This window comes from Haliotis rufescens, unplaced genomic scaffold, assembly GCF_023055435.1.
Source record: "Haliotis rufescens isolate VD_foot unplaced genomic scaffold, xgHalRufe1.0.p SCAF_9, whole genome shotgun sequence".
NCBI lineage: Eukaryota > Metazoa > Mollusca > Gastropoda > Lepetellida > Haliotidae > Haliotis > Haliotis rufescens.
The window spans coordinates 34,622,783-34,744,678 of NW_025964383.1; the positions used below are offsets into that span (position 1 = coordinate 34,622,783).

Sequence of the window (121,896 nt, forward strand, 5' to 3'; positions counted from 1 at the left end):
GTGCTGTGTGATATTGCTTACCTTCCATATTCAACGATTTTCCGTCCCTGTAGTGTCTTAGTGTAGTACTTCTATACTGAGAGTATCTACGTTACAAGCTCGTCATAGGGGGCACCGGATATTGATGACAGCATACTGGTGACCAACGAGTCGGCTGGGGTACTCATTGACAAAGTTGATCCTAAAATAGAATTTACTGTTACCTCGCGTAGCCCTGAGGTAAGACACGCTTCTGCTACAGCAATGAAGCATACAAGTCACTCGCTGCCGGTGTCATTGTGCGTGTGTGAACAGGCGGTCAACAAGCTGAGACGCTGGCAGTAACAGGGGCCGGTCTCGAAACTCATAACACTGTACACAGTTGATATGGTTCATACGTGTGTGTGGATGTGCGTGTGTTGTGTGATGTATGTGGGTATATGTTGTGTATGTGTGCGTGCGTGCGTGCGTGCGTGCGTTCGTGCGTTCGTGCGTGCGTTCGTGCGTGCGTGCTTGCGTGCGCGCGTGTGTGTGTGAGTGATATGAATGTAAGTATTTAAGGTGTATGTCAGTGTGTATGTCAGTGTGTATGTGGTGTGTGTGTGTGTGCGCGCGCGTGTGTGAGTGTGCGTGTGTGTATATTTGTGCGCGCGCATGCCTGTGTATGTATATGTGTGATATGTGTTTGTGTCTGTGTGCATGTATGTGGCTGTGTGCATGTGCGTGTGTCATTACACAGTATGCATCAGTTGATATGATTCATACGTGTCTGTGGTTTCTGTGTGTGTGTTTGTGTGTGTGTGTGTGTTTGTGTGCGTGCGTGCGTGCGTGCGTGCGTGCGTGTGTGCGTGCGTGCGTGCGTGTGTGTGTGTGTAACTGTGCAGCACTTTGTGAAATGAAACAAACTGACGTATATCAGTTGGGATTCCCCGTGTAGTATGGCTACTCTGTATTTCTGCCTGTGGTGGGTTAAAAGTCTGCGTGAGAAGGAATCGAGGACGAAATGTATGAATATAGATTGGTGTGTATTGACTTCTCTTCCTGAACGTGGAGCGAGTTTCTGCCTGTGGAATATACGTATCAAACGCTTGGATTGTCCCACTAAGTTTGGTATTTGAGTGTCAGCTTGACATTGCTGTAGATCTACAGGTGTTATGCACACTTGAAAAGTAGGACACAAGGCTTACCTTTCCGTCTATTGATACAGGCGGCATATACTTCACCTGGTAGCACGTTATGTCGGGGAATGGGTGGAAACAGGCGGCATATACTTCACTTGTTAATGCGTTATGTCGAGGAACTGTTGGATGCATGATGCATATACTTCACCTGGTAATACGTTATGTCGAGGAACTGTGGATACATGTTGCATATACTTCACCTGGTCATGCGTTATGTCGAGGAAGGGTTGTATACAGTCTGCATATACTTCACCTGATAATGCGTTATATCGAGGAACTGTTGGATGCATGATGCATATACTTTACCTGGTAATGCGTTATGTCGAGGAACTGTGGATACATGTTGCATATACTTCACCTGGTAATGCGTTATGTCGAGGAAGGGATGGATACAGGCGGCATATACTTAACCTGATAATGCGTGATATCGAGGAACTGTTGGATGCATGATGCATATACTTTACCTGGTAATGCGTTATGTCGAGGAACTGTGGATACATGTTGCATATACTTCACCTGGTAATGCGTTATGTCGAGGAAGGGATGGATACAGGCGGCATATACTTAACCTGATAATGCGTTATGTCGAGGAACTGTTGGATACATGCTGCATATACTACACCTTTTAATGCGTTATGTCGAGGAAGAGGTGGATACAGGCTGCATATACTTCACGTGCCAGACGTTATGTCGAGGAACTGTTGGATACATGTTGCATATACTTCACCTGGTAATGGGTTATGTCGAGGAAGGGGTGTATACACTCTGCATATACTTCACCTGTTAATGCGTTATGTCGAGGAATAGGTGGATACAGTCTGCATATACTTCACCTGGTAATGTGACATTTGGCGATCGTGTCAAAACTCGGGTACTCGGGTCGGGTGGGTACAGAGTAGGACCCGGGTACCCACAGGACTAGCCGGACCCGTGGTTAGTCACGTGATTATATTGTTTAATGGCAAAATATATCTAGAACTCTATGGTTACTCTATAAGTGACAAATGTTCACATTTCTTTCCGACTATGCACACATTCCTTCTGACCTTTATAGGTTTGAATAAAGATAAAACTTCAGTCAGCTTCAGTGTATGCATGACCAGATCGCTAAATACAATGTTTATTCCTAATACGGGATATTTACCATCCCCCAAACACACTCGCGTGATAACCTCCATTGACTTTCGTTTTCTTTTATTACTATCATTTATAGTTCCTGGGTGAAAAGTTTAAACGTAAAAATGTTTGGAATTCGTCATATTAAATAAATGGAGAGATTTTTCAAAAAGACGTTTTGCTAAATTTTCTAAGTGAACATTTCAGTCATTTTACATATTTACTTATTTTATACATTGACTGTAACATATATGACATACCGACTCCCTCCCAAGACCTCTCATTTTAAACCTAGGATAGGCATGATACATTAAACTCTGCCATTGTCAGACGGTATGACTAACAGCCCATGTCAACGCTGAAATATGTTTCCTGTTTTTATTCATAGCTCAACCGAAAATGCAACAGATCACAGGTGGATCTCCCCCTGCTTATTGGCGATGACTAATGTTCGATTTCGTGTACAAACTGCTACGTGTTAAGTTGGTTCTTGCACTGCGCACAGAACTGGGGAATTAACCGAGTATCCTGCGGGGCCCAGCCAGAGCTGACAGTGTTTGATGGCGAGTTTTGTACTGACAGTGTTTGATGTCGAGTTTTGTACTGACTGTGTTTGATGGCGAATTTTGTACTGACAGTGTTTGATGGCGAGTTTTGTACTGACTGTGTTTGTTGGTGGGTGTTGTACTGACTGTGTTTCTTTGCGAGTGTGTTTGGCGGATTGTTAAACTGACTGCTTGATGGAATGTTGAACTGACAGTGTTTAATGGCGAGTGTTAAACTGACTGTTTGATGGCGGGTGTTGAACTGACTGACTGATGGAGCGTTATACTGAATGTGCTCGATGGCCGGTGTGGAACTAACTTTGTTTGATGGCGGGTGTTAAACTGACTGCTTGATGGAATGTTGAACTGATTGTGTTTGATGGCGAGTGTTCAATCTTGATTCTCTGTACAGCACAACACTCATCGCATGGCGGGACGGAGCGTGAACCCGGTGCCTAAGCCCCCAAGAATATTCACAGGTAAATATATATTTGGTGAATTGTTATTATCCACGTGGTCCTACCTGAACAAGTAACACAACAAATTGTTTTGAAACCCGTGAATACTGACACATTTTGGAATTTTATTGGCTGATGCGGTTCATGTACTTTGACTTTAAAGTTCTAAAGGGCCGACGGGTAGCCTAGTGGTGAAAGCATTCGCTCGTCACGCCGAAGACCCGGCCCGGGTTCGCTTCCCGACATGGGTACAATGTGTGAATCCCATTTCTGGTGTCACCCGCCGTGATATTGCTGGAATATTGCTAAAAGCGGCGTAAAACCACACTCACCCACTTAAGGTTCTACTTTTAATCCATTATGCATAAGTTTGTTTCCCAAACAAGAATTAATACCTTATATAGGTTTGTTCATTGAAACACATCTGTATACATTCATAAACGTTTCATGTGATACACACGTTTCCTTTGAAAATTAATGTTCAGGTCTAGATGAAGATAAATACAGATTCATTTGGAATCACCTGCTGTCTGATCAGTGGGGAAAATGGCCGAAGAAAGAAAATCATCCAGGCCTTAGAAATTCCATATATACAATATCAGTACAGATGAATCTGACGGTAGATTGTTATTCACTCCCGTTCCCATCCCACCAAATATCACCCCGAGACTCCCATATCAGCCCCGGCCCATGTGGGAACGAGTTCCGAGGGTTGATATGAGGTGTGAAATGAAAACTGCCATATTTCAACCTTTTTATCATATACAATAACATCAAATTGTAAAATGCATCTATTTGCAAGTAAATGTAAAACATGTTCACCTTGTTTGGAGGTCATTGTCACGGGAAAGCCAGCTGAGCAGGCGAGCAGACGACACAACAAAGGGACATAACTCTAATTTCTCATATACTCTGATATTCGCCCATTCAAAATGCATTGACAAGCTCTATGAGCCCAGCAAAGCGTGTAATACGGGTCAGGTTACCACACACCCTGTGATATGACAGTCTCCATGTTGGCGCTATCACACATGCAAAATGACTCATATTATTGATAGGTATATTGCATTGTATTTTATCGAATCGATAGTATTGTATTGTGTGTGATTGTACACAGGAACTCGATGATAGCGTGTATAACATAATATATTCGTATAGAATAAAATCACCCCTCTATATACATACGATGATAGCGTGTATAAACATCATATATTCGTATAGAATAAAATCACCCCTCTATATACATACGATGATAGCGTGTATAACATCATATATTCGTATAGAATAAAATCACCCCTCTATATACATACGATGATAGCGTGTATAACATCATATATTCGTATAGAGAATAAAATCACCCCTCTATATACATACATACGATGATAGCGTGTATAACATCATATATTCGTATAGAATAAAATCAGCCCTCTATATACATACGATGATAGCGTGTATAACATCATATATTCGTATAGAATAAAATCACCCCTCTATATACATACGATGATAGCGTGTATAACATCATATATTCGTATAGAGAATAAAATCACCCCTCTATATACATACGATGATAGCGTGTATAACATCATATATTCGTATAGAATAAAATCACCCCTCTATATACATACGATGATAGCGTGTATAACATCATATATTCGTATAGAGAATAAAATCACCCCTCTATATACATACGATGATAGCGTGTATAACATCATATATTCGTATAGAGAATAAAATCACCCCTCTATATACATACGATGATAGCGTGTATAACATCATATATTCGTATAGAGAATAAAATCAACCCTCTATATACATACGATGATAGCGTGTATAACATCATATATTCGTATAGAATAAAATCTCCCCTCTATATACATACGATGATAGCGTGTATAACATCATATATTCGTATAGAATAAAATCACCCCTCTATATACATACGATGATAGCGTGTATAACATCATATATTCGTATAGAGAATAAAATCAACCCTCTATATACATACGATGATAGCGTGTATAACATCATATATTCGTATAGAATAAAATCACCCCTCTATATACATACGATGATAGCGTGTATAACATCATATATTCGTATAGAATAAAATCACCCCTCTATATACATACATACGATGATAGCGTGTATAACATCATATATTCGTATAGAGAATAAAATCACCCCTCTATATACATACATACGATGATAGCGTGTATAACATCATATATTCGTATAGAATAAAATCACCCCTCTATATACATACGATGATAGCGTGTATAACATCATATATTCGTATAGAATAAAATCACCCCTCTATATACATACGATGATAGCGTGTATAACATCATATATTCGTACAGAGAATAAAATCACCCCTCTATATACATACATACGATGATAGCGTGTATAACATCATATATTCGTATAGAATAAAATCACCCCTCTATATACATACGATGATAGCGTGTATAACATCATATATTCGTATAGAGAATAAAATCACCCCTCTATATACATACGATGATAGCGTGTATAACATCATATATTCGTATAGAGAATAAAATCACCCCACTATATACATACGATGATAGCGTGTATAACATCATATATTCGTATAGAGAATAAAATTACCCCTCTATATTCATACGATGATAGCGTGTATAACATCATATATTCGTATAGAGAATAAAATCACCCCTCTATATACATATGTATATAGAGGGGTGTGATTTTTTTTCTATACGAATATATGATGTTATACACGCTATCATCGAGTTCCTGTGTGATTGTATTATGCTTGGAGCAAATAGCGTAGATACTCAAAAAGACGAGACAGTGGGGTAGCCTCGTGGTTAAAACTTTCGCTCGTCGCGTTGAATGCCCGTCGAAGCCAATTGTGTATGTCCAGTGCCGTGATATTGCTAAAAGTGTCGTAAAACCAAAGTCACTCACTCACTCAATCTGTTTCCAGACACAAAGGAAGGCCAGTGTTCGATTCCCTACATGGGTACAATGTATTAAGCCCGCTTTCGGTGTCCCCTGTCCCGGTATGGCTTGAACATTGCTGAAATCGGCGTGTCTCTATATTCATTCTCCCATTAAATATTTCCTTTCAGACACGAAATCCGCTTTCACAACGAAGGCCGGGGTTCGAATCCCTACATGGATTTAATGTGTGTACACATTTCTGGTGTCCCCCGCCGTGGTATTGCTGGAATTTGCTAAAAACGGGATGTCACCATACCCACTCTCCAAATAAGTATTTTCTTTCAAATACGAAAACCGGTTTCCAAACAAAGGGCCGAGTTCGATTCCTTTACATTGGTTCGACGTTTCAAGCCCATTTTTCGTGTAATAATACCATACTCATTTCTCATTAATTCAATCTGTTTCCAGACACGAAACCTGTTTCCGAACGAAGGCCCCCATCAGATGTGAAATCAAACTCCGAACAGACACTGAACATACAACAGAGAGAGAGTCCGACCAAACAGGCTGGTGAGTGGTCAGGTATGGGTGGAACAGCAGAGAAAAACTCATAACAGTTTTGCCGAATTATGTTGGTTGGTTGGTTTGTTGTTTAACGCCGCACCCAGCAATATTCCAGCTATATGACGGCGGTCTGTAAATAATCGAGTCTGGACCAGACAATCCAGTGATTAATATCATTAGCATCGATCCACGCAATTAGGACCGATGACATGTATCAACCAAGTCAGCGAGCCTGACCACCCGATCCCGTTAGTCGCCTTTTACGACAAGCATAGTCGCCTTTTACGGCAAGCATGGGTTGCTGAAGACCTATTCTACCCCGGAATCTTCACGGGTCGCTGAATTATGTTTATTTGGTTATCTTTAACGGGGGCGGTCAGGTAGCCTAGTGGTTAAAGCGTTCGCTCGTCACGCCGAAGACACGGGTTCGATTCCCTACATGGGTACAATGTGTGAAGTCCATTTCTGGTTTCCCCCGCCGTGATATTGCTGCGTAAAACTATACTCACCCACTCACTTATTGTTTAACGCCGCAGTCAGCAACCTTCCAGTTAATTGACTTCAAGTAACGTTATATGTAATGGTCGAGTCTGGACCAGGCACACCAGTGATTGACGTCATGAGCAATGTCCCGTTCCGTCGGGTGTGACATCGATCTCAGTCACCTGACCACGTGATCCTTATAATCCCCCTGGCATGAAACCACGTGCATGTATGCACACGTGTTTGATGGTGGCTAAAACTTAAACAACCCCAAAATGGTAAATCGATGGTGATGTATTTGACACGGATATCACAGTTGTGTTTTGGAGCTTACGTTTGCGTCGTTCCGGCGACTTATTGGATCAGGTGGTCAGGCTCGGTGACTTATTGGATCAGGTGGTCAGGCCCGGTGACTTATTGGATCAGGTGGTCAGGCCCGGTGACTTATTGGATCAGGTGGTCAGGCTCGGTGACTTATTGGATCAGGTGGTCAGGCTCGGTGACTTATTGGATCAGGTGGTCAGGCTCGTGACTTATTGGATCAGGTGGTCAGGCTCGTGACTTATTGGATCAGGTGGTCAGGCTCGGTGACTTATTGGATCAGATTGTCAGGCTCGTGACTTATTGGATCAGGTGGTCAGGCTCGTGACTTATTGGATCACGTGGTCAGGCTCGGTGACTTATTGGATCAGATTGTCAGGCTCGTGACTTATTGGATCAGGTGGTCAGGCTCGTGACTTAATGGATCACGTGGTCAGGCTCGTGACTTATTGGATCAGGTGGTCAGGCCCGGTGACTTATTGGATCAGGTGGTCAGGCTCGTGACTTATTGGATCAGATGATCAGGCTCGGTGACTTGATGGATCAGGTGGTCAGGCCCGGTGACTTATTGGATCAGGTGGTCAGGCTCGTGACTTATTGGATCAGGTGATCAGGCTCGTGACTTATTGGATCAGGTGGTCAGGCCCGGTGACTTATTGGATCAGATGATCAGGCTCGGTGACTTGATTGATCAGGTGGTCAGGCCCGGTGACTTATTGGATCAGGTGGTCAGGCCCGGTGACTTATTGGATCGGGTGGTCAGGCTCGTGACTTATTGGATCAGGTGGTCAGGCTCGTGACTTATTGGATCAGGTGGTCAGGCCCGGTGACTTATTGGATCAGGTGGTCAGGCTCGTGACTTATTGGATCTGGTGGTCAGGCTGGTGACTTATTGGATCAGGTGGTCAGGCTCGATGACGTGGTTCATTGCGTAGCACCGTCCCCCCAACGGCGTGGCACATCACGTCAATCAGTGGCCTATCTGGTCCAGGCTCCATTATTTTCAGACCGCCGTCAGATAGCTGGGGTATTGCTGAGTGCTGCGTTAACAATTGCTGAGTGCAGCGTTAACAACATGCAAACAAAACTAACATTAATAGAAAAGAATAACATAAGAAGTTTTGTTTACAATCTGACATCAACATCAAATAACTTTCCTGTATTATTCACATCCAATACATTTTGGGGAGAATAACCTTTCACTCAGTTCCATAAAAAACAAATTGTTTGAACTCTCGCTCTCCCACCTTTATTGACCCTTCCGTTTTTAAGATCAGAACCATCAATCTTTGTGTATAGAGATCGGAACCAAAAGCAATGTCATTCAAATAAGATACGACACCTTCCTGCTTGAAGACCGATAAGATCACCCCTGTGGGAGGTGACGTCACGTGAACTTTCTAATCAGCCAATTAGCGTCGAGGCCTATACATTTTCGGTAATGAGCGAAGCATTCAAACCAGCATATCAGATTTCTGTATCTAGAAAACGAAATAAAACTACAGCTTCCAAATGTAGATAAATAAGGTTGAGCCAGTATATTGCTGTAGATAGTTAACACACGTCGTCTTTTTTGTGCGCCTTTACATCTTCACCCAAAAAGGAAGTACCATCAAAGGAATATTTGTGTTCTGTGTGAGATTTCATTTGCACAAATCGAAATGTCCGTTTCAAGGTGGTAAAGAAATAAAGCCGAAACGTTTTAGAAAGCTCACATCTGATTGGCTCAAAAACCAACGCATCCTTCATTTATACTGGAGATCAAAGTTCGCTCTGGGTTCAGCTGACGCGACCCCTCATTGGTTTGTCCTCCGATCTTAAGAGATTGAATCAGCAAGTAATTCGGATTTCATTCGGGACATCAACATCACAACGATCAGAGCTGAAAAGTGGACCTGACAAAGTGAAATACTTGTAATAAGATAAACCCCATTGACGAACCGCCACCGTGGTCTGGTTGATAGAATGTCGGCCCGGAGTTCGATCCCCTGCCACCAAAATACAGTATGGTATTTGTTGTTACCCTGCCTGGTGCTCGGCATTAAAGGGATAAAACAAGAACTTGTCAGGGTCAGTATATTGTTTCTGAGTGGGGTCTCTATGTTTAACTGCGCATTGTATCTCAGTGGGCTGGCACTATAAAACCTGCACGCACACGCGCCCACACACACACACACGCGCGCGCGCATGCACGCACGCACACACACACACACGCACGCACGCACGCACGCACACACACACACACACACACACATGCACACGTATAGAAGAACATATGTATTCACGGTAAATGAGGGAATGTAGTGTATATTATCCCGTGAAGTGTTGACGATGCGTCCTGCGGGGTATGTACATGTAGAATGTTTGATTTCAAATAAATAGTATGTGTAACGTGAACCTGTGTTTATATTTCAGTTGCTGACCAGTCCAGAGTAACGCTGACCGCCCGAGAAGAAACACCTCAACCAGATACGAGTTACACCTCAAAAATGAAAAAGTTTTTTGAATCACAATAGCGGCGGGACATGTGTGTGCAATGGCTGAGTCAGGGGTCAGAGTGAGTGGTTGCTTTACACCGGATCCAGTACACCCTCGATTATCCAGTGTATTATCTATATAACAATCGAGTGGAGGTATGATACACTGGATAATCGAGGATGTCTGGACCAGACAATCCAGTGATTAATATCATTAGCATCGATCCACGCAATTAGGACCGATGACATGTATCAACCAAGTCAGCGAGCCTGACCACCCGATCCCGTTAGTCGCCTTTTACGACAAGCATAGTCGCCTTTTACGGCAAGCATGGGTTGCTGAAGACCTATTCTACCCCGGAATCTTCACGGGTCGCTGAATTATGTTTATTTGGTTATCTTTAACGGGGGCGGTCTGGTAGCCTAGTGGTTAAAGCGTTCGCTCGTCACGCCGAAGACACGGGTTCGATTCCCTACATGGGTACAATGTGTGAAGTCCATTTCTGGTTTCCCCCGCCGTGATATTGCTGGAATATTGCTAAAAGCGGCGTAAAACTATACTCACCCACTCACTTATTGTTTAACGCCGCAGTCAGCAACCTTCCAGTTAATTGACTTCAAGTAACGTTATATGTAATGGTCGAGTCTGGACCAGGCACACCAGTGATTGACGTCATGAGCAATGTCCCGTTCCGTCGGGTGTGACATCGATCTCAGTCACCTGACCACGTGATCCTTATAATCCCCCTGGCATGAAACCACGTGCATGTATGCACACGTGTTTGATGGTGGCTAAAACTTAAACAACCCCAAAATGGTAAATCGATGGTGATGTATTTGACACGGATATCACAGTTGTGTTTTGGAGCTTACGTTTGCGTCGTTCCGGCGACTTATTGGATCAGGTGGTCAGGCTCGGTGACTTATTGGATCAGGTGGTCAGGCCCGGTGACTTATTGGATCAGGTGGTCAGGCCCGGTGACTTATTGGATCAGGTGGTCAGGCTCGGTGACTTATTGGATCAGGTGGTCAGGCTCGGTGACTTATTGGATCAGGTGGTCAGGCTCGTGACTTATTGGATCAGGTGGTCAGGCTCGTGACTTATTGGATCAGGTGGTCAGGCTCGGTGACTTATTGGATCAGATTGTCAGGCTCGTGACTTATTGGATCAGGTGGTCAGGCTCGGTGACTTATTGGATCAGATTGTCAGGCTCGTGACTTATTGGATCAGGTGGTCAGGCTCGTGACTTATTGGATCACGTGGTCAGGCTCGTGACTTATTGGATCAGGTGGTCAGGCCCGGTGACTTATTGGATCAGGTGGTCAGGCTCGTGACTTATTGGATCAGATGATCAGGCTCGGTGACTTGATGGATCAGGTGGTCAGGCCCGGTGACTTATTGGATCAGGTGGTCAGGCTCGTGACTTATTGGATCAGGTGATCAGGCTCGTGACTTATTGGATCAGGTGGTCAGGCCCGGTGACTTATTGGATCAGATGATCAGGCTCGGTGACTTGATTGATCAGGTGGTCAGGCCCGGTGACTTATTGGATCAGGTGGTCAGGCCCGGTGACTTATTGGATCGGGTGGTCAGGCTCGTGACTTATTGGATCAGGTGGTCAGGCCCGGTGACTTATTGGATCAGGTGGTCAGGCCCGGTGACTTATTGGATCAGGTGGTCAGGCTCGTGACTTATTGGATCTGGTGGTCAGGCTGGTGACTTATTGGATCAGGTGGTCAGGCTCGATGACGTGGTTCATTGCGTAGCACCGTCCCCCCAACGGCGTGGCACATCACGTCAATCAGTGGCCTATCTGGTCCAGGCTCCATTATTTTCAGACCGCCGTCAGATAGCTGGGGTATTGCTGAGTGCTGCGTTAACAATTGCTGAGTGCAGCGTTAACAACATGCAAACAAAACTAACATTAATAGAAAAGAATAACATAAGAAGTTTTGTTTACAATCTGACATCAACATCAAATAACTTTCCTGTATTATTCACATCCAATACATTTTGGGGAGAATAACCTTTCACTCAGTTCCATAAAAAACAAATTGTTTGAACTCTCGCTCTCCCACCTTTATTGACCCTTCCGTTTTTAAGATCAGAACCATCAATCTTTGTGTATAGAGATCGGAACCAAAAGCAATGTCATTCAAATAAGATACGACACCTTCCTGCTTGAAGACCGATAAGATCACCCCTGTGGGAGGTGACGTCACGTGAACTTTCTAATCAGCCAATTAGCGTCGAGGCCTATACATTTTCGGTAATGAGCGAAGCATTCAAACCAGCATATCAGATTTCTGTATCTAGAAAACGAAATAAAACTACAGCTTCCAAATGTAGATAAATAAGGTTGAGCCAGTATATTGCTGTAGATAGTTAACACACGTCGTCTTTTTTGTGCGCCTTTACATCTTCACCCAAAAAGGAAGTACCATCAAAGGAATATTTGTGTTCTGTGTGAGATTTCATTTGCACAAATCGAAATGTCCGTTTCAAGGTGGTAAAGAAATAAAGCCGAAACGTTTTAGAAAGCTCACATCTGATTGGCTCAAAAACCAACGCATCCTTCATTTATACTGGAGATCAAAGTTCGCTCTGGGTTCAGCTGACGCGACCCCTCATTGGTTTGTCCTCCGATCTTAAGAGATTGAATCAGCAAGTAATTCGGATTTCATTCGGGACATCAACATCACAACGATCAGAGCTGAAAAGTGGACCTGACAAAGTGAAATACTTGTAATAAGATAAACCCCATTGACGAACCGCCACCGTGGTCTGGTTGATAGAATGTCGGCCCGGAGTTCGATCCCCTGCCACCAAAATACAGTATGGTATTTGTTGTTACCCTGCCTGGTGCTCGGCATTAAAGGGATAAAACAAGAACTTGTCAGGGTCAGTATATTGTTTCTGAGTGGGGTCTCTATGTTTAACTGCGCATTGTATCTCAGTGGGCTGGCACTATAAAACCTGCACGCACACGCGCCCACACACACACGCGCGCATGCACGCACGCACACACACACACACGCACGCACGCACGCACGCACACACACACACACACACATGCACACGTATAGAAGAACATATGTATTCACGGTAAATGAGGGAATGTAGTGTATATTATCCCGTGAAGTGTTGACGATGCGTCCTGCGGGGTATGTACATGTAGAATGTTTGATTTCAAATAAATAGTATGTGTAACGTGAACCTGTGTTTATATTTCAGTTGCTGACCAGTCCAGAGTAACGCTGACCGCCCGAGAAGAAACACCTCAACCAGATACGAGTTACACCTCAAAAATGAAAAAGTTTTTTGAATCACAATAGCGGCGGGACATGTGTGTGCAATGGCTGAGTCAGGGGTCAGAGTGAGTGGTTGCTTTACACCGGATCCAGTACACCCTCGATTATCCAGTGTATTATCTATATAACAATCGAGTGGAGGTATGATACACTGGATAATCGAGGATGCGGTCAGTAATAATTCAGTCATATCACGACTGGTTGGGCAGAGAAACGTGAACAACGAGCCACACGGCCATTGGTACAATGAAATGCAACCAGCCAGATCAGACTGTAACTGTCCTATCCCCAGTTTGTCTTTGACCAAAGGTCTTGACAATGACACTTGAACAGTGAAGGCCCACAGTGTGCGGAACATCTTTGACCAAAGGTCTTGAGATTGACACTTGAAACAGTGAAGGCCCACAGTGTGCGAAGGATCTTTGACCAAAGGTCTTGAGATTGACACTTGAAACAGTGAAGGCCCACAGTGTGCGAAGGATCTTTGACCAAAGGTCTTGAGATTGACACTTGAAACAGTGAAGGCCCACAGTGTGCGAAGGATCTTTGACCAAAGGTCTTGAGATTGACACTTGAAACAGTGAAGGCCCACAGTGTGCGAAGGGTCTTTGACCAAAGGTCTTGAGATTGACACTTGAAACAGTGAAGGCCCACAGTGTGCGAAGGGTCTTTGACCAAAGGTCTTGAGATTGACACTTGAAACAGTGAAGGCCCACAGTATGCGAAACATCTTTGACCAAAGGTCTTGAGATTGACACTTGTAACAGTGAAGGCCCACAGTGTGCGAAGGATCTTTGACCAAAGGTCTTGAGATTGACACTTGAACAGTGAAGGCCCACAGTGTGCGAAGGGTCTTTGACAAAGGCCCTAAGACTGACACTCGGAACAATGAATGACCACAGTATCGTAAGATCTTTGACCAAAGGTCTTGAGATGGACACTTGGAACGGGGAGATTAGGGTATTTCGGCTGGCTTGACGTACTGCACTGATGACACGGAATCACCATAGGCTGTGAAAATTAAAAAGTTGAACAGAAACAATGCCATAGATAATAATGGCGCTGATACTATCCTCGTTATACTACGAAACCGTATTTCCTCCATTAAACGCACGTGCGTTTATATCTTTCAGACACTATTTACCCCCGGCGTTTAATTGCAAAGATAATAATGCGCAAAACGATGTGCTTAAAGACTATCCCGTCTCCAACAGTCTCACTCAGCCAATCGGCTCGCCTCAACCCAACTGGTTTCATGATGTTAGTAACGGAATAAGCCGAGGGGTCCTGAATGAGTGAACACAAGTTCTAACGTCTATAACTCTTACAAACCGTACAACCCTTCTTCGAAAATCTCCAAATGTGGGAAGTCATGAAATGTAACTAACATATATTATGACAAATGTTTGAAATAAATATTTATTTTTAATTTCGTTTTCAATACGATTTGTTTGGTTGTTGTTTATCGCCAAACCCACCGATATTCCAGCTATGTGATGGCGGTCTGTACATAATCGATCTGGACCAGGCAATCCAGTGAATGATAAGCATAAGCATCGAAGAAACCAAGCTGGGATGCGATGACTGGCGATCAACAAAGTCCTCGAGCCAAACCACATCCATTTAGTCGCGTCTTACGACCAGCACAGATGCTAGGAACTTCTTCTAACCCGGAGTTTCCACTGTCCCAAAAGTAGTCGCCTCCAAAAAATAGCAGTGGGGGGACTCACTATCAACCAAGTCACAGAGCCTGCACAGACTATGAACCAAGTCTCGACCAGCGTAGGTTGCCGGGAGCCAATAGACTTACCCGGACTCCCCACGGAGAGCCAATACGAATTACGTGTTCTTAACCTACGTGTGGTTGAGGTCACCAGGAGCGTTCCGTATCCGTCAACAGTGCGTTTCATCACACATCATGTCACAGTTTCATCATCGGGAACCCCCCACCCCACCCCAAAAAAAACAAAAACATGTCTTATAGATCAAATCTAGTGCACAAGAGGTGTAGCAATTCCGTTCTCTACATTTCTAGGTTAAAGTACATGTATAAACACAATAATCACTTACAAAATACCCGTGAAGATTCCGGGGTCGAATATGTCTTCAGCAACCCATGCTTGAATCGATGCTCATGATATTCATCACTGGATTGTCTGGTCCAGGCTCAATTTGTTACAGACCGCCGTCATATAGCTTGAATATTGCTGAGTGCGTCGCAAAACAACCAACCAACCAACCTACACTACTTTTGGGCCACATGGAAGATTTTTCACCGTAATAAGCGGACAAAGTGACAAAGTGTGGCATTTATTGAAACTTACTTTTTTTCAAGGATCGAGAACTGAACCTTTTTTCGAACGAATGAACGAATGAACGAAGTCACTTGGCAATTATATACCCTTTTGCACTGATGTTTTCTGTACAAAATACACAAGGCAATATGGGCAGCCATGTATTTTTCTGCCTAAAACGGGATTGTAAAGATTGCTTGCAGATTGGTCTTGAAATTGGTTATAAGAGCGGGGCGATTAAAACGGTGAATACGGTAAGGTAAATGGCAACGCAGATTCGGAAGCGGCTGTAAAATTCCTAAATCGCCAAGTGATGATCGCCGCTCACCACAAACATTTTGTAAGTTGGTTGGTTGGTTGGTTGTTTAACGCCGCACTCAGCAATATTCCAGCTATATGACGGCGCCGTCTGTAAATAATCGAGTCTGGACCAGACAATCCAGTGATGAATATCATGAGCATCAATCCACGCATTTGGGATCATGACGTGCATCCATCAAGTCGGCGAGACTGACCTCCCGATCCCGTTAGTCGCCTCTTACGACAAGCATAGTCGCCTCTTATGGCAAGCATGGGTTGCTGAACATAAAACATGATATTGCCCGCATGAATGATTCTAAATGATAGTTTTTTGTTATTTATTCCTCGTATCAACATAAATGGTTTTCTGTTACGATTGAGTCAATCTGCTACAGATTAGACACACGCCAGAGATCGCAGATCAAGTTAATATATCTCAGATCTACCTTACATGTAAAATATTTGAATGACGTTTTGATAATTCCCAGGCAGAATCTACCCCGTAACAACGGTGGAAAACATATACCCGACTGTCATGACAACAGACATTTTTTTGCCGATGTCTGTAAGCTTTGCAAATTCAAACTCCTTACAGGGAAATGGAGTCGCACAAATAGAACCACAAGAGTAATGGTGCGGTTGATAGTGAGGTCAAATGCCTTTCATTTCCTGGAGTATCCTTCCACAATCTAAGAATAATCAGGAATGGAGGGGCCAGATCAGTTTATATGTTATTGTGAAACTTTCGCTTTCTTCCTTCCGAGAGGTTTGATCACATACGGAATTTCTGTACGCCGAATCAAATAATGGAGAAAAAAACAATGTACAGTCCTATAGTACTCGACACGAAGAATTGAACCTAGCTCATATATTACAGGGGCGGTCGGGTAGCCTAGTGGTTTAAGCGTTCGCTCGTCACGCCGAAGACCCGGGTTCGAATCCTGACATGTGTACAATGTGTGAAGCCCATTTCTGGTGTCCCCCGCCGTGATATTGCTGGAATATTGCTAAAAGCGGCGTAAAACCATACTCACTCACTCATATATTACAGTACGTGATTAACCCTCTTGGTGCCACGGGACCATATATGGTCCCACACTTTTCACACCCTCACAGTGCCACGACATGGTCCCGTGAATATGTCCCTTTTCAACTGTGAATTAAGATGTCAAACGCTGAGTGGGCAAAATCAAATTTATTACAACCATCCGCCTAATTATCTCAGCTTTAACATCATGTAACTCATATGTTATCAGTGCTACGGATTGCGATATATGGTGAGAGAAAAATAGAGTTGTTACCGTTCTTCTCGATCTTTTTCTGCCATGTTGAACTTCATGCGAATGACGATTATTTTGGTTTGTTATGAAACCATGTCACATACACGTAACTATTATAGCAGACAGCCAATTTGAAAATGAAAACTGATAAGACTGGTCAGAAAGATTTACTTTTCCCCACTGTGCTGTTATTGGTGTGAGACTACTGACGTTTAGTCTGCAACGGAAGTTTCTTGTTCAAGTGTGGCATATTTTTATCGAACGTGTGCCATCGCGATTTAGCACGGCTCTAGAGACGAGACCGCCTCCGTGGCCTAGAGGTAGAGCGTAGCACTAGCACTATAAATCGGCATCAGTCCGGACTAGTACAAGCAGCCACACACACACACGTGCATGCACGTCGCTTTATAAGTGCAATAATCTTGGACGCGACGTTAAACCCAATTTCACCTCACCTCTAGAGACGAAACGACAGTGCAGATTGTCTTTCTGTTCATGATGCTGATTTACAGAAAATATTCAAATCTAAGATATGGAAAGATAGCTATGATCGTGAATATTAAGGTGGTATAGTGTATGAAAAGCGTTAGTGCAAACTGTTTTAAGAATATGCTACCCACATTCATACAGTTTGCACATCGGTTTTTCGATTCATACCTCAATGAACCGAAAATCTTAGTCAATCCTTAAATATATAAATATGTATGTATATAATCTAGGATGTAGGGTAGCCTAGTGGTTAAAGCTCGTCACGCCGAAGACCTGGGTTCGATTCCCCACATGGTTAGAATGTGTGAAACCCATTTATGATGTCCCCCGCCATAGTGCTAATGGTGGCGTAAAACAATACTCACTCACTAATCTAGCATGTATACTCAACAACAAAAGTTCCTGTGACACCAATATTTTAGTGTATTTTTCAAACAAGTAAAGTTTGGTTTTCAATATTGTAGTACATATATATGGAATCAAGTCACAAAAACGCAACTACTACAGAAAAGCATGCATTCCATGCAAAAGTTGACTTTTATGCAAGCCCCATGCATTTCACTACCCAAGAATGGGTATAAAAACATGTGCGTTAACGGGATTCCATATGCATTGTTTAGCATCGTGCTGACAACAACCACTCAGAAAAAACAACAAAATTACGCAATTATTCAACATTACGAAATGCCACGCCTATCCGAAAATGAGCGTCTGTGAGCCATTGGTATGCTTAAGCAGGATCGAGTCAACGTGATGTTGCAAGACAATTTAACGTCTACAGAAGCACCATTTGGTGTTTATGGCAACGTTGGCAACAGACGAATGCAGACAGAGACCATACTCGGAGTGGTAGGCCACGCGTAACCAATAATCGACAAGACAACTGGATTCGAACAACACACCCACGAAATCGATTCCAGCCAGCAACAGTAACTGCAAGAAGCATCCCTGGCCTTCGAAGAATATCTTCACAAACCGTACGTCGTCTCCTCAGATGTGCAGGGATTGTCGCCAGAAGACCCGCCAGACGTCCCATTTTGACAGGAAACCACCGTCAAGCACGTCTACACTGGTGCAGACAACGTCTACGCTGGACGGCCATGCAGTGGGGACAAGTTCTATTCACTGACGAGTCTCGTTTTCACCTCAGCCACAGCGATGGACGGATTCGAGTGTACCGACGTCGAGGTGAACGTTACGTCAATCATTGTGTCTTGGAAGAAGATCGGTTCAGGGGCGGCAGCGTTATGGTATGGGGTGTGATTACAGCAAGACAGAGGACCCGTTTGATAGTGGTAGAGGGAAAACCGCGACAAGATCATCTGCCCTGTTGTTCTACCGTTTTTGCGTCGTCATGGCCCAGGCATTACCTTCCAACATGACAACGCCCGGCCTCATATTGCTCGACTTCTTCAGGATTCTCTTCAACAAAACAACGTGAATGTCATCCCCTGATCGGCTCGCTCCCCTGATCTATCACCAATCGAGCACATGTGGGATGAGATGGATCGGCGCCTTCGACGTCAACCACGTGTTCCACAGGCACTCCAGGAACTTCGAAACATGCTCCAGCAGATATGGACAGATATCCCACAGGACTTTGTGCGACGGCTGGTCCATTCCATGAGACGAAGATGTGTTGCTTGCATCGCAACCAGAGGTGGACACACACGCTATTGATTTGTAAATTGACATTTTGGCTTGTTCATGTTTTTATGAAATCACGCATTTTCTGAAGTGAGTTTGGCAAATTAAACAATTTGAACACTTACAGGAGTCTTTTTTCTGTTGCAAACCGAAATTGTTTCAGATTTGGTAAAAAACATAACTTTGCATTAAATCTTATTCAATGTCACAGGAACTTTTGTTGTTCAGTATATTAAGAATTGATGAACAATTCGGCATTGAATTTCAACAAACAAAAGGAAAAGACTTTAAGATGATTCATTTGTTCTGTGGAATCTGAATGAAGACAATTTACAGTGTTTGATAGATATTTTCCAGATACTCTATCCAAGTTTAACCTTTACATTAGAGATGAGCGATAAAAATAAATCGTGTCTAGATGTAATGGTTACAATATCAAACAATAACATTGAAACAGATGCACTGTATATTACAAACCAACCGATTACATTAGCACGTAGAATCTGCGCGATAGTACCTAATTCAGATCGTGCACAATATAGACTCGATGTGATCTTCTAAAACCTGAAGATAGACCTGACGAGAGTGTTCTCCCTTTTGTTACAACCCTTCATCCCCCAAACCCGGAAATATTGGGAAATGTTCGGGAGACACTGTATTCCTTAAATAAGTATAAAGAACTAACACAAAAAATGCCATTAAATAAACGTATTAAAAGTAAAATACAGATTCTTACTCGCGCTTCTTTCTAAAAAAAGAAGAATGTAAAACAGTACTTTCTATGTACCTGAAAACATCAATTGTGCTTCCAGAAACTTGATTTATGTCATACAATGTGCTGGATGCAAAGCCGAATACATTGGACAGACAGGGGATACCCAAAGAGCGAGTGTGAGAGTCCACCGACAACAAATTAAGGAACCCCTATCCCACTCAGTCAACACATTGATCAATATCAATAATCAATATTTTACCCCAACCCAGAATTAGCGGATAAAGGTTGTTTTTTTGTTTGATATGCATTACTTAGAAAAAAGCGATGTTCCTGTATAGATCCTAATACCGTTGTCAAGCAAAACTGCTGCGAGGGTGTGGAATCCAACCCAGGCCCGAGGGAGACACTGGGGAAGGGTGAACACCAAGCAGACCAAACTACCATTTACGGACCACACGGACGCTAGTGACTCGGAAACGGAGTGCTCGGACAGGGACGTTGTCGGTATGTTCAAACTTATAAGGAAAGAAAAGAAATCTGTGAACCAAAAATTTGATAATTTCACTCAAGAAATAAAGAATGAAGAGAAGCTGATACGAGAAGAAAATAAGAAACTTAAAGATAAAGTAGACTATCTAGAACTTAAGTTGGACAACGTAGAAACTCAGAGCAGGAGAAATAATCTGCTATTCCATGGTCTGGACGGGACAACGGGAGAACCGTGGGAGGACTCTGAGAAATGTGTAATGGACTTTATGCGAGATAGACTAGGATTGCACTATTCCCTCGGGGGCGGTCGGGTACCCTAGAGGTTAAAGCGTTCGCTCGTCACGCCGAAGACACGGGTTCGATTCCCGACATGGGTACAATGTGTGAAGCCCATTTCTGGTGTCCCCCGCCGTGATATTGCTGGAATATTGCTAAAAGCGGCGTAAAACCATACTCACTCACTCACTCACTATTCCCTCGGTGTCAAAATTTGATATCGGCACACCCAAACCAAGATGGCGGCAGTCATTCAATGTGTTCTAGATGCTGCAAGGATAATGTTGAAGGGAGAAAAGACTATTCATGTGACGAACGACTTTACAGTGAGAGTTAGGAATGTCAGGATAGGACTCGTCCCGTTACTCGTCGATGCAAGAACAGAAGAAAAGAAAGCGTATTTGTCATACGATAAACTTGTTATTTCCGACAAAGCTTATGTTATAGCGGAGGGTGGAGTCAACTTTGGGCAGGTGGGAAACAGGAGAAAACCGGCGGAGTGTTCCGGGGTATCCCCCCACAGGCGAGAGGATCACACGGCGGAGTGGGGCCACCCCGCCAACGTCACCACGCGACGGACAGTATGACAGCTAGGGACTCGGCAGTGACCGACATGACTATAACCTCAAAGGGAAGTTAGACTCTAATTTGAGCTTATTTCTCCCCCACACTCAATTGTTTAACATCTGTTCCTGGAACATTAATGGGCTGCTCGCAAAAACGAAATTACCGTCAGTCACGCTCTTTTTAGAAAAAAATGATATTTTCTTTCTTGCTGAAACAATGCAACAAGATATTGAAAAAATAAGATATTTATTTAAAGATTAAACATGTCATGCTTTTCAAACAAAAAAGGGTTAAGCACTTTGGTCGGGTTTTTTCCGGGGAGTCGCGCTTTATGTGCGCAAGACCTATATGTCCAGTACATGACAGAGTCCACAGTGGAATAACTGTGTGTTTCTGAGGCTTGAGTCAGACTTGAAGACCAGTGAAGATTCCGGGGTAGAATAGGTCTTCAGCAACCCATGCTTGCCGTAAAAAGTGACTATGCTTGGTGTAAAAGGCGACTAACGGGATCGGGTGGTCAGGCTCGCTGACTTGGTTGATGCATGTCATCGATCCCAATTGCGTGGATCGATGCTCATGATATCAATCACTGGATTGTCTGGTCCAGACTCGATTATTTACAGACCGCCGTCATATAGCTGGAATATTGCTGAGTGCGGCGTTAAACAACAAACCAACCAACCAACCAACCGACTTGAAACCTCTCATCCTGGGTGGACTGTATGTGCTTTCTTAAGGGTCCCCACTGTACCGCGATCTGGCGGGAGATGACAAAATTGATCAACTATGACTGTGATATCTTGTATTAAGTCTGAGTATGGCACAGACACTGATATGGTTCTATAGGGGGGCCTTAATGCACGAACTGCATCCAAGGATGATTTCATTATAGAGAATGAAAGTGATGTTGAATTGCTGGATCTAGGAGTGATTATGAAAAAGATATGTTCTGTGAAGGAAGAAAATCACAAGATGAGAAAACAAAAAAGTTTGGCTTGTCGTTATTAAAAATATGTAAACAGTGGGGAATTCATATTGTGAATGGAAGGACACCGGATGACTTGGGGGGCTGTTTGACGAACATAGGCCCAAATGCGACTAGTTTGGGAGATTATTTTCTTGTATCATAAAACAATTTTAATGCTATCAAAGATTTATATGTACACAGCAGAACGGAGTCTCACCATCTGTCCCTAGACTAACCTTTAGTCTCTGAAATGAACATATTTTAAAGAAAAAACAGTTGTTAAATTATAGTTATAAACTATAATAAAAAGGAGCCTAGAGACTTTCTTGATTTTACTGCAGTAATCTAAGACTTGCCAAACATTAAAGACTTGCATGGGCTTGGATATATTTGTTTCAGGTTCTGTATGACAGACTAATCTGCCCCTTTCCTGTCAATTGTTACATTCTATTAGTCAGCCGCCGTCATCGAGTGAACAGGAAACATTAATTACAATGGATGTTCATAGATATGTGTTGTCCGAGGAAAGATACAAGTCCTATATAGACAATGTCGCTTCTCCCCCAGCAAAAGCAATCATTAACAGCTTTCTTCATTGCGTTCACTTAAATGTAAACGAGGCTGCTGCCAAACGGTGTACTTTGTTTCAGATCATTGGTGCACACATGGAAAAGACGCCGACTAATTTTAAGGCTGCAAATAACCAACCTGGGTGGTTTGATGAGGAATGTTCAATCAAAAAACTGAATTAAATTTGATCGATTACATATTCTTCGAAAATCAAAAACGAAAACAAACCTAGAAGTGTATTTAGAGCCCAAACAAGATTTTTTTAAATCTCCCCCCATTTTATATTATATTCTCGATAATCACATGAACAACTGTAAAACATTTTTATTCACTTACTGGCTAAAAGACAACTTTATCTTAAAAACAAGCCATCATCTGACTCTGAGTATTTACAATTTCTGTGTGACGCCACACCCCCACGTTATAGTGCAAGTATTCGTGATAGAAATGTCTGAAAACCTATGCTGCTGAAAGCTCTGATCGAAAACAGGAGAATTCGCGACGGTTGCCCGGTTTTCGATCATATTTTTCGGAGTGTTTTTTTAAAACTTTGATTATATCTTTACGCGGAAGATGATTTTTTCCGAGAATTAATGTTTTAAAAAACGCGATATTCTGCGTTTCCGCGGAGATTTCACATCCCTGCATCAACCAATTTTTTAAGTCAGCGAGCCTGACTAGCCGATCCCGGTAGTCATCTCATAGACAAGCACAATCTACATCACAATTTGATACAGAAACACCGAATATGGTATCAGCTTGTTTCAGATCCAAATTATAAGTAATGGTAGGTTAGAATATAGGCCTTCAGCAACCCATGCTTGCCGTTAAAGGTGACTATGCTTGTCGTAAGAGGCGACTAACGGGATCGGGTGGTCAGGCTCGCTGACTTGGTTGATGCATGTCATTGTATTTCCAATTGCGTGGGACCCGTGAAGATTCCGGGGTAGAATAGGCCTTCAGCAACCCATGCTTGCCGTTAAAGGTGACTATGCTTGTCGTAAGAAGCGACTAACGGGATCGGGTGGTCAGGCTCGCTGACTTGGTTGATGCATGTCATTGTATTTCCAATTGCGTGGGACCCGTGAAGATTCCGGGGTAGAATAGGTCTTCAGCAACCCATGCTTGTCGTAAAAGGCAACTATGCTTGTCGTAATAGGATACTAACGGAATCGGGTGGTCAGGCTCGCTGACTTGGTTGATGCATGTCATTGTATTTCCAATTGCGTGGGACCCGTGAAGATTCCGGGGTAGAATAGGTCTTCAGCAACCCATGCTTGCCGTAAAAGGCAACTATGCTTGTCGTAAGAGGAGACTAACGGGATCGGGTGGTCAGGCTCACTGACTTGGTGGATGCATGTAATCGTATCCCACTTGCGTGGATCGATGCTGATGACATCAGTCACTGGATTGTCTGGTCCAGGTTTGATTATTTATAGACCGCCGTCAAATAGCTAGAATATTGCTGAGTGCGGCGTTAAACAACAAACAGACATGAGGTTCATTTTAGCATGATGGCGCATGCAGGGGGACAAGGTCAAGCAAGGTCAATGTTTACAGTGAAATTCTGTTCAATCCAGGGGGATCCAAATTCAATATGTTACCTATGAACACACAATGCTATTTAGAAAGTGGTCAAATGTATCAAATGTTATATTTGGGATAACGCTTTCTTAGTAAAGTACAGATTCTTGTACTTTTGAATGGTTGAGTCCCATCCGGGATTCGAACCCACCCTGCCAGAGTGAAGCACCTAATCGCCAGCACACAAAGTCAGCAATCTAACCCACTCAGCCACCGAGCCTGCTACAAACATTACTTCGACTTGTGCATAACCTCGTGTTACTTCCCGTAACATCAATACATGTTGAACTTGAACTATTCTTGTTTTGTAAATTATGTTAAAAAAACAATTATTCACCACAAAACGGGTGATACTATGTTTTATCGACCCAAGAAACTGATATTAACCTCGACCGCCGGCATCGGACTATATCAGTTTCTTGGGTCCGTAAAACATGTTTGTTTGTTTGCTGTTTTAACACCGCACTCAGCAATATTCCTGGTATATGGCGGAGGTCTGTAAATAATCGAGTCTGGACCAGACAATCCAGTGATTGACATCATGAGCATCGATCTACGCAATTGGGATCATGACATGCATCCATCAAGTCAGCGAGACTGACCACCCGATCCCGTTAGTCGCCTCTTACGACAAGCATAGTCGCCTCTTATGGCAAGCATGGGTTGCTGAACATAAAACATGATATTGCCCGCATGAATGATCCTAAATGATAGTTTTTTGTTATTTATTTCTCGTATCAACATAAATGGTTTTCTGTTACGATTGAGTCAATCTGCTACAGATTAGACACACGCCAGAGATCGCAGATCAAGTTAATATATCTCAGATCTACCTTACATGTAAAATATTTGAATGACGTTTTGATAATTCCCAGGCAGAATCTACCCCGTAACAACGGTGGAAAACATATACCCGACTGTCATGACAACAGACATTTTTTTGCCGATATCTGTAAGCTTTGCAAATTCAAACTCCTTACAGGGAAATGGAGTCGCCCAGTGTATATAAAACATTGACCATAGATGTACGTGATCCATTGATCCGCCCCTCCAAAAAACAAAACAAAAACAAACAAAAACAACAAAAACAAACAAACAACAAACCAAACAACTACAATAACAACAACAAACAAACAACACCAAAAAACAAAAATAAAAAGGGAAAAACAACTCAATTCTCAACTTCCCGGGGAGTATAACATATAGGTCATACTTGAGAACTTTCTGTGTTCTGTGTATCCATTGCGAGTGCACATGCTCTAAAATAGAAAATAAAAATCGTCGATATCTTACGTTGTGCATGTCAGTGATTTAATGGTTTAATATATTCGGCTTTATATCTGTTCAATACATATACACCTTTAAACACATCAGTCGCCATGTTATATATTTAGCAAAAGTAAAGTTTTCTTCATATACGCATTATTGGGACCCATAATTGTTTACATTGTGTTGTTTCAAGTTAGAACTGGCCAGGCATAAAAACCACATTGTACATTCCGCTGACAAGGTCGCAGTCTATAAATAGCCTGCTCACCATTAAGCGAACAGAAAACATAAACACTCGGAACACACTCGATGACTTTCTCCACCCGGTATTTCGGGTAGATTTTAATGACAGTGTAAGAATATTACCTGTCGTCGGCAATATCAAAAGGAGGTGCTCCTTCTCACCTTTAGGTCAAAGGTCAACAAACTTAAGTAAAGAATGTCAGTTTTAAAATATATGATCTTTCTCTATTAGTTACCAATAAAGTACATCACTAACAGTCTATTAGCGAAAGCGTGACATTTGGGCAGCATATAGCCAAGTTGAAGTCTGTATCGAAATCAAATTGTGTTTACGCCGGACTATTTCCTCACGCGCAGTGTCTCAATTTGATATCGGCACACCCAAACCAAGATGGCGGCAGTCATTCGATGTGGACAAGTGGTCACCAAACATGGTGCTACGTCGTGAACCGCGGGATTATAAGCTTATGTTTACATTTGGGACGATAATTTAAGGTCTGGATAGTTTATTAGTTAATGCAGGATATTGGCCATCCCCTTTAGCCAGAAAATAGCGTGATAGTTGTGCACTGTCATAGAGCTTACCTTGACGGAATCTGATTTGAGAATCCTGTTACGGAATGAAAATGGCTGGACACCAGCAGGTAAAACAAAATGTAAGTACATTTCTATACTAATTTAATCAATTTAGCCACTTTGCATTATCATTTCGTTATTTTAGTGCATGTTGGTGTCTTGCTACAAAGAAACGAGTACCATCTTCGAAACATCCCCCTCGAGACAGGTAGAGGAAGACATATTTGCACTAACTGGGACAAGTTGTCACCTGAAGAAAGAAGAGGTCAACTGACACTTTGTTGATATCTCAAAAGGGCGATGATTAATATAAGTAAATAATCATATATTTATATTTTGTTCATATTCACAGTAGTAGTGTCTACAGTTAGTCAAATACATCAATGTTGATGATCAGATTTGTTGACATTTTCTTGACATTCGCCACAATATGGGGTTGGGCCTTCTTGCTACTTGCAACTTTCACAGTCCTAACTGAGTTTACATATATAAGATATATCAAACTAAGTAAGATATCCCAAAGACTTATTGGATAACACAACATATACAAGTTAATGCATCATCATGGTCATGTTGTGAACTCATGACAGCCTTTTTCAAAAGTCACACATGACTACCCATGCTAAGTGTAACAGTCTGTCCTGCATCATTGATAATGTTATGCAGCAGTAGATGTATTTGTTCAAGTGGGTTTATAACAAGTAAAATACATGTGACAAGTTCCAGGGACATTGCTGTTGCTCTATTCAGCTGAGTGACAGGGTAAAGTACATAATGTGATAAACATTACATTTTTCAGGCCACCTTTGCAAATTAAAAAACTAACTTTTAGCAGTAGATGTCATTGAATCCACTAGTCCAAAGCCTGACTCTAGTAAAATCAGGTTGACTCTGGTAGACTCGTCTGATAATAGTCCACACTGTAACACTAAAGTCTTCTGAAAATGTTGTTAAGAAACAAATTCGGGCTACATTCCAAGGTTTTGGCATGTTGAGAAAATAACATCAGTTTCCTTGGTCGAATGTTCACATGGAACAGGAAGGAATAGATCTAAGATATTTTGACCCAAGATGTATTCCTTCAGTGAGTATACTACTGTATCTTGTAGGCTGATGTCACTGACATGGATCACTTCTGAGATTTGGTACACACATCACGAACATACAGTGTACCGATAATCAATGCTATGCTTGATTAATTCTCCAAACATGATTGTTAAGAGGTTAAAATGCATGTATTGTTTTCAATGTTTTACCACGCCAGAAGCCTATGTTGATGGATTTGACATGAGAGCACCCTACCTGTGCTTGTTGGTTTCACCAAAGTGGTAAACATCTGAGACCAGCATCACTTTAAGCTTTCCTCCCATATTTAGCTGACACTCTGTGGTATGACTGTAATTCTGTTCAAAAGTCATGTTTAACAGCCGTAGAAACTAACATTTCTTGTACACTAGTCCTTATAATGATAACATATAGCAAAATCCTAAAAAATTACAAATGCCTACTAGTCCTTATGATACCTTAACTATTAGGCAGTTTGGCAAGGACTGCAGGACTAGTGCCAATTTCTGATGCTGTTTAATAAAACTCACTGTTCTTTTAGTAAATGATCAAATTTAAATAATCAACATCAGGTGTTAGGCAGTTTACTGTGAAATCTTTCGCTGAAACACTCCCATAAAGACACGTGAAATTGTAAATAACTAGAAGTATTATTTCTAGATTATAACTGAAGATTCGTCAGTTGGATAAAAACAGTTGTGGCCATGAGTGATGTTAACATTTCAACCACCTACTAGAACAGGCGGCCCCCAGATACTTTTAGCTAAGCCCAGTAGATGAAAATGGCCTGTGGTGTTGCAATTTGCTGTGCAGAGTTGCTTCCCTTAGTCAGCTGTGCCACAGTATGCAGGTGAAGTTGTGGAGGGGGTGTGCAGGGTGGGTGTCCTTGAGGGTTGCTGCAGTCAGTGTGAAATAGTCTAAAAATATTGTTGGCCAGATCATGCAGATGCATGTCGTCAAAACAATAATAAACTCCTCAGGTGCTTAGTTTCAAAAACTGGTTTATCATGAGTTTTGATCTGAAATTGACCCATTTGTACTCGACCTCTTTAATGATCCATAGTTTCTCAGGACCGACTCCCTTCTCATATGGCGTGTAGATAGTTCAGGTGGCTGACACAGTTGTGGAATGAGTCACACTTCACTGTGCAGAGCAGGGATATTGCTAAAGACAACTCATATGGGAAATTTTAGACCACTTTCGAGGGATTTTATCCAGTTCAGAGAGCGGTATTTGTCCTGAAATCTTCAACAATAGTCTGTACAAATTCCCAATATTGAATTAACATTTCCCAGTTCATGCTTTGTAGAGGTGAAATGCATTTCCCTGATAACAAAACCATTAAAGAAGGGGAGGCTTGATGCTTAGATTTACATTAATTGTACATTGATTTACTATCGCATTGTATGCAGTGTGAAAATAGAATGTGAAAATGAGGACTTTAAAAAAGTCAGGTTCACCCTTGGTCTGTCGTCACCTACCTGGTCTTGTGTTTAGAAGTAGTTCATTTCTAATACCTGAATCACTTTGGTCTTTCCTCCTAGATTAAACTGACATGACATGATCACCTGATAAGCATGATAAGTTATAAATGAAACATTGTTCAAGGTGGTGTTTAGCCTATTCGCTAACTCACTTCACTTATGGGTCAGTATGAATCTTTAACTTAATGGTAAGACTGAAGATTTCTATTAGCATGATTAGTACATGCAACATGTTCAATTAAAGGAGAAAGGTGTTTGATGCTCATTCGAGTCATTGTTTATTTGAATAAAAGTCGATCTGTTTTATATGCAACACTTCTTGAATGTACATGTGTGACATGCACACATCTCTAAGACAATGATTAAGGCTAGACTAAAAACGTTTCTCTTTGACAAATATTACCCTTTGTATATGTAAGCAGACCTGTGAAGATTCCGGGGTAGAATAGGTCTTCAGCAACCCATGCTTGCCGTAAAAGCTGACTATGCTTGGTGTAAAAGGCGACTAAAGGGATCGGGTGGTCAGGCTCACTGACTTGGTGGATGCATGTAATCGTATCCCACTTGCGTGGATCGATGCTCATGATATTAACCACTGGATTGTCTGGTCCAGACTTGATTATTTACAGACCGCCCTCATATAGCTGGAATATTGCTGGGTGCGGCCTTAAACAACAAACCAACCAACTATGTAAGCGCCATGAGCACATAAGCTGGTGTGGCGTTTGGCGCCATACAAATGGACTCATTATTATTATTATTAATAATTACTTATTACTTTAAATCATAATTTCTAGATTTTATTAATAAGAACAAGTTGTACCATGAAAAAGACCTGCATCCTTGCAGCAGTAGAAATTGGCACTAGTCCTGTAGTCCTTGCCAAATTGCCCAGTAGTAACGGTATCATAAGGACTAGTAGAAATTAGCCATTTTTAAGGGTTTTGCTATATGTCATCGTTATAAGGACTACTGGACTAAAATTGTTAGTTTCTATCGTTGGTCCTTGTACTGTCTGCTTATCTAGACTTGGCTATTAGGATAGAATTCCTATACTTATCATTCAGTTTAGACTTGGAGCAAGGCTAGTAATGTGCTGAGAAAGGCCAGGTCATGTTTACATTTAGTGGGAAAGTGACACAACTGACAATGTCAGTAAAAGTCTTTTAAGTTTGAACTAAGACTGTTATAGAATTATTTGGCTAACACTAAGTCAGCTTTTACCAAGCTATTTATTATTCAAGTTATAAAATTAGTCTGTTACAAACACTTTTGACATTTTCAGTTAATTTTACTGTTAATATTGACTATTTTCATGATCATCTGATCTTACCATACATGCTAGATTGAACACAATAGTACATGATGCAGGCTAGTCTTTCTCACAGTCCCTAAACCAAATTATTTTCTCTTCTGCCCAGCCCTTCCTGAAATACAAAAGACCGAAATGGAGCAGGTCTAGATTTCCCTCAGGTGCTGAATCTCCCATATAACTGTGTCCCCTTTTCAATTTATTTGCTTCTATCAAAATTATATAATTTCTAGATGCAGCCTTGTGGCTAATGTCACACACTGTCAAAATAATAGTTTACCATTTGTTAGTTTACATAGTTGTCTTTGTATGTTGTTCAATATTCTGTGTACTGCAATTGGTTGTGTGTGCCCTGTACAATGCTGTCCATGCAGGGGTAGTTATTACACATGTGAAATATGGTGTATTTATCCTACCTACGCTGTAATAATCACACATATCACTAGTGAGGTTCAATACTTATGCATTGATGTTATTTTAGCATTGACAGTTGTTTGTTAAAAGATTGTGTTATTTTACATGATCAAGAGGGGTTGTGCAGGTGAAGATGTTTGTGCGCGCACACCTCTTCTTTTGTTCAGACACCTTATGTTTCAACCGATTGTGTGCAGGGTTTCAGATCAGTTAATTTCTGGGACATTGATTCTTATCCGAAATGTCTAAAGGGTCATTTTCAAATTTGGAAATGATATAGAAGAATGTCTTATCAAAGATGGTAAACTATAATCATTGAAATATCATTTTGCCATTTGTACCTAGCCAAATCTCAGCATGTGTTTTTGCACCTTATGTGATTTGAGTCTTGTGTGCATCCACCTTTTTCAAACTCCTTGATCTATCCCTTGTTTTGCTGTGATTTGGACAGTTTTAACCATGTTAACAGCCTAATAGTTTTGCTTGGAGTTGAGTCAATCTGTCGCAGACTTCAAAAGTTGTATAAGCTTAAATTACCTTGATCACAATATTCACCCCTAAAATAACACTATACATGCTATACCACCAGATTAGCATTTATTTAATTTTACTGGTTCTTAAGGAAATATACTAGACTCGGACCAGCAGAACAGTATTGGTGTCAATCACTGGACATGTATCGTTTTACATCTATATCATTTGTATATGTGACCTCTGAAACTCCCAGTGTTGGAAAGAGATCTTGGCATCCTTGAGGGTTGTTCCTATGGTAATTTGGTTTCAGGGCCCCCCTGAATGTTCAACTTCTAATGTCGGCACAATCACAAGGGCCGCTTGACTTTCAGTCCACTGTTGTGAACTTATGCAGTTACTGGAATGATGAACCTGACTATGTTAATGATTAATTATGATCATTAGGAACTACTTTGTATAACAACTGGACACCTATCTTGTTAAAAGAGGTAGGGCCATATTGCTAGCATCATTATTGGGATCTGTTGTTCGGGTACATGCTACTGGTGGACTTACCATGTTACAGTTCATCCTGATATGTTAGTATAAGGATTATTATACCATTAGCATTATTAATGAACTGGATGGCCATATTGCTAGCATCATTATTGGGATCTGTTGTTTGGGTAAGGTGCTACTGGTGGACTTACCATGTTACAGTTGATCCTGATATGTTAGTATAAGGATTATTATACCATTAGCATTATTAATGAACTGGAGGGCCATATTGCTAGTATCACTATTGGGATCTGTTATTTGGGTAAGGTGCTACTGGCGAACTTACAGTTGATCCTGATATGTTAGTAGTTGTTCAGGAACACACCTCTGGACTATTATACCATTAGCATCATTAGTTGATTGGATGGTTTGGAAAAAAATGTTTGAAATTGTGATACAAAATGGGGCTGTTATGATTCACTGGCGCATTCGGTGAATCAAACCGTATCCATTCATGAATTGAATTTGGTATTCGTGGCAACTAGAATCGAATATTTATGAATATGCAATCATGAGCATTTACATACCCTGTACCTAAAAATGTCCATAAGAACATAGTATATGCTTAGATTTATTCAAAAACAATACTCTTATAATATTTAATGTGACAGTATTGTGGTCACTGGTCATTGTCGCTTTTGTGCAGATACAAGTACCTGGATAAGTGCAGTTTATAAATGTATAATATATTAATAATTAACAAACCATATCAAATAATTTATGTTACTGTATTCATGAATTAATATTAGTATCCGTTACCCTATATTTGTGATATGAATCGTATTCAGGTTGTCAGTTGGTGCCTGTTGCTGTTTAGGGATGTTTAGAATGTTAATTTTTTCTGTTTCCATGACTTTGACTCTGAAGAGTAGTGGTTAAAGCGTTCACTCATCACACTGAAGACACGGGTTTGATTCCCCACATGGGTTCAATGTGTGATTTGATGTCATTTCTGGTGTACTCTGTCGTGATACTGCTGGAATTTGTAAGACAATGCTCACTTACTCACTTTGACTCTGTTCATAATGGTCATACCGGACAGAGAAATACAAAGTTCTGAATCCCCATTCCCAATCCCAATTCCCAATCCCAATTCCATGGTACTCTTGTATACATGGTATACGGACAGACGGAGTAGACAGAAGTTGAACTTACTGCAACAGTCAGATGATTTGTTCTTTTGAATTTGTGTTCTAATAATTTATCTTGACCTTCACACAGGCTTATATTCAGCCCCAAGTCTGCAGTAAATGTATGAAAAAAATCACCAATTCCCCAGAATTTACCAAAATAAGAACATTAAAAAAGTCAAAATTATAAACAGTATCACCTTTTTTGCAAATTGTCTGCCAAGGGCAGTGGATTCCAAAATAAACCCTTAATGTGTATCAAAACACCTGTTTCATGTTTCAAAATAAACTTGAGTATTCCTCATGGCATGAAGACCCTAATTTTTGTGTATTTCCCCCTTGACCACTAGGCTTGCTTCGCAAAGTAGGCAACCTACTGCACAAAGTAGAAAACCTGCTTCACAAAGTAGGAAACCCACTTCACAAAGTAGAAAACCTGCTTCACAAAGTAGGAATCCCGCTTCACAAAGTAGAAAACCAGCTTCACAAAGTAGGAAACCTGCCTCACAAAGTAAGAAGCCTGCTTCTCAAAGAAGAAAACCTGCTTCACAAAGTATGAAATGTGCTGCTCAAAGTAGGAAACCCACTTCACAAAGTAGGAAACCTTTTTCACAAAGTAGAAAACCCGCTTCACAAAGTAGGAAATTGTAGGGCACCACTATTGACTTTTCTTATCTCCAAGGACCCAGCAGTTCATAGTAACTCATGCGTGTCATTATGTGATCTGTAATTTAGTTGACTCTGTGGGGCAAATTCTTCCCACCCTGGTTTTGAATTGGCTGTGTGTGTGTTTGTTGTGTTGGAGAATATCGCCCTGTAAGCTGGAAATTCCGATAACATAATGTTTTATAGATTATAAATCAGATTTGCTTGGAAAGTAATTGCCGTCCATTGCCCATGCAGCAAATGTTTATTGCCAGTGCATTCCAAACGTGTTTAAACATTGGCACTGCAAGATAATGACATTGAGTAATGCTGTACCTGTGTCATGCAGAGACAGGAGTCGAATTTCTTGTGGAACATGGAGTGTTTGGGGGCATGTGATGTGGTGTACATGTTGTACCTCACTTGAGACATGGTTGTTTGGTTGTTTGTTTGTGGTTTAACGAAACTATCAGAATGAGAACAGACAATCCGGTGATTGACATCATGAGCATCGATCTACTCAAATGGGGTACAATGAATCGTTTGATAGGGATTACTTAGAAGTTGACAGAAAAAACAATTTTTCCAAACCATCCAATTAACTAATAATGCTAATGGTATAATAATCCTTATACAAACATATAAGGCTCAATTGTAAGTTGAACAATCGTGCCAATAGCATCTTACCCAAATAACAGATCCCAATAATGATGCTAGCGATATGGCTCTACCTCTTTTAACAAGATAAGTGTCCAGTTATTATACAAAGTAGTTCTTAATGATCATAATTAATTATTAATATGGTCAGGTTTATCATTCCAGTAACTGCATAGGTTCATTGCTTGACAGCGGTATAAGGATCTATACCGAAACGTCGACTTGATTGTATTAAAGAAGTTGTTATCTATAAATTGTGTCTAATTTGGGGTACAATGACATGCATCAACCAAGTCAGTGAGTCTTACCGCCCGATTGCCGTTAGTCGCCTCTTTTGACAAGCATTGGTTGCTGAAGACCTATTCTTCCCATTGAAATAGAAAAGGGTCCTGGCCAAACATTGATAAAAAAAATTATGAATTGTCAAAATTATGAAGCTGGGTGCGCAGGTGAGGACAGTGTTCTGCCAAGAAACTGAACAAGTGGGGACAAGGATCCCTTCAGCTTAAGAACATGGGGTCATTTTCAAAACTTGTGGGGGCACACTCTGATAGATCATTGATGCAAAATCCCCGTCCACAGCTAACGCTAGATATACATAAATTGTCTCCCATTGCTTCTTTCTTAGATGTTAGGGCATGCCAGAAACCTCTGGTTGGGGATTCAAATCCCAGTTCCCCCCGATCACCATTAGTATGTCCATTCATGATACGCCTTCCAAATTAATGATTTAGCTATGTCACTGAATTAGATTTCATATGATAATATGCAAAGCTGACATGTCACAGTATTTCTTTCTGTGTTATGCTGTAACCATGGTAACCACATTTCGTCACGAAGCCAGGCATTGAAACTTTCTACCTTTCTCAGTCTGTCACTGGCAGGTTTGCCATGCAAAACTTTCTGTGTTTGGCTGACGTTATCTGTGGTTGGCGATTCTTTGATACTGTGGTCACTCGAAACAGAAACATCTTTGGCAGTATCAGAAGATTGTTTAGGCTGTGTTGACAATGAAAAGAAATTTAATATTGATCTATCTCTGAATATTTCTTGGATTTTGCTGTTCGGCCATGTTTTATTAGTTACGATTAAAGACCAATGAAAATTGTCCAAATGTGTTGCGTGATTCTGATTGGACCATTTGGGACTTTAGCCTATAAAAGGCGCAGATAAAAAAATGAGACACGAAAAGAGGAAGTTTACATTCAATAATTGAAACAGCTGTGCGAGATGTAAATTATATTTTTGAGACAGTCAGTGGCCCCCATAATTATATAATATAAACCCAGCTACATGAACGTGCCCGATTTCCCACTGAGCATAAATATTATGCACCAATCAAATTATTGCAGGAATCATGCGAGGCCGCAACCTAGTCAGAACACTGAGGGGATAAGCCATGAGATTTATCAGGATGTTTAAACCAGGAAAAGGGTGTTATTTTTCTGAAACTGGGATTGAGTAATCATCGGTATTTTCGTTAATTCAGAGTGGAATACAAATCACTTATGCAAACCTGAAACTTTTCGAATGGTTAAAAGTGTTAATAACCACGATAACCTCATTTGGAAATGTTTCCAATCCAATTTGGGAATTGTTACTACTTTAACACGGACCATATAGACATGGAGCTGAATATCTGTCTTGGTCAATCCCTTTGCTCATTTAGCATGTTTAGCTAGGCCAATAGTTTCTTGGTTTACAGGGGTGGTAGGGTAGTGAAGAAGACCCTGGTACGATTCCCCTGGTATGATTCCCCACATTGTAATGATGTGTGAACCCATTTTCTGGTGTTCCCCGACGTGATATTGGTCGGATGCTTCAAAACATGGCGTAAAACCATGTTCACTCACACTTTTTTTATAGGCATGGTTACTTTTAAACACTTAATTTCTACAAAAATAATTTGTTGTGTGCATAAAAGGATCAATAGAATTTTTGATCTTCAAGTTTAACACGCTTCAACGATGGTGATCATTATCATGGGATTATAAATGTATATATTGTACATGGCATGCATGGAGTAAGATAAACAAGCGGGAAATTGTATTAATTGCTCTGTATTATGCAAAGATAGGATGTTATAACTAGTTGCCATGAGACAACTTGAGAGTTTAGCAGTTGGGACAGTTCAAAGCTTTATTCATGTTATAAGTTTTAGAGTTATGATAGTCGAAATTTAAGACACTGTCTAGTTTGTTTAGCTAGGTTTTGAAAATGTTCCGAAAACATTATCCTGATTGTCATGTGTGCCTTATTTCCTCATTAGTATTGATTGTGGATGGTGATAGCGTTATCAATATACTGTAAATCGTGAAATTAATGCGTCCCCAAAATAATGCGACTGCTGACCCCTAGCCAAAAATGTGACTAAATATGAATGCGGCACCCCCTCCTCTCAAGCATCAGTGGATTTATATCTTAAGAAAATGTCCTCTGTCATGTTTACAGGAGAATCCTGACATTACTCCAACCTTACATTAATCCAACCATACACCAAATAGCAGTGCTTATTAATGCTGAGTAGAGTACTTCCGCTAAAACAATACATGCGTGCTGGCTCGTGTCGGCCTTTGATGCAGTCTAGAGGACGAGGACACTCTGTTGCGTGGGTAGCGTCTGTCTGTACTTGCAGGTGTGATCAGTGATGACATGAGTGAGTAGAACTCTTGTCTTGACCCCAGCAGAGACTATTCACAGGATGTAATTAGTGTTTGAATGACATTGTTTATAATAATAAATTATATACATGTACTTGTGCTGCTCAATAAACAGTGATGTGGAATACATAGTTTGTTTTCAGAGTATGTCTAAGTTGGTATATCTGCTATCCAAAATGTCTTATTGTTGATATAAATGCGATGTTTAATAATGCGATCAAAGACCACTCACATTTTTCGCATTTAATTCACGTTCGCGTTAATTTTAAGATTTACAGTAATCATGATAATACTGTTCATGCTATTATCATGATAGATGTTTGATAGTCTTCAGGATACCTTTAACATCAGGAAAGTAGACATGGGCTACAGGCGTATGCTTACAGTTACAGGCTGCTGTTAATATCCCGCCCTCCCGGATAATCACTGTGTGTTAAAGTAATAATGTTTTAATGCTTTAACATATGAGAGCATATTGTAATGACTGTAGGTCTTGTACAAAAAGGTCTAGGTAATAAGGGCACATTGATATTTCCTTCAGAATTAACATTAATGTGAAGATCCTTGCTGTGAATATTTGAAATTTGGGATTCTAAAGAAGCATGTCTTTAAATAACAGTGAGGGATGAGTCATCATGCTGATGGAATGAGGGCTGGGTTTATTTTCTTTAGCTGCTAAAATTCGCAACAAATATACATGTTCCATGTGTATGAGGGTTCAAGGGAGTTAACTCTTATTTTCTTAAAATTGTGTGTAAGTGTGAAACCTTTGATTAAGGTCAAATGCAGAACTATATCGTCAGGCTCATGTAAATTAGCTTTTAGAATTTCTTGCTAAAGTCACAAATGCTATATTTATTTCTCAGACGTTCTATGTTGGCTTGCAACCAAACAAACACCGGAGTAGATGTGAAGGTGGTGACACTTCAGGGTACTTGTGTTCTTGGGGCTTCTAAGACAAGCAAGGGTTTGTCCGTGGAGGATTTGGTAGGAATGTGAATCACTGAGTAGGGATGCCAGAACATGACACCTCTGGTGGGACAGTGGTCAGTGGTCAGTGTTGTGTACCTTTGGTTTCAAGCATGTTTCATAAATTCAAACAAATCACTATTCAGTAATTAGACTCATAACACTGATTCTGGTGGACCTCAGTAACTGACATCAAATTTATGTGTTTGTGTGTTTAACGCCTCACTCAGCAATATCCTAGCTATATGACGGCGGTCTGTAAATGATCAAGTCTGAACATGGCAATCCAGTGATTGACATCATGAGCATCGATCCACACAATAGGGATATGATTACATGCCTCAGCCAAGTCAGCGAGCCTGACCACCCGGTCCCGTTAGTTGCTTCTTACAACAAGCATAGTCGCCTTTTACGGCAAGCATGGGTTGCTGAAGAGCAATTCTACCCCAGATCTTCACGGGTCACATCAAATTTAAGAAAGATAGCAATGTGTATATGGTTTTGCTTCTAAACATAGTGAGTCAATTTTGTTTTATACAGTGAGCATTATTACGGAAATATTTCATAGCTGTAAGTAGAGTCGGGTGAGAAAATCAATGTTTTGGTTGGGGTGTCTTGAGACATTATTTATCGAGGCAATGGGAATTTGCACCAGTCAGTTCATTGGTACATATGGTACAAAGTATCAATTTTTAGAACGTAATATTTACAAACCGTTTCCTGATAACTGACTCAGGGTAGAAAAGTCCTTTTCATCACATATTTATCATGAAACAAAATGCAAATCAAAATGCAAATCAAAATGCAAATCAAAATGCTCAATATTATTTGAAAAAGCATAAATTATGTGTCACAATGTGTGTCATATCGTGACTCAATGATCGCTATATGTATTGATATGTAAGATTGTCATATTGTGACACTCTTACATCACATTATAAGTCCCCGCTGTATTCTGCGATTCAGCTGCCATGTTTTTTTTTGCAGATATGACCACAACTGGGGTATGTAGTTGTGGATTGTTAAAATCTAATGGCTGGTTAACATTATTTGCTTTTATCAACATAAATTAGCTCCAATGGGAGGCCCACGCTGAAACAGCAGCAAACAAATCGTGTCAGTGTACTTGCCATTACCAACTCACTAATGCAGCATGTCAGCAGCGGGTAGACACCCACACTTTGGATCTTTGAAATATGTTGCAGTTGTGTTGTATCGTAGATAATATGAACCCAGGATCTTCGTTTTATTTTCATTTCTATTTGTCTCAAAATTCCAGTAGAGATACATCATTATTAACGCTTTCCTCTCATGCATTTCATATGGCAAGGTTCTCAGTGGTTCTACAGCGTTAGGAATTGGCACTAGTCCTGTAGTCCTTGCCAAACTGCCCAATGGTAAAGGTATCATAGACTAGTAGAAATTTGCCCTTTTTAAGGGTTTTGCTATATTTATATTTATCATTATAAGGACTAGTGGATGGAAACTGTTAGTTTCTAACCTAATGTAATGTGCAAACAACATTCAATGAACATGCAATATAAATATCCAACAAGATTGTATCGCCTCCTGTCCTATTTAAAGCTTTAATTTCAATGTGTGCTGGCCTTTAGTCTTTCAGCACCATAGCTGCGTTCACGTGTTACATCAAGCAGGTAAACATCACATGCAATGATATCTGTGACATACTCAACACACTTGCTCACAAATTCCCTTGCGTATCAACAGTTACCATGGTTACACCTGTTAACATGTTCTATTCTCAAGCCGATGTGGCGTGTGTTACAGACGATCATGGAACCCATGAAGATCTGGGTCTTCAGTAACCCATGCTTGACATAAAAGGCGTTTATAGTTGTCGTGAAAGGCGACTAACAGGATCGGGTGGTCAGGCTCACTGACTTGGTTGATGCATGTCATCGTATCCAAATGTTTGGATCGATGCTCATGATGTTAGTCACTGGATTGTGTACAGACCACCGTCATATAGTTGTGCGATGATAATGAACAAACAAACAAGAAAACAGACGATCATGGCAATGGCATGATTAATGTTCGCAGATTAAGGGTGTCTAGGGGTCATGACTTTCAAATTGAATTTCAAACACTGAGTATGCCGAGTGACAATGTTTGTCAAAATTCTTAAAAGTAGTTGGTCATGATTTGAATAGGCCATTGTCAGAAGGGTATGTTTGAAAAGTCTAAAAAAGGTTGATTGTCCTACTAAAGCTGTTTGCATCTGATATAACTATAAAACTATGAAATCAAACTATTCACAAAATCTAGATCAAGGTACAACTTGCCTGACTGACTTTCATTGCATTTTTTCCTGTTTCTCATAAAGTTTGTTTCAATCAGATTTTATCTCTGATTGATGCATTTGAAAGATGTGTGTGAACATAAATATTTGCCTTTCTGTGAATATATAACCTAGATGGATGTCTAACAATGCTATATGACATTTGAATGCTAATAAAACTGTAACCGGTTTACCAAGTAATAGTGACATGCCTGATATATACCCTACATTTCTTTACCTGTGATGACATTGGGCCTATATGCAGTGTAGTGGTGACGGGTCTGTTATTAATCGGCTAATGAAATAAGGCCGTGTATAACTCCGAGCAGTCAAATGGGCTGGCTCTACGCCATGCATGAACTTTGTGTGAACCTTACCATTGACCAGACCTCACAAGAGTATGGCAAATGGTGCACACGGTGTCAAGCAGGAAATGTTCTGTCAACTGAATGTTCCTTGGTCTAATTACTCACTGGTTTCAGTGTTCGAAATAACTGCCTGCCCGCCTGCCTGTGGCCGGTAACTTTTCTGTTGGTCTGCACGAAATTTTCGTCAATCTGCTTGACTGTCTGGCAGTTATGTATTCAGTTTTATTATAACTCCTCAAAGGTTGTCAAGGTATTAATAGCTATATTTCAAGTATATCCAGACGTGATTTGTTTCGTATTTTGAGCGATTGTAAAAAAATTATAAAAAAATTTTTTTTTTAATTTATTTATAATCACAATAATGTCTGAATGCGGACAGGTAACTTTGAAGATGGGCAGGCAATATTTATGGGTCACCTGCCCGATTGTCCCTTTTGGGTTTTAAAATTATTTCAAATTCTCGTTGGTTACAAATAGCGACTGCATGTATTCATGGGCGATTCAGGAGCAAAGTCAGAGGAAGAAACTAACATTTTAAGTCCACTGGTCCTTATAAAGATAACATATAACAAAACCTTTAAATGTGGCTAATTTCTTCTTGTCTTTACGATACCTTAACTATTGGGCAGTTTGGCAAGGACTACAGGACTTGTGCAAATTTCTAATGCTGATAGTGTGTACAAAGCCCTGAAGTATTCATGGTATTGGTGGTGTGATAAGGGTAAATTATATCATAAAAGACTCATATTGTTGTTGCATGAATGCAGTATTTTGTCTTTTTATGCCAACCGTACAAAAATTTCCCATATCCTATCAAAGGTTGAGCATCTGATACCTCGTTTGAGAGGTTGAGTTCCAACAAAACATGTGTAGTGAATACACACATGCACCTTACGGTTTCTCAATACAGCAAGGCATTAGATCTTTAGGCTAAATATCTTTAGTTTCTAGCTATGTGGTTCACTTGCTCATGTTTTCAACTCTTCTTGTTATCCATTTCGTGTAATCAGTCATGAACTCAGAAATATCACTTTCAATGTCTTCACCATCACCATCCAGAATCCAGGTCTCTGTGCTGCCTAAAGCCACCTCATCTCCCTCGACTTTCAACTGAGCTCAAATGTTTGTTTGTTTGTTTGTTTGTTTGTTGTTTAATGCCGCACTCAGCAATATTCCAGCTATATGACATCAGTCTGTAAATAATCGAGTCTGGACCAGACAATCCAGTGGTTAATATCATGAGCATCGATCCACGCAATTGGGATCAATGACATGCATCAACCAAGTCAGCAAACCTGACCACCCGATCCCGTTAGTCGCCTCTTACGACAAGCATAGTCACCTTTTACGGCAAGCATGGGTTGCTGAAGGTGTATTCTACCCCGGATCTTCACATTCACATTCTACCCCAGCTCAAATGGACTGATACATCAGAGGCGGACTTCCAGGATTTTGAAAAATAGGGGGTGCGCTAGACTAACATCTACTCTCTGAAATGGACCATATCGTAAAGAAAAAACAGTTGTTACATTATCTTAAAAAAAATATGATAAAAAGGAGCCCAGAGACTCTTCATTTTCAGACCTTGACTTGCCAAACATTATAGACTTGCATAGGCTGTATTTGACAGGGTCTGTAAGACAGACTAGGGGACTAGGAGTTACAAAGTGACTTAGCCGATGGCGCAGTTAACATGTAGAGTGTCTTGAGAAAACGGGATTGCACTCTCCAGTGCACACGGTATCAACGGGTCTCCAATTTTACAGTCGTCCTGAGTCGCACATGCAAAACATGAAACAGTTTGTCACGTCATATGAAGTGGGGATGTGAACTGAAACTTGATTGACAGTTCGTTGGTGGAAGTTTGTTGAATTACTCGTGTTTGCTCAATATTTCGAAGCATTTTACTTGTTCGCTACAAGAGTTCGTAACTGCCTCTCAAAATATATTATGGTACACTCGTTATTCCATTCAACATCGAAGTCTTAAAACTGCAAAAACAAATCTCAGAAGAAAGTCCCCAGCCTCAAACAGGGGTTGAGTGGTATTGCATGTGGTTGGTGGAAGAACTTTCCCTACAGCATTGTGTTGAGCACATCAGCCCAAGCAAGCATCTGTTGTTGTAGAAGTAAAGCAGGACGGTTTGTGTTAATCAAGACCACATGTTCCCTGCATAGCTGAAACAAATGTATTGTAGGAATCTGTGTCACTGGAGCACGGCCCATCAATTGTATAATTGTCTCCATGCTTACAACCAATAAGGCTATGTTTGATAACATTTGGATTGGTGCATAAACTCACAGCCTGAAAGAACCCTCTCCATCAATACATTCCTTTACTTGGGAAAGAACAAGTCTGGATTGATATTTCCCATGGCATGCTGGGCCTCAGTATGAGCTAATGGGCACTATTGTTGAAAATTGTTTGCCATAACTGGATGTCAGATAATCAGTTCGGATGAGTTGATGTTAATGCCATCACTTTATTTTGCACATAGACTGATTGAGAGTGGCTGTTATACAGGGTTATGAGGTGCAAAGCCATAACAGGACGATCAGTTGCTGGGAAATGTAAGGCTAGCAGCTTTTGATTTGCAGAAAACATGTGTTTCGTCAACCTCGCAGTGTTGTTGTGTGACTTGGGGGTTGCAGTTAATTCCTCCATATTTCATGTAGTGCAAGGGGCGGTCAGGTAGCCTAGTGGTTAAGGCGAAGATAATGCAGGCTGTCAGCTGGTGTCATCCAGTTTATGACACAATGTAATCAGGATAATTTGGCGGTAAAATCTTTTGACATGCATTTATTGTAGAGCAGGATATTGGTCCTGGGACTGGTAAACATGGGGGTGGGTGGGGTGTTGGGATTGGCCAAACTGTATCATGTCTTGCTGACTACCAACCATTTTTTGTACTGGTAACATTTTCCCTTGCTTGCATCCTTTCTTCCATCGAGGTGAGGGTGTTTACAGACTACAAAAGTCCAATTTCCGCCCTTGCCGAACCAGGCTGGAATTTCGTGGCTCGGTCGGTCGTAGTGCCACAAGTGGCTGTTACAAGTTATGACCCTTCTATTCCTTTCTATTTACCAATCAGATTCCACCTCTCACATCACTTGCATTTTCTTCGAACAATATGGCGGCACCCAGTCAAGACGATCTCTGTGGTCAGAAAGCTGCATGTTAAAATCCATGTTGTTTACAAACCAGATGTCTTGTTCGTTGCATGATTTTGATTGGACTGTGCATAAACTTGTTAGTCTAGCCAAAATATAGCTCCATAACACCAGCCTAGTTCGGCAGGGTGGAAACTGGACTTTTACAATCAGTTTACTCCCTTGCCTTGGGAAGATGATGATATCCTTACTAGACACATTATGAGCAATGGAAGTATGAGTATGCTGTTCCAGTGAACTTTTGCTGCACGTACCAAGTCAGTGAGAAAAACTTTTGAGTCTACAAGCCCAAACCTGTCACTTGACATCATTTTCAGTAGATCTAATGGTTAATGTATGGACTTTAATTAGCAAAGGTTACTGGACCGAAATGAATTTTACTAGACTTCGGACTAGTGGCTGAAGTCTCAGCCTGCAAGATACTAATATACAATATGATCATATGGTGTGCTGCTTGAAGCGTACAGTTTCATAGTTATTACGAAAAGTAGTATGCAAGAGTGGGACTAGACTAACACTTACCGTATATGACCGCGTATAAGCCGTCTTTGAGGACCAGAAAAAAGATTCTGTAGAAAGGGGTCGGCTCATCCACGGGATACACTTTCATGATAGTATTTTTCAGATCATGATCTGTCAGAAACATCGCCTGAATGACGGTCCGATAGATTACAACTTCCTGAAAGTTTGGAAGTTGTCACGACTAGAGCCATTATTGTTATAAATTATCAATAAAGTTATTATTATACACCAATGTTGTCATTATTAAAAATTTTTTCATGCATGTTACTACTTCCGATAATAAGTTTTCAGTTGAATGTTCAAAGTTAATCGTTCTTCATAAACTCCACAATCTTTACATGTATATATGTAATTCACAGCTATAATATATAATCCCCAGATGAAATCGCCAATAGCTATTACGTATGTTTTGCAAAGTTCATAAATTGATAGTGAACAAGTGTCTACCTTTATTGAAAGAGGCAAATAAAAAACTGTATCGGCGAGTTATTCCGTTCGCCATTTGCAAAAACATGTGATCAGCTGTTTCCTGTGACGTCACAAACGGTGACCACTGTGATTGCTTCCTGTTGTTTAAAAAGCAACACGGTACACAAGGAAATGAGCACTGATAGTAACAGGCCGATTGGTATTGTCATGTTGTTTACTCTAACATTTTCAAGTTGTGGGTGCTTAGCGATCGTGTTGGGAGTAGGGGCTTTATTCCTTTGTTTTCGAGAGATTAGTTTAATAAACTGGAGAAGCATGTGAGTAAGTGATGGTCATTCAATGAGTTCATAGTTTATTTAATTCAATTTGGATTAACATACAATAGTGATATGAAGGGGGGCATAAAAGTTGGGATATTTTTACTGACTGACATTCTCATCATGAGTTTGAAACGAAAATGCCATGCTTACGATGCTGAATTCAAACTGCGAGTCTTCGCACTAGCTGATATATTTTCTCACAGGTTCATAGTTCTATATACACCGATTGATAAAATGGCGCTTCGTTGTTGATGGCAACATATAACAGTCGTTATGAGATTAAAAAAAGACAAGAGAAACAGCTTCCCACATTATGAAAGTGGATGACTGGTTTGTTAAATGTTTATTAGAAATAATAATGACATTTTAAATAAAATTACAACGTTTTTCATCTTATATTTTTGAATATCTGCGAGTACCGGCACATGACTTGGCAGTGTTTTTTGCCTTTAACTTCCTGGTTCGACTTATCTTCGGGTCATATCATTTTCTTTCCTATTTCAATGGACACCTTGGCTTATCTACGGGGTCAGCTTATCTGCGGTCATATACGGTAGTTAATGAAAAAATAATCCAAATTTGTTTTGCGAAAGAACCTTTCCTCTTCCGTGTCTTCTGCTGTTGTCATACGTGGAATCAAGCAAACTAGACTTGGTTAGTTTGATCTAGACTTGCACAGGATTTTAGTAAAAAAAAGTACCTAAAAAATATAAATTCCCTAGTCATGGTGCAGGACTATAGTGAGACTGGAACACTGGGGTGACAGCTGGAGGGAAGGTTCGTGTCCCCACCTGGAATGTTCACCACCGCTGAATGTCACCAACAGTCGATTGTGTATTGATCCTCAGCTTGTGAACAGACACTGACATGGTGTGGGATTGTCAACCAATAGACTTTGTACTCTATTATCGAAGTGAATAGAGCCAACATTCCGCCATGCAGTTTATTTTGTTTCTTTGTTAGCATGTTTAACTTTGCAGTATACAATTATTTAATAGCAATATGTAACATAATGAAGGTGCACCGAATGACCAGTTATTTATCATGTTTATGTCATGAGCAGTAATCCATGCTGTCAGGTACGGTTGCATGCTGTCAACAAGATTGACCACCTGATCCTATGTTGCCTCGTAGGAACGTTGCTTGCTGGGGACCTACTGTAACCCAGAATTTCCACCGGGGTCCTTTCATTTGAGTTTGGGCGGAGTGTTTGCTTGTAATGGGCCAAAGTTGGATCCCACACATTGGGATGGCAAAGCTCATTTCTGGAGTATACTTCTGGAATATTAAGCCCTGTAAACACTCACTCACTCACTAACTCTCTCACTCACTCACTCACTCACTCACTCACTCACTCACTCACCCACCCTGATTGTGGTCAAGTCACGTGAGCACATATTACTTATGCAACAAATCACACACTGTATATGTACTCTGTTTATTCATCTTATAAATGACATAAAATACAAAACATATATGTTTTAATATGTTATTGATACAAAGTAAGGATCAGATATATGGATGAACAACTTCTTTATTACAATTAGGAGCCACGTTTCGGTGTAGGTTCTAACACGGTTATCAAGCAAGTGTGCAGCGTACGTAATTACATATTCCAGCACGAACTGAAAGAAAAAACTACACCAAAACGTTGCTCCTAATTGTAATAAAGAAGTTGTTCATCCATATATCTTATCCTTACTTAGTACTCCAACTTCTAAATGCCTCTCAAAGAAGTTATTATTGATACAGTTTCATTGACATACAGACACAAGCGTAAAAAGAGACGATGTCTAAAGCTTTCCACTAGCAAGCTGTGTCCTCACTTCTGTCGGCTCATTTTATGGACAGAATATATCCACTTCAAATGCTATGGTTAAATCACTGTTTTACGTGTGTTGAAAGTGTAAATTGAGGTGTCAGTACCTGGTTTATGACTTGTGTCCAATTGTTTATTGCCACTTTGAACAGCCATGGATGTGGCCATGGATGTGGCCACGGATGTTTTGATTGGTTGGTTTGTGACATGTGAGCAGCTCCGAGATAAACAGTTCATTATAAACTTAAACATGGTCTTTGACAGAGGACACACTGGACCACAATTTGAGTACGCTTTATATGTTATCGTTATAAGCATTTTTGTTATATCCATCAATAATATACATGATAGATGACAAAATATGCAGCCAGGACCCCCCAAAAACGTTTGTTATATCTGTCAGTTCGTTGTAAGCGTGTTCCTTATGAACATAGTTTACTGTACTTGATGAGCTCTAAAGCTGCATGTGACATTGTTTAAAAAGGCTAGTCATTGGGCACATTAATATATATGTACAATGAATATTGCCCTCGCCATTTGAAATAGTGACTAAATATTGTGATTATGAATTAACGAAGATAGCTGCTTGTGTGCTAATACTTGTAAAGTTAATTCAACCCATTCCGACAATTTACAACAGAAATTGCAAAGTGCCATTTCGATCAATACCTACCGTATTCAACGTAATAAGCGCCCCGCTCTAATAAGCGCCCACGGCGATATTTTCTAATAAATTGGCTAGTGAACAATCCCAATTAGCACCCCTTCCGATTGATCAATGTACACATTACTTTTTTATTTGTGTATAATACGCATGTTATATGCATTCTTAATTATGGGAAATTAAATTCTGAAAAAAATATATCTGTCGTATATAAACATTTTAGGCTGTCAGCATAAACCACGAAATTTACGTTCTTTCAACTCTGTTGTTTTTCACCAAACTAATATTCTAATAAGAGCCCCCTATTTCTAACTTTGAGAGCGCCCTGGGCGCTTATTATGTCGAATACGGTATTTTGTTAGTGATTTAAGACATCATCATAAAGTTGGATTATGTGGTTACAGTAAGGGTAAGGGTCGGCAGTCAGGTGACTGAGAGTGGCTATATTTAGCAGCGTGTGCAGCGTACGTAGTTACATATTCCAGCACGAACTGAAAGAAACAAAACATGCAAATGTTGTATTTAAAGGGGTATTGACCTTGTTCGAAGTGCACACACTGCTAAATAAAGCTGCTAGATAAAGCTGTTGAAATATAGTGATACTCTATGTGAATGTATGCCACGACTGTGGGTTAAAGTTGTGTATCAGGTCTACATCAAAATTGAAAGGTTTTTTTATCTTTCATGAACAGTCTTTTAGTAACTTTGTCATCCATCAACTTCTAAGTAATGCCTATCAAATAATTCTTTCGTGAACATGGTACAGTTAGTTAATGAAAACATAATTTCCTACTTGTCAATTATCCTCAGTATTGATGTTTATGCATAGTATATCTGAATATCAACATGATCAATATTGAAACCAACTTTAAATTTGTGTCTTTTTTTATGTTTAATATTGTTGACTACGAACAAATCCAGGTAAACTTCATTATTTTAGCTGTTTAAACGATGAGGGAAATTCTACTACAAATGTTCAAGCTAACCTAGTTTCCATAACAGGCTCTGCTCATATTTGCATCATCTTTGCACACGAAGCAAACTACCTGTTGATGTCGTCTATAAGGAGAAATTATGAGTGTTTGCCTAGTTGCCTGAATGAGGAGTTTGTGTCTCCTCCGACAATGTCTTCATTGTTTGTCATAGATTCCTGCAGTAAGGGTAGTTTGTAGAGCCACAATGGCTGGACACTACTTTAGTGTGTTATCCGCATTCTCCGACATAGTTGACACTATCGCTGCATTTGTATAGCCGATATGCATCACTGATTTCCAGCATGAAGTGCGGAGTCGTGTTCAGCATGTTTCCTGAACAAGTGCAAACGACTCTCATATGGGCCCCCTAATTAAACCTCCCATGCCTTTTTTACAGTATGTGTGTAGTCTATTGAGATCAGGGAGAATTTGGCTGTGTGTTTATCGTCTTTGAGCTTGTTGAGTTGCAAGACTCCCAGCAAGTGGGGAGGGTAAACATTCCTGTCGTGTTTGCAAGCTGGATTCTGAGTGGCTGTCATGCCATGGCTTGTTTGTAAGGAGGACTGTGAGTGGTCAATAATAGGTTAGGCCAGTAGGGCCAGGTCACCTGTGTAATGTCACTCCAGTCTGCTCATCTGATGTAAATAAAGACATGGTAATGGGCTGGAAAGTGAACAGTATCGGGATTGTCTTCTCCGTTCAGAAAACTAAATATTAACAACTTGTTAGCGATCTGGACTGGTGTTGTCATGGTTTGTTTGAGAGAAACTTGCCATTATGAATCTGGTAAGGATCGTTTTTTATTTGTTAAAAAAAAAGAAGAATTTTAGAAAAATTATATGATTGTTCCGTTGACCCTAGAGCAAATTCATTTTAACACCAACGTTAATAAAATACTGAATTCAAGTGGCATGAGTGAGAATTGTGGTATCAACATGATAAATGAATGCCATTATGATTTATGTATATATATTTTGACCACGTGTACATGGTGTAGTCACGATCGTCCTGCGAGGAAGAATTGACTTAGAATGCTGGACATGAAATATGCCTTGGTATAATTGCTCAATTATTTTCCCTGTCATGATAACCTTTTTTTTTAATCATATTTGTTATTTATTATCAAGTATGAGTGGTGATAAAATTCTGTAGTAATTTTGCTTCTAACAAGACATGGACAAGTCATTAGAGTGTTTGCAGAATTTTGTTAATTCCTGGTATGAGTTGCAAGTTTGAAAGGAAATTAATGACAAACGTCATTCTAATGTGCTAGAATATTTACCATTTTGACACCCAATATGGATTCTTACAAAACGTTTATTTTATGTTTAGTGTGATATCAATATTACATAATAAATGATAAATTACTTTATTACAAATGATTGTGTAATCCTCAGGATAGTTGGCATGCTTTAAGTGAACTGAAGCGAATAGTTATTTATGAAGATTATCTTTTGATGCAGGACCTTTGTGCTAGACAGGGATGTTTTCAGTGGTATGTGACATGCCAGGGTACAAGTATTGGTGGATGTGTCAAAGTTGTACATGCCAACAGTTTACTGGAAACTTCACTTGCCTGAGTATTGATGTTCTGATCATCAAGTATGAATGATGGTTGATGGGCTCGCTCGCTCACTCACTCACTCACTCACTCACTCACTCACTCACTCACTCACTCACTCACTCACTCACTCACTCACTCACTCACTCACTCACTCACTCACTCACTCACTCACTCACTCACCCATTAACCCACCCACCCATTCACTCCCAGTCATTCACTCCCAGTCATTCAAGAATGAGAGTTGTTGCTGTTATTTGTATTAAGATAGCAACTTTATGTTTTACAGAAAAAAGGGCTGAAGTATTTGTGAAACCGTAATATGTTTCAATGAATAAGCAATGTTCCCTCGCTCCAAGTAATTGAGACAAACTCCAGGTACAAAATTTGTATTTGTTGCGTCTAAACACGCTGTTATACAGCCAGAATGGTTATGTCACTTTCATGTGGACAACCCCGTGAGTCATTTGCGTTTATTGACTAAAAAAAATGCTGGCAATTGATTGTATTTAGTGCAGATCCTCTGTTCTATTCCCCAGCTCACGTTTGACTCGCAAACACAAAATCTGCTCTTGACACGACTAACATTATACCGCTATTGGACATGGCTCTCTGAAAAGAAGCCTATGTCATCACTAGCATGTTTTGTGGAGGGAAGCTCTCTTTAGACATCCAATATTGACATGCTGGGTCGCTATCATAACATGCATTATGAAATATATGTTTTTGTTATTTATGCAAGTAACCTCTGTTTGACACAGGCCTCATGATTTCAGAAAAAGAATAGAAAAGAAAATCTTGAGGGAATGCAAATATATATTTTTCATTTGAATATTTATAAATATTTATGTTCACAACATCCGAACCCCCAGTATTACATGAAAAAGATCTGTGAATACATTCCTGAAATATTGGCTTGCAAATTGTGGTCTTTGTATAAACAATGTATGTTAATAGCTAAAGACATCTAAGACTTTCATCCTGAAAGTTGACCCATGAAGATCTGGGGTAGAATAGGTCTTCAGCAACCCATGCTTGCCATAAAAGGTGACTCTGCTTGTCGTAAGAGGCGACTAACGGGATTGGGTGGTCAGGCTCGCTGACCTGGTTGATGCATGTCATCGATCCCAATTGCGTGGATCGATGCTCATGATGTTAATCACTGGATTGTCTGGTCCAGACTCGATTATCTACAGACCGCTGTCATATAGCTGGAATATTGCTGAGTGCGGCGTTAAACAACAAACCAACCAATCATGAAAGTTTGTCACAGTTGTCAGTGGTTGATAGCATGATTAACTATATGGTGAGATCGGAACCCATTCAGACCCATTCCGCCATACATGACTGGTATACCTGTATATTGCAATATGGACGTCAGAAATACAAGTATCACAATACAGCCTTGTGTATCAATATTTTCTGATGCAGTCACAGAAGAATTAATATATAACTATATAAATCAATTTTTCTATCTTGATGGACTGGGTCCTATCTTAACGGCACACGCTTCGCTCTGTTTACATTAACATTCCATATTGATGACGTAATAGGTAGACTCGTTTATCCATACTACCCATCTCGCAATCTAAAGTCTGGATTATTGAATGAAGAAGTACCATTTGAACAGTACAAATATATATCATTTGGGTCTCAATACATATTGCAATATCTATCACAACACAGCTCTCCGTATTGTGATATATTGCAATGTGATTTATGTTCCAATGCGCCAACATTGGTGATGTTCATATCTTCTTGCAGCGTTGTGTATGTTACTTTAAAGACACTTACACATATACACGCCTTGAAGATCTGTGTCAGAATTGGTCTCAGCAATTGAAATTGACATTAGTCCCATATGGTCCTTGCCAGACTGCCCAGTAGTTAAGAAATCATAAGCCATTTCTGGTGTCCCCCGCCGTGATATTGCTGGAATATTGCTAAAAGCGGCGTAAAATCAAACTCACTCACTCTATCGCTGGGTCTTCAGCAACCCATGCTTGTCGTAAGAGGCGACTAAAACAGGATCAGGTAGCCAGGCTCGGTGACTTGGCTGATGCATGTCATTGTATTCCAATTGCGTGGATCAATGCTCATGATGTCAGTCACTGGATTGTGTGATCCAGATTTGAATATATACAGACCCCTGTCATGTGGCTGGAATATTGCCGAGTACGGCATTGACCTACAAAACAACTACATATATTTGGAGCTACAGCTTCACCATGTTGAAAGCTTTTGGTTATCACGAAGCCTTGAGCTAGATTCAATGTCGGTTCATGTTGCCACATGTCCCTGTTATGGCTGCAGTAATAAGATAAATGTTATGTCATCGATTGATAATGCTATCTTCTGTGCACAGTTGTGCATTATGCATAGGCATGACTTGCCCCCATTCCCCACAGATCACACTTATCAGTGTGGCTGAGCCTAGAGACAGCAGGATCACTCAGAAGGCTACAGCACAGGGTTGATGATATTGAGGCTGTAATGGTTCTACAGCTTCCTGTGCAGAGTTAAACCTCTTAGTTGTGTCAGGATATGCTGATCATTGTATCACAGATTCTCCTCAAGTTTGAATCGTGGTCTGTCAGTATCAATCTTGCAGTGTCAGCGAAGTGGTAAATGTGTTTGACTGTGCCATTGCAGTGATAGCTGTCAAATGACCCAAATACTGTTCGAGGTGGATTTAACCACAACATACTCATTTTAAAAGGCGACTATGTCCCAATTGCGTGGATCGATGCCCATGATATTAATCACTGGATTGTCTGGTTCAGACTCGATTATATACAGACCACGTCATATAGCTGGAATATTGCTGAGTGTGGCGTTAAACAACAAACCAACCAACAGCCTACCTTGCATTGGTGCAGTTCTTGATGCACGCTCTCTTCCATGACATTAATGAGTGAGTGAGTGAGAAATGTTTTACGCAGCTTTTAGCAATATTCCAGCAATATCACCGCGGGGGACACCAGAAATGGGCTTCACACATTGTACCCATGTCGGGAATCGAACCCCGGCCTTTGACATAAATGAGATTGCTGACATTGTTGTGAGGCCCTATGAACTTTAATTATGTAAAATTCACCCGGGATATTTCAGATATTTGAGCTAATTCTTACAGGCATATTGTTTTGATATATTACCAAGAATTTTGAGAAAACCTAGCACACACAGGGCATCCTCTTCAATAATGGTGACATATCACATGTACTTTATGACTGATGATAGAAATTTATTTGTTTGTGTCCATGCCTACCAGAACCTGAAAACAATCAACAGAAGTTTTTTCATTATCTTTGAGAACTGAGTTATGGTCTTGATCAATTTATATAAGATATCTACGCAATAAATTGCAAAGAACAATGAAGAACAAAGCATGGTTTATTTCACGATAAAACATTGTTCTGTCATGACATCATTTCTGGAGGTTTGAAGACGTGCTCACAGTTTGATGACATCATATATTGTATGATGTTTTTTTGAGAGGGGAGTGTCTAGTGAGTTGTTCCCCAAAGCATACATAGATGTAGCGGGGCACCGCAGATACATACGATGGCCGAACGATCGCATTCAAAAGTGGGAGAGATATGACGATCAGTATTGGGAGAAAAGGTACAGGTAATCGATGTGAGAATATGTGGGAAATACCCACCTGTGCATAAAATGGACTTGTCTGACATTGCTATTCTATTGAGGGAGTCATCATTATTATGATACGGGTAATTATTTGTTAAAGCTTCTACATTTTATCATCATTAAAGAGGCTTTACATAATGTTGATATCTCATATAGGAAATAAAGATGCATGGTTGTTGTTTATCATACAATAAAACACTGGCGCTCAGTATTAAGGGGCTAAAACAAGGACTGGTTGGTTCGGTGTCAGTATACTGTGTCTGAGTGGGGTATTCAGGTTAAACTACAGCATGGTATCTCAGTTTGGACTAGTACAAGCGCACGCACGCACGCATGCATGCACACACACACACACACACACACACACACACACACACACGGGTGCATACATGCCACTATATAAGTGCAATAATCTTGGATGCTACGTTAAACCCCATTTCACCTCACCTCACCTGAAATGGAAGCTAAATGTTTTCTAAATCAGATGAATTATTTTGGTCAACTGTTTATCATGTGTACTGAACAGAGCTTGAAGTTATGAGATCACTATTATTACAGTCGTGAATAGACTTTGTGTATTCATTTTGAGAGTGCTATTTGTTTGATATATATTTGTGAAAGTTTCTAGAGTGTACCAGCAACAGAGAGACAATTATTTATGATCAAGAAGCTTAAGAAACTCTTCTTAGTGTCTTACATGCTGAATTTGCAGTTTTTGTCTATGTAGACATGTAGTGTTGAAGTGGATATTTTTGTTCAATTTGTTTACATGATGCAAGATCCATTGTAACCATTGACAGACCAAACACTTGTCTTGGTCAAATAAATATAAAGACTCCCTTCTCACATTCCTGTGGCTAACCCTGTCTATTTTAGTCCAGTTGGTCCTCAGCCAAGGGGCACTAGACCATTAAGGCTAAATGTGCTACTTGCACACAGGTTTATGGACTTAACTACAAAGTGACCAGGGCAACACTCCTTAATGTGGCCCGTTACCTTTCATGCGTACAGAAATTTTCAAGTTTGTTTTTTCCATGTGAATTTATTTTTATCCAAGTTCTTCTGTGTTTCTGTGTGAGGTGTAGAGTGGAGAAGTGCTTCCTTGTGTCGAGATGGGGATGCCGGTGGTCAGATCCAATTGTCCACAGCTCCTTTTCGGCTAGTGGGTTATATTAAACTGCGGTACATAAGTAGGATTCGGAGCTAAGTGCCCCTGGCAGGCAAGCTGAGGAAAATTGTTATTTTGTTCCATATTGGGATTTTGGGAAAACATGTTAAATGTTAAATGCAGAGGTATATTGACTTTGTATTTTGAGATTGAAATATTTTCTTATGAGGTAACATTATGAGGTAAAGTGAAGATCAACTAGTCAGGCCAATTGGGTTTTTTTATTTTGATTTTGAATTTAGTAAGTTTGACAAATGCGTGTGTCATGCTTGTGGTAACAATGACACAAAGTAAAGAAAACATGATGTGAGCATGATGAATGCACACGTATCATGTTACATTTCGTCAGGTACAACATCAGAGATCTACTTAGGATTCTGAACTCGGTGCCATTGGCAGGAAAATTGGGAAAATATTGTTCCAAACTGGACGTTTTTAGTGTTCTTATTTTTGTAAATTCTGAGGAAATTGGCAAATTTTTAATCAAATTGGGATTTTTTGCTGCCATTTGCTGCCATTTGCTGCAGATTTGTGGCTGAATATCGACCTCTGAGCAGGTCTAGATAAATCCCTGAATATGTATCATGAAAGTAAAGTTGCAGTATGATCATGATGGTACATGGTACAACATTGTACAGGACATGAAAGAACAAGAAACATGTCTCAAAAACTTCAATGAAACTATCTGCCTTAGAAGCAATGCCATACCAGCAGCAAGTAGTTAAATTTTATACCAGTAACAAGGGTAGAAATTAACCTATAAAGCCTACTAGCTCCAGTAGTGATAACAATTAGGAACACTTCCCATATTATCCAACATTCTTTCAGCCCTCAGGACATGTAGGATACTATTATCATTGTGGAACTTTGTTTAAGCTTGTGGTCAAGACTATTCCTGTATAACATATCTTTTCTTAAGTCAACTAGTCAAAATAGTGATTGCATATGAGAACACCCCCAAAATGATCATAATTCTTCTAGCCCCCTGGATCCCATAAGCATTGAGGAATTGATGCTTAGGGTTGTGGGCTAGTGGTAATTTCTTTCCTGTGTAACTTATCCTTCAAATTGTGATTGTGATGATAGCTGATCCAAAGAGTATATGAGAGAACACACTGAAAGTGTTCAAAATTATTTTGCCCCTTACACTGTTAAGCATTAGGGGAATTTTCTTGAGGTAGCGAGCGTGTGCTATTTTAAATTTCTTCCCTGTGTAACATATCTTTAGTGTATGACCTCATAATATGAAGCCCAAATGAAGGACATTGATTTTTACACCCAAGATGTTTTGAATAGAAATCGTCTCTTTCACAAAGGTGTTGATGGTGATTGCGGTAGTCTGTCACTAAGGAAGATACTGAGATGTATGTGTTTACTAACATATGATTGATGTGGTGGTAGGCCCAAATGCCTGCCTCTACGCAGGTTCACTAATCTCTAGAGAACAGCTTGTGTCCGGTTCACAGCCAGGGACTTTGATTGACGGCAGTATCAATATTATATACAACAGCCCGGCAGGCAGACAACTCTCTCCTTTGACCTCATTGGCTGCAACTGGGTGGGGCTAAAAATACCAAGCTTGTATGTGGTGGACAAGACTTTAGGTGTAAGTACAGATCTTCCTGCTATCAAAGGTCCCGACACTTCAGATGTGTGTGATATGAGAGGCATGAACCAGGCATGTTTATGGCTGTAGCCGTAATGGGAACTCTCGTGCCGTGGAGGTGGAATATGTGCCTGCTGGTGTGAGGAGCTAACTCCTGTTGTCTTACGTGGTGTCCAGTTTTGAAAGCATGATTACACCAACACTGGGTTTGCATGTTAGAGTTGGAACAGATAACAAGCCCTGACATACTGTGCTGCGTGTAAGTGTTGTGCTGTGTACTGTTGTGCTGTGGACTGTTGTGCTGTGTACTGTAGAGAGACTCCACCCATGTCAGGTGGCGGACCACCGAGGCCACATGGGGAGATAACGTTACTATCAATGGGATGTAGAACCTTACAACACACGACACTGAACATGATAGTGTGGGACGTCTGAACACATGCTGAAAGTGGATTTACATACAGTATGTGGAGACAAAAGGAGGCTCAGATAACCCACTCTGTGTATGTCAAGCAAGACCACTCTGTAAGTACTGTGAGGTAGTATTGTTTCTAGGCTAGCATCGACTAACAGTAAACTTGGTTCACTTACAGCATAATACCTTGACGTGTTGGCCAAGTAGCTAACATGACAGTATGAACGTTGTCAGGAAAGTTTGTGCTGGTAATCTATCGTCTGAATTTTATGTTGTGTCATGGGAAAATCATTTCAATATTTTCAAACTGGTTTGAAATGTATATATCTGTGCTACATTACTGGCCCTGTTCCACAAAGCGATCGTAGCGTGAAGACGATCATAAATTTAACGACATACTTTAACATAGACTTACGTCAGTCTTCGCACTATGATCGCTTTGTAGAACGGGGCCTGGCTATTATACCGTCCTTAGTTGACACATTTTTACATAAGAATGTACTCTACTCCACTTATGGTAGGTATATTTTTTTCCCATGATACACAAACATGATTCTTATAATATGTCAAGTGTATATTTAAATACATGTCCGATTATCATGATTATCTCTATCTCTATAAGTTGAGTAGCATATTACATGCTCTGGTCACAATATGGCTGAAATTGTGCAGACATGACTTAAAGATTGAATCCTTCATGATATAATATAATCAGTAGTTTGTGATTTTTAAGAAGTCCAAATTATATTTGGGCTGGTCTAGACATGTTATGAAGGGCTGAAGTGAAGTAGGAACTTTCTGAAGTAATTAGACACGTTTTTGTTTTTGTCTGAAAATAAAAAAGGACGTTTTTTCATGTCCTCTTCTATTGACTTGAAATTGAAAGAGGAAATAAAGAGTCACGTTTTGTGGGCAAACAACAGTTAACAAGCCTGTAGTGTTTATTTCAGTGGCTGCTTTGTTTCTGTAATATTCTGACTAAGAGGGTTAATGAATGAGTGAGTGAGTTGGGTTTAACGTCGCTTTTAACAGTATTACAGTTATATCACGACGTGGGAGGAAAGCCTGAAGTTATGCAGGTCCAGGATGTTTACCACTTACCAGGACGATGAAACCCACGAGCACTGGTATGGTGCTGACAAACCTAGAAAGATAATCGGGGGAAACCGGGATTCAAACCCACAATCATAGGTTTCTGGCGTGCCAAGGGACGCAACTCTGCACAGTGAATTACTTAGATGACTAGGCTACCCGTGCCCCCAGAGGGTTAATGATATCACCACGGACAAAAACGTTGTTGACAATGTCTAAAGCCTAGATAAAGTAGCCAGTGAAGGCTGCTCGTCGCCAGCAAGCTACTAGACAATAGAAGATAAGATAAGCAGGTATATCCTGTTGTGCTTGATCATGTTGATGTCATGAGGCCCTCTTTGTTTAAATGCTGACATATTCATTATCAGAGATAATCAATATCAGTGGAAAATTTATCACTTGTTTGCAATTAGTGGTTGAAGTGCTGAAAGGCCTCATGCTGTAATCATCAGCATTATCTAAAGAAGTGAAGGACCTTTGTGAATGTTTTTCGAAATGGCATATAACCACTATCATTCGCTTATTAGAGAAACTTTGTGTTAGTTTCCATATTATTAAGAATAATCATCACTCTGATTGACGTTTTTATCCACATGATACATTAGAACCCATGCAACAGATATTTACATTACATTCACATCCAAAGTATAGAATATTGGTTTCATTACTTTCACATTCATGTCCACAGTATGGAATATAGGTATTTCATTCACATCTTCAGCAGGGAATACTGGTTTCACGTCCTCAGCATTGAATACTGGTTTCACATATTCATCCACAGCATGGAATATAGGTTTTTCATTCACATCCTCAGCATGGAATACTGGTTTACATTCATATCCTCAGCATGGAATACTAGTTTACATTCACATTCTCAGCATGGAATACTGGTTTACATTCATATCCTCAGCATGGAATACTAGTTTACATTCACATTCTCAGCATGGAATACTGGTTTACATTCACATTCTCAGCATGGAATACTAGTTTACATTCACATTCTCAGCATGGAATACTGGTTTACATTCACATTCTCAGCATGGAATACTAGTTTATATTCACATTCTCAGCATGGAATACTGGTTTACATTCATATCCTCAGCATGGAATACTAGTTTACATTCACATTCTCAGCATGGAATACTGGTTTACATTCGCGTCCTCAGCAGGGAATACTAGTATAGCTTGTATACTGGTATGTTGCCTTACGGCCGTCATGTATAAGACCATTATGTATTGATATTTTCCAATATAGTCACACATAATATTAATTATGTCTACAATCTTGAGACATATGTCTGGACTGGGTTCCTATCTAAACCATGTAAACAGTACACACGTCACACTGTTTACATTAGCAGTCCATATTGATGACGTAATAGGTAGCCTCATTTATTAATACTACCCATCTCGCAATCTGAAGTTGTTCCATGTGAATAGTAGAAATATATATCATTTGGGCCTCAATACATGTTGCAATAAGTATCGCAACGCAGCTCTCTATATTGTGATATATTGCAATATGATTAATGTGCCAATACGCCAAAACTACAGTGGTTTCACATTCACATCCACATCCACATCCACAGAATGGATTAGTGTTTTTACAAGGTAACATTGTCAAGCTAAAGAGAGCCCGTGAACATCCGGGGATGAATAGGTCTTCAGCAACCCATGCTTGCCAGAAAAGGCAACTTTGCTTGTCGTAAGAGGTGACTAATGGGATCGGGTGGTCAGGCTCGCTGACTGGATGATGCATGTCATCGTATCCCAATTGCGTGAATCGATGCTCATGATGTCAATCACTGGATTGTCTGGTCCAGACTTGCTTATTTACAGACCGACGTCATACAGCTGGAATATTGCTGAGTGCGGCATTAAACAACAAACAAACAAGTTAAAGAGCTATCATTGCTGACCTGGAATCAAAGCTGCAGAATTGATCACCATTTATTTCTTTGTCTCTCTAAAAAAAAAAAAACCTGTGTATTATCACTGTGGTATGTGGGGGCACAATGTGATGGTTTTGTGAAACATAAGTCAACACAAGCTTTAGGGACCGTGCAAGGTCTCTTGGATAATGATTGATATTTCACTGGTGACAGTCTTTCAGTCATGTTGGTGCATTAAGAACCTTCAGCGAAGACTTGTTGCTTGCAGCTATTTATTGAATTTAAACCGAGTCTCACACGTTGATGTAAATGCACTTGAGACGTGGAGTCTTCATCGATTGTAGATCAGCTGGGGAGGGACATTGATGTCTAGTCGTGTGTTAAGTCTCTCTGGGAGCATATGGTGGTGTTGATGCTGATGATGGCGATGTTTGCCGTCACCTGTTGGCATGTTATTGCTGTCTCATCATGGGAATGTGATGGAGACAATGTTGCCAGCAGTTGCAGCCAGCTCCTTGAACCAGCTGGGCACATCATTGCCCCTGGTGAATAGTATTGAATTGTCTGTATGAGGGAGAATACAATTCATTGTAGAAATAGGCTGAATCATAAATGATTGCTGTATTGTCAATGGATGTTAAAAGTTGAATCTGTTTTGTTTTTTTCCTTTGAAATTCCTTTATACAGTGCAATATGACTGTGAAGCTGTTTCAAAGTAAAACATTAACAAACTTACAAACCAATTATATTATAAAAGTTTCATCCCCAAGAAATACCTAGCACAATTATGGGATTTAGAAAGCCATAAGGAAACTTATAGGATACTGTCATTGAGTTAAGTGTTTATGAAAAAAAAAAAATGCAAGTGTTTGCACGGCACTTGATAGGCTAGCCAAGCAATTTTGTTTCCGTTTATGTTTACATAAACCATAAAAAATAATTAGGCCACTCCCACTATCAGAACACTGTTTCCTGATTGGTCGATAACAAAATGGGCACCGCTTGTCGCATTATTACGCTGAACGTGGTCACTGATTTCGTCTTGTCTGAAATAAGTGTGAAGTTCTTATGATTAACATATTATTTTATGACTATAAGAATTGTCTTGCATTTATGGACTTATAAACATCAAAGCTGGATTTACACAGTATGCCAAGCAATTGGCTCTGACCAAACAGACCAACACTATTCAATGATAGATATATGTTTATACCACTCAACTATTGGACCTGTGAAGATCGGGGTTTGAAGTGTTCTTCAGCAACCCCTGCTTGTCTTGAGAGGCAACTTACGACATCGGGTGGTCAGGCTTGCTGACTTGGTTGATGCATGTCATCATATCCCAATTGCGTAGATCAATGCTCATGATGTCAATCACTGGATTGTCTGGCCAAGGCTTGATTATTTACAGACCCCCATCATATAGCTGGAAAATTGCTGAAATTAAGCAACAAACAAACTTAACTATTGATAGGGATATCGCTGTTACTCAGGGATACATTGAACTGAATCATGTATACATATACTACTTAAAAGAAGTTAAGGACCTGGATTCTTACTTGGAATCCCTCAAGGTTTATTGAAGTGTTTCAGTAGGTGTACATACTGTATAGTTTGTCCTGATTAATAAGGAATAATTTCTTCTTCAAGATGTTCATCATATACTTCGCTTATGAAGTTAAGGACCACCCACTTCTTTATATTACTATAGTTAATCTGGCATTGCATGGCATATACATCTTTTGAGTAGTTTGTTAAGAAATATGTACATAGTGTGACATATCTGTGATTATCTCGGCATGTCTATCAAGTTGAGTAGAATGTGTAAATCGTATGGACATCTAGTTTATTCTCCATATGTTACAAGATAAACGAGTTGGTACAAATCAATTTATCATACATCCATGTCAGAATGATGAGATCAGATTGGTCCATGTGATCTTAATAAAAAACTACGTATCCCTCCTTGGACACAATGTCATGTTGGAGGGAAATAAAAAATTTATCACGTGAATAAATCCTGTATTCCCCGCCATGAGCAAGTCAGGCTTTCTGAGAGGCAGAATAAATCCAATGTTAGAAATTGGCACTATAGTCCTTGCCAAACTGCCCAATATTAAAGGTATCATAAGGACTACTAGAAATTTGCCATTTGTAAGGGTTTTGCTTTATGTTATCATTATAAGGACTAGTGGATGAAAACTGTTAGTTTCTAACCCTGAAATCCCTTTTACCCTGTGTCAATTCAAAAAGCCACACACTTTTTCTGAGTCAATGAAAGTCAATTGACATAGCACAAGTTAAATTCAGCTCTATCAAAGTGCGTTTTTCTATCAATTTAGAGTTTGTTTTAATTCTTTTACAATGTCATATTACAACATGTTGGTAAGATAAATTGGTTGTAACAGGATCACTTGAGGTACATGGTACAACCAACCCTTCCTTAATTGCTGTCACTGCATATGTTTGTAGTCATTGTTGGTTCAAAGGTGGGCCGTCTGATAACAAGATAAAAATATTCTTTTCTATACATTTACCATTGTTTCTATAACATATGTTTAAACATGTACTAACCGCCATGATGTAAGATATAATATCGCCAATGACAATGGCATCAGTAGATTCATGTGTTAATGCCTCTATACTTAATATATTGCGACATAGCACAATAGCCTGCTGTGTTTCATGAAGCTTGTGTTATCTGTCAACCTGTATTGTCAGTATTGAACCACACCCAACATCACCTGTTGTCACTGACACACACTTCCTTGTTTCAAAGTCCACACATTTATGACCTACCCAGGGTGTGTGGAGAGGTTGGGTAGTCAATATCAGGCTTAAGGCAATCCATTTATAGGATTGAACGATCAAATACCAGCCTTGTTGCCAGGACGTTAGTAACTGTTCTTATATATAGCCGAGTAATCAGTGTGACATTATTGTTTGAAATTATTAAAGAATGAGAGTTGAAAAATAGGTCTGTAGATTCAAAGACTGGCAGAAAATCTCAAGAACCTCTGCAGCCTCACACTTAATTCATAACATGATAGTTTTGCCAATCATTTTCTTATGCTCAGTATAATGGAGTCCTCACAGTTGATCAAAGATGGTGAGTAAAAGGCGACTATGCTTGTCGTAAAAGGCGACTAACGGGATCGGGTGGTCAGACTTGCTGACTTTGTTGATGCATGTCATCGATCCCAATTGTGTGGATCGATGATCATGATGTCAATCACTGGATTGTCGGGTCCAGACTCGATTATTTACAAACAGTCGTCATACAGCTGATATATTGCTGAATGTTGCGTTAAACAACAAACAAGCAAAGATGGTGATTCTGATTCTTACTTTCTTGCATTATTTTATACCAATAGACTACACTGGGAAAGCAAAGAGATCTCATCCCAGGCTCTAGGGTGTTATGATAGTTCACTATGTCTGCTGGACATTACATTGCCTAATACTTCTCAAAAGGGGGGGTGGGGGGGGGGGAGAGAAACAGTTGAAGCATGGCTTATGGTTATGATAACATCAGGCAGGACCTGTCACACAGTTCACTCAACTGAATCATTCATGTCGCCTATATTGCTGTGTTGAAATCAAGGCTGACAATCAGGTAGTACCTGCAGTGTTAATTATGGGGATACTTCAGGTTTACTGCTTTATTTCTTGAATTTAGGGAGCCCTTACAGGGAAGCAAACGAACCAAGATCATCAACCAGTTGGCATCTTAATAACATATAGCAATACCCTGAAAATGTTGGAAATTCCTACCAGACATTTATGCTTCATGTTATCACAGGGGCATCAGGTGCCCACTGGTTAAAGCATTCGCTCGTCACGCCGAAGACCCGTGTTCGATTCCCGACATGGGTACAATGTGTGAAGCCCATTTCTGGTGTCCCCCACTGTGATATTGCTTGAATATTGCTAAAAGTGGCGTAAAACCATACTCACTCACTCACTCATGTTATCACATCCATAGATATACACAGATGCCTTGTTTAAGAAAATAAACAGTGTTTGAAATTAGTGGAGGCTTCTGTGTTATTGAATCAAGATACCCTGAATGTTTAACTCCTAATTTTAGGAGTTTATGACAAGGGCCCCTGACTTATTTCAATTACTGTTAAATTTTAAACATTAAATTCCTCAAAGAAAACGTAGATGTAAATCAAATGATTTATTTGTATTGGCCTAGATGGTGTCGTAACATTGACGTCACTGTACAGACATTGTGACATGCTTGAGAGCTGGTAAAGCTTGGCATGAATGCGTCTTTATTTTTGGCCTAGATATCTTCTATTGATTGGGTGTTGGGTGGAGGTATGTTTGTATGGAACATTTGCTTAGTCATACAGTGAGTTCGTGACGTCTGGTTGTGTACATGGAGTCCTGGTAGATCACCTTATTTTGAAGGTATGATGGTTTTATCAAGCAGGATATACACTTAAGTGGTTTGTGGATTGACAGACATTGTCTTAGTGGATTACTTGTGTGCTGTGTTGGTTGATATGGTGAAGACAATGAAGAACAAGGCAGCCATTCGACATGCAGCCATTCGACGTGTATCAGATGACCAAAGCAGATCCGTTAGCAAGGTACATAGAGTTTAGGCATACATATCGCTAGTTCATTGTACAGGGAAGTATGATTTGTTTTCTAGGGAATTAGCTTGAATAGTGGCATTACAGCCCTCTAAGTAGCAACCATTTTGGTGGCCTAATGTAACTTAAATCTATGCTGGGCAACCTAAATTTATCTACTGCTCACCACTTGGCAACCTAAAAGTAAACATAACTTGTGACAATATCTGTTGGGTCCTAAATCTGATGTTTGGCTCCTAAAATATTCATATAAGAGCCACTTGGCTCCCTAAAAAAAAAGAACTTAGAGGGCTGTGGCGAAGAGTATGAAATGTAAGACTTAGGCACTCTCTGAAATATTTAACACTTGTTTAAGCTTACTTGAGACAAGTGTCTACTATTGTGCCTGTTCTGTCAGTACTTTCATACTGTTTGTAGTATGGACAAAGTATTTTCATTTCTTATGAAGGGGCTGATTATCTCATTATGATGCGAATTTGAGTTTCTGTTTTGACATCTCTATACAAAGGGACAGTCAACATGGGCTACTGACGCATAGGCTGTCGACTGTCATGTGTAGACATGATAAACCTTATGTAGCAGTGTCACATACAGAGATCCAGTTCACCAAGAGTTGTTTGTGGTTGTTTGCTGTCTTGTTATGAGTCTCTGTGCTATGGGTTTTTTGTTGTTGTTAATTTGGCTATTTCGGAGCTGTGTCTGCATTGTGAGAGGTGCGTGAGTGAGTTGGGTTTAACACCGCTTTTAACAGTATTCCAGTTATATCACGGCGTGTCAGCTTAATGTAGGAGGAAAGCCAGGAGTGATGCAGGTCTCCTACGTTTACCACTTCAGTGATACCCAAAAGCACGGGTATGGTGCTGACAAATCTAGAAACATAATTGGTGCGAACTGGGATTCGAACCTACAATCATAGGATTCTGGCGTGCCCAAGGGACGCAACTCTGCACAGCGAATCATGGTGCCTAAGACGACTGGGCCGTGATATCAGCAGTGATATAACTGGAATGCTGTATCATCCTATACTCATCCCATTCTCAATCTTGCCTTGAATTAAGATTAAGATTAAGCCCAATGGTAATAAAGCGTTCGCTTCTCACACCGAAGACCTGGGTTCGAATCCCCACATAGGTACAATGTGTGAAGCCCATTTCTGGTGTCCCTGTCGTGATATTGCTGGAATATTGCTAAAAACGGAGTAAAACCATACTTAAGACTTATTGGGGGTTTCTTATAGAATTATGTTTATTCAACCGTATGTATAACTTTATGGAAGAGACTATATGTCTCAGTGATCATGGGTCTGAATCCTGGTTCGCTCTGATTATGTTTTTAGTTTTTTTGGCACCATAAGTGTTAAATGTCTAAGCCCTGCATCCATCGGGATTACTGATTACTGATTCTTCATGAGATAGGATAAACAGTATGAATGTCCTGTTTATGGTGTAATTTCAGTTACATTTGACAGATAAAGGATGAATCAGTGATTTGTCCCCCATTAACCAGTGACAGTGTGGGATGTTAGTTCACCCTGATCACATCAGTGTAGTCATCAGTCAACAAATATCAGGATTAGGGCTGGGACAGTACACCAACTGTGCGATATGATACCTTGCTCGCAATACGATATGTATCACGATACTTGCATGTGCTCTTATAATCTTTGCTGCGTAAGCTGTCCTTTTCATAGACAGGATAGCTAAATACCTGGCACACTTACGAGGATTTACAGTTGGCAGTGTCAAGTATGGCGCAGTGGATGAAAATATTTATGTTTTTACTACTGGTGTAGTCAGTAAATCAGTATTTCTTTTACTTACTGTGCGACTGATCGATACTTGCATCAAGAAGTAAAAAAACAGGATCTGCCGATGCATCAGTGTATCTCGTCCCATTACTAATCAGGATTTACTTCACTGATAGTCTGCCAACTTGACAAGAGTAGACAGGGCTACTGGTCTGCTAGTCCAAGACTAGTGAAAATCTTGTAAGATATGTTGTTTTCTCTCAAAATGTTGATATGTTACATGAGCTACAAGTCTGAAATGTGATGTGAACTTGTTGGATATGACCAGTCACTGGTTTATAATCAGTCTTTATCATATACCTATCAATGATATGAGGCAAAGATCGATATTTGGGCTTATCGTTGATCATGTTGATGGGAGGAAATATTAACAATTATCGATATGAAAATTGTGTCATCGATAATATCTTACATAAACTATTTTGATGAAATAAAGTTTAGATTTACCAATACGGACTTGTTATTGTCAATGATGTCAATTGCTTGAGAGTAACTATTTTTGTTACGTCTTGAATGTCCACAAAGTAATCCAGGCTAGAATGTGCCACCACTCATCAGCGGAGTGAAATATGTTGATTTCTTTTCTTTCGGATTTTTTTTTTCTTCATATGTGTTTAAAGCTACTTCTCCGATATTTATCGATAATTGATAGATATTGAGTTAACAATTATTGATCTCTATGATAATTATCGATAGCCAGCCCTATTTTATTTTGCATGTGCCAACATGGAGACGGTCATATCACAGGGGGTGTCGTAACCAGCCCTGTATTACATCCCCTGCTGGGCTGATACGGCTTGTCAATGCATTTTAAATCAGTCAGAGGAAGTCAGAGAACTAAGACTAGAAATGACTGCAGCTGGGGTAGCCAAGTAGTTAAGGCATTTCTTATCCGCCTAAGACCCATGTTTAATCCCTCAAAGCCAGCAGACCAGCTGGTGCATTAGATGCACCTGGTTGTGTCAAACATGGGAAGTGGTTACATTGTAATTTTAAATACTGTGTGTCTGTTTAGAAGGCAATATAATGTTCAATCAACACCTATGTCTTTTAACATATTAATCAAGACATTTTTGTTGTGTATTATTCATAATGTAATACACGGTTTAAATTAGGGCAAGCATTGAGCCGAATGTATCTGGCAACTACCAACTGGGTAGCAGTATGTAAATAAGGGCGGTACTGTGAATGTAATAAAAGATATTGATATACGTATTGGACTCATTTCTATGCCTGTGTGTGACAAAGAGGTGTGGAGTGCATGTAGCATATAAAAACGGTGAACCCCCGTGTCTTGCCCAGGCCAAGTCAGCACTACATATGTGACACAGTGTTTTATTATCTGAATGTGTATTGATATGTCTTTAAAGCCAGCAGTTATCGACAGTCATAAAAGGAATATTCAATTGTAATTGAATTGTTCTGCAGGTGCAGAATTCATATAGGGTTCAGCAGATGTGTTTTTTTCACATACATTTTTGTTTGTTTGGAGACCTAAGTGTCATTGCAATATTTCATGGTCCTAAAGGACGTTTGTAAGATCACTAAAAAACAATTTCTCTTCTATTTGTAACAATTATTCAGTCCTTTTTGTCATTTGTAAAATTAATCCTGAACTGACATTTTACATATTTTAGCTAACCAGTTAACGATTGTCAAACAACTTAGGGTTGGTCCTTATTCATTTTAAATGGCTTTTGACTACCGAACTAACACATTTGTCGAACTCAGGCAAGAGGATTGTTCAATAAACTTGCTCACAGGATCTGCTTGAATTGACTAAACTTTTGAATAGGATGGTGAGATAGCTTTGTGGTTAAGCGCTTGCTGGCTAAATTATTTAAATTCTATTATTTGAACCTGTCTAAAATAGGTCTTTATAAAACCAACCCCCAATTTTTTCCCAAAATCAAATATGTTTGAAATATATTTGTTTTTGTTTTTTTACCTACCAACCCTCCCAAAAGCTGAATCCTGGCCTTCTTTCATTGAATGAAAATAATTGCTGAAGATTTTATAGAACCAACTTTTCTTATGATAAGCATAGAAATTAAGCACACAGTCCTTTAGTCAGTTTATCTAAAGATAGTGTCATCGCAAGTGGCGAGCCTGTCTCGGCTATGTTCTTCCCTGTTATCATATGTCGACAAGCTGACAGAAAGCTAAGCCATGTCCTACATAACACCCAGAAAGTTACTATATTGGTTTCAAATCCTGCTTGTGTTTATTACCACCGTACAATCCCATATTACAACATTCACACGGCAACGGTCCATGTGAGACGACTGGGTGTGGTCAATGTTATTTCTGTCTCTGACCCGTATCCCTAGTTAATATATAACATACACAAGGTAAACAAACATGGCCGCCAGCAGCCGTGACAGGCTTTGTGCATTAGTGTTGGTGGTGGAGTGGAGTTGGCACTCGCTCACAAACAGAGCATCTCCACATTAGACTGGATTAGCGGTTACAACAAACATGGCAGATCAAATATTAGCACGTGACACAGACAGGGATGATCAATTGTTAGAAGATGATAAATAAGTCATCACTTCATGATTGGAAATTCTGTTGCTGGTGATTGGGTCTATAAATTTGTTTTGTTCAGCCTAAGAAAAAAGTATAGTTTTGGTTCTCAGGCACCGCCCGCATCATCATAAAGTTTGCTGCACGATTCGTTTTTATTCCCATTTTTATTAAAAAAAATTTTTTTAAATCTTTAAATATTCTAAGTCCTACTGTATCAAATACTGTCTTATAGTATTTTATTCATCAAGGAATACATTTATGTAGGGAGGCCCTTTGCCAGGTAGATTGTACACTGTTTCTTTGGTTCCTTACAAGCCGCAACCCCCCCCCTCCCCCAAATACATTTTTTAAAGAAACACCGCCCGCCCATGCTATATTTTCAAAAGCCGTTGCCTGAGAACCAATTCTTTAATTTTTTAAGCCTGCGTTTGTGGAGTTTATTGAAACTTTTGACACACATGTATGTTGTCTCATCCCAAGATTTATGTGAGGATGGTTTCAAACATGGGCCATCATATGAAAGTCAGAAAGAGAGGTGAAATGTTTGTTAATGTGAACATACAGAATTTCGATTTTATTTTCTAGAATTCTTCTATAAGCACTTTATGACCCTGTGTTGATCTTTGGTTCCACATCTCTAAACACATGCCTCAATGTAGATGGTGTCAGACAGGCCAGTTCTCCACACAGCATGAGGATATTACCCCAAACACATTCTCCTGGACCAATGTTGTGTGTGACTATTTATAGCAAGGCGTGAGGTGGTAGCATGCTTGCATGTGTTGGAGGGGTTGGATGGTTTGTTGTCGTGATCTGGCTGACCTTCCTTCATTGTTGGTCTCTTTCATTGGCAAATGTTAATGTATTATTGTGTTGGTAAAATAACAGTGCCGAAATAGCAGTGGAAATTGATATGGCCACTTGCTAGTGGATACTCTGAATGTAATGTAGGAAACAGAGCTTGTTTGGTGGGTCCACATGTGGTGGGAGTTAGAGTGAGAGGTGGTTGTGGTTCTTGGAGGGAAGTCAGTTGTAGATAGACTAGATTCCATCTCTCATCATCCATCAGCTCTTCTTGGGTGGGGAGGTGGCACCGTGGTGGCCGACCCGAGCTGTGGAAGGCACTTTATCTCGGCAGAGTTACAGCCCTTAGTCATGCCAGATACTTATAATCGTTGTTTCCAATCGTATATTTGCCATGATTGTCACATGATTGTTTCTTGGTTTGTCATCACCATACTTATTGATTCCACAAAAGAGTTGAATGTTGAAACTTCAGACTTTCCTAAGCGTCAAGTTGATGTGTCATGCCATGATATGACTGGAATACTTTTCAAAGTAGCACAAAACACAATATACTCACTCACTCCCTCGTATTGCTTATTAATCCCAATAATGGAGGTCACAAGTCACTGTAAAATGCTGTCGTGGGTTCGAATACATCAATCTCCTTGATGGTCCTAAATGGTCACATCCATGCTTGTGGTTGAATCGAATGTATTCAACTAACATCACTTTGGGATCTTCTCTCACATTGGGCTGACACGTCGAGATGTGACCACAAAGTTGTTAAAATGGCTTTAAGACCAACCTATAGACGAGTGTCACTCTTTCCTATTGATGGCAGATGAAGTAGAGCTAGGTGTTAGGACCTTTCCAATTGAGCTGAGACGATCGTTACTCCCATACTACACTGTTGATAACAGGGCTGTAATGCAAAGACCGTTGCTTCCATAATTTTACACCGCCTTCTAACAGAATATTCAGTGCTAAGAGGATCATAACTCAATTTACTTCCACACTTTAACATAGCTGTACGACAGGCGTAGTGTTAAGAATACTTTGAGGAATGGGTGCATGAAAAGATTTTATAACCCAGAAACAGACACATCCAGTAGGATGTTGGCAGAAGCAGTGCAAAGAAGTTCATGTTTTATCATTTTGTCGTCATAATTACTTGGCCGCCATAAAAACAATGGTGTGCAGTATTGCATTCTAGGTGACTGCCTCAGGCTTCTAGGGCGCACTTAGACATCATGTTTTATAACAGTACTTTGTGACATGTTTATTTTTTGGAAGCTATGATAAATGTACTTCCTGACCCGTGAAGATCCGGGGTAGAATAGGTCTTCAGCAACCCATTCTTGCCATAAAACAACAAACAAACAAACAAACAAACAAACTTCCTGACACATAAATGTGACAAACAGAAGACGATGAACATATGAACACACTTAATGCTCAATATGATTCACAGAATTAACCTGGGGCTGCAGAGAGTAAATAGAGTAAAAAGAAAAATGGTGAAGTTGACATTTTCTGAGTTCACAAATGGATCAAAAGTACTCTTCTTGCTGGCACACTTGAATTCCAAAGGGCACGCTGAAGCATTGAATATAGGTTTAAGGGGTCCTGAGATTCGGAGAATGTAGTAAAAATCCTCAAAGACTCAGTACACATAAGATCACAGTATTCACACATACTACTGTCTAGTCACAATTAGTACACATGAGATCACACATACTACTGTCTAGTCACAATTTGTACACATGAGATCACACATACTACTGTCTAGTCACAATTTGTACACATGAGATCACACATACTACTGTCTAGTCACAATTTGTACACATGAGATCACACATACTACTGTCTAGTCACAATTAGTACACATGAGATCACACATACTACTGTCTAGTCACAATTTGTACACATGAGATCACACATACTACTGTCTAGTCACAATTAGTACACATGAGATCACACATACTATTACTGTCTAGTCACAATTAGTACACATGAGATCACACATACTACTGTCTAGTCACAATTTGTACACATGAGATCACACATACTACTGTCTAGTCACAATTAGTACACATGAGATCACACATACTACTGTCTAGTCACAATTTGTACATGTGAGTGAGTGAGTGAGTTGGGTTTAACGCCACTTTTAACAGTATTCCAGTTATATCGCTTCTAGTACACATGAGATCACACATACTACTGTCTAGTCACAATTTGTACACATGAGATCACACATACTACTGTCTAGTCACAATTAGTACACATGAGATCACACATACTACTGTCTAGTCACAATTTGTACATGTGAGTGAGTGAGTGAGTTGGGTTTAACGCCACTTTTAACAGTATTCCAGTTATATCGCTTCTAGTACACATGAGATCACACATACTACTGTCTAGTCACAATTTGTACACATGAGATCACACATACTACTGTCTAGTCACAATTTGTACACATGAGATTACACATACTATTACTGTCTAGTCACAATTAGTACACATGAGATCACACATACTACTGTCTAGTCACAATTTGTACACATGAGATCACACATACTACTGTCTAGTCACAATTAGTACACATGAGATCACACATACTACTGTCTAGTCACAATTAGTACACATGAGATCACACATACTACTGTCTAGTCACAATTTGTACACATGAGATCACACATACTACTGTCTAGTCACAATTTGTACACATGAGATCACACATACTACTGTCTAGTCACAATTAGTACACATGAGATCACACATACTACTGTCTAGTCACAATTTGTACACATGAGATCACACATACTATTACTGTCTAGTCACAATTAGTACACATGAGATCACACATACTACTGTCTAGTCACAATTAGTACACATGAGATCACACATACTATTACTGTCTAGTCACAATTAGTACACATGAGATCACACATACTACTGTCTAGTCACAATTTGTACACATGAGATCACACATACTACTGTCTAGTCACAATTTGTACACATGAGATCACACATACTACTGTCTAGTCACAATTAGTACACATGAGATTACACATACTATTACTGTCTAGTCACAATTAGTACACATGAGATCACACATACTACTGTCTAGTCACAATTAGTACACATGAGATCACACATACTACTGTCTAGTCACAATTTGTACACATGAGATCACACATACTACTGTCTAGTCACAATTAGTACACATGAGATCACACATACTACTGTCTAGTCACAAATTGTACATGTGAGTGAGTGAGTGAGTTGGGTTTAACGCCACTTTTAACAGTATTCCAGTTATATCGCTTCTAGTACACATGAGATCACACATACTACTGTCTAGTCACAATTTGTAGATGTGAGTGAGTGAGTGAGTTGGGTTTAACACCACTTTTAACAGTATTCCAGTTATATCGCATCTAGTACACATGAGATCACACATACTACTGTCTAGTTTCGTGGGTTTTTTTTACCATCCAGTGCAATAAATAACTAAATTATTGATCACCTTGACTGCAGTTTATTGAATTGTTATCTGTGGGGCTGGGTAGCTCTGACTGTTTCCCTGGGGCTGGGATAGTCAGTCTGGGCTGCCTCAGTGCCGGTCTCCCTGGGGCCGGGATAGTCAGTCTGGGCAGCCTCAGTGGCGGTCTCCCTGGGGCCGGGATAGTCAGTCTGGGCTGCCTCAGTGTAGGTCTCCCTGGGGCTGGGATAGTCAGTCTGGGCTGCCTCAGTGCAGGTCTCCCTGGGGCTGGGATAGTCAGTCTGGGCTGCCTCAGTGCAGGTCTCCCTGGGGCCGGGATAGTCAGTCTGGGCTGCCTCAGTGCCGGTCTCCCTGGAGCCGGGACAGTCAGTCTGGGCTGCCTCAGTGCAGGTTTCCCTGGGGCCGGCACAGTCAGTCTGGGCTGCCTCAGTGCAGGTCTCCCGGGGCTGGGACAGTCAGTCTGGGCTGCCTCAGTGCAGGTTTCCCTGGGGCCGGGATAGTCAGTCTGGGCTGCCTCAGTGCCGGTCTTCCTGGGGCTGGGATAGTCAGTCTGGGCTGCCTCAGTGCAGGTCTCCCTGGGGCTGGGATAGTCAGTCTGGGCTGCCTCAGTGCAGGTCTCCCTGGGGCTGGGATAGTCAGTCTGGGCTGCCTCAGTGCAGGTCTCCCTGGGGCCGGGACAGTCAGTCTGGGCTGCCTCAGTGCAGGTTTCCCTGGGGGCGGGACAGTCAGTCTGGGCTGCCTCAGTGCAGGTCTCCCTGGGGCCGGGATAGTCAGTCTGGGCTGCCTCAGTGCAGGTCTCCCTGGGGCTGGGATAGTCAGTCTGGGCTGCCTCAGTGCAGGTCTCCCTGGGGCTGGGACAGTCAGTCTGTAATCCAATTTCATATCACATACTGGAAGCATGCAATGTTCATTACTGGAAGCATGCAATGTTCATTACATGACTAAGATATGTTTCATAAAAATAGTGGAAAGGTCATTGTCAGCAGGTCACTGAATTATGGCCTAGAATTACAGCACTGTGAACCTTATAACACCCAACATTTTGGGAGGTGCAGGGTTCTGTGTTCCAAATAACCTCCTGCCCGTAGGTTAGGTACTGGTAGGTCTCTTTCGGGCTAGTATTTTCATCTTTTGCCCTAATGGCCTGCAGTGATTTACATGTCAGTATATATGTGTCACCATCACTTGTAGTTAAGAGTTCCGTTTGTCAGTAAGTTTCAACCAGCTACTCAGTGATGTTACACATTGATTTCCAGAACCTGTAGCTTTGACATTGTGTGCAGTGTTTGTAATGTATTGTCATACTGGTATGAAGTTGGACAATGTTGAGGGAGTGCTGATTGTCTTTGCATTTCATTTTTATTCTTTAATTGGAAGTATTTTAGCTACAGAATGAAAGTTTTCATGTTTATCAAAGACATACTTGTCAAGACTGAGTTCGAAAATGGTCCTGTCAATTTATTGTTTACAGAATTTCGGCTTTTGATCCATGTTATTCGTGCAATGGGGGCAAGTTTTCTCAGAAACATCTGAAGTTAATATAAAAACTGATTGCTTGTAGCATAAGCGCATCGCTAAATGTTAGGTTGTCTAAAAGCTAACAGGGTTTCTTTTTGGTTACATTTTATCATTCATCTTTACATGTGAATTAATGCTTATCATCGGGAAATATTTAGAATATTTTCACCTATGAAATATAACCCAACCGTCGGGAAGAAGGATTTGAAATCAACCCGTCTCGGACGGTCGGGCAGGCAGGTATTTCGAACGCTGGTATTGACTTCATATTTTATCATTTTTTCTCATCACAAAAAGAAGACCAAGTGCCTATCTCTTCTTAAGTCTTTGTGGGTCTCTTTTTGTATAGTTTATGTTCACTGCTATATGAACAAACAAACTTCTAACATGCCTCATGGTGGGGGATAGCGATAAACATGATAAAAACGCTTTTCTTTTTATTCTTTAATTGGAAATATTTGAGCTATTTCCTTCAACATTGACTCAAATATGAAGCAAGGCCCAGTGGTGATTAGTTAGACTTACACAAGTCTATAAGGCAATAATTAGTAGTTATTAGTTGAAATCATAAGTTGTCCCCATAAAAGACTGGCGTTCTACAAACTGTCTCAGCTTACTTGCCTGTTTTAAGGATAGAATTACTACACATTCATGGACTTTCTTTCAGTAGTTTCTGGAGCAAGGCTAGTCTTTAGCTTACATTTTCTTAAATGTGTTGGTCCTGATGGCAGTCTCGCAGTTGTTTTGTTTCACATACTGATAAGGGAGGTGTGTGATTAGCTGATTAGTGGACAGTTCTACCATGTCTACATGTTCATGAAACTTTTTAATTTTTATTTCTAAAAATTAAATTTACTTTACATATTCTTGGGGAGTTTTGAAAAGTGATCTAGCGCACTTATAAATACTTTATTAATTTATCGTTTCACATTCACAGTAAGCTACACATTGCAGGCAAAGACAGGATGCCTGGCCCAAGATAATGTTTTCCCCAGGAAATATGTTGTTTACTGATAAGGAATCATAGTATTGTTGTACACCTCGCAGTGGAAGGTGGTGACACACGCTATCTGTAGGGAAGGGACTTCATACAAACTCATGAATACATCGTCAAACATGAAACCAAAGTCAATGTTTTAAGAACCATTGATGAGAATATTGTATTTTGTTCACGTACACCTTAAAACACACTGCATATCAATCTATACTATTCAAAAGAAGTTAAGGACTGTTGTTAATTTGTCATGCCATAACAGATTAACTATAGTAATATGAAAGAATCAAAGTTACATGCTATCTTTGACAGATAAACTATAATAATATGAAGATGAAAGAATCGAGTGGTCCTTAACTTCTTTTGAGTAGTATATGAACATCATATACATGATACATTTCATTCAGTAAGCACGTTTACTTGTGTGTCGACTTAATATCAAAAGTTACATTTCATTCCAGACACTTAGTCATAAATGAATTGTTGTGGACATGGTGAAGTCGACAGTACGTAAAAGATTGCTTGTATCTCTTCTGTGAATGATTCACAAATGAATCCACAAATATTTTCCTTTGTTATCAATACTACATTTCAGCATGTTGACAATCAGGCCTTGGTGAAGAGACTGCAGCAGGGGTGTGTTCTAGATACCACACAACTACTGGAATAAGTGCAGTGCATGCTTGCATCAATGCAACTAGTCCCATATTATCCACCACCTGCATCTGCAGTGACGCAACACTAATAGCCAACCTATTCATAGTATTGTTCAAACGCCATTCAACATGTAATGGTGTTTTTGTGGAGGGTGTACAGCTAATGGTTGTGGAATGCACTGGGTACACAATGGGAGAAGTCACTATCACTATCAACTGAATCTTGATTCATTGTGTCGTCCTTAAGTGCCTTCTTATGTGTAGATCAGGAGCTCAGAGATGATGTTTAACTTTATCTTAATTGAGGGACAAATTGAAATATCTTAATAACTAGGCCATCGCTGGAGTAAGACCCGCTTCTACCAGGATAAGCTGAGTAAATATACCACACCTCATGCATTCATTTCATAGGTGTTCCACTGTTGTAAAACCTGACATTCCATAGCAGGATAAAGCTGGATATTTATGACATACCAGGGTTCGAAAATAGTCAGCTAAGTCAACTTCAGGAAGAAACTACCACTTTTACTTTTAAGGCAGTTTGCAACTCTGCAAATAGAAATTAATTTCTAACCCAGATAACCAGCTCCATCGTACTTTGTGCCATTAGGGACGAGTGCCATGGCCACTGTTCATGTAGGCCCAGAAGTGAAGGGGTCCTTGCCATACTTGGAGTTCAAGACTTTGAGGTCGCTAGCTGGAAGAGCCATGTGGGGATTCCGGGTTAGAATTGGTCCCCGACTACCAATGCTGGTCATAAGAGGCATCCAAATGGATCGTCTGGTCAGATTCAGTGACTTGGTTGAGTGAGAGTCGTCATACCCTAACAGTTGACTGTTGGTCAAAATATCAATCACTGGATTGTCTGGTCCTGACTTAATTACTTACAGGTCACCCTCATATACCGTGTACAGGGGGGTCGTCTTATACGTGGGGTCGCCTTATACACAGCGATATACGGTAGCTGGAATACTGCTGAGTGCGGCGGTAACCAACCAACAAAGAAACATAAGGAAAGGACCTGAAGCACCCCAGGACTCCCCTTCATTTTGAACACTGATTGTGGTGGAATATATCCATACAAAATGATTCCGTAGGGCCAGCATGTTACATAACCTGGATGAGTGAGTGAGTTGGGTTTACCGCCGCTTTTAACAGTATTCCAGTTATGTCGCAGATAACATGGATGAAAGTGTGCTGGTATAATCTATCTTTAGCTCGTGCAAAGCATTTGCCTGTTTTGTTTGTTTGTTTGTGTGTTGTTTAATACCGCACTCAGCAATATTCCAGCTATATGACAGCGGTCTGTAAATAAGTGAGTCTGGATCAGACAATCCAGTGATTGACATCATTAGCATCGGTCCACGCAATTGGGATACGATGACATGCATCAACCAAGTCAGCGAGCCTGACCACCCAATTCTGTTAGTGTACATTGTGTTTGCCCTGTGGCCTATGAAATGGTCTTTCTCTTTTTTTGTCTTTGTTGTATGTAAAGTATCGAGAACTCTATAATGCTTTGACAATGTATGGATGTATATGGATTTGCCTGGTCGTCCTCAGTCCCTCAACTATAAACATTTTGATTGAACAAATATTATTAATAAGGTGTTGTTGTTGATCGTCAGTTTGAAGCTCTGTTGTTTGAACGTTTGATCATGGGAAGGATAGCACTGTCAGAGTACAGTAACTATACAATTTATGAGCTCAACCCTCACCACTGACTCACTTTGCTATGAGAAAACCCAATAGACTCAACTCCCAGGTATGAACATAATGAATATCATGGTTGTATCATTGTCAGGATGGTTATATCATGGTTGTTGTCGTGTTGAGCAGGGGCTAATGTAGTTTGAAAGCCTCCACTCTGTGGTCTCAATATGTTCAGGGGGAACTAGTGATATGTAAAGTGGGCACGCCTAGTGTTGACAATCTGTGCTGACAAGGGGGTCAGTGTCATTGACGGCCAGGTAATATCTCTAGTGCAATGTTCATGTGTATTATTAGGATCTTACTCAGAGATAGTCTACCAGTTGAACAGGAATATTGTAGTAAATATAGCCGTTAGTTTCAGTGGAAGAACATTGAGTGATTGAGTTTGGTTTGATGTCCCTTTGAACAACATTTCGGTTGTATCACACTTTGTCAGTTAGCATTTAAGAGAGACGGATCGTGTCAGCTTAATGTGAGAGGAAAGCATGATGAGATGCGGGTCTAGATGGTTGCCACCTTGGTGTGAAGCCCACTGAACATGCTGAGAAAACAAAAGTCTTTATCACTGGATCATTAACCAACCATTATGGGATCCTGGTGCACCTAAGGGATGCAACTCCTAACAACTGGCCACCTGTTCACTGAAGGACAGAAATATGTTATTCAGTAAATCCTTAAATCCCGTAGGTGTGTAATTTGAAGGTTTGTTTGTGATGATCCATGATTTTCGTTCCTTTCAACATATGTTCAATGGTGAAGTCATGTGATGGTTTTCCTCTGGACAGGACTTCCTGAACGTCTTGTCTCCTGTGTAGGTTGTCTGAATCATATCTGGATAACATCTGTCAGACATGTGTCAGTAGGATGTTTTGTTGTTTGTTTTGTTGTTTGTTATTTGCTGCACTCAGAAAAATTCCTGCAGTGTGACATCAGTCTGTTAATAATCCACTGATTGACATTGTGGGGATCAATCCCAACAATTGGGATACGTTGCCTAAGTCGACCAAGTAACCGAGCCTGACCACCCAATACATTTAGTTGCCACAGGCATTGGTTGCTGGGGACCTCTATCTTTACCCAGAATCCCCTACAGGCTAGCAGTGTCCGAGGTCACAAGCAAATAATGGTGTCTATAGCAGGTGACATCTTCTTAACCCCAAATGTTGTGACATATGTTTTTGTGTGTGTCTTTGGAAATGATATCCTAGGATCAGGTAGTCAGGCTCGCTGACGTTATTGATGCATGCGATCGATGTTCATGATGTCAATTACTGGATTGTCTGGTCCAGACTCGTTTATTTACAGACCGCCGTCATATAGCTGAAATATTGCTGAGTGCGGCGTTAAACAACAAACAAACACACAAGCATGATGGTGGAAATGAAATAGAAAGACAAATTGACAAACAAAATAATGGAGCCAGGTGAGAGGTGTTCAGCATCTTAAAAGTCACCACCTCTTTGTAAATAAAACAGTCAGGCAGTTGTCCTCAGCTTCAGTTTTAGAATACAATGGGTCAACTGACTCAATGGCCTTGAAACTGATGGGCCTCACAGATGTAAAAACTGTATGGCTAGGGGCCCCATATTGCCCAGAAATAAGGGGTATAGTCATTGGTGTAAAGCCCCTGGCAAATTGAAGCACTGCTCCTCAGCGTTTATGATCTGCACTAACCTCCTGAAGGGTGGAACTGGAGGAACAAGGCAACCAGATTATTTGTGGACATGATACACACTACGAATACAGATTGAGCAGATAATAGCTGGCAGCTAGACACATCACGTGATATTCCAATTTATATTCATGGTGTTCCCTGTCCTGATACCCTTGAAGCATGTGAAGTGAAATTATGTCTCATTTTGTAATTCCAAATGATGTCAAGCTCTGTGGAAATGTCCCCAGACTGCTGACTCGGTCTGATGACCTGGTTCCGGCATACCCTGATAAGATGGCCACTTGAATGTAGCATTGTGACAGACAGGTGGGACTTAACTATGGCAGGTTGTGGCAAATTGTCAAACTTGTGACGTCTTCATAAGGATTATGGCTGGACCATAAAGTACTGATTTTTGGCCCTTGATAGCGACAGTAAATGATCTGTGTTTTTTAACATTTGACTCATTTTTCTGGTTGGTGGAATGAAAAAAACATTGACTATCATTTTTCTTTTTTTTAGAGTAAAAAACATGTCTGGCCCTAGCTTCCTTCCCTCATTTCATGTTGTGTGTTGCAGGGTAGAGGAGGAACCATCGACCCAGAGGAACGGTTTACGAAGCTAGAGAAGATTGGCAAAGGTTCATTTGGTGAAGTGTTCAAAGGAATTGACAATGAGACTAATCAGGTTGTGGCCATCAAAATAATTGACTTGGAAGAAGCAGAAGATGAAATTGAGGACATTCAGCAGGAGATTATGGTGCTGTCCCAGTGCGACAGCCTGTTTGTTACCAAATACTATGGCTCCTATCTCAAGGTAGGTACCCCTTGCTGTTGTGTGGTGGGCAGGGTTCTGTACAACTGAAGCTGTGGGGAGCAAGTGGGAGATGTATTGGATATGGGACTCGCGACATTATTTGCTTGGGATGTAAACATACAGGTGAGAGGGTGACGCACAAGTGGGAGATGTATTGGATATTGGACTCGGGACATTACTTGCTTGGGATGTAAACGTACAGCTGAGAGGGTGACGCACAAACCTGTGTTGTAGTCCTCGTCACTTGAAATAGAATCCCGATATATCGCTGTTAATAATCAAGAACATAGCTGCACATCTGCTAATACTTACCAAGTGAAAGCAAGCCAACACAATACTAGACTTTATCTAATAAGAGGAGACTTGCTCCGTCGTGTGGTGGATAGAGTGTCTGCCTGGAGACAAAGGTCTCGCCTGGTTTGATTGCCTGGACGCTTCATTCCAAAAGACTTTAGAGAGATGGGACTTGTTGTTGCCCTGGTCGGCCACCACTAATGACTTCACTTCTATTTCAGGGCTCAAAGTTGTGGATCCTTATGGAATACTTGGGCGGTGGATCTGCCTTGGACCTGATGAAGGCTGGACCTTTCACAGAAAATGACATAGCAATCATCATTAGGGAAATTCTTAAAGGATTAGATTACCTTCACTCAGAGAGGAAATTACATAGAGATATTAAAGGTAACAAGTTCCTGACTTTTTAACGTGTTGAAATTGTGTGGGACATTCATCTCTCCACAATTGTCAAATAAAAGAAGAAGATTTTGTTCTGTCATGGTTGATACCAAGAAATCACACAAGTATCTAGATATTCAGTAATTCCAAGTATCAAATGAATTGTTGTTAAACAGTTCCTGCAGTGGTCCATGTATGTTGGAAACTGAAGTGTTTGGATTATTGAGGTTCTACTGTATAATGTAAAATAGTTCACTGTAGTGGTCCATGTATGTTGGAAACTGAAGTGTTTGGATTATTGAGGTTCTACTGTATAAGGTAAAATAGTTCACTGTATTGGTTCATGTGTGTTGGAAACTGAAGTGTTTGGATTATTGAGGTTCTGCTGTATACATATGTAAAGGTAATCAATTCCCTGCAGTGGTCCATGTATGTTGGAAACTGAAGTGTTTGGATTATTGAGGTTCTACTGTATAAGGTTAAATAGTTCACTGTAGTGGTCCATGTATGTTGGAAACTGAAGTGTTTGAATTATTGAGGTTCTGCTGTATATGTAATTGTGTGGGACATTCATCTCTCCACAATTGTCAAATAAAAGAAGAAGATTTTGTTCTGTCATGGTTGATACCAAGAAATCACAAAAGTATCTAGATATTCAGTAATTCCAAGTATCAAATGAATTGTTGTTAAACAGTTCCTGCAGTGGTCCATGTATGTTGGAAACTGAAGTGTTTGGATTATTGAGGTTCTACTGTATAAGGTAAAATAGTTCACTGTAGTGGTTCATGTGTGTTGGAAACTGAAGTGTTTGGATTATTGAGGTTCACCTGTATACATATGTAAAGGTAATCAATTCCCTGCAGTGGTCCATGTATGTTGGAAACTGAAATGTTTGGATTATTGAGGTTCTACTGTATAAGGTTAAATAGTTCACTGTAGTGGTCCATGTATGTTGGAAACTGAAGTGTTTGAATTATTGAGGTTCTGCTGTATATGTAATTGTGTGGGACATTCATCTCTCCACAATTGTCAAATAAAAGAAGAAGATTTTGTTCTGTCATGGTTGATACCAAGAACTCACAAAAGTATCTAGATATTCAGTAATTCTAAGTATCAAATGAATTGTTGTTACCCAGAACAGAATTTTAGCCCAACTGAAGTGTTTGGATTACTGAGGTTCTGCTGTATATGTAAAAATAATCAATTCCCTGCAGTGGCTCATGTGTGTTGGAAACTGAAGTGTTTGGATGACTGAGGTTTTACTGTATAAGGTAAAATAGTTCACTGCAGTGGTTCATGTGTGTTGGAAACTGAAGTGTTTGGATTTGTGAGGTTCTACTGTATAGGTAAACAGTTCTCTGCAGTGGTCCATGTGTGTTGGAAACTGAAGTGTTTGGATGACTGAGGTTGTACTGTATAAGGTAAAATAGTTCACTGGAGTGGTTCATATGTGTTGGAAACTGAAGTGTTTGGATTATTGAGGTTCTGCTGTATAGGTAAACAGTTCTCTGCAGTGGTCCATGTGTGTTGATGCCTGTCTGGTCTGTTTCAGCTGCTAATGTGTTGTTATCGGAAAACGGAGATGTGAAGCTTGCAGACTTCGGTGTAGCGGGTCAGTTAACAAATACAACCAATAAACGGCAAACGTTTGTGGGCACGCCATTCTGGATGGCACCAGAAGTCATTAAACAGTCCGCCTATGATACGAAGGTAAGTCGTCAGTGAGTCTCCAACACAAACATTGGACATTTTTTTGTCCTACACTATTCTTTCATAAACAGTTGTCTGAGTGGCTGCATTTGGCTATGCAGAGTTGTGTCCCTTTGGCTTAACAGGAACCTAGTATCATGGGTTCAAATCCCAGATTCTTCCTGATTGTTTCTATGGTTGTCGGCACCATGCCTGTGTTTGTGGGTTTCACCAAAGTGATAAACGTTTAAGACCTGCATCACTTCATCACTTCAGACTTGCCATACACATTAAGCTGACATGCTGTAAACTGAAATGCTGTCCAAAGCGTTGTTAGACCTATCTCACTTATTTTGTAGTTACTGTGCATTTGCTTCTTTTCCAGGCTGACATATGGAGTTTAGGCATTACAGCAATCGAGTTGGCCAAGGGGGAACCCCCCAACTCAGACCTCCATCCTATGAGGGTCCTCTTCCTCATCCCCAAGAACAATCCGCCTCAGTTAGTGGGCAACTATAGTAGACAATTTAAAGAATTTGTGGAGCTTTGTCTGAACAAAGATCCAAACAATGTAAGTATTTGATCAGTTACTTTACTTGTATGTTTATTACTCCCACCACCTAAAAGGGCAGGGGGGGGGGCAGTCATATAAGGCGCCACGATTCGCTGTGCAGAGTTGCGTCCCTTGGGCACGCCAGAAAACTATGTGGGTTCGAATCCCGGTTTGCCCCGATTATGTTTCTAGGTAGGGCTTTTCATCCACATTAAGCGAACACGCCATGATATAACTGGAATACTGTTAAAAGCGGCGTTAAACCCAACTCACTCTCTCAATCCAAGTGCACAGGACCAAGCTCTGTCTTGATGTTGACGTCACTTTTCAATGAGTTAATACCAATGTTTTCAACTAGAAATAATCCAGCATGTTACTAGCTGAAATTTAACAGTCATTAAACAGGAAGTGCATGTTACATTCTTCCTCTTGAGGTAACTAAGGGTCAGGACTTTCTGTTTTTTAGTTACCTTGCACATGACTGTCTTTTCCCCCAACAGGAACTAGTATTCTTCAACTAGAATGGGTATGACTTTCTGATAAGGTAGCTATGGGGAAACTTGCTGTTTCCTGAACCACCAGAAGTGATGTCATTAAACTGAAAGTGTATACGCAGTTTCTTGACAAGCTACCATATATTGGCATCTAAAATGCGACCACCCTGTAGAAATCTTCCATATCAATGCTAATTTATACCCCTTGTCTGCAATGAGATCCCGTTGAAGCACATAAGCAGAGCATACAGTCTGCATACAGGCAGACTCCTGAACGCTGTGAAGTCACGCCGTGTATAAATAACTCTTGAAGCCAGCATTAAAGCCAATATCGTCACTGCCGTGTTGCAGAGACCGTCCGCGAAGGAGTTGTTGCGGCATCAGTACATGAGAAGAGCCAGGAAGACGGGCTACCTGGTGGAGTTGATAGACCGCCACAAGCGATGGAAGGCAGAACGGGCCAATGAAAGCGACAGCGACGATGACAGTGATGAGTGAGTTAGGCCTTGAACTGTTGTTTTTCCATAACTGTGATTTAATCATTTGAATGTAGGCAGTTAAATCTTTTATAATGGGAATCTGATAATGGGAATTAAAATGTGTCCGATAATGAGACACAGGGCTTGATCTTGCGACGGTCAGACTAGTTTAGCTTCAGTAACGTGATCATGTGACTGTTGTAGTTCTGATAATGGCAGCGATGAAGAAGTCATGAAGGAGGGATGGATCATGACTGTGAAGGAAGCTGACAGGACATTGATGATGAATGGCTTGAATGAACAAGTAAGTGCAGATTGGGAAGATGTACACACCTCATGCTGCAGGGGAGGATGTTGCAGTGCCAACATCGTCCCCAGAGGAGGACGATGTAGTTGTGCCAGCATTGTGCCCCGGGGAGGACGATGTTGTGCAAACATTGTCCCCTGGGGAGGATGTTGTCGTGCCAACATTGTCCCCCGGGAGGACGATATGCTGATGTTGTCACTCTGGTGAGGATGTTGTAGTGCAAACATTGTCCCTCAGGGATTATGTTATGTGCAGACGAGGTCACCCAGGGAGGACAGTATACAAACATTGTTACTCAAAGGACGATGTAGTTGTGCAAACATTGTCACTCTGGGAACAATGTAGTTGTGCAAACATTGTCACTCTGGGAACAATGTAGTTGTGCAAACATTGTCACTCTGGGAACAATGTAGTTGTGCAAACATTGTCACTCTGGGAACAATGTAGTTATGCAAACATTGTCACTCTGGGAACAATGTAGTTGTGCAAACATTGTCACTCTGGGAACAATGTAGTTGTGCAAACATTGTCACTCTGGGAACAATGTAGTTGTGCAAACATTGTCACTCTGGGAACAATGTAGTTGTGCAAACATTGTCACTCTGGGGACGATGTAGTTGTGCAAACATTGTCACTCTGGGGACGATGTAGTTGTGCAAACATTGTCACTCTGGGGAGGATGTTGTACATGGCTTAACAGGCAGAGGCGGTAATGTTGTACACTCACAAGGCAGGGTTGATGTTGTGCACTGCTCACATGGGAAGGAGGAGGATAACCAAGATTACACCTGGTCTGAAAGTGAAGTGCATGAAATATGGCTGTGGGATTTACTTGCTTATCTCAAGTCCAATAAGGACAATTCAAGACGTGGGAAAGAAAGAAGCATCCGTGCAGTAGATAGGAAAATATAGATAGCCAGAGAAAGCATGAATATCTACAAGCGCTGGTGTTCCGATTAATCATGATCCTTGGCCAAATGTTTACATTTAAATGTTAACAATTAAGGAAGTCCTTAGATTCAATTACTGTAGAGAAAGCCACAAGTATCCCTGTTAGTTTTGAATTTGCAAACACAACACATGCACGAGAGGGTTTGGATTACGTAACAATGACTTGTGCACATTCTAACAGCGAGTGTGTGGGTGAAAGGTCCAACAGAACTTGTGTCAGACTAGATAAGCTGTGACACAGGTTGCTGTGTGAGAGAATACTTGTGTTGAAGCTTGCACAGCAAAGATTAACCACCACAATATATTGCAGCCCACGAGAAGACAGTAATTAACAAGAGCTTGCTTCTCTTCACAGCATCAATGCTAATTGGGTTTTACTATGGTAAAATTGATCTGTAATATCCGATGTTTGGTGATGAGGTGGTTAAAGCATTGCCTCGTCATGCCCCCAAACTGGGTTCGATTTACAAATGAGTGCAATGTGTCAAGCCCATTTTGGTGTCACCCACTGCGATGTTGCTGGAATATTGCTCAAAGCGGTGTAAAACCATTCTCACTCACTGTCATAAGACCACTGGGTGATGATGTAACCTAGTGGTTAAAGTGTTGGCTTGTCACACCAGAAACTCAGGTTCGATTCCCCGCATGGGTGCAATGTGTGAAGCCCATTCTGGGTCTCTTCTGCTGGTACAGCTGGAATAATGCTACGACCGGTGAGAAACCAAACTCACTCACTCACATGCTCACAACACTACTAAAACTTGGCATCACAATGACCTCATTTTATTACTAGTACTTGGGGAAGCACCAATTGAACAGCTAGTTGTGATTGGCTCATAGGGCAGGTTTGACAGCTATGCTGTTCTTCAAGGCAAACACCAGTCAGACTGAATCAGAACCAGTACCTGACCGACTGTTTTGTCAAAAAAAATTCAACTTGTCCAGAGTTAGAAGTCAGTTTTTATTTTTCACTGGTAAATGAAAATGTACCTTATTATGAAAGTGGGAGTCCAAAAGGAAAAGTCCCTAGTCCTTCCTAAATTGAAATAGTTTCGGATTTTACCGGGAGGAACATGCAATGCCACCAACCTTACATCACGCATCAGTGGTACAGTAGACATGTATGTAGATATTGCCAACAGGTGCTTGGAGATTCCCAGTATATCAACATCAACATGAGCAATGGCTAGTTAGTTTCTAGGGGTAGAGATAGCAGACCTCCATGTTTACGTTACCAGAAAATTGGACACAAAGAAAATAGAGGAATAAGAATTAATATAAAACTGTGCTGAACATGTGGGATTATGATATCCACTACAATCTTTCTGGAAGTTGTTGTTAGATTCTTATTTTAAATTATCATTTTCATTCATATTTAAGACAGAAATATCCAACAGCATTGCAAAAGAAATCTGATTTAGGACTAATTCTGAAATGCGATCTTCTTCTGCACGACTCCTGGAGAATGTCTGAGTGTTGTGATCTATGTGTTCCTTGGCTCAACTGGCCATTTTGTTTGACTGCATGCATGCCTTGTGTTGTAGATGGCTCGTGTAAATAACCCAGTGCCTAAACGCCAGGCACCCCCTGTGCCACCCCCACAGAGTGACAATTCACTTCTCATTGAGGTATCCGACTTGACACCGAAGCGGTGACTCACTCACTCACTAACTCACTCTCTAAGTGCTCCCTCACTCACTCTAGCTGTTCACTTGCACTCCAACCTTGCTTCTTCTTGTTGAGTTTTACACTGGATATCATCTTTGTTTCTCTCACAAATATCTGTTGTTTTTTGTTGTCGTTATTTGTATGTTTGATTTTTACTTCTTCTTTTTTATTCTTTTCATATTACTTATTTGATACTGAAAGTAATATTCACCTGTTAACAGAATCAAAGTCTATTTCTTTCTTATATTTGACATATTTCTTTTGAATATTTCAAGTTTGTATTCTCGATAGCGAGATGTTCCTAGATAGGCTGTACGTATTCACCTTCACAAACTCTCTTTTACTAAGAGTTAATTCATTTGGAAATTAATATTGTCTCTTTGTCATTTAGGGAGAAAATTTAAGCCAAAGATATATTTGAAACCAAAGACCAATCCTTTTCAAATGTTGTTGTTTGGACACGAATGATGGAAAGAAAGTAATATGACCCGTGAGATTCAGTGTTAGAATTGTGTCAATGTACCCCAATGGTGTGTCAACATACCCCGATGGCGTGTCAAGGTCCCCCGATGGCGTGTCAACATACCCTGATGGCGTGTCAATGTACCCCGATAGTGTGGATCGTTGATCACAATATCAATCACTGGATTGTCGGGTCGATATTGTTATTTACAGACCGCCCTCATATAGCGGGAATACTGATGAACAACCATCAACAACAAAATCTGACACAAATGTTTTAGACCCGACTAATGACTTTCATCAATACCTGCCAGATGAAGGGATTCAATGTATATAATATAGATGCTGTCATTTTGAGTAGGATAAAAGTGAAGTATAATTCTGTGTGAAAAATAGATTTGCAAACCCACTAAAGAAGCTCTGAAATACAAGGTAGGATATTGTCAAGGAGGTTCTGATTGCTGTTGTAAAATGATATCGCTCAGATAACCACGTTCAAAGTGAATAGGAATCCTAAAAGTACTTCTAAATGATTTCTCAATTAAAGGCAAAGAAATCCCTATTTTTCAACTCTACTTCCAATCAGTAAATTGTAATAGATAGAGGAAGAGTGCCAGTTCTTTATCCGGCTATAAACATACTTTGTTTTTGCACAGTATGTCCCGATAAAGTGCTGGCACAAGTTCTCTATGTTAAAGCACTGGCAAATCCTCGAGTTCCAAGAACAGCAGATTGTGCAAACTCACCATGCACATTTAAAGCAGATTACACGATTTCATATGAGCTGTATGGTTTCTGCAGTCAAGTGTTTGTTGTTTGAGGCCTGTTATGCTAAAATATTCAAGTTTCACGAAGCACGAGAGTTTCACACCTCCATAAACTGTATACCTTTTGGTACTTTATCAGCATATGAATGTACTCCTCTTGGCCAAAATAGTGACCACCCATTGGACGAAAGTATTGGCCTGTGCTCTTATTCTGATTCCTAATCCAAGACCTGATGCTGTAGCCAGCTGGGGATATAAAACATTTGAATGGCTAATTGTGGTTGTTTTGAGTGCTGTGATTGATTCGAACGAGTTTTTTGCGGTTTTCTCTATTTACTCCAAACCAATATTTGCAGGTTTTGACTTGATCCAAAACCATAAGATTTGATGACATTTTGTACTTTTTATCCCATAAATTGTCTTTTTGAAACGTTTTCACTTTTATCTGAAAATTATGACTTAATGACTGTTTCAGCACTGATATTGTTAAAAAATATGTATTATTATAGATTTGTGGTAGTATAGCATACAAGCCTTAAAGGTGCTATAATATAATATTTTTGACATACTGAACAGTTTTATTTTGGCTAGAGAGTTTGTGAAGGATGAAGTGTGTACTAGCAGAATGATGCTTGTTTTCCTACAAGATCTGTTGTAGTTTATTTTTAGTCTTCACCGTATCATATTTCACTTCATTTACCATCACACTCAAATCACAAGATGAACAAACTAAACATTTAACTTTTATAGTCTCATTTATGATTTTCAAATTCCTAATATTCAGTAAATTTACAGTTGTTGGTTGACATGTGAGTGAAGGATTTCATTTTGAAAGAGTGAGAATTTTCTTTGAGACGTTTCAATTGGAGTTAAGTAAGCTAAGACAACAAAATATACACAGTTGAAAACAACATGTTAAAACACTGGGGAAAAGGAAGACTTCTTTCTGCTGCTTGTGTTTTAAAGATAAGGTGTGTGAACAGGTGTGTGCACTTGGCGTAAATCTGCTATGAGGATTTACATCGTGTGCACACCTGTTATGACGTTTGTACATACATGTAAACAATGTTGAAGTCGGTTCTTAAGTAAGTTGACAACCATTTCTTTTAGATTTGTTGGTGTCATTGAGTATCTGATACCTTGAAATTTCGTTTGAACTGAGTGTTCAAACCAGATAACACATTTTTGAAAGACTTATCCTATCTCATACTGTGCATTTCATCCTCCTTCTCCGGTCCTTGTGTCGAAATGATCCTAACACAAGTTTCCAGCTTAGAAACAAACACCACGTCTGTTGTGAGAAAGACACTTTACATCACTGTAGAACTACGTTATGAGACAGACACTTTACATCACTGTAGAACTACGTTATGAGACAGACACTTTACATCACTGTAGAACTACGTTATGAGACAGACACTTTACATCACTGTAGAACTACGTTATGAGACAGACACTTTACATCACTGTAGAAGTCTGTTGTGAGATAGACACTTTACATCACTGTAGAACTACGTTATGAGACCGACACTTTACATCACTGTAGAACTACGTTATGAGACAGACACTTTACATCACTGTAGAACTACGTTATGAGACAGACACTTTACATCACTGTAGAACTACGTTATAAGACAGACACTTTACATCACTGTAGAACTACGTTATGAGACAGACACTTTACATCACTGTAGAAGTCTGTTGTGAGATAGACACTTTACATCACTGTAGAACTACGTTATGAGACCGACACTTTACATCACTGTAGAACTACGTTATGAGACAGACACTTTACATCACTGTAGAACTACGTTATGAGACAGACACTTTACATCACTGTAGAACTACGTTATGAGACAGACACTTTACATCACTGTAGAAGTCTGTTGTGAGATAGACACTTTACATCACTGTAGAACTACGTTATGAGACAGACACTTTACATCACTGTAGAACTACGTTATGAGACAGACACTTTACATCACTGTAGAAGTCTGTTGTGAGATAGACACTTTACATCACTGTAGAACTACGTTATGAGACCGACACTTTACATCACTGTAGAACTACGTTATGAGACCGACACTTTACATCACTGTAGAACTACGTTATGAGACAGACACTTTACATCACTGTAGAACTACGTTATGAGACAGACACTTTACATCACTGTAGAAGTCTGTTGTGAGATAGACACTTTACATCACTGTAGAACTACGTTATGAGACCGACACTTTACATCACTGTAGAACTACGTTATGAGACAGACACTTTACATCACTGTAGAACTACGTTATGAGACAGACACTTTACATCACGGTAGAACTACGTTATGAGACAGACACTTTACATCACTGTAGAACTACGTTATGAGACAGACACTTTACATCACTGTAGAAGTCTGTTGTGAGATAGACACTTTACATCACTGTAGAACTACGTTATGAGACAGACACTTTACATCACTGTAGAACTACGTTATGAGACAGACACTTTACATCACTGTAGAAGTCTGTTGTGAGATAGACACTTTACATCACTGTAGAACTACGTTATGAGACAGACACTTTACATCACTGTAGAACTACGTTATGAGACAGACACTTTACATCACTGTAGAAGTCTGTTGTGAGATAGACACTTTACATCACTGTAGAACTACGTTATGAGACAGACACTTTACATCACTGTAGAACTACGTTATGAGACAGACACTTTACATCACTGTAGAAGTCTGTTGTGAGATAGACACTTTACGTCACTGTAGAACTACGTTATGAGACAGACACTTTACATCACTGTAGAACTCTGTTGTGAGATAGACTCAGATATCGTAAGTTCAGATATCAGTGTGTTGCATTAAGCTTAACCCTATATGTTCTGATGTTGGTGTGATTGTTGGATTTAGCTTAACCTCGTAAGCTCAGATGTTAGTGAGAGTTGAATTTAGCTTAACCCTGTAAGTTCAGATGTTAGTGAGTGTCGGATTTATCTTAACCTCGCAAGTTCAGATGTTAGTGAGTGTCGGATTTATCTTAACCCTATAAGTTCAGATGTTAGTGAGTTTTGGATTTATCTTAACCCTATAAGTTCAGATGTTAGTGTGAGTGTCGGATTTAGCTTAACCCTGTAAGTTCAGATGTTAGTGTGGGTGTCGGATTTATCTTAACCCTGTAAGTTCAGATGTTAGTGAGTGTTGAATTTAGCTTAACCCTGTAAGTTCAGATGTTAGTGAGTGTTGTTGAATTTAGCTTAACCCTATAAGTTCAGATGTTAGTGAGTGTCGGATTTATCTTAACCCTGTAAGTTCAGATGTTAGTGAGTGTCGGATTTAGCTTAACCCTGTAAGTTCAGATGTTAGTGAGTGTTGAATTTAGCTTAACCCTGTAAGTTCAGATGTTAGTGTGAGTGTTGGATTTAGCTTAACCCTGTAAGTTCAGATGTTAGTGTGAGTGTCGGATTTATCTTAACCCTGTAAGTTCAGATGTTAGTGAGTGTTGAATTTAGCTTAACCCTGTAAGTTCAGATGTTAGTGAGTGTTGTTGAATTTAGCTTAACCCTATAAGTTCAGATGTTAGTGAGTGTCGGATTTATCTTAACCCTGTAAGTTCAGATGTTAGTGAGTGTCGGATTTAGCTTAACCCTGTAAGTTCAGATGTTAGTGAGTGTTGAATTTAGCTTAACCCTGTAAGTTCAGATGTTAGTGTGAGTGTTGGATTTAGCTTAACCCTGTAAGTTCAGATGTTAGTGTGAGTGTCGGATTTATCTTAACCCCGGTAAGTTCAGATGTTAGTGAGTGTTGAATTTAGCTTAACCCTGTAAGTTCAGATGTTAGTGAGTGTTGTTGAATTTAGCTTAACCCTATAAGTTCAGATGTTAGTGAGTGTCGGATTTATCTTAACCCTGTAAGTTCAGATGTTAGTGAGTGTCGGATTTATCTTAACCCTATAAGTTCAGATGTTAGTGAGTTTTGGATTTATCTTAACCCTATAAGTTCAGATGTTAGTGTGAGTGTCGGATTTAGCTTAACCCTATAAGTTCAGATGTTAGTGTGAGTGTCGGATTTAGCTTAACCCTATAAGTTCAGATGTTAGTGTGAGTGTCGGATTTAGCTTAACCCCGTAAGTTTAGATGTTAGTGTGAGTGTCGGATTTAGCTTAACCCCTGAAGTTCAGATATCAGGAACCATGGCTCAGCTCCAGCTTCTAAAGTTTCTTCTACAGAGGAATTTCCCAGTAGATGAACAGTCTGCAGAAATTGCTTCCATGGAAGAAAGATTATTTATTCCCTCTGAACAGAATAACTTCAGGACAGCATATGTTCCATATGCTCAAAACAAATGCAGTCTACAATTAACCAGAATCTTTATATCCAACTTACCCTTCATGTCATATATTGTTTGATTTTGTTCTGTATATTTTGTTAGTGTATCTCCTCATACTTCCTCTGTTATATTTCCCTCTTGAAATGACATCCGCTTGCAACACCTTACTTTGTTGTGTCTATTTACTGTTATAAAGGTTATGTTGTCTGTGTTTGTTTCCTAATGGCCTTCATAATGATCATTATGTTTAACCCAATGACAAATCTCTTCAAAATGATGGTCTCTATGAATAGCCGCAAAATTGCATCCTAAAGGAATATTCAGTAATTGCTCTTTGAAACTACAAAAGCTAATATTGATTTGAATTTGAAAATTCAAAACAATGTAAGTTGAGCTACCCTTTTTGGAAAAGTGTTCCAATCTTTCAACTGGATCCATTGATGCAATTGGTTATGGACAAAGTTGAGAGTGATCTCCCTTAGTTGAATTAACCTTGACCTTGTGTGTTTCTGTTTCTCCCTTGCGTTTGTTTGCTGTGAACATGTGTGATACTGCCTATGTATCCCTATAACATATCACAAAGTTGATTAACAGTAAAAGGACTATTTATATAATATATAAGCACCATAATTTTTATAACTTATTTCATGCTGTTAAAAATTAAGTTGAAAACCAACTCTTCCTAACTTTGAATCAACTGTCTTGTTGTCTGCTGTGTAGAATAAGATGTATGTAACATAAGTGTGTATGTGAGAAACTTGTATATTGTTGAGCCACATTTTTCCAGAACAATCGTGGTCGGGGGTTTAAGCAAGATATGCCTCCTCCTCCATACCCCAAACCTTATGGTATGGGCGTAGGGCAAAAACCGCACTCTGCCCATAACCTGTATCCAGGCCCAGTACAAGTAAGTTGCGTGCTCATATATGCTCGTATTCCCTGTCAAGGTGATACGAGTAGTAACCCTTATATAACCTCTACTATTGGTTCATTAATCACCACTCAATGACATATACTGTTTAATGGTTGCAAAGTAACACTCACATTTCTTATATATGTTTATATTTACATTTGAAAAATAATGAAAATCAGAGCAAAATGTTTGCAATTTTCGAGTTGGCTCATTCCTTAATGTTGAGCCAGATTATTTCTTGGTGAATATATTTTTATTTTGGGGTCATTTGAGAGTTGCTTGCAGCATCAGTTATGTACACACAACATTCATACTGACTGCACCACAAAACACTTGCCCAACACTGATGTTCACAATAGTGTCACAGTAAAGACTTCTATTAACCCTCAGTGTAGCCCAACATCATGAACCCTTTAACCACACTACCCAGCCTTTCCTGTTGTGGTTGGAGGGTTAACATTCAGTTGAGTGAATGGCCACTAGGTGTCCCTACGTAGTAACACTTCATTTGACAGAGGGGAAAATGGGTTTGGATGTAAAATAACGTATGTCCTCTTTAGTGCATAACCCACATCCATCGATTGGAATATCGCGTAGCTGAATCAGAGACTCTTCCATCGCCATCACTACATACTGCACCTGTAGAAACACATAGACTGCACTGATTTGTAGTTTTGCACGATGCACGCTTACGAGAAAAGGCCACAACAGATGAAGAACTTGTTCTTTGTCAGAGCCCGATGTTTTTGTGTTGGTATTTTTATGTTTTTTGTGGCAGCGATATTGAACTATTAACTAAATCTTTGATTAAAAAAATGTCACTGTGAAAGAAAAATAAAAATAAATCGGAACAAGTGATGAATTTATTGTGGCCTAAAAATTATGATTTTCAATTTCATGGTTTGTATAAAGTGTTTGATGTACTTTAACCCTCGAAACCCTGAAATATAACTTGGATGCATTGAGATAGCTGCTTATAATACCATGCATTACGGTGAAGGGATTAGTTTTAAGGAAGTGTATTTTAACAGGCAGCAATCACATCCCTCTCACTGGACTACTGACAGAAAGTACATCAATATTTTATATAAGGAACCTATAAGTATTGAAAACCATAGTTGATGTATACCTTTATTGAATAGAGTTAATATGATGTGTATATTCCCTATTTTAACTTTCTGGTAGCACTAGATATTGTACGTAGTAGACTGAACCCAGCTAAGTCATTAATCCCCATCTCCATGCATGCTTCATATGTAATAGACTGAAGAAAACAGGTGAGGGTTCATGAATATTGGGGGGACATATTTGTTGGAGTCAAATATCCCCTAAATAGCCATGATCCCTACCTTGTTTGGTTCAGAATATATTGTTTAGTGTTTGAATTTTGTTGGTTTCTTTTCATGATGCTAAGATAATTTTGTTTTTATTAAGAATATTAAATGACAGGTGTTTTAAACTGAACTGTGATTATTTATTATTTGTTTCAAATATCATACATATGCATGTGCATGAATTTAATCTTTCATACCTTTCCTTGATTTATTTCTGATTGTTTCTTATAATATGTTTGTTTTTTCTGGTTTAATCATTATTGTTTCCTTTGATTAACCTCCTGTTGCCCCCATCAGCCCCTTTGCTAACAAGCATAATGAGAGGGCAGACATGCACAAGTTAAACTGTTTGAACGTAACAATGCACTGTTGTCATGGTTATGAAAACTGATGAATACAGTTATACAAGTACCATACAAGATAGTTTTGCTGCTCAGCCCATGTGCAGTACTGTAAATATGCACTTTGTACTGCTGCAGGCTCCGTCCCACAAAGCATCTCAGTACATGACTGGCGTAGGTATATGTTAAGGCATTGGAGTTACCATCACCTTAGTGGTAAGATGCCTTAGCGGAATGAGGCCAGGGTGCTTATGATGGCAAGATCTCAATGTGACACAGGGTAATGAGAACTGGACACTTGTGAAGTGAAAGAGTCCAGACACAGTCTCCTGTTCTTCAAAGCCGTCTACTTAGTGCTACGACTGTCTGAAGTCTATGGTAAAGTTCCGATCACCTTAGCACTAAGATGTTGTTGTGGAATAAGGCTCAAGTCCGTTCCACAATGCAAACCTAGCACTAGGGCTATTGTAAGTATTTGAGTTGACCTTCATAGCGTCATGCTTTTGTGGAACAAAGTCAAGGTCAAGGCTGTAATATTGCTACCAGCGATAGAGCCTTTACAGACTTTACACGTCGATTATGTTTCTAGGTTCTTCAGAGCCATACCCGTGGGTTTCACCAAAGTGGTATCTGTCTGAGACCTGCATCACTTCAGTCTTTAACCCACTGCAAGCTGACATGCCGTGATATAACTGGAATACTGTTTAAAGCGTCATTAACACAAACGCACTCACTCACTCCCATGTTTCACTGCATTATTTTGGGGGAATAATGCTTTTCCTTTGATAATTTTTATATCGTGATGTTTTGGTTTGTTAATGTGTTCTGATTGAATATTGTTTTTCTTCCAAATGTCACCATAGCAATATGTGTTTTATTGCCCTCTCATTATGCCTACTGTGTGTTTTCTCTTTCTCTCCCTCCCTATTCCCTCTACCCCGCCCCTCCCTGCCCCTCCCTCCCCCTCCCTCAGGCATGTGCTAGTGTTGACCATATCTTGCTGCTCTCTTCTAGCATGTCAGTGGTGGTCAAGTTAATCATGGTCGAAGTGAGTCTGCCCCTGTTTTGACAGAGTCCCAAAATGATTTCGTAAGTTAAACAAATTTTACCCTTGCCACACTGTGGCACAACATTTTGCATCTATTTGTGTTGACATTTTGTGTTCAATTGTTTTTTCACAGATCGAGTTTTGTTGCATAGCAGTGATTTCAAATTGCCAGCCTAATTTGCTTTTAAAGTATTTATGCTAAGATCGATGTCACTACATCTTTTATGCCATTGCTTGATTGTAATGACCTTTTTATCTAAGATGGCAATAAAAGCTTGTTTTCACTGTGCCTTTTCCAACGCTTCCATCCTTGCAATGTGAAATGATTTACAATTTTGCCTTAATACTTCTTTCTTCCTACTCACTGTGACTGTAACCCTCTTGTCTGTATGGCACCATGTATGTTGTACATCGTTGTACTTTCATGGCTGCCGTCAGATGGTTCCAGATGTTTTATAACATTAAACCACTTATAGAACCTCTTTCTGGAATGCATCATCAAGTTCACAGGTTTGTTTACACTACGGCACCCTTGAATATATACAGCCAATATGTAGTCAAGTTGTCACATACATCTATTTTCTCAAACCCTACCATTGCCTTTGGGTTTAAGTAGAAACTATTGCTGAGTGTGCTAATATAGTTTTTGAAGAGAAGACCTACCTATCTTTAGCTCGTTCAAGCATTTGCTTGTTTTGTTTGTTTGTTTGATGTTTAACGCCGCACTCAGCAATATTCCAGCTATATGACGGTGGTCTGTAAATAATCAAGTCCAGTGATTGATATCATAAGCATTGATCCACGCAATTAGGATACAATGACACACATCAACCAAGTCAGCGAGCCTGACCACCGGATCCTGTTAGTCGCCTCTAACGACAAGAATAGTCGTCTTTTACGGCAAGCATGGGTTGCTGAAGACCTATTCTACCCCGGATCTTCTCAAAGCATTTGCATAAGTGACTTTACAAAAATGTTTTGGAACCCAAAGGTCTTTACCACCATGTTTGTATTCTTTCCGATGTAACCTGAGAGGTCATTGGTCAGAACACTCGCTAGTTTCTCTCTCACTTGAACCAGGCTGTGATTTGATTCATGGGTTAAAAAGCAACTTCATCGCATACTGGCCGTATGTGTTCGCCTGTGATGGTGGAACATAGTGTAGAGAAAGTCTGTGAAGTATTGACAATGCTTTCCGGAATCCTCCTCATGAATTTTAGCTGCCGTGTTGCTGGAATAATTCATTTTACTTGTATGAAAAAACACCCATTTTAAGGCTCGGGTTCATATTGCTAATGTGTGGAAAAGTTGGGTTTTTTATATTCAATCCTACCAGCACAATATTGTATGTCATAACAATCTGTTGTTCTCTAACCATTGCCTAACTGTTCATTTTGTTCTTCATCACTGATACCAATGTTATGTAGTGTATTAACAGTGTGTCACTTGTATATACAGATATTCATAGCATCAGTAATCTGTAATCATCTACAAACCAAGTATTATACATAGTATAGGATAATCATTGTTAACATCCACATACTCAATATTATACATTGTAAAGGATAATCAGTGTTATCATCCACATACCCAGTGCTATACATTGTACAGGATAATCAGTGTTATCATCCATATACCCAATATTATAAATTGTACAGGATAATCAGTGTTATCATCCACATACCCAGTATTATACATTGTACAGGATAATCAGTGTTATCATCCATATACCCAGTATTATAAATTGTACAGGATAATCAGTGTTATCATCCACATACCCAGTATTATACATTGTACAGGATAATAAGTGTTATCATCCATATACCCAGTATTATACATTGTACAGGATAATCAGTGTTATCATCCATATACCCAGTGCTATACATTGTACAGGATAATCAGTGTTATCATCCACATACCCAGTATTATACATTGTACAGGATAATACGTGTTATCATCCACGTACCCAGTATTATACATTGTACAGGATAATCAGTGTTATCATCCACATACCCAGTATTATACCTTATACAGGATAATCAGTGTTATCATCCACATACCCAGTATTATACCTTGTACAGGATAATCAGTGTTATCATCCACATACCCAGTATTATACATTGTACAGGATAATAAGTGTTATCATCCACATACCCAGTATTATACCTTGTACAGGATAATCAGTGTTATCATCCACATACCCAGTATTATACATTGTACAGGATAATCAGTGTTATCATCCACATACCCAGTATTATACCTTATACAGGATAATCAGTGTTATCATCCACATACCCAGTATTATACATTGTACAGGATAATCAGTGTTATCATCCATATACCCAGTGCTATACATTGTACAGGATAATCAGTGTTATCATCCACATACCCAGTATTATACCTTATACAGGATAATCAGTGTTATCATCCACATACCCAGTATTATACCTTGTACAGGATAATCAGTGTTATCATCCACATACCCAGTATTATACCTTGTACAGGATAATCAGTGTTATCATCCACATACCCAGTATTATACCTTATACAGGATAATCAGTGTTATCATCCACGTACCCAGTATTATACATTGTACAGGATAATCAGTGTTATCATCCACATACCCAGTGTTATACATTGTACAGGATAATCAGTGTTATCATCCACATACCCAGTATTATACCTTATACAGGATAATCAGTGTTATCATCCACGTACCCAGTATTATACATTGTACAGGATAATCAGTGTTATCATCCACATACCCAGTGTTATACATTGTACAGGATAATAAGTGTTATCATCCACGTACCCAGTGTTGTACATCCTATCATCAGCGACAGGCTAGGCTTGGAATACATACTCACACCTACCTCTAGTTAAAGTAGATAGCGAGGCGGTCGGGTAGCCTAGTGGTTAAAGCGTTCACTCGTCACGCCGAAGACCCGGGTTTGGTTCCTGACATGGGAACAATGCGTGAAGCCCATTTCTGGTGTCCCCCGCCGTGATATTGCTGGAATATTGCTAAAAGCGGCGTAAAAGCAAACTCACTCACTCACTCAAGTAGATAGCTGAATGGTGGCTTGCTATTTAAAAATAAAAAGGACGCAGCTCTTCTGTTCTTTGTCAAAGCCAATGTCTGCTTAGAAGTTGCTTTCTATCACCAGTATTTGGTCACCTTCTCTCAGTAAACTAGGGAGGAGGCCATATTAAGTCGCTATTCGCCAACTAGAAGTCAATCTCTATGTTAATTTGCTCTCTTATTTTTAGATAATTTATTTGTTAAGTGTTTAGAATTGATTCCTTCTGAAACTCCAAGTGTTTTTTTTATTGATGCAATGTATGTGCACTGATATTGTGTGGCATGACCTGTGCGATGTTGTCTTATTCAGTGTCGTAGCTTTGTATATGCCAATGTAACACTATTGTCATTAACCAATCACATCATGGTAGAGCAGTAACCTCGCAGTACTGTGTCAGACTGTTAGCTCAATACCTGGGGAGTCATCCTGGTTGTGGTGTTTTTTTGCATTTTGACCGGTTCATCTTCTTCCAGTCCCAAGGCTCTAAACATCTCCGTAGTCGGTCGGACATTGCTCAGCCCGTCACACCACCCAAATATAATACACCCCCTCAACAGGAAGTAAGTTATAGGGGAGACCACTCCTGTTGTATAGCTCTTGTAAACAGTTACCTTTGTTATAGATAAAGTGAACAAAACTTTGTAAATTCCTCATCAATCGAATTGATGAAAGATACCTTTGGAAGTTCACCTTGTGCCATTGTTTTAGATTAAGTGTACAGTACTTTGTAAATTCCTCCATCAAATAAATTCATTTACATCATAACAGAAACTACTTCTGATGGTGAAATTCTCAGAGCATTAAGTATTCGGAACGAAATGCAAACAATAGTGCCCGGTTTCCTGGCTAACAACTGTTCAATTTGCCTTCAGCGTTACGCCATGAGGCCTAAATCTCAATACGATATGCCAAACAATAGCCATTCCAATCCCCGGCCTACCCCGCCACCTCAGTATGGCCGTCCACCACATGGGTATTCCAATGTAAGTTGTTTTCTTGTCCGCATGTACATGTATCCTGCTGTAGCCAACCAACTTGAGTTCCTGCTTCCATCCTCGTACATCCAGAATGTTGGCACTTGGCCATCCACTGTCTGCCTGGTTGCAGCACTGCATGCTTACCCCTTGTATATACTCACATCACTGCCAACTGTCCCAAACATTTCGTATTTGTTATGAAATTCATGCAAACAATAGGCCAAGCTATGAGAACAAAAGTCACAAGGACATGGTAAGCTTGGAGGGGACGCTGGTGTCATGTTTTAGCCTTACGTCTGCTACAGACACATCTTGTTTATCGACTGATACGAAGTCTATTTATGGTGTTGCATTCTTCCAATCAAGACACTCCACTTTTGTTATAGAGAGTTGCTGTTGTCGAAATAGAAACTTAGTGATTAAATTTTCAACAGAGTTTTTGAATCACATGGCTGTATTGGACTGTAGCAGCATGGTCGGGCTATAGAGTCCCACCAGAAGATCATAACAAACTACTATATGTTATTGAGGAAAGTTGGCAGCTATGTATTCACAAACCCACATAACTACATGATATTTCTTCTACAAATGTCCTCGTAAAAATGTAGATACACAACACTAACACAAATATTGGCAGGTATATATTGGCCTGTGATATGAACCTTAGAGTACTGGTATCAGTTAATATTATCTAGTCATTATAAGTGTGGTGGTCAAGTGAGAGTGGCCTCCCTTGTTGGCCAGTATCTATAGTGTCATTTCTCCTAGGAAGTAACAGGGGGGTGTCACGCAACCTTGTTTACACCCAGGCTGATACAGCGTCACAATCAACAATCTCACACACAGTTTTCTATCTTCTCTTTCAACTGTTTCTCACAGTTAAGAATATTGACAAGATCATTTCCTGGCTGCTATTTGTGTGTAACAAGTGTCTTGCCCTGTTGAAAAATATGTATTTCTTGGGTCACCTTAATTTGTTGATAACAAGTGCGCTAACAGTGAATGCACTGACAAGATAGATGTTGTGTAGAGTATTGTGTTATTTTTTGTTAAAATTATTCTGTTCGACTCCCTTTACAAAGATTGGTCACCAGTAAGTAACATATGTAGAATATAATTTGCGAGTTTTTGAAAAGATTCTGTGTTGTAAGTGAAATGCTGGGTTGGTCTGGTCCCTGGAAACAGTAGTTTATTATTTTGCCTCGTTGTCCCGAACGGACTGGCAGGCTGGTTCTGTTTCAAGCTCTGGCTTTAGAACGGAGGTTCGTACATATATCCATGCTTCCGAAACACGTACTCCTTGTACTAACACCTTACAACCTATCTACTCTTCCGTCAGCTGATTAACATACTAAACCCCTATACCCACTCAACACAAATACACAGACCATCATAGGTCCTGGTGTACAGGCGGTGTTCACACACTGGGCAAGTGATCGATCCATGAAGCGGAATACATTCAGTTGGGGCTGGGTGTGGTAGCATTAAGCTCCTCTATTGACTTGAGTTCAATTCAGGGAAGTATGCCTTGAAAATCTTTGTCAGTGTGCTAATGCGATTGTCATTGATGGTAGAAGTTAACCGTTGTGTAAAAGTACATTTGAAGTCTATTTGTGGAGGGAGGGGTTTGATCATTCTTTTTAAGTTCTTTTGTTCAGTGTCGCAGACCTTTTGACAATACAAACTAAGAGTATGTTGTTGGGTACAATGCTGAGATTAATGTTCGACAAATATGTTGATTTCTTAGTATTTGGGTATGGTATTCTGTATGTTTGTCTGGATGGGTGGGTCAGACTTTGTTAACATATGGTAAATTAATAGCTTTTGACCTTTCTAGTCATAGGTGTTTTTTATATGAATATGTAATGTGTATGTGAAAAATAGATACATGTGCCAGCAATTGAAGATGGGATGGGTAGATGTCAAGATGGGATGGGTAGATGTCAAGATTGGATGGGTAGATGTCAAGATGGGATGAGAACATTGGAAGATGGGATGGGTAGATGTCAAGATGGGATGGGTAGATGTCAAGATGGGATGGTTAGATGTCAAGATGGGATGGTTAGATGTCAAGATGGGATGGTTAGATGTCAAGATGGCATGGGTACATGTCAAGATGGGATGGTTAGATGTCAAGATGGGATGGGTAGATGTCAAGATGGCATGGGTACATGTCAAGATGGGATGGGTAGATGTGAAGATGGGATGGTTAGATGTCAAGATGGGATGGGTAGATGTCAAGATGGCTAGATGTCAAGATGGCTAGATGTCAAGATGGCATGGGTAGATGTCAAGATGGGATGAGAACACTGGAAGATGGGATGGGTAGATGTCAAGATTGGATGGGGGAACATGATTGGGTGAATACATGATGTGAGGATGGGATGGGAGTGTTTTGTGCTTGAAGAGAACTGGTAAGATACTACAGAATATGCATGTTTTTTTTCTGATAATAAAAATTGTATATAATATAGTCTGCTAGGTATTGGTGAAAGGCAAGGCAACATATTATGCACCCATCACTCATGTCGATATTGAATGCTTGACTGTTACCAAAAGGAAGGTAATGGATGCTGTGAGTCTTCTCTTGCTCTAAAACCTCAGGATGTCTTTGAATACGAGAGGTTTCTACATAAATACATGTATAGTTATGCAAACATCAGTCTGTTCTCAAGTATGTACAAATATTTATTTTCAGAATACATCAAATGAAATGTTAACATCAACATTATTTGAGGAGAGATAATATTTCTACCATGTTAATTGCTTGTATCAGAGATGCGTACTGACTGAGGTTTGTTGTCAGTGATGCTAACAGGAAGTCCTCTAACTTCCAGCAAGCCAAGCAGCATGCACCTCAGCCGCCCAGACAGAAGGAGAATGACATCCAGCCTTCACCGTCGGCTACTCTCACCTGTGCGATACACCCCACACTCTCTCAGGTGAGACACCCCACACTCTCTCAGGTGAGACACCCCACACTCTCTCAGGTGAGACACCTCAGTGTTCTCTGCTCCGCATCTCTTAGAACTGGAATCTGTGCTGACCAGATGTGTATCGGTTGGACAAAATGGCTGTTCACAATGTATTAGATTAATCCTTCGTTTTTCATCCCCCTCCTGCTTCACTACAAAAGCCCTGCTTCATTTCTATTTCTTGTCCCCAAGTTAGAAACGGGTGGGCGAGTCAGAGGTTTAATGATTGACAGTCCTTAACTAAAGACAAAGTCATACGGAGGTTTGGCTATTAAAGACCTAATAAATAATGCAGAGTGACCATAAGGTAGGTTACTAGTTGGCCTGATCAGGACCCTGTTCAACAAAGCGATCGTAGGGTTAAGATGATCGTAACTCTCATACTTTAACATTGACACACGACAGTCGTAGCACTAAGATGATCGTAACTCTCATACTTTAACATCGACACGCGACAGTCGTAGCACTAAGATGATCGTAACTCTCCTACTTTTACATTGACACACGGCAGTCGTAGCACTAAGATGATCGTAACTCTCATACTTTAACATTGACACACGACAGTCGTAGCACTAAGATGATCGTAACTCTCCTACTTTAACATTGACACACGACAGTCGTAGCACTAAGATGATCGTAACTCTCATACTTTAACATTGACACACGACAGTCGTAGAACTAAGATGATCGTAACTCTCATACTTTAACATCACACGACAGTCGTAGCACTAAGATGATCGTAACTCTCCTACTTTAACATCACACGACAGTCGTAGCACTAAGATGATCGTAACTCTCCTACTTTAACATTGACACACGACAGTCGTAGCAATAAGATGATCGTAACTCTCCTACTTTAACATTGACACACGACAGTCGTAGCACTAAGATGATCGTAACTCTCATACTTTAACATTGACACACGACAGTCGTAGCACTAAGATGATCGTAACTCTCCTACTTTAACATCAACTCACGACAGTCGTAGCACTAAGATGATCGTAACTCTCATACTTTAACATTGACACACGACAGTCGTAGCACTAAGATGATCGTAACTCTCCTACTTTAACATCGACACACGACAGTCCTAGCACTAAGATGATCGTAACTCTCCTACTTTAACATCGACAAACGACAGTCGTAGCACTAAGATGTTCGTAACTCTCATACTTTAACATCGACTCACGACAGTTGTAGCACTAAGATGATCGTAACTCTCCTACTTTAACATCGACAAACGACAGTCGTAGCACTAAGATGACCATATCTCTCCTACTTTAACATCGACACACGACAGTCGTAGCACTAAGATCCCTTTGTGAAACAGGGCTGTGGTGTGTTCATGAATCATGTCAGTGTGATATATATCTGAGATGACATTCTTTTAATTTTTTTGTGATACTTTGCAGTAATTATACCTAAAAGTTAAAATGTAAGTGTCACCCCAGCCACATGGATGTTTTATTTTCAATATCCCTACATTTATTCCCTCATCTGACCCTGACAGCTGAAAGACGACTATCGCGATGAGTACAGGCGCCTGGGACGTCCCGTCCAGAAAACGGAGGCCATTGATGAGTTGCAGAATGCATTTGATCTGGCTGAGAAGTCCTGTCCCGGGCTGGCTGATGACCTCATCTCTGGGATACTCAATCGTTTAGGGACACCATCTTTGAGTGAAATGGACATTAGACGGGCAGTGGACAAAGTCAAAAGGTGAGAGCACGGACATTTGTAGCAGCCTCAAGTTTCTTGTAAGCTACAAAGGTGAGTTCATTTCTTCAAGCCCAGTGATGATCTGGGTTAGAATTGGTCTTCAGGAACTCTTGCTTGTCATAAGCAGCGAACACCTGGATCAAGTAGTCAGGCTCAGTGACTTGGTTGATGCATGTCATCAAATTCCAAATGCTCATGATGTCAATCACTGGATTGTCTGGTCCAGACTTGATTAGTTACTGGATGCCGTCATACAGCTGGAATATCGCTGAGAGAGGCATTAATCAGCAATCAATCAATCATTTCTTCAAGGTTGACACTTCTGTGGATGTGTTTTGTTTCAAGTAGCCATCCAAATCTAAACTTCAGACACATTTTGTTCTCTGACAAGAAGCGTGCAAAAAATACATTTTCACAAGTGACTATTTCCCTTGCAGACCTTCCTAGGACCAACTTGAGTGAGCGACTGTAACAACTCCTACTGCACTGTTGTTACACTGTATATAGACAATTCCAAGATAACTACTACGCCAATTACTGACTTGATGCCGATGTGGACTGACGGAGCTCATGAACGTTACATGAACAGTCTGCATCTACCGACACCATTCCTAAACTTAGTAGCTGCAGATGTCATCGTCGCTCCGGGATAACCAGAGATCCTGAAACAGGTTCCTGGATTTTGTTCTGCATTGCCAGCGGTTTCATCTTCATCAGCTTGTTGGTGGTGAGGAGTTGTATAGGAGGAGTTATGTCCCCTGTATAGGAAGAGTTATGTCCCCTGTGTAGGAAGCGATGTCCCCTACAACAGCAGAAAGAGCAATACCATGGAAACAGTTGAGTTCAAAGTTGGATAGTGCTCGTTTTTGTGTTTCATACAGGTTTTGTTGGAGCAGTACTCCTTGAACTGTTGCTTGGGAAGAAAAGGTGTCTATGAAGGTTTTCTCTCAAATATTCACAAGATGTATTTGTGCTTGATCATGTGGAATTGTGCCATGATGTGAGCGTTGACCAAACATGAGCTTGAGATCTTCCAATGTAGATTATTTCATTGATTCCATTTGTTGTTGCACTTTATGAGAAGCGGGATGGATCAGACGCTGATGCCATGCTTTCGAGATGGTTATTGTCACCTGGTGGATCAGACGCTGATGCCGTGCTTATGAGATCGTTATTGTCACCTGGTGGATCAGACGCTGATGCCGTGCTTACGAGATCATCATTCTGACCTGATGGATCAGACTCTGATGTCATGCTTACGAGATCGTTATTGCCACCTGTTTGATCAGACGCTGATGCCGTGCTTACAAGATCTTCATTGTCACCTGGTGGATCAGACGCTGATGCCATGCTTACGAGATCATCATTGTCACCTGGTGGATCAGACGCTGATGCTGTGCTGACAGATCGCCATGTGACCTGACAGATCAGATCGTCCTCGACAATCACAGTTGAACACAAAGCCTACTACGGCTTGTATTTGCAAATGTTTGTGTTAGATGTTCCTTTGTCATGCAGGAGGATGGAGACGTAAACGTTGATCGCAGTGAACGATTCATCAACCTTCTGTAGGAACTAGGCGTACACGAGCCAGTGTGTGATCACATTCAGGTTCCTGTCAACGAGGGAAACAATGCAGCCAATTTAATTACTAACACCACTTGTTCCATTGGGGAAGAGTGTATGTTGTATTCCATACTAACATATAGGTATCCTCAAAGTAAACTCCATTGTTAACCTGACTGCAATCTATTGTATGCAACAGCAGTATGTATACTTCATGCACATGTGTATTCCAATGAATCAGTGATATCGTAGTGTAGCCGATCATGTAATGATATGTACCGGTAGTCCGTGATGACCCAGAGTTAAGTGGATGTATGTAAGGGGGGTAACTCTCACACATCTGTATTGGCAGTGCATTCCAGTATTACCATATTGAGATACCTCTTTCTCAGTCCGTCACTTAAATCCACTGTGTAGATTTGCCTCGCATGTGTCAAGGTTTGGACAGTAAAATTTCCTACCTGAAATACTCGTTTCTAAGATCCTGCGTTACGAAGTGACCCCACTGGCCAGCACTTCACGGTACTGTACTCCAGTATTTATAACGGAACAGCCTCCATGGTGCATGTTCAAAGTCATAGGGAAGTGACTATGATAGGGGTAGAAATTCCGGTAACAGATTTTACAGGTGTCATCTTTGCCGTGCTATTGCTGTATATGTGAGACCTGCAGGTCTGATGCATCTGTGTCATAGGAATCATTCTGTATCTACTGGTTTATTTATGAAACGTATTTAGCCACCTTGTGCCAATAGCTGCAGCTATTTCTTAGTATATGTCTGGGGGTTGGGAAAATATCTTCTTTCTTTACTGTTTCAACTGATGGATCAGGTGTCTGTTTGGCTATTCACATCGGTGGCAGCTGTCGCTATGGTTACTCAGTTGGTATCGGGTGGTATCCAAGTGGCTTTGGGACCTCAACTCAACCAATGTGACTGGTAACACAGCGCCAGTTGTCACTGTGGTTACATTGGTGGTACTATGGTTACACACATTTTGGTTGATTACACACAATGGTGGAAGTTGTCACTATGGTTACATACAGTGGTGGAAGCTGTCACCATGGTTGCACAAATTGGTGGCTGCTGTCACTATGGTTACACAGTGGTGGCTGCTGTCACTATGGTTACACACAGTTGGTGGAAGTTGTCAATATGGTTACACACAGTGGTGGAAGCTGTCACCATGGTTGCACAAATTGGTGGCAGCTGTCACTATGGATACACACAGTGGTGGCTGCTGTCACTATGGTTACACACAGTGGTGGCTGCTGTCACTGTGGTTACACACAGTGGTGGAAGTTGTCACTATGGTTACACAAATTGGTGGCTGCTGTCACTATGGTTACACACAGTGGTGGAAGCTGTCACCATGGTTGCACAAATTGGTGGCTGCTGTCACTATGGTTACACACAGTGGTGGAAGCTGTCACCATGGCTACATTTTTCGTATGTTGTACAAGTGCAGGACACTCAGGCTTATGGCTCTTCTTGTATATGGTTATATTTTGTTGGCAATGTTCAATTTTGAGTTTGATTTACCAAGTTAAGTTCAATCCACTGTTTATTTAGAAATGCAAGTTATGAAACACTTTCAAAGTTGTGTGTGTACAGAACCTCTTAAAGCTTAAACATATGAAGCCAAGTACCATACACTGTATGTGAACAGAATATGACATGTTGTTGCAAGTCTAGAAACTTGTGTGAACCAGTAATGGAGACCTCATCCATACACCCTTTCTACTCGCTGATATGGAACAAATTAGTAGCCTGTCTGACATGATACCAAGTAGGACTTCAGTGGACCTTTGTATGGTTCTGTAGAATGCCCACTGTCGGTGCCAGGGTGGTATGTATAGGTAGGGGGTGCCAGGGTGGTATGTATAGGTAGGGGGTGCCAGGGTGGTATGTATAGGTAGGGGGGGGGCCAGGGTGGTACGTATAGGTAGGGGGGTGCCAGGGTGGTGTGGTATAGGTAGGGGGGTGCCAGGGTGGTATGTATAGGTAGGGGGGTGCCAGGGTGGTGTGGTATAGGTAGGGGGGTGCCAGGGTGGTATGTATAGGTAGGGGGGGCCAGTGTGGTATGTATAGGTAGGGGGGTGCCAGGGTGGTGTGGTATAGGTAGGGGGGTGCCAGGGTGGTGTGTATAGGTAGGGGGGTGCCAGGGTGGTATGTATAGGTAGGGGGGTGTCCTGGCCGGCGTGGTATGTATAGGTAGGGGGGTGCCAGGGTGGTATGTATAGGTAGGGGGGTGCCAGGGTGGTATGTATAGTTAGGGGGGGGCCAGGGTGGTGTGGTATAGGTAGGGGGAGCCAGGGTGGTATGTATAGGTAGGGGGGTGCCGGGGTGGTATGTATAGGTAGGGGGGTGCCGGGGTGGTATGTATAGATAGGGGGGGCTGGGGTGGTACGTATAGGTAGGGGGGTGCCAGTGTGGTATGTATAGGTAGGGGGGTGCCAGTGTGGTATGTATAGGTAGGGGGGTGCCAGTGTGGTATGTATAGGTAGGGGGGTGCCAGTGTGGTATGTATAGGTAGGGGGGGCTGGGGTGGTGTGTATAGGTAGGGGGGTGCCGGGGTGGTATGTATAGATAGGGGGGGCTGGGGTGGTACGTATAGGTAGGGGGGTGCCAGGGTGGTGTGGTATAGGTAGGGGGGTGCCAGTGTGGTATGTATAGGTAGGGGGGTGCCAGTGTGGTATGTATAGGTAGGGGGGTGCCAGTGTGGTATGTATAGGTAGGGGGGTGCCAGTGTGGTATGTATAGGTAGGGGGGGGCTGGGGTGGTATGTATAGGTAGGGGGGTGCCAGGGTGGTATGTATAGGTAGGGGGGTGCCAGCAGGGGTGGTATGAAACAGGGATGAACTGCGGTGGTGTAGGCAAAGACCAATGACATTCTGTACTTTGACACAAAGAAATGGAGATGGCCACATGAAGATCCACTCATGTAACAGTCCAGACTTATGAAATATGCTGTCTTTACCTGAATACATACCACAAACATATGTTACCTAGGAAACAAATTTGTATTTCTTAAGTGATGTATTTTGTGCTGTTGTCATATGTATTAGGGTCGGGAAGATTCACAGTACATCTTATTTCACTATGACAATTTAATCAGGTCGCTGTATCGATACGAGATGATACAAAGTCTTCAGTATGGAACCAAATTTTGACTGGGCACAGTAAATTTCAGTTCATCGTAGCATTTTTCAGAGTTTGGCTTGTTTTCATCTATAAAATATAAACTCAGAGACAATGTTCTTGGATAAACTTTACGATCTTGTGTATCGTGATACTTATTGTATAGTGACTTTGTGTATCGTATCGTATCGTATCGTGATACTTATTGTATAGTGACTTTGTGTGTCGTATCGTATCATATCGTGACTTTGTTTCGCCCCGACTTTGTGTGTATCCAATGGTTACAGAGGGCAGGAAAGATGTATGGATGAGGTAAAGAGGTGTGGTAATGTGAAACATTGAAACATATCATATGTGTCAGATCTTATTTATGTATATACCAAACTAGAGAGATATATATTGTGTAGCTGTCACTCCAAGCTATACTATGTGATGCACAGTGTGTAAACATCTGTTGTGTTAATAATTGGAGCAAATTATGTCTGCCACAGTCCTGTGCTACACATATATTTTATTTTTGATTTAATAATGTATATATGGAGACAATTCATAAATGTGTACAGTATATCTAACAATGTATGATAGAAATAATTTTGTATTGTGTGCAAAATTCTACATTTTTGGCTGTATATTTCTTTCTTGTTTTTATATGTGTTCATTTTAATCACTGAACCTGTTGTACTTTTCATGTAGTGTCAGTAACCACTTAGTATTGTTTCAAATCCATCCATCTTATGGAGGTGGTCTTGTGCACCGTCAGTGACAGGTGTAACGCTAGGTAGAGTTATGTCCCTTAGATGCAAGGATCTGCTGCTTGGTTTGAATTCCCGATCTGCCCTGATTAAGATCCTTGGTTTGTTAGCATCATAGCCCTACTGGATTTCAATGATGTGGTAAACATGTAAGACCTGCGTCACTTTGGGCTTTCCTCCCACCTGCTGCAAATGTAAGACTGGGTACCGCTCTAAGTGGTGGTAAGTTTTGACGGCAATAGTAGAATTGTCACTCCCATGACAGGAAGATGGGATAGCCTAGTGGGGAGAGCGTTCACTTGAAGAAGGTTATGGGTTCGATCCCCACTTCATTAAGCCCATTCTCGATATCCATCATTCTGCTAATGATGTGTTTAGAGCAGCCAAAGACCATTCTGAATCTACCCCCCCACCCCCCATAATGCAGCTATAGACAGAATGGTTAGTGAGTCATTGTTTGAAATATTGCTTTTAAAGAAGTATTGATTTTTTGATGAATGAATTTGAAACGATCTATTTATTGTTAGTGGAAACAAACCACCTATCAGTCGAGGAATTACAGTTATATGAACTTTTGCTGGGCAAATTGTAAATAGGAATGTGTATACTTTGTAGTAAGCAGATGATGTAGGCTGTACATAGCTACTGACTGAGGGTTATCATGTTAACATAGGAAATAACAGTGGATGACATTTGAAATAAGGCTTAGAAAATATTCTTGCTTCTCAGACCCTGCATGTATTACCTGCATGAAATCTGCTTTAAAAAAGCATCCAAACCAAGGTAACACTCTTTTTTCACACCAAAAAAGAGGCCACCCCAGACTCCTCCTCTTATTAGTAATGGCTAGAGAACAAACTGTTTCTGTTTTCCAGCCAAATGCCCCGACTGTATGCTCCATATATAATGATAGTCTGTATAAGGGGAATGTTAGTTTGGATAGTATCCTCACACACGGTCTCATCCTTCTAACTAGATCACCTGTCAATACTTGACCGATTTGTATACACCGGTTCCTCCATCACCCGTGAATACATATGGCCGCTGTGCAGTGTAATAGTGTCTGTTTTAGTCCTTGAAATGAGGGTGTGTATGACACCTAGAAGTCCGATGACCCGTCCTGTGCGTGATCTGTGTGTGGTCCCTACGTTGCCTGATACTGAAGCAGTGTGTAGAGCAGGTGGACGCAAGGCTGTGACATGCTCTGGTCTCCATCTTCCTGGGACCAGGCCTTGATGCTGTGGGTAAAAGTAGCAGCTACATATCGGACAGATGTATTCACACATGGAGTAGAGCAGGTGGACGCAAGGCTGTGACATGCTCTGGTCTCCATCTTCCTGGGACCAGGCCTTGATGCTGTGGGTAAAAGTAGCAGCTACATATCGGACAGATGTATTCACACATGGAGTAGAGCAGGTGGACGCAAGGCTGGGACATGCTCTGGTCTCCATCTTCCTGGGACCAGGCCTTGATGCTGTGGGTAAAAGTAGCAGCTACATATCAGACAGATGTATTCACACATGGAGTAGAGCAGGTGGACGCAAGGCTGGGACATGCTCTGGTCTCCATCTTCCTGGGACCAGGCCTTGATGCTGTGGGTAAAAGTAGCAGCTACATATCGGACAGATGTATTCACACATGGAGTAGAGCAGGTGGACGCAAGGCTGGGACATGCTCTGGTCTCCATCTTCCTGGGACCAGGCCTTGATGCTGTGGGTAAAAGTAGCAGCTACATATCAGACAGATGTATTCACACATGGATTAGAGCAGGTGGACGCAAGGCTGGGACATGCTCTGGTCTCCATCTTCCTGGGACCAGGCCTTGATGCTGTGGGTAAAAGTAGCAGCTACATATCGGACAGATGTATTCACACATGGAGTAGAGCAGGTGGACGCAAGGCTGTGACATGCTCTGGTCTCCATCTTCCTGGGACCAGGCCTTGATGCTGTGGGTAAAAGTAGCAGCTACATATCGGACAGATGTATTCACACATGGAGTAGAGCAGGTGGACGCAAGGCTGTGACATGCTCTGGTCTCCATCTTCCTGGGACCAGGCCTTGATGCTGTGGGTAAAAGTAGCAGCTACATATCAGACAGATGTATTCACACATGGAGTAGAGCAGGTGGACGCAAGGCTGTGACATGCTCTGGTCTCCATCTTCCTGGGACCAGGCCTTGATGCTGTGGGTAAAAGTAGCAGCTACATATCAGACAGATGTATTCACACATGGAGTAGAGCAGGTGGACGCAAGGCTGTGACATGCTCTGGTCTCCATCTTCCTGGGACCAGGCCTTGATGCTGTGGGTAAAAGTAGCAGCTACGTATCAGACAGATGTATTCACACATGGAGTAGAGCAGGTGGACGCAAGGCTGTGACATGCTCTGGTCTCCATCTTCCTGGGACCAGGCCTTGATGCTGTGGGTAAAAGTAGCAGCTACATATCGGACAGATGTATTCACACATGGAGTAGAGCAGGTGGACGCAAGGCTGTGACATGCTCTGGTCTCCATCTTCCTGGGACCAGGCCTTGATGCTGTGGGTAAAAGTAGCAGCTACATATCAGACAGATGTATTCACACATGGAGTAGAGCAGGTGGACGCAAGGCTGTGACATGCTCTGGTCTCCATCTTCCTGGGACCAGGCCTTGATGCTGTGGGTAAAAGTAGCAGCTACATATCAGACAGATGTATTCACACATGGAGTAGAGCAGGTGGACGCAAGGCTGTGCCATGCTCTGGTCTCCGTCTTCCTGGGACCAGGCCTTGATGCTGTGGGTAAAAGTAGCAGCTACATATCGGACAGATGTATTCACACATGGAGTAGAGCAGGTGGACGCAAGGCTGTGCCATGCTCTGGCCTCCATCTTCCTGGGACCAGGCCTTGATGCTGTGGGTAAAAGTAGCAGCTACATATCAGACAGATGTATTCACACATGGAGTAGAGCAGGTGGACGCAAGGCTGTGACATGCTCTGGTCTCCATCTTCCTGGGACCAGGCCTTGATGCTGTGGGTAAAAGTAGCAGCTACATATCGGACAGATGTATTCACACATGGAGTAGAGCAGGTGGACGCAAGGCTGGGACATGCTCTGGTCTCCATCTTCCTGGGACCAGGCCTTGATGCTGTGGGTAAAAGTAGCAGCTACATATCAGACAGATGTATTCACACATGGAGTAGAGCAGGTGGACGCAAGGCTGGGACATGCTCTGGTCTCCATCTTCCTGGGACCAGGCCTTGATGCTGTGGGTAAAAGTAGCAGCTACATATCGGACAGATGTATTCACACATGGAGTAGAGCAGGTGGACGCAAGGCTGTGACATGCTCTGGTCTCCATCTTCCTGGGACCAGGCCTTGATGCTGTGGGTAAAAGTAGCAGCTACATATCGGACAGATGTATTCACACATGGATTAGAGCAGGTGGACGCAAGGCTGTGACATGCTCTGGTCTCCATCTTCCTGGGACCAGGCCTTGATGCTGTGGGTAAAAGTAGCAGCTACATATCGGACAGATGTATTCACACATGGAGTAGAGCAGGTGGACGCAAGGCTGTGACATGCTCTGGTCTCCATCTTCCTGGGACCAGGCCTTGATGCTGTGGGTAAAAGTAGCAGCTACATATCGGACAGATGTATTCACACATGCAGTAGAGCAGGTGGACGCAAGGCTGTGACATGCTCTGGTCTCCATCTTCCTGGGACCAGGCCTTGATGCTGTGGGTAAAAGTAGCAACTACATATCGGACAGATGTATTCACACATGGAGTAGAGCAGGTGGACGCAAGGCTGTGACATGCTCTGGTCTCCATCTTCCTGGAACCAGGCCTTGATGCTGTGGGTAAAAGTAGCAGCTACATATCAGACAGATGTATTCACACATGGAGTAGAGCAGGTGGACGCAAGGCTGGGACATGCTCTGGTCTCCATCTTCCTGGGACCAGGCCTTGATGCTGTGGGTAAAAGTAGCAGCTACATATCGGACAGATGTATTCACACATGGAGTAGAGCAGGTGGACGCAAGGCTGTGCCATGCTCTGGTCTCCATCTTCCTGGGACCAGGCCTTGATGCTGTGGGTAAAAGTAGCAGCTACATATCGGACAGATGTATTCACACATGGAGTAGAGCAGGTGGACGCAAGGCTGTGCCATGCTCTGGTCTCCATCTTCCTGGGACCAGGCCTTGATGCTGTGGGTAAAAGTAGCAGCTACATATCAGACAGATGTATTCACACATGGAGTAGAGCAGGTGGACGCAAGGCTGTGACATGCTCTGGTCTCCATCTTCCTGGGACCAGGCCTTGATGCTGTGGGTAAAAGTAGCAGCTACATATCAGACAGATGTATTCACACATGGAGTAGAGCAGGTGGACGCAAGGCTGTGCCATGCTCTGGTCTCCATCTTCCTGGGACCAGGCCTTGATGCTGTGGGTAAAAGTAGCAACTACATATCGGACAGATGTATTCACACATGGAGTAGAGCAGGTGGACGCAAGGCTGTGACGTGCTCTGGTCTCCATCTTCCTGGGACCAGGCCTTGATGCTGTGGGTAAAAGTAGCAGCTACATATCGGACAGATGTATTCACACATGGAGTAGAGCAGGTGGACGCAAGGCTGGGACATGCTCTGGCCTCCATCTTCCTGGGACCAGGCCTTGATGCTGTGGGTAAAAGTAGCAGCTACATATCGGACAGATGTATTCACACATGGAGTAGAGCAGGTGGACGCAAGGCTGTGCCATGCTCTGGTCTCCATCTTCCTGGGACCAGGCCTTGATGCTGTGGGTAAAAGTAGCAGCTACATATCGGACAGATGTATTCACACATGGAGTAGAGCAGGTGGACGCAAGGCTGGGACATGCTCTGGTCTCCATCTTCCTGGGACCAGGCCTTGATGCTGTGGGTAAAAGTAGCAGCTACATATCGGACAGATGTATTCACTCATGGAGTAGAGCAGGTGGACGCAAGGCTGTGACGTGCTCTGGTCTCCATCTTCCTGGGACCAGGGGTTGATGCTGTGGGTAAAAGTAGCAACTACATATCGGACAGATGTATTCACACATGGAGTAGAGCAGGTGGATGCAAGGCTGTGACGTGCTCTGGTCTCCATCTTCCTGGGACCAGGCCTTGATGCTGTGGGTAAAAGTAGCAACTACATATCGGACAGATGTATTCACACATGGAGTAGAGCAGGTGGACGCAAGGCTGTGACGTGCTCTGGTCTCCATCTTCCTGGGACCAGGCCTTGATGCTGTGGGTAAAAGTAGCAACTACATATCAGACAGATGTATTCACACATGGAGTAGAGCAGGTGGACGCAAGGCTGGGACATGCTCTGGTCTCCATCTTCCTGGGACCAGGCCTTGATGCTGTGGGTAAAAGTAGCAACTACATATCGGACAGATGTATTCACACATGGAGGATGTGGTGTATTCAATCCTGTGAAGTATTCTTGATGCCTAGATCACTAATCCTAAGTATATACAATGTTTAACTGAATAACCCACAAATAACCCTATTCATAGCATCATTGGAAATAGTAAGGCTGTTTATCAGCTTTAGATACAGAGAAATATATATATGTATGCACGATACGAACAAAGTGTCTTGCTGTGTTTGCGATGGCATTAGATGATGAGAGTTAATGTTAAGCATGTGGTACATGCAACAACTACGATGAAAGTTATCTTCATATATCATGCTTGGCATAAATATGGTGTTTAATTTATTTTTCTATATCTGTAATAGATATATGCTCTGATAGGGCCTGATCATCTCATTCCCTCCCCCACCATGTATACAGCAGCATCGTCACCCACAGCAGCATCGTCTCCCACAACACCAGGAACATTTCACCTCACAGAGATCGACTTGTTGATCCTTGACAGATATCTCCCTTCCATATTGCAGTCTCAATCTTACATCACTGCTGTTAATTGACAAACTAATTTCTTAATAGATTTACATGTGTAATTATTCCCATTGAGCTGTGCTGTGTAGTACGGTTAAAGCTTACAGAGTAATGTTCCTATCTGCTTGTTTCAGGGCTGATGAAGTAATGCTGGAGAAATTCAAGCAACTCTTTTGTTATAAATCAGCCCTAAAGATGAAGTTGTTTAGCTGATGTGCCAAGAAATATGTTGATTTGCATGTTGTCGATTTGAAATTCTAATCGTTAATTAGTTTCTATTGTGTATAAGCTCTAAGGACTGTTGAATTTTTCTTTCTTCCCATGAGAACAGTTTTGGATTTATTAGGTACATTGGTTTAATCCAAACAGGTTTAAATACACTTTACTTTCTTTCTGGGTAGAAAGATATTCATGAATATGAGTGAAGTCCAAGTTTCCAACGACAGAGGACTTGAAGAGCCAGTGTCGGGTTCCATATTCCTATATGAGACCAACGGTTATATTTTATTAACTCACTTAATATATCTGTAGTGGAATATAGTTACTTGTATTATAAACATTCTTACAACATTGGGTAATGGGTTGCCGTACATTTGAACTGAAAGAGGGGAGACACCAGGCCGCCTAGCTATGTATACTGTGGTCACTGGGAATCTTTGCTGTCAATGAGAAGATTTTGGTAGGCGGTAATCCGTCTCGTCCCCTTCTTCCATTTTGAAACCAGTGATCTGTCTCGGTTGTGTAATAGCGTCGGTCTGCTGTTGGCAGCCATGTTGATTGGTATGATAAAACTGATGTAGGACACTTCTTCTTTCTGACACACTACTAATCTCTACATCTGATTGATATTAATCCAGTCCATTTCTTGTAAAATATAATGATATTCAAATAAACATGATGAAAACTGATCCATGTTGGTCGTCAATGGTGAAGACTATATGTCCAGGTACTGTGGCGTTTGAAGGGTTCATCCTAGCCATGGTCTGCTGACTGAGATGAGTGAAGGTTGTAACACGTGGGCCAAAATACTGTACCACGACCCATGGGGAGTCCAGGTTAGAATAGGCCCCCAACACCCTGTGCTGGTCCTCACAGCCAACCCAATGGATCAGGTAGTCAGGCTTGATGTCTCGACTGATGGCATGTACCCCAACTCTGTGGATCGTTGCTCACAATATCGATCACTGGATCGTCCGGTCCTGATGTTTTACAGACCACTGTCATACAGCTAGATTATTGCTGTTTGAGGCGTTGATTAACAGAAAACATGGACATACAGTTTGAATACTATTGTTGTTGTTTATCACCACACAAACTCCAGCTATAATGAAGAATTGAGCCTGGGCCAAACAATCCAGTGATTGATATGAGCAATATTCCATGCACCCAGACAGGTTGGATGACCTGATCCATTGTCCCCGTTTACGACCTTCTGTGGGGCAATTCTAACCTGGAAACACTGTGGACTAGTTGGAATTTGCAGATGTCGACCCGTCCATCTCTGCATGAATGAGTGAGTGAACTGTGTTTAATATAAGCAAAGTTCTAACTATATCACTGTAGCTGGCAAATAATCCTGTCTGGACGAGGCAAACTAGTGGCTGACAGCATGAGTAACATCAGGTCATTCTGAAACAGTGACACACAATCAGTCGGGGGCACAGTCTGACCATGACACACAGTTGTTACAGCTCAGCTATATCACTGTAGCTGGCAAATAATCCTGTCTGGACAAGGCAAACTAGTGGCTGACAGCATGAGTAACATCAGGTCATTCTGGAGTAGTGACACACAATCAGTCACCGCACAGTCTGACCATGACACACAGTTGTTACAGCTCAGCTATATCACTGTAGCTGGCAAATAATCCTGTCTGGACGAGGCAAACTAGTGGCTGACAGCATGAGTAACATCAGGTCATAGTTCAACGGTGACACACAATCAGTCGGGGGCACAGTCTGACCATGACACACAGTTGTTACAGCTCAGCTATATCACTGTTGCTGGCAAATAATCCTGTCTGGACGAGGCAAACTAGTGGCTGACAGCATGAGTAACATCAGGTCATAGTTCAACGGTGACACACAATCAGTCGGGGGCACAGTCTGACCATGACACACAGTTGTTACAGCTCAGCTATATCACTGTAGCTGGCAAATAATCCTGTCTGGACGAGGCAAACTAGTGGCTGACAGCATGAGTAACATCAGGTCATTCTGAAACAGTGACACACAATCAGTCAAGACAAAGTCTGACCATGACACACAGTTGTTACGGCTCAGCTATATCACTGTAGCTGGCAAATAATCCTGTCTGGAAGAGGCAAACTAGTGGCTGACAGCATGAGTAACATCAAGACATTCTGAAACAGTGACACACAATCAGTTGGGGGCACAGTCCGATCATGACACACAGTTGTTATGGCTCTGCTATATCATTGTAGCTGGCAAATAATCCTGTCTGGACGAGGCAAACTAGTGGTTGACAGCATGAGTAACATCAGGTCATTCTGGAACAGTGACACACAATCAGTCAACCCACTGTCTGACCACTTGATACTGATTTATTTATCATCCCAGTATTGTTACTGGTACTTGCAGCCAATTTGATGACCACGTGAGATATATGGGAATGTACCTCTGTCTCAGTCAATGGATGGAGAACATTGGAGGGACTTTCAAAAAATGATATCAGCAAATGCCAAGTTGCAAATATTGAAAGTGTTTGGCAATATTTTTTAGGCAAAAACAATGCTCAACCATGTCTGCCAATTATCCTCTTCAGTTTGGTCTGGTGATCTCATCTAATGGTAGTCCATACAGACAGACAATTTATTTCAGTAACAGTGACATTGAATAAGATTTAATGCAAAGTTATGATTTTTACCAAATCTGAAACAATTTCGGTTTGCAACAGATAAAAGACTCCTGTAAGTGTTCAAATGGTTTAATTTGCCATACTGACCAGAAAATGCGTGATTTCTTAAAGAAAAATATGAACATGCCAAAATGTCAATTTGCAAATCAATAGCGTGTGTGTCCACCTCTGGTTGCGATGCAAGCAACACATCTTCGTCTCATGGAATGACCAGGCGTCGCAAGTCCCAAGTCCTGTGGGATATCTGTCCATATCTGCTGGAGCATGTTTCGAAGTTCCTGGAGTGTCTGCGGAACACGTGGTTGACGTCGAAGGCGCCGATCCATCTCATCCCACATGTGCTCGATTGGTGATAGATCAGGGGAGCGAGCCGGCCAGGGGATGACATTCACATTGTTTTGTTGAAGAGAATCCTGAAGAAACGAGCAATATGAGGCCGGGCGTTGCCATGTTGAAAGGTATCCTCTGTCTTGCTGTAATCCCACCCCATAACATAACGCTGCCGCCCCCGAACCGATCTTCTTCCATGACACAATGATTGACGTAACGTTCACCTCGACGTCAGTACACTCGAATCCGTCCATCGCCGTGGCTAAGGTGAAAACAAGACGCGTCAGTGAATAGAACTTGTCCCCACTGCATGGCTGTCCAGCGTAGATGCTGTCTGAACCACTGTAGACGTGCTTGACGGTGGTTTCCTGTCAAAATGGGACGTCTGGCGGGTCTTCTGGCGACAATCCCTGCACATCTGAGGCGACGACGTACGGTTTGTGAAGATATTCGTCGAAGGCCAGGGATGCCTCTTGCAGTCACTGTTGCTGGCAGGAATCGATTTCGTGGGTGTGTTGTTCGAATCCAGTTGTCTTGCCGATTATTGGTTACGCGTGGCCTACCACTTTGAGGATGGTCTCTGACTGCATTCGACTGTTGCCTGCGTTGCCATAAACACCAAATGGTGTTTCTGTGGACGTTAAATTGTCTTGCAACATCACGTTGACTCGATCCTGCTTGAAGCATACCAATGGCTCGCAGACGCTCATTTTCGGACAGGCGTGGTTTTTCGTAAAGTTGAATAATTGCGTAATTTTGTTGTTTTCTGAGTGGTTGTTGTCAGCACGATGCTAAACAGTGCATATGGAATCCCGTTAACGCACATGTTTTTATACCCATTCTTGGGTAGTGAAATTTCCTTGGGCTTGCATAAAAGTCAACTTTTGCATGGAATGCATGCTTTCCTGTAGCAGTTGCGTTTTTGTGACTTGATTCCATATATGTACTACAATATTGAAAACCAAACTTTACTTTTTTGAAAAATACACTAAAATATTTGTGTCACGGGAACTTTTGTTGTTGAGTTTATTTCAAGTTTTTTGGGGGGTACGGGTGGCCAAGTCGTCTAAGGCGCCGCGATTCGCTGTGCAGAGTTGCGTCCCTTGGGCACGCCAGAAACCTATGATTGTGGGTTCGAATCCCGGTTCGCCCCGATTCTGTTCCTAGGTTTGTCAGCACCATACCCGTGCTCGTGGGTTTCACCGAAGTGGTAAACGTCTGAGACCTGCATCACTTCGGGCTTTCCTCCCACATTAAGCTGACACGCCGCGATATAACTGGACTACTGTTAAAAGCGGCGTTAAACCCAACTCACTCACTCACTCAAGTTTTTGGACAAACTGAAGTTGCAAAATCGTTCATTATAGGACATGAACTGTGTCTTCCAAGTTCCACATTTAAACGAAAATTATTACATCTAAACTCTGAAACTCTCTTAATGTCATTTATTACATACGTTCTGTGTTCAACATATATTTGTACTGAACATAGTAATTACATTTCGAGGATAATTCCATTGAAGAATGTCAGTTTTGATACAGCTTATCTTATAGTCCTTGCTGAAATTCATTTAGGAATACATTGTAAATGTTATATCGCCGATTTCTTGTAACCAGACCAGCCCACAAACTAAGGTGAACAAAATGTTTTAATTGATGTTGCCCATGTCCCTCGTCCCACCTCATCAAGTGATTTTAGCATTAAGTTGACGAGGTTATCTGTGAGTGTCAAAATGAAGAAGTCGGCACCAGTATGTTACTGCAAATAGATGGCAGAGGGAGTCTGCCCCACGCCCCGAGTACCATATAATTAGTGTATTCTAAGAGTGAGTGAGTGAGTATGGTTTTACGCCGCTTTTAGCAATATTCCAGCAATATCACGGCGGGGGACACCAGAAATGGGCTTCACACATTGTACCCATGTCGGGAATCGAACCCGGGTCTTCGGCGTGGCGAGCGAACGCTTTAACCACTAGGCTACCCGACCGCCCCTGTATTCTATGAGGCAAAGATACCGTTTACAGAAGGATATTTGGTCATTTATTTTC

General features: G+C 40.8%; 2 protein-coding genes across 17 annotated transcripts in view; one reads left to right on the forward strand and one right to left on the reverse strand.

The window, feature by feature from the left end:
- Window positions 1-254, reverse strand: part of LOC124147790 — a 16,767-nt gene extending 16,513 nt beyond the window's left edge. For both annotated transcript variants that reach the window (XM_046518551.2, XM_046518550.2), the window contains exon 1: window positions 22-254. Coding sequence is in view for 1 of the 2 variants with exons in the window: in XM_046518550.2 (XP_046374506.2) it covers window positions 22-28 (7 nt within the window). In the remaining variant the exon portion in view is untranslated. The remainder of the gene's footprint in view (window positions 1-21) is intronic.
- Window positions 255-26,416: 26,162 nt separating this feature from the next.
- LOC124147792 (serine/threonine-protein kinase 26-like) lies at window positions 26,417-117,550 on the forward strand. 15 transcript variants are annotated; one of them, XR_007219528.1, is made up of 16 exons: window positions 64,262-64,529; window positions 80,280-80,516; window positions 81,032-81,197; window positions 82,744-82,901; window positions 83,266-83,451; window positions 84,279-84,421; window positions 84,611-84,710; window positions 87,209-87,292; window positions 93,673-93,792; window positions 96,488-96,562; window positions 100,078-100,164; window positions 100,477-100,587; window positions 103,419-103,523; window positions 105,067-105,275; window positions 105,713-111,912; window positions 112,031-117,550. XR_007219528.1 is itself a non-coding variant. In XM_048390304.1 (15 exons), the coding sequence occupies exons 1-15, from the start codon at window positions 26,678-26,680 to the stop codon at window positions 105,720-105,722; spliced, it is 1,827 nt and encodes a 608-aa protein (XP_048246261.1). In that variant the 5' UTR covers window positions 26,417-26,677; the 3' UTR covers window positions 105,723-117,550. The 15 variants fall into 15 exon arrangements, 13 of the variants coding, with proteins under 13 accessions (XP_048246261.1, XP_048246263.1, XP_048246260.1 ...); XR_007219527.1 differs by having other exon boundaries at window positions 105,713-109,371; window positions 109,487-117,550; XM_048390304.1 differs by lacking the exon at window positions 64,262-64,529 and adding an exon at window positions 26,417-26,713 and having other exon boundaries at window positions 105,713-117,550.
- The last annotated feature ends 4,346 nt before the right edge of the window (window positions 117,551-121,896 follow it).

What these genes read in the sequence shown, in the direction of transcription:
- LOC124147792 (XM_048390302.1), top strand. Translation starts at nt 64,443, where the DNA reads ATGGTGAAGACAATGAAGAACAAGGCAGCCATTCGACATGCAGCCATT. An exon ending in ACTATGGCTCCTATCTCAAG is followed by an intron (nt 80,517 to 81,031) that starts GTAGGTACCCCT and finishes CTTCTATTTCAG; the next exon opens with GGCTCAAAGTTGTGGATCCT. An exon ending in ACAATTCACTTCTCATTGAG is followed by an intron (nt 87,293 to 93,672) that starts GTATCCGACTTG and finishes ACATTTTTCCAG; the next exon opens with AACAATCGTGGTCGGGGGTT.